The 144,179-nt window shown below is 43.6% G+C and overlaps 2 protein-coding genes across 12 annotated transcripts; one reads left to right on the plus strand and one right to left on the minus strand.

Moving 5' to 3' along the window:
• Window positions 1-24,050: 24,050 nt before the first annotated feature.
• LOC147617537 (calcium sensing receptor, chloroplastic-like) lies at window positions 24,051-64,184 on the minus strand. 11 transcript variants are annotated; one of them, XM_086775801.1, is made up of 7 exons: window positions 64,148-64,184; window positions 63,628-63,710; window positions 54,177-54,401; window positions 53,887-54,082; window positions 53,650-53,791; window positions 25,221-25,352; window positions 24,051-24,893 (listed from the first exon to the last, which is right to left on the minus strand). In XM_086775801.1, exons 1-7 carry the CDS (start codon window positions 64,167-64,169, stop codon window positions 24,629-24,631), a joined length of 1,065 nt encoding a protein of 354 aa, XP_086631927.1. In that variant the 5' UTR covers window positions 64,170-64,184; the 3' UTR covers window positions 24,051-24,628. The 11 variants fall into 11 exon arrangements, 10 of the variants coding, with proteins under 10 accessions (XP_086631927.1, XP_086631926.1, XP_086631930.1 ...); XM_086775800.1 differs by lacking the exon at window positions 64,148-64,184 and having other exon boundaries at window positions 24,051-24,473; window positions 24,624-24,893; window positions 63,628-64,131; XM_086775804.1 differs by lacking the exon at window positions 64,148-64,184 and adding an exon at window positions 63,934-64,124.
• A 61,626-nt stretch (window positions 64,185-125,810) lies between these two features.
• LOC147617538 (putative flavin-containing monooxygenase FMO GS-OX-like 11) lies at window positions 125,811-128,949 on the plus strand. The gene is made up of 2 exons (XM_086775809.1): window positions 125,811-126,544; window positions 126,891-128,949. The coding sequence occupies exons 1-2, from the start codon at window positions 125,845-125,847 to the stop codon at window positions 126,914-126,916; spliced, it is 726 nt and encodes a 241-aa protein (XP_086631935.1). The 5' UTR covers window positions 125,811-125,844; the 3' UTR covers window positions 126,917-128,949.
• The last annotated feature ends 15,230 nt before the right edge of the window (window positions 128,950-144,179 follow it).

Raw genomic sequence — 144,179 nt, forward strand, 5'->3', positions numbered from 1 at the left:
ACCTTTGTGCCGAGGGTCCAAGGATTGTAGCCATTGCATGGCCTTGCCTTCAACGCTGAATCCAAGGAGATGGACTTTGGTTGCATCGTCGTCATCCGCTAAAATTTCAAATGCCTAACAAATTTGGTTAAAGACCTCTATGTGGAATACGGGGTCTCCAATGCCATGAAATTTCAGCAGAAGTTTGAAAATTTTCACCCACATGGGTTGGGTATGTGAGGTTTGTGGGGGTGCACTTGTTGGGACACTCCCCTTCCTAGAGCTTGTGCTAAGCTCGGAATGTCGAGTTGTGGTTCAAGGGGAGGTGGTGCAAGGGTGGGGGGTGGGAATAGATCCATGGATAAAGAAGAAGGTACGTGAGTGTGCTACTCGAGGTGTCTATCCACATCGGGGTGCATGTATGGAGAGGCACCACTAGATGAGGTCACTTCATAAATTGTTTCACCCTCACGGCCAAACATGTGTGGTGTGGAGACCACATGTGAATGTGCAATGGTGGTCGGGGTGCCGCCGCCGAATGGAATGGAGGCATTGGGGGCATGCAACATGACCAAAAACTGTCCATTGTGTGTGTGGAAGTTAAAAAGCTTCAATGATGCACGATGGGCCCGAAATAGGAGTTTTCACTCTTTTACCTTGCACCACGTGAATGCATCCTTAAGGTAAAAAATGGTTTTTGAGGGGTTTTTTTGCGTGTAAAAATGACCTTGATGAGTCGGGGAGGTAGACATACTATAAGCACCACTAAAGATTTTGAAATTTTCAAAAAAGAAAAAGAAAAAAATTTGAGGAAGGTACGTCCATATGCTTAGGAAGGTACGCCCATATGCTTGAGGTTGGTACGGCCATATGCTTAGGAAGATACGACTGTGCTAATTTTTTTTTTTAAAGTTATTTTTGGATGGTATGTCCATACGCTTAGGAAGGTATGCCCGTACGCTTAGGATGGTATGACCATACGCTTAGGGTTGGTACAGCCGTACGCTTAGGAAGGTATGCCCGTACGCTTTAGGTTGGTATAGCTATACGCTTAGGAAGGTACGGCCATGTTTTTTTTTAAGTTTTTTGTTTTGGACGGTGCGTCCATATGCTTAGGAAGGTACAGCTATGGGGTAAATTTTTTGGGACGGTGTGTCTATACGCTTAGGAAAGTACGCCCGTATGCTTTAGGTTGGTATGGCTGTATGCTTAAGAAGGTATGGCCATTGTAATTTAAAAAAAAAAGTTTTTTTGGGGATGGTACGTCCATACACTTACGAAGGTATGCTTGTACCTTTTAGGTTGGTATACGGCTGTACGGTTAGGAAGTATGGTTGTGACATTTTTTAAGGGGATGGTAAGTTCGTCCGCTTAGGTATGCTCGTACGCTTTAGTTGTACACTTTGGAAGGTACAACTGTTGGCCAAAAAAATTTTGTGAAGGTACGTCCATACACTTGCGAGCATACGCCCGTGGCCTTAACTGTGAACGACCATGGTGGCAAGTTTGAAATTTAAATTTGAATTTCAAATTTGGAAGGAAGTGAGTGGGGGACAACTAAGATTCCCTCACTAATGCAAGGTAGGTGGGAAAAGGCTAAAGTTAGAGGTTACCTCTAAATTAGTGGATTTTGACTAATTTGGAGGTGCTCTAACTTAACTAAAGATTAATTCTTCTTAATCCCACTATCAATCACCTCTAAATTTATGGATTTCGACTAATTTAGAGGAACTCTAACTTAACTAAAGATTAATTCTTCTTAATCTCATAGTTAATCACCTTTTAACCCTCTTCTTTGCTCTCTAATTACTCCTTAATGGTGAGCAATTTAGGAATGGGGATTTGATAGGTGGATTAGCTAACCCAATGATGTGATCACTCCTAATTAATCTCAATAATTAGGTCTCTAATTAACCCACTCAAAAGAGAAAAAATTAGATAGATGAGACCTACTTAGTGCTAATTCTTGCTAATTAAGGCCTAATGTTAGTGGACTAAACATGGATTGGGTCAAGGCAAGTGTTTAAAACTTTAATGCCACTCCAATTAGTATAATTACAAGCAATTAAGCTCAATTTTTTAATTTTTTGCTCTCTTTAAGTTTATTAATCACACTAACCAATAGATTAGTAAAAATTAAGAGATAGTTTATAGTTTTTTGGGTTTTTTGATGGATTAGGGTCCTATCTAACATTTGTAACCTACCTATACAAAGTAATTAGGTAAAAAATAAGATTAAGATAAAAATTAAGAAAAATAGTTTAGGTTTAAGCAAAAATCCTTTTGATTGGGCTCTCTAATCACCCAAATCTCAAGTTTTTTCACTCAAACATGTAGTAATCCTACTCTAAACACAGATCTATGCATAAATCACAACAAAAACATAAAAAAAACCATACAAAACATCAAAATACATCAAAAAATAAAAAAACTTCATGCCAAAGAGCTTACTGGCACTGGGCTATGGAGACTCCGTCAGATTCGAATCAAAGATGGATTTGACAAGTAGCAGATTGGCGCTCCTCAAGCAGATGGTAGGCTACTTTCTCGAAGTAATGAGCAGAGAGGGCTTCCGTCTCCTGATGTCAAGGTATAACGTGTCATGGGAAGTTGCCTATCGCCGAGCTCGAGCAATGCTCAAGAGCTTCAACCGTAGTCGCTCGTCTCACTGCCATCCTCCCGCACCACTCATTGTCACACCGAGGTGGTTGCTCTAATCCAATGGGCGGTGCAACCTCTTTCATGATGAAGATTGTGTGGGATCTCCATGGAAGATGATTGCAACCTAATCACTCAAGCAAGAGGGAGAGAAGAAGAAAGAGGGAAGCATGAAAGAACAAGCACTAATCACTCCCAAACCCTAACCCTAAAGCACACCACACATGCTAGATTAGAGTTGCAAGAGAGAGGGAGAGAGAACACTCCACTTCTATTGCACAAATGGGAGAATGAGTTACAAACAAAAGAAATTGGATTATATGGTTCCAAGCCTTTTCCCACGATGACTCCCGAGAGTAAGTGACCCGGGGTGCCCAAAACATAGTTATATAGCTTTTCTCTATGGTTTGGCCAACTGACCAAAATCCTCTTATCTGTCCTTCGAAGCTCAATACTTGGGAGAATGAGTTACAAACAAAAGAAATTGGATTTTATGGTTCCAAGCCTTTTCCCACTAGGACTCCCGAGAGTAAGTGACCCGGGGTGCCCAAAACATAGTTATATAGCTTTTCTCTATGGTTTGGCCAACTGACCAAAATCCTCTTGTCTGTCCTTCGAAGCTCAATACTTGGGAGCATATTTAGGGCATTTTTCTCCTCATTAAATGAGAGGATTTACAATATAGTATTGGCGCCCATTACATAAGTGTTCGAACATAGTTGTCGTAGAAATGTGTTAACACATTTACGGAGAGATAAGAGAACCAATGAAGTGCGACACTTCCCAACATGCCTCAACAACCTCTTACCTATTACGAGGATGCGATCGAGTTTAGTAAGGGGAGTATGTTAACCACATATGGTTAACACATTCCTATGACAACTATGTATGCACACTTATGTAATGGGCGCCCACACTATATAATGAATCCCACCATATGTTGAGGAAAATGCCCTAAATATGTTCCCAAGTCTTGATCTTCAGAGGACAGACAAGAGGATCTTGGTTAGTTGGCCAAACTATAAAGAAAAGCCTTGTAACTATGTTTTGGGTGCCTGGGGTCACTTACTCCCGAGTGGCCTAGTGGAAAAAGGCTTGAAACTTTAAAAGCTAATTTCTCTTGTTTGTAACTCTCACTCTCCCATTTATGTAATAGAAGTGGAGTGTTCTCTCTCTCTCTCTCTCTCTCTCTCTCTCTCTCTCTCTCTCTCTCTCTCTCTCTCTCTCTCTCTCTCTATCTATCTGTTACAACTCTAATCTACTAGCATGTGTGGTGTGCTTAAGGTCAGGGTATGGGAGTGCTAATCACCTATTCTCTCTTGCTTTTTCTCTCTTGCTTCGCTCTTGCTTTTTCTCTCCCTCTTGCTTGAGTGACTAGGCTATCATCGTCGCACAATTGTCTTCCGTGGTGGAGATCCCACATGATCTTTATGAGAGAGGTTGCACCACCGGTTGGATTAGCCAGCTGCCTCAGTGTGACAACAACAAATGTGGGAGGATAGTGGCAAAGAGCGGCTACGGTGGAGCTCTTGAGCATATCTCAAGCTCAGCGGATCAGTAAATTCCCATGACATGTTAGGGTGAGCTTAGCACCTCTTGGCCACAAAGATCCATGCTTCTCTCTCTCCACTCAATTCCACACAAATCCACAGTGCCTCTTCTCTCTCCCCACGCACAGGCTAGCTAGCAACATTTTTTTAATTATTTTTTTATTTTTAAATCTTTTGCACAAGAAATGATTGAGGCCCAAGCACTGAAAAATCACTTAAAATTTCTTGCACATTTTCTTGGATTATAGCAGTTCAACTCCTTGGACAATCCCAGTTTCCAAACGATTCATTATCTTTGATGATCATGTTGATCTCACTTATATGATCGCGATCTAATCTCACTTATACGATTGCAATCTATCCTCATCGATCTCACATCTTTGATCATCGATTATTAGATCATGGCAATTTGACTTCTGGATGATTTTATTTTTCAAACAATTCTTAGATCATGGCGATTAAACTCCTAGATGATTCCACTTTCTAGACGATTTAACATCATTAAGTGTTGATCTTGGATTGTGGGGTGGTGATCCTTCTCCTAGATGATTCCACTTTCTAGACAATTCAACATTCAATCAATCAATTCGACTTCACAAATCCCCAAACTCCACAAATCATGTGATGACTTAACCCATGTCGACTGGACTTTAGATCAACAGTCATGAGGTGATTGAACTTTTGAGATCGTTGTCGATTCAACTTAAGTGCCATGTCTGCATGGACACTATAAATAGCAATGGTGCCGAGCTCATTCTATATTTAAGTAGAGCTATTCAAAGAAAAGATTTGATTGGCAACGTGGAGAAAGAGAGCGTGAACATTGGGGGTATGTGTATGTGTGGGTGACTATTTCACACATGGATGTATATGTGGGCCAATGGGAATGTGATGTGTGTACATGCATGTGTACATTTAAATGTGTGCATGTGCATGTTTTTGGTTGTTTTTTTATGTTTCTTGATATGTTTTTAGGTTTTTGACATCTGTACATATGAGTTAGGATTCCATGCTTATTGTGCACATGCTTTGGAGTTGCTTACCCAATCACGATGATGAAAGCTTGGATGCCACTACGGCCGGCTTGGCTAGAGCGCATGTCTAAACTTTGGCCTTCCAACTGGCATGAGTTGATGTTGTGCAAGGAACATGGGGGGTGTCATGGGACCCCTTTGGGGCTATGGTGCAACTATGGGGTATAGTGAAACACATGGCACCTTGGGTGGCCCATTAGGATTTGAAACTGCTTTAGATGTAATGATAGTTCATGGGCTTGGTGGCATGACCAAGTGTTATTTCACCAAATTTATTGATGGCTCTAGCATGTGTAGGGGTGCTTCCACTGCTCTCCATTCCTGTTGAGACTTCAAGGATGGTGGTGGAGGTAGAAACTTGGGTCTCCATAACCACTTAGAGTTGCCGTTTGAGGGTGACATTTTTTGGGGGCACGATTCCGTTTGATATTTTGGTACCCATAGTGGGGGTTTCCTTTGTAGAATCCTTGTGATGTTATACACCAAAATATCATGTAAAGTGACTTGGGGCTAAGGACACATCGTTCAATGGCCAAGAGACACTCTCACTAGCTAGTAATTTGGAAAATGCATTCACCTAAGGAGAGGTAGAGAAGAACTCATGGAGAATATGAAACATGGTTCAATGTCTCAATAGCTAGTAATTTAGCAACTACATTCACCTAAGGAGGTAAGAAGAACTCATGGAGAATCTAGGTAGATAGAGACATTCTCAAGGGCTTGATTCTAGGAGATGATGGCTACTTTATGGTGCTACAATTAGAGAAGATAATGCAGGAAGCCTAAATCATTCAACTAATTATAGATAAGTGTGAGATAACCACTTGTACTCTTGCCTACATAAGAGGCTCACATCTAATACAAAGTACAAGCTTCTTTGATCATTATTATGTTATCATTAATCTTCATGTGATTAGTCTAATATCTCCTTAGTATTCTCATTGTGGTTAAACCATGAGGTTAATTCTAGTTTTTTGATCCTCCATAAATACTAATATTGTATCAGAGCTAAGTTATTTAACTCGTAAACCTCTGCTTAACTATTATTATTAAGCTATAATCTCTCTCATTAGCATAAACTCATGTTTTTCACATTCTGTAGAAACCCTTATCAATGGAGAAAACCATTCGCCCTTTACAAGGCATCATTGCCTAAATCATCACTTGGAGAAACTCTAAAGGAGCCCTAGGAACTATTGAAAGTCAAAATAATTGGGCAAAAATGCATCGTTTTTAAGGCAAAAACAGCTCACTATCAAATGCTTTTCAACTTAGGGAAAATTGTCAAATCAATCTCTCCACTAACAAAAAAACTAAATCCTTAGAGGGTTAGGGTTTTGGCACCCATGCAACATACCTATAACATCAGAAATTACAAAAAATGACCCCAATTGTGTTGTTAATTTCCACTATGTGCACAAACAAGGAGTGTTTCTGCCATTTCCATGATTAAACCTTAATTTTGTACTGTCAAGCTTGGTTTATAGTGGTCAATTTGAAGCTAAATCACTGCTATTTCAAGTTCCATCATCATTTGTGGGTTTTATCTTCATCATCATTACAGAGATTAAAGTGCTCCAAGTCACATTACATAAACACCAAGAGAGGATTCTAATAGTCACTACTAACCTTACATTAATCCTCTATTCATTATTTATCTTATATTAATCCTCTATGTTGTGAAGATTTTAGACACTACCCTTTGTGGTAAGACCTACTCTCAATACGGAGATCAAGAATCATCTAATAAGAATTAAGAAGATCAAGAAGAAACCACATTACTATGGGCCATGAGTTTATGTGAATTTTTAAGTCCGAATATGCATTTGTATGATAAAGGTAACTTTGGAGCAGATACATAATAAATACACCACTATTGTAAGGGACTAGACACTGCCTTAATCTCAAAGGTAAGACCTCCCCTCTCTCTTTCACATGGCTACTACCACAATGAAACTAGAAAACTTGAAGGACACAGCTTCCACACTTGGAAAACTAAGGTCAAGTTTTCAAGTGGAGGAGATGAAGCAAAGGAGGAAGTAGAAGCCTTAGCAACATAGGCCAACTATAGAAGATAGCTAGGCTTTCTAAACTAGCCAGAATTATCGCTAGCTATTAATCACTATTATATCCTAAGTGAATTGTAATCATAACTAGAAGTCTAGCTGTCATCTCATCATAAGAGGCATTGTAAACCACCATGAGTAAGGCCTACTATGGGCACTTGGATGGTCATCATAACCAGCATTATAAATAATAAGTACAGTTAGCATTGACAACATAGTATCTATGGATATTTTGTTGAGGAAGGGTGTTACAATATACACCAAAATATCATGTAAAGCGAAATTGGGGATAAAGGCACATGGTTCAATGGTCAAAAGCCACTTTCACCAACTAGTAATTTGGTAAATACATTCACCTAAGGAGATAAGAACTCATGGAGAATCTAGGTAGATAGAGACATTCACGGACTTAATTCTAGGACAACATGGTGACCACTTTATGGTGCTACAATTAGGGGAGATATGTAGGAAGCCTAAATCTTTCAACTAATCATAAATTAGTGTGAGAAATCACTTGTACTCTTGACATAAGAGGCTCACATCAAATGCAAAGTGCAGGCTTATTTGATCATGATTATGTTGATATTAATCTTCATGTGATTATTCTAATCTCTCTCAAGTATTCTCATTATGGTTAAATAATAAGGTTAATTCTAGTCTATGATAATCCATAAACACTAATATGTGCTTTTAGAAATTTGGTTGGGATCTAATGCGAGAAGTCAATTTCTAGGGTGGTGTTGGGTACTGAGGTCAGTTGAAGCGGTTCAAACAGTTGTGTTAGACTCATTAACAAGAATGCCTAAACCCATGGGATGTCTTGCGCATGTGTAAATGTGATTGGTTTCCCAATCATGAACTAGCCTTGCTTCTCTCATGTAAGGCCTTTTGAGGAGCATGGTGTATGACCCTCTTCTCTAAAAATCCATCACCACAAATGTGTGGTAGAAGCTTAGCCTCAAGGTCTTAATCTTTGCATCCTAAAGGATCTCAAAGATATAGCTATGTTCTTGTCTCGAAAAGCTTGCTTCGAAAAGCTTGCTTATGCCTATGAATGGCATACTTCCCTATATCTTCTAGGAATCCTTGGTGATTATGCTGACACTAGCACCACCATCCAAGATTGTAGATACTATAAGTCCCTTGTATGTGACAGGTAAGATTGTGTTAATTTCTTCACTTTCAAAATAGAGTCCCAAATTGTTCATGGGCACTTTGGGTTGTCCTTAGGTTTTGGTTATGGAGGGAAGGTCCTTAATTGGGCATGGTTTCTCCTCTTCCTCCTCCAATTTAGGTTTAGCTATATGTGGGATCTTGAATTCCCATTCATCCAGTCAAATAAGTCTCCCTAAATTTGAGAATTTCCTTGTAAAAGAGAACTTATCAAAACTTGGACCTCTGAGGATGAGAAGTTTATGAGACTTGCTATGTCTTGTTTGGTGATATTTGCACTCACACTGGGCTCTTACTCACTCTAAGGTGGACAAGGCATTACTAATATGTAAGGCATCCTTCCCCAAGAGACTTGCTATGTCTTGTTGACTCTGAAGGGGATGTGATAAATTAATCTCGTCGATCACCTTAGAAAAGATGTTGTTTTATGGGGCTATTAGTGACCCCTGGAAGGCCAAGTTTCACCTCCCATTGATTCCTCCCTCACTTCATCATTTAGAAATATGGGTCTTGGTTAGATTGGTTCTAGAGGCAAAGCCTCTTAAGAATAGATATGGCTTTGTCTAAGGCCTTGGGTAAACTCTGAGGATTCCACTAGTTCTATTCTCGTTCTAATATTGGCTCTAGGATATGCTTAGGCATAATTAGTGGTTCATACTAGATCACTTGCTCTAACATTGGCTCTAGTTTAGCCTATACCTTCCTCCACAAGCTGTTGGGCTTGTTTCATTATCTCTTTCTCTAACAAAGAGTTAGGGTACTCCTTGAGTTTCTTTGGAAGGTGTTCATAGTCTATGGGTTTCTTTTCTTTGGGAAGAGTGGGTTTAAGTGGGAAATCATAGGCTATCTCCTGCCATAGGGAGGCAACTTTAGAGCTCTCATTTGAACCACTTTCAATGGTCACAACGTTATTTCCCTTGATAAATGATCGTGTATTTAGTTGTTCTCTTTAAGGTCTTCTTCTTCTAGACCTATGGTTTTGGTTTATTAGCCTTTTTAGAGACTACTACAACTTTTGGGGATGCACCTCTATTTCTTTAGCTACTTGCTTCTTTGAAGTCAAAGACTAGGCTTCTTTGCTTATTGGTAGCCTTGGATGTTCCTTTGACCGCCCCCTCATCTTGTCTTGGAGCCTTATAATTTCATTAAGGGGGACTATGTGAATGATGAGTCCTCCTTGTATGCTTAACATGTTAAGGGGTCGAAGTGGAGCTAGATACTTTGCCACACAGGGGTGATTGTCACCATGTTGGGATAATCCTTATAAGCATGGTCGAATCTGCATTTATAACATGTGCCCCCATAAGGAATTACGTTGGGGTTGGGCACGAGATTCGGAGTGCTACGAGCACTTGAGGGATACGAGCACTTGAGGGATTTGTTCCAAGGTCTTTGCAAGGGCACTTTGCAATATGGTGTGGGACTTTGTATTAGAAACATGCATCGATGGCCTACGTACCATATTGTTAAGGTCTCTTTATTTTGCAACATGCCCTAAAACAGAGAGGTGTAGTCTATGGGTAAATCCTAGTTAGGACACCCATAGGAATCATATTGTTACTGCTTATATAGGTATTGTTGGTTATAAGACTCATAGCTCCCTTTGGTTCTCTTGGGTTTTTGTTTTTATAGGCAGGGTCATCGAGTACTATTGTATTGGTGCAATTCTTGGAGGAACCGACTACGGTGGTAGTACCAGATGTGGATATGGTGATTGGGGTGGCCTATACATACCTCATTGATAAAGGATTTTTATATATACAAGAATTGGAGCTTATGAGGAATGGTTGGTGGTCCTGGTAAGGCCTAGTGTAAGAATCCACCTTGTTGGGTTTCCTTGGTACCATCAATCAACTGTGTCATGGTTCCTATCTCGTGGCAGTGGCAATGAGCATAAATTGTTGACGTTGATGTCTAGGTTCCTATCTCATGGCGCTGGAAATGAGCATCAAATTGTTGACGTTGATGTCTAGGTTCCTATCTCATGGCGCCAGAAATGAGCATCAAATTGTTGATGTCTAATCCTCGGCAAATGGACACTATGTACTTGTATGCTTCTTGTGAGACAAATTACATAACAAACCATAGGGGAATAGATGTGGGTGTCCTATTTGAGTTGCTAGTTGGGGCTAGCATTGAGGTTTCCCCTAGGGTTATCCTTGCCACTACTAGCCGAAATGATTGAAAAGATTCTATGCCAATTCATCTATGCTTATGTCCTTGGCTAGGGCTCTGGCTGCTTCTGGTTGAGCACACCCTTGTTGTGGCTGACACTCAGACTTTAGATGATGCATCCCCTATCTTAAAATGGCCAAGAAATCTATGGAAGAGAAGTAAAAGTTTAGAGGATTAGAAGAACCCCTTCCCAATAAGTTACAAGCTTAGCCTAACTCAAGAGAGGAAATCTTAAGGTTTAACGACATGCAAGAATTGGTACAACAAACCCAACTAGAAATAGAGGGCCGATGGGACCAATCTCCATGTTTCTATAGAGAACCCCCATTACAATGTCATTAGAGCCTCTCAGAGAGGAATCCCATGAGTGGAGTGTCTTAAGGAACCATATAATAAACCAATCCATAAAAGTAACCCAAACATAAAACAAGAGGAGTACCAATTCCCCCTTCAAGAGAAAGATGTACTATTTACCAAAATAATCCTTTGAAACATGAGAAAGAGTTATAAAAGAATCTAGAATATAATATTACAAGCCAATCATCAACTAGGAGCAAAGATGAGGATTTCTATTGATCCATTGTAAGATCTAGACAGCCTATGACTAAAGTTGTTGCTACACTTATTATAGATCCAGATTAGGAGCATCACTCTTATCTTGTGTGGAAGATCTAGACAGCCTATGACTAAAGTTGTTGCTACACTTATTATAGATCCAGATTAGGAGCATCACTCTTATCTTGTGTGGAAGATGATGATGTGATTCCATCTTTACATGCCTATGATCTAATCCCAAAATGTGCCTAGACCTGAAAGACTATGGAATGGAATTCTAATACCCAAGGTAAATTTCCAAGCAATGTGCAAGCCTTTGAACAACTTCCAATAAGGAAGGTCACATATACGGTACCATTATACACATTGGAAACTCTTAATAATATTGAGATTCATGATGAAGAACTAAACATAATCGACTGATTCCATGATAATGCACATGAAACTCTAAACTCAATAGTTCCTCTTGAATACCATTGAATGGAAAAGAGCATTAGTTAGCCTTGAAACTAGTCACAATATCATGTCCTAGGAAACTTCAACATCTTTGGCTTGATAAAAAATCATCCCTAAAGATAGTATTATGCTAGATGCTAGTGGGGAACCTATTTAAACACTAGGCCATCTCAAACAAACCATACTCACTGTGAGTGGAACACTAACATGCAAGTTCTATACATAACTACTCTTGGAAATATTTAAAGGATGGAATCATCCTTTGTGGAGTTTGGTTGGGTGACACGTGGTATGAAATTAATCAACCCATGCAATTGGCAACCCTAGACACTCCTAAATATTGTATGTTTGGAAGAGTGCCTCTAATACCATGGATGCTGTAGCAAACTCTGCCACCAGAAGAATATCATGTGGGATAATGTTTTTCTACGTAACATATCGGAAAGCATCATGACTTGAGGCCTATCTATCTTCAGCCATTTGGCTGTTGAAGTTTGGTGCCCAAATGGGTGCTCCATACATCAATGCCGGAGTGACCAAGGTGTTAAATAGCCACATCTTAGTCCTTAGTTCCTATAAATGGGCTTGGAAGTACTATCTCTCCATGAGAGCAAGAGAAGCATACCCTTGCATCACTCTAGCCTCTGTAGCATGGCTCATCGAGAAGACTAGTCCAGTAAAAGTGACTCACAAGAACACATATGAGAGTGCAATCTCCAATGGGTTGTCCATGTAGGTGAAACTCAATCAAGATGTGAAAAGAGGGGATGTGTTGAAGACCATAACCTTGGTTTTTCCAAGGTTTACTGTGAGATCTTGTTGTACACAAAAGTCCTCTAACGTGTCAAGATGCCCTTGGAGAGCCTCTAGAGAATCTACAATAAGCACAATGTCATCATTATAAATTAGTATGGAAAAAAGGATGCCTACTACTAGTGATACACCTCCTCCCCCTCCTCTATTAATGAAGGCAGAATCTAATCGGTATATAGAGGCCAAAGAACATGGAAGATAGTGGGCATATTTGCTTCACTCCGATGGTACTAGTTATCTCCTCTAATAATCCTCTTGGGCATCTCACCCACCCTTTGAATGACTCATATAATGCAATGATCCCCCAAATCCTAGAGTCTTTGCAGTAGTCTGGCTTGAGGCACTGTATCAAAGGCTTTGAAGAAATCCACAAAGCAACAACAAACTCATAGTGTCGTGCTCTGGCCTCCTCTATGATGGCTTGGAGAGTGGCTCAAAGGGTGAAGATGTGATCCAAAGTGGAGAATGACCTAAGGAAGCATGCTTGCCCTGATGCTCTATGTCCCATGTCTCTCTACCAGTGTGTTAAGCTCCATCTCAAGTACCGACCCATAACGTTTGGCCACTTTGTGGCCAATCATAATAGTCATGTAATTGGTTTGGTGTCTATGGAATCTCCAGATTTATGGATGGGTGTGATGATATGGGTTGTCCAAGTGGGTAGGAAGCCTTCCAAATGATCCTGATTGAACATATGGGGGCTAGGGGAGGTGCCAAAGTTTCCCTTGCATAGGAGATGTGCTCTGCTAAGAGGCCCTCATGGTTTTTTGATCTACCATTTTTGAGCCTCCGAATGGCTCAGGCTACCATGGCAGTGCGTGAAAAAGGTGGATATGATGGGACATGGATGTGATGGTGGTGGGATGGGGGGCTGATCTAGTACCTTGTACAAGGATTGTGCGTATGTGTGCTATATGGATGGAGATGTTATGTGTGTGGGTGGGCGTTTCTCCCAGATTTTCTTCTAGCCTCCTCGTTATAGTTCATACCTTTGATAAATTAGTATAAGTCCTTGTATTGGCCCTTAGCATGTGCTCATTTGGTTAATCCTTTAAGCATCTCACTCTTGGATTTGCCTAGTTGTTGCAACCTCATGTAGGAGATGCTCACATGTTTTGTGGCATTCCTCATCATACCAATCATTTTGGGCTTTGTGCCAGTAGAGGCTCTGGCGTGGATCAGCTAGTGGATAGAAATGTGGCTATGGCAAAGGTGTGTAAGATTGTGGTGAGCTGAAAGGTGAGGTCGACTATAGTAAGATATTGGGGTCTACATATGTTAGATGTAGTGAAGAATCACTAAAGCAAAACTTGAAATCTAAGATATTGGAAATCACCATGAAAGCTTGCATGTATTAAGGAGATAATTACATACAAAACCATGATATCTAAGTGAGTGAGCCTCTCACCAAGAGGATGGAAATAACCTTTCATAAGCATAATGTATGAAAGCCAAAGGACCCAAGATTCTCCAAAAGATAGAATGTTCAAAGATAGCTATAATGGCCTATGAGCCCCCTTTTATACTTGACTCCATGACCATAATCTCTGAATCTAACTAATGAAGTTGCTACTTCATTACAAACCATCCCTTCCCAAATATTTTGTCCACAAATTCTATCAATGCATAATTATACATCAATGAAAAGTGAAGGTTTCATCACATATGTCCATTAGACCATAAAATAGATGGAAAGATCTCCAAAAGTAGCCATGCCAATAACATAGTCGATGTAGAACTAGATCCTCCAAGTATGAGAAAATAAATGTCATGGTCCCATGAATAAAGCCTTGAAATAAATGATTAAGCCTTGAATTCAAGCCTAGAGAACTTCAGTCTATAAGCTTTGACTACCTAATGAAGAATAACCATCAATCCACATGTAGGAAACTATCATGACATCCATGTCATAGTTGAAATCCCTTGCAATTCCTTCATGAAAACACCTTGAAAACGAGTTATACACAATGTCAAAAAATTCCCACATCATAATTAGTCATCATAATAGCCATTGGAGTCCATTAAGATAGAGAGAAGACCCCCAAAAATGCCTCTACAAAACCTCTATCCAAAAAATTATAGCATGTAAATATCCCCATATAAAAAGTAAAAAGTCCATGGAAATCATGCCACATGGTCAAGAAACATCCCCCAAAGATAGACCTTATTGTTTTACATATGAAAGTGGTTGCCATGTAGCTCATCCAAGGGTAAATGCTTCCATTTGATGAGAAACTCCTCTATATGCTTCTATTCCTTAACTCTCTTGTTCTTACAACAATCCTCTCTAGCTCATAAATAATTTCTGCTCTTCATCCATAGCTGGACGCTCTTCCACTTCTTGAGGTATAGAACCGATATACGTCTTGAGATTAGATTCATGGAATACATTATGGATTCTTGTAAAAGAAGGGAGGCCAATCTTGTAGGCCAAATCACTAACCCTTTTGAGTACTAGGTATGGACCATAGTACCTATGAGCAAACTTGGGATTACCTTGAGAGTGTTGTGGTGGCTCTTTTGTAGCTTCAAGAGTACATAATGTCCTTCTTGAAACTTCACATCATGCCTATGCTAATCCGTATTAGCCTTCATAAACCTCTTGGGATTTTTTCATATTGTCCTTGCATAGTTGAAGAAGTTGCATCATTTTCTCCAACTCTTCTTTTAGACAATGGGTTGTGACCACCTTGTCTTCTTGGAAGGCTATGGAAGGCACATGCACTTGATACTCATAAAGGGCCTTAAAAGGGAGACATCCCAATGTTCAAATGCTTGCTAGAATTATGTCAAAATTTAATAGCAAGATGTAGCCATTCATCCCATGAAGATTGTATGCCATGACAATAATGCCTTAAATACACCTTAAGCCACATATTCTTGGCAATAGGTGGGGACCCTTGAGAGGGTTGAATGGGACATCTCAATGATGGTGCTATTATTCCCTACTTCCCCTTTCTCTTCTCAAATTTTTTTTCCCTAGTAAGCTATCTTCCATGTCTCTCTTCAAATAGATTTGATTTTGCATTATAACCATGTTACATTTGATGTTGCACATGTCATCAACTATGATCTTTCAAATAACACATTGAAAGGTATGTGCATGGCGTTGGGAGGACAAGAATACTAGGAGGATAGGGATGGCCACTTACATCTCACTACAAAACAAGCTAATGGATAAATCCAAAGTTCTAAGAAGTCTTTCATTATCTTTTTGCAAATATACTTGGCAATAGATGGGGGCCCTTGAGAGGGTTGAATGGGACATCCCAATGACAATGTTGTTATCTCCTACTTCCCCTTTCTCTTCTCAAATTTTTGTTTTCAATAAGTGAAATTGTGAAGACCAAAATCAATGATCTCCGTGACTCGATGGCAACTGGTATTTCTCCATGGATCCTAGCATTTGGAGCAATACCAATTGTAAGTAGAAGTGATCAATCAAATATGATAAGCATGTGTATATGGGTGTGTACACTTACAAGCAATCCTAGGCATGTGGACTGTTATGGACCTTCTTTAGCAACATAAGTACATGTAATAACATGTATATACAGTGGCTTTGTACTTCAAATTCCATAGTCCTCTTTGGCCTCCACTATATGCACACCCATATACAGTGGCTTTGTACTTCAAATTCCATAGTCCTCTTTAGCCTCCACTATATGCACACCCATATACAGTGGCTTTGTACTTCAAATTCCATAGTCCTCTTTAGCCTCCACTATATGCACACCCATATATAGTGGCTTTGTACTTCAGATTCCATAGTCCTCTTTAGCCTCCACCATATGCATACCCTTATACGCATGCTTATCATATTTGATTGATCACTTCTACTTTATGTTGCTAAAGAAAGTCCACAATAGTCCACATGCCTGGGATTTCTTGTAAGTGTTTTTTCATTCTCTCTTTGCAAATATGACTAGCAATAGGTGGGGACCCTTGAGAGGGTTGAATGGGACACCCAATGATGGTGTTGTTATCTCCTATATCCCCTTTCTCTTCTCAAATTTTTTCTTTCAGTAAGCTATCTTCCATGCCTCTCTTTTGATAGATTTGCTTCCGTATTATAACCATGTTACACTTGGTGTTGCACACGTAATCAACTATGATCTTTCAAATAACATATTGAAAGGTATGTGCATGGGCTCTCTAGTCCTCTTCAACCTCCACTATATGCACATCCATATGCTTATTATATTTGACTCTCTCCCCCTCAGCACAACCTCTCTCTCTCTCTCTCTCTCTCTCTCTCTCTCTCTCTCTCTCTCTCTCTCTCTCTCCCACTAGTACACACTCCATTTGACCATTTGTTTCAAGATAATAGGCTATAGATAAATTAATTTGTGTGCCCATCTTAGGAGAAGCTCTTGAAAGAGTTAAAAACCCCATTACCTGAACTTGAGAATAGTTTAAATTTTCCTAGAATAGAGGTTAGAATTAAAGTGTACATGACAATCAAAATGATACAAGCTCAACTTTACCCGTGGCATGAACATAATCTCATGACCTCTGAACTCTAGGGTTTTCAAGGCCATCCTGCACTCCAAGCTCATCATCATGAGTGGATTTCCTTCACAAAGAACATTGACATGCCATGTTTGGACTACTTTGAACAAGAAATCTATATGCAAACAAAATTGCAAGTTTGTCTTGGGATTTGAAAGGCGAGTTTGCACAAAATCTTGAGTGAATATCCTTCACAAAAGAACATGAACATGCCATGTTTGTGGTATTTTGAACAAACAATCTATATGTAAACTAAATTGCAAGGTTTTTGTGCTTGAGTATTTATTGGAAGTATATTTAATTCTAGGATATGAATGGATTATTGTCGCCCATGCTAAAATTTTCACCATTTTATGATAATGAACATCCAACACCAAAAGATCTTTATGATGCTTAATGCAAAAGGCTACTACTAGCTTCCTCCTCGAAAGCTGCTCTACTTGAAGACATGCCTTCTCCATTAAGAGCCCTCTCTTATAAATCCACTATTTCTTCAACTCTAGCCTTACCAATCAAAGAAATATGCTCCTATATACAACTCAATAACCCCACAATCAACATTCATACCCCACCGATACTCTAGTAAGGGGGGACCCAATGCAACCCTCAACCTCAATAAACCATCTTCCCAAAAATTTCCCATGAATTTTATGTCTCTATCACACACTATGTTAAGTGGTAAGCCATGTATCTTTAATACATTCTCCATGAATTGTTTGGCAATTTGAGAAACTCCATATGACCTATACTACCACAAATATTTGATCTCATCCATGGTCTTGGGAAGACCCATAATAAAATCCATAGAGATATGGGTCCACTTCCCATCCGAAATGGGTAAAGGATAAAGTAGCCACTGGGTAGTTGATGATGGGTAGTTGATGACTACCCTTGTTCATGAAGAAAATTCCATCACAAACTTATTGACATCTCTCCACATACCTTTCCAAAAGAAGCTCTTGTTCACTTTGTCATAGGTCTTGAGCACACCAAGATAACCCGCAAAGTAGAGAAGAATACATCTCATGAAGCACCTTAGGTATATAGAATAAAGTGGAAACAAGATACACTCTATCCTTGTACCATAAGAGGTTATTGTGAAGCTTGTAATGAGGGATATCTTCATGAAGCTTGTAATGAGGGATATCTTCATGAACACCTTGCTACATTTTTTTATAAATATGGGCATCACCCTCATTTAAAAGATATTCCTCTTGAATTCCTTCAATCCAATCACTATAAACCTCCATGATTGATGTCATAGTGTAAGCCCACATCCTTGACAATGCATCTACTCTACCACATTATCCTTGCCTAGTGTGTATGATATCTCAAAATCATAACTTTGAAGAGTGGCCAACCACTCCTTTTTCTTGGGAGAGAGTTATTTGCGATAGGAAAAATTTCAGCACTCTACTTCTCACCTTGAAATGGGCACTATAAAGATAATGATGCCACTTCTTAATAGCATGAAAGATAGCAAGCATCTCTTGCTCATAAAAATGCAATCCCATCTCCTTGTTGCTAAGCTTTCTACTCTCAAATAAAATGACTCCATGTTTTTGTTATAAAATAGCCCTAAGTCCCCTTCCACTTGCATCTTCTCTCAAATAGAATGTCTTTCAAAAATCGGGGCAAACAAGAATGGGGACTGATGTAAGTAGAGCTTTGAGTCATTGAAACTTTTGTTAACAATAATGGAATCCCAAAAGAAATCTTCCATCTTGAGAAGATCCGTAAGAGGTGCCGCTATTGATGCATAGTGCTCCATAAATCTCCTATAGAAAAAAGATAATTCCAAAAACCCTCTTAGATAGTCAAGTAGAATTTCTTAGTGTTGGCCAATATTTGACACATGTTATTCACCCTATTTCATTCTCAATCACCAAATACCCAAGATACTCCACTTCATTGACCATGAATATGCATTTGCTCTCTTTTGCAAAAAGCTTGTGCTTCCTCATCATCTACACTTGCTTTACATGAAATAAATGCTCCTCCTTGTTCTTTCTATATATCAATGTCATCAAAGAATACTAGACAAACTTGAATAGAAAAGGAGCTAATACTCTATTCAATACCTGGAAAGTGGCCGATACATTTGTTAGACCAAAGGACATGACCACCTTCAGAAACTTGAAAACAACCTTTATCCACGGTTTTTCAAGACAAGGTGATCGATGGAGTGCATGATGGACTTAAAGAAAAACAGCTTACACAACTTGATCATTGTATATCCAACCCGAAAAAATTCAGTCAATGTTGTAAAGAAGTAGTACGCTCAGATGAAAACATGCCGGAAGATAATCATGCTACAAGTTCCTCCTCATCTAAACCAAAGTGAAGCAATGGCCAAAGAACGATCGGTCTCGAAATTGTCATTCCCTGAATTCTATGCAGCCTTGCTTAAAAGCTTTCAATCGACATCTCTAAGAGAAGATGAGCTCCTTTAAAACCAAACATCGTTAATGCCTCTACAAGTGAGGAATGAAATGCCTTGTGTTGAGTGCAATCACTACGACCATCCCAATCTCCATTGTGCATACAAGGCACCTATTTTTTTATACTCCATATATTGTAAAACCTTTAACCGTGAAACTAAAAAGTGTCCCACTTTATCCACAATTGACTCAAAATTTTCATCTCCTGTGTACCAAACAAAAGCAGTCCAAAGGGTAGAAACTGCACAGGAAGCAGTTAATCAAACACTTCAGTGTATCTATTGTCATGGACCTCACAAGGTGGCATACTGCACAATTTGGAATACTTCCATGCCCATAGTCACTGACACCTTGCGACCTATGTGTGAACGCTGTGGAATTGATCACATGTTCCATGATTTCCCAAGAAAAGTTACTTCAATGCAACTTGTCTCACAAAATACAACTCTTAACATCTTAAGTGTACAAAACGGGCAATTGTCCACGGTACCCTTGAATGTGCTTACACACTTACAAGCCAAGGTAGGAGAAACGGTAAAAAAGAACGCAAAAGACAATACCTCAACATGGGTAGAAGAACATGCGTTAAAGCAAAACCCAAAACAAAAAACAAAACCTTTTAAACCCAAGAAAAACAAAGGACAAAAAACTATCAAAACCATGGTTGAATTAAAGGTAGGAGACATAAATCCAAAAGAGCCGAAAGCTACACATGATGCAGAAGCATCCACCTCAAAGGCCAGTACACAAACCACAAAACCCATATGTGCGACAAGCTAAAAAATCCAAAAAGAAAATTCAATCTCGTCGCATAGGCAAACATAAAGAAAATCTGACAATCCAAAGAAAGTCAGCAAATGAAACAAGTTCTAGTACGTCACTGAGTGAGTATAAAACAAGTTCTGATTCGTCACTTAGTGCATCTCATAGACCAATCAAGAAACTAGAACCCACCCAACCACCCCAAATGGAAAATCATGATCATATGACATATACAGAACGCAAAAAACAAGCTCAAGAGACCATGCTTAGCTTGCTTGAATGCCTTACAAGATCACGGGTTGTGATTGAACCTCATAATGCTAATCCTAAAAAAGCAACCAAAATACAAAGCCCAGAGTAGTACCGCTTCTTCTTTCAAGAGGAAGACATACTCTCTGTAGAAGAGTCATTTGCACAAATTATACACTTGAGAAAGCCGTGAGGAATTCGATAATTCCCTTACAAAATTAAAGCAATCTCTCAAAACCTCATTTGAAGGAATGCTCCTCTCTCATGGGTGGTGAAGCCAGCATAACATCAGCACTTGCACCTTTAAGGGCTTAGCATGAGTTATACCAAGACATAAAGAACTCCATAGAACAAGACTGTGAGAATTCGCAAGTTTCCAAACAAACCTCATTTAAAATTGTCAGAGGACCAAGTGTGCCAGTGTACACATTGGGTACTCTTGAAAAAGCTGAGAGCCAAAAAGAGGATGAAAGTGAATGGGAATATGAAACAAAAATGGTATCTGAAGCTGAAACAAAAACTGAAACATCCATGGTTCCTCTAGAAGATTCTATCATGATATGGTTAGATTTCCCTACAGGCAATGATATTAAGTGCAATTGCATTTTGATTAGCCCTCGAGCGTAATATCATGACAATTGACACTTGGGTGTCATTGGGACAACCTAAACTTATCTCTACAAACAATGGTCTTGCAAGAGGAGCCAATAGACAGCATTGAAGTTCCAAGTTACTATAGCTATGATACTCAAACAATCAGTGGAGATGTGAAATTTACATTCCATGTTACCCTAGATTCCCTCGGGTATGATGTCATCCTTGGTGGAATTGGGTTACGTGACTCGTATTCTACAGATGCATCCATGTAAAAGTCACCTTGTACACTCCTGCGGGCAACATACAATTGCTATTTTTATGGGAGGAAGAGACCTTAGAGGAGCTGGAACTTCTAACATATCTTACTGAAAAGATCCCTAGGACTCTGATTGGATTGAAAATTTCAAATAAAATCACCACATCTCAAGCACAGCTTTATCCAACACGAGAACACAATTTTAGGACCCTCGAGTTATGGAATTTGTTAGGTTAACCGACACTCACGGCTCTTCCTGAAAGGATTTCTTTTACACAAGAATTGAACATGCCATGTTTGGGATACTTTAAACATAAAATGTATATTGAAACTAACCCCCTTACTTGCAAGTTTTTTGTGGTTGAGTTTTTTTGTGGCTCTTCCTTATCCATTCACGAGAAGAGGGAAGAAGATGCACGATTTGCAAGTCCACACCTCCATAATTCATCCATCCCAAAACTCTAGTTATCCAAAATTGGTGCAATTTTCTCCAAAGTGACCTCAAATCTTGGCCAAATGCCATGATCTTCATGTCCACTAATCTAAGCATAATTAGCTTGAAGTATTTCATGCATGAATCAAGATTTTTTAAGAAAATGTGAGAAAAGTTATAAAAAAAAATCAAGAACCTTTGCATGTCATTGAAATATTGCTCAAATTCACTAGAAACAAAGTCAAGAGCTCTGATATCAATTGTAGTGAAAATCACTAATGCAAAACTTGAAAGCGAAGATATGGACAATCACCATAAAAGCTTGCATCATGTATTAAGGAGATAATCACATACAAGGCCATGATGCCTAAGTGAGTTGGCCTCTCACCAAGAGGATGAAAATAGCCTTCCATAAGCCCAATGTATGAAAGCCAAAGGCTCCAAGATTGTCCAAAAGATAGAATGTTCAAAGATAGCCATAATGGCCCATGAGCCCCCTTTTATACTTGAGCCCATGACCATAATCCCTAAATCTAACTAATGAAGTTGCTACTTCATCACATTAGATGTTGGTAGAGATGGTCAGAGTAAGTGGAGTCCCCATCATGATAAAAGTGAATTTGGGTGTAGTGGGAGATGAGTGGGAGATGGGTGGTGGTGGTGAGGATGGTCGGGGAAAAGTTGAGGCTGAAGGAGAGAGAGGCATGGTCGGCTCCAAAGAGGGGTTTGGAAATGGTGAAGACATGTATGGATGTGACTAAAGCCGGAGATCCCAACAGGTAATCCATTGTACTCGAGCCTCTGCCATGTAGGAAGCATGTGAACTCTCAGGAAGAAGGCCAATGAGAGATCCCGTTGAAGATGGCTAAGCCATATGTGGTCCCTAGCACAAGGAACTCTGTCCCTGATGATGTAATGTCCCCTCTGTCCTATGATGACTGCTGAATGCCAATCTTCACCGAGTCTATCTCCTGCATGGTCGGCTCCTCCTAGTCATATACCAGATCTGAGTCCTAGCGTTGATATGCCCTAAAAGGAGAACTTCGCCCAAGCATGAGAACTCAATGATGTCTCCATGGGGGGGATAAAATTGCTCTCCCTCCCCCAAAATAGCATATGAAGACTTTCTAGGTGGGAAGTAACATACTTCAATGTGTATACATCTCTCCACTTTGACCTGTAGCACCCACATGAAGTGTGCCTCTGTGTCCCTTACTGACTATGGTGATCATAGGCTGTGGGTGTCTCTTGAATAGTACCGCCACTCCGCCAAACCTGAGTACCCCAATGCTGCATACCCCAACGCATGTGTGTCTCCTCTTGGTAAGCAGATGCCCACTCATAGCCAAAAATGTGTGATAGCCCTCTCTCGACACTCTGGTGGGTCTCTGCAAAGAAGATAATGTCCCTCTGTGTAAAAACTTCCCTAGTCCCCCGATGTCCAACCATAGTGTCCCACTGCAATTCCAAACTGCTAGCTCCAGGTGTATGGTCCCACAGACCCCGCGCCCCTATTTGGGATGCCACTCTATGATGATGACTCCCCATCCCTCTATATTGCAAACTTACTCGCCTTACAGACCTCGTGCACCTTGGGCATGTTTGCCTACTATCCTCTACCTGAGTTTAAGTGATGCACAAGTAATCACTAGGGGGAAGGATATAGTGCTCCACCACTCTCTCAAAGTAATGTCTCTAGCCCATGTGTTTGAGGAGCTTGATAACAGAGCTCTTGCATGCAAGAGCTTAATTGCAGCAAGGAGAACAAAGATGACGTAATTATGGCACCAATCTGATTGGTTGGGGGCCAACCAGACAATTCCCATCCATAGCATGAAATGTGCATGGTGGCTTTCAAGCTACACCTGTGCCCTCTTATCAGAAGATGACTAGAAATAAAAGGAAGAAACAAGAACATCAAATATCAAGGAGCTTGTAGATCTTGTTATATTGAAACTGTGTTCCTGTAAATGTAACATGTATAATAATTAGCTCACTCACCTTCAAAGAGCTGTGCTTTCTTCCTTTCATTTACCGTCCATATATAATCAATTTCAACAACAGCTCACTCAAAACTTTGAAACCCAGGAATTCTCACCCCAAATTATCAGCACCTCAAAACAAGTGTCAGATGCTGCCTACAATATATATACCTTAAATCTCCAATAGAAGAACCACCAACATGCAGAGTTCTGTTGCTGCTGCTACAAATGAAAGAGACAATGACTAGCTTATTTTAAGGTGCATTTAGAAGTAGAAAGAGACAATGACTAGATTGTTTTAAGGTGCATTTAGGCATAGCGATAAACATCTTACTAAAGCCCACATGTGCCATGAAAACAAAGAACACACTCTCTTGGTTTATTTACATCGCTGCTGGCAAGGTATACCATGATGATATTACATCAATGTAAAGTACTATATATATCAATGGAATCACTATGTTGGACACATGACATACATACATAGTGTACGCATCTGTTTCAGCATTTTCCAGGAGTAGATATCAGCTTGTCAAGAATTGACATATTAATGAAAGTATGGCAAGATTGATACATTTATAGATGGTTAAAAAGAGCAGTGCTCAAGCTGATAGAATAAAATGCAAACAAACCCTCCAAAACCACCGGAACACTCTTTATGAGAAGCAGAAATGTGTAGCATATTGTCGACACCATCTGAGAGACCGTTCTGAATCTCAATGGTCCACTAGCAAACTTTGACTTAGGTCCATTTCTCTCGAGAATTTTCCAAATTTGGGCCTCTGGCATTTAAATCCAAATCTCGTGTGCCCGGGCGCATAGCACAGCACAACAAAACATTTCAAACTAACTTTTAGCTTGTGTTCTGCTGTACTTGTGAGAATATATGCTTGAAGGCTCATCACCCTAAACTTTATCCCCCACCCAAATACCTTGATCATTCATCGAAGCCACCAGGTCGAAGCTTTCTAGGTTGAGGTGCCACATCTATATCTTTTGAACTCGGGAAGATTTTCTTTGCCCCCTCTGAGATAATCCTGGTTGGTGACAAGATTTCTGCTATACTTGTGCTATGAGTAGTAGTGCCTAGACGACTCTGAACCCAGCCTCTACCTCCATCAAACCCATCTATAACCACCCATGAGTTCTTCAAACCCAACCTCGTCAACGACCTTGCAACAAACTTTGCCATATCTCCAAACCTGTCATTTGATCATGCCTAGAATTTGAAATGAGCAGTATGTTTTATAAACCAGACGACTTTCCTGCATGTGCGATATCATAGCATGGCAAACTAAGATCTTCATGAAGGAAAACACAATCCAGGAACTGATTACTATATAATGATAAGAAAAATTTTCTCCTTTCTAATGTGAATCTGCTCTACATGCACGCTCTTCTCAGGCAAAGACATTAACTAGAAAAAAATCACAGCAAAAAGCAAAAACTCCAGTGCAAGTGTTTTAGCCAGGGAACATTAACTTTATCTACCCAATAACATTGTCTTGGGTAGAAAAATTTAACTTTACCTATCCAAAATTACAAGTTTTGATGATTTATTGATTGTCCTCAGATAGGAAATCTTGATGGCTGCCACTTCTGCCTCAGCTTTTCTGTAGTCCCTTAGTTGTCCTTTGAACTTGAGAGACAATTCCTCTACTCTGCTCATTATAAGAACTAAGACATTAGTTCTAATAATTATCAACCATTGAACTGCTATAAAAGACTACACTAAGAATGGGAAAAGCTAATAAAACAGCAATTTGTACAAGAAAAGAGCCTAATGAAGTAACCAACAAAATCAACGCCAAGAGGCCAAGTAGTCACACAGTGGCCACTTGCATTACAAGAGCTGGAGCTCCCCCCCTTCCTTCCCCATTCGCCTTCGTTTCTGCTTACCACTCCTGCTTTGCTGCCCTCCCTCGCCCTTGCCCCCTCTTCGCCTTGTTCCTTCTCCGCCTCATCCCCTGCGCAGCCTGTTCCGGCTCCTTCTGCAAGTCGCTGGATGCCAAGTTCTAGCCAGAGATGGGAGATTTGTAGCAGCATAGCTATGTGGCATATATGGAGAGGTCGATGCAGCAAAGCTACATGGCATATATGGAGAGGTCGATGCAGCGAAGCCATTGAAGGCACCCTCACCTTGCCAATGGAGTCTATCCGGAACATCTGGCTCAATATCATTCATACCCTCCGTGGTTAGTGGGGGCAGCTTCAGGATGGCTCAGACGACATGCGGAAGCGCCAAGAGGCCTTTCTGAGGATTTGGCGTCTCTTACAAATAGTGGTGGCGAGCCCACTTGGCATTATAGACCACCGGTGTGGTTGTTTCCCCTCCCCCTATTGTATAAGATAGCCTTCTCCTCCTAGAGCGGCCAGCCCAAGGAGAAGAACATCCTCCCCTTTTATGCATCTTGACTCTCACTTACCATTTGGGGACGAGTTTGTACTTAGCCATTTTGGCTGTTTTCTTGGTAACTAATATAAGGATCTTTTTTCCAAAAAAAACAAAAAAACAAAAAACAAAATCAAAGGCTGACCGCCCGCTTTCAATACTTGTAACGTTCATGGTTCAACACATTTAGAGAGAAAGCCAGCACTCATTAGAGCTATCTCTGCCTGCGTTAGCAATATATAAATATGTCAGAATTTCATTCAGGAAGTGACGTTTTTTTCTGAAAAAGAACAACTCGGACTACAATGCACATTGAGGGAATACCAGACATAAGAATAGCACAACCAACCCAAAAGAGCAACTGATTCAACAGAGTCAACCCAAACAGCAACAATTTACGCAGGTCTACAACTTCCTGTAGCAGCATGTTTAAGCAGTTGAGAGAAAACTACACGAGGTTTCCTTCCTCTGTTTACATCCCTAGTTCTCAGAGAGCACAAGAGCCTAGTCCTTGGAAGATCTTGCAGGTTTCTTTATTATATTGCAACCTTTGTACGTTTCAGAAATTAGGTTGAAGAATCATCAAGCCTTCTACTGCCATTACTCTTTCTCTCTCTTCCTCATCCCTCTAAATTATCAATTTTGTGCTTTCAAGAAGCTTAACAATCAACACTTCCACAGTATGCACGAGACAAACTGTTGTCTCTCCGCTGCAGCCAGCAAAGGACCCCAAGACAAATTCTGAGAAAATGACTTGCAAAACCAGCTTCACATGAACTGAAACTGCATCAGCAACATCCCTTCGTCTTGGAGATGTATCTTCCTTGTTGCAGGAAACTTAACTATTGTTTGACCCAACTCTTCTAGTAAAAGCACTTTCAGGGCTGATTAAAGGCACTCTGCCTTAAGTAGGAATATTAAGAATATCTTAATATTCCTTGCCTGCCTCTTCCCCTTGGTTCGGATTGCTCCTCATCTGTGTTCAAGTCGGACTTTTTCTTCAATTAGCATCATGGCTAATCATTCTCCCTCGACCGGGCGAACCATTGTTTTTTCCGATGCCGAGCTCGCGGTCCTCTACGCCGAAATAGAGAAAGACTCCAAAATGACCTTCATTGCCAGAATCTTCGGATCTCACCCGTCCCGTCTCCAGGCTTGGGATTGGGTCCTGGCGGCTCTGCCCTCCGACCTCGCTCCACACTTTCGAGATGTCAGGTTGCTTGGAATAGGTTTCTTCCAAGTGGATTTTGATTCTGAGGACGCAGCCTCAGAGGTTTTAAAGGGCAGCCCTTTGCCATTGGGCCCGAGGAAGATATTCTTTCTTCCCTACTCCAGCTATTTTGACCCTGTTGAGGAAGACCGGAACCGTTTCCCGATTACTCTCAAATTCCCAGGTCTTCCTCGCGCATATTGGCCTATGTTAGAGGCCATCGGGTCTACCTTTGGGCTGGTTCTTCAAGTGCCCCCCCTCCACACCTTGCCGACATCTTCTGCCCAGGTGGTCACAGCCTCGGCGGATGCTGTCCCGAGGGTCATGGTTCTTGCCTGTGACATTGAGCTCTTTGAGGACTATGTTTTGCTTCCGGGCCCTTGTGGCCCTTTGAAGCAACGTATGGAGATTGCAAGTAAACCTGATCAATGCCGGGTTTGTCACCAACAGGGTCACTTTGCTCGAGATTGCCCTCGGGCTCGAGGTCGCAGGAGGCCTCGTAAGCGTGCTTCTCAGGCGCCACCTCCCTTGGTTCCTTCCCGTCCTTTAGTCCGCAATATCTATGCACCTAATGTGAGAGGTGAAAGGGTGGCCTTCTGGGACACCATTACAAATGTCATTCCCCAGGTTGATAATTGGATAGTGGGAGGAGATTTTAGTATGGTTGAGCAACCTTTTGACAAGAAGGGTGGACGCGAAGGGGGTTTACACCCTTTGGAGGGAACCTCATGGGAGAGGTTCACGCTTTCCTTTTTTGGAAGGGATTGCTGGACTGAGGATGACTTCCAAAGAAGGCCAAATTCCTTATCTTTCTCTTGGCATAACCACCGCAGGAGCGGGGATGAGAGCATCTTTGCACGTCTGGACAAGTTTTATGTGGATGATTGGTCCTTGGACAGAGGAGGCACCATTGCTATTATGCCTGGCACCACCAAATCCGATCATTGCCCAGTCGTTTTGTGTCTCAGGGAGCCTGGGGCTTGCTCGGCCTCTCCCCGTGTCCGTATCCCTGACTCTCTTTATCTAGATGCTGACATCTCCCATGAGATCAAAGAGAGATGGAGATCTTGTGACGGTCTTGATCCTCGTCATAATATTGCGTTAGCTCTTGAGAGGACCAGCCATCATTATCATAGCACTGCCTTGTCCAAGAAGAAGAAGGCTCTGGACAAGGAGAGAGCTATTAGGCGTAGGATTGCTGCCCTTCAGAGGGAACATGAAAAGCATCCAGATGCGTCTTGGATTAGTTGAAACTTTGGACAAGATTATTTATATGTAAAGCAAAAGCCCAAAAGTGAAAAAGCTGCTATTATTGGCTCCAGGGGCTAAAAATATAAATATGACATAAATACCGCATGTAGAAGAAGGAGCCACACACGTCAGGGGGGAGATTGCACCCAATGCTCTTGTTCATGTGTTGTTGAGTATTTTTCTTAAGTCATGTTATGCTATGGTGTATTGATTTAATGTGTGCACCCTTGTTTATTTGAATTGCAAGCTTACGTAAATACTTGAAGAAAAGATTCATATTTCAATCCATGAGATTGTCGGCCTGTTTATATTCACGACTTGCAAAAATAGCATAAAAGCTATTGCTTTTTCACATATGTGATGCTGGTTGCAATTGTGCCTGGCCGGCTGGTAGTCTAAGCCCTTGTAGAACTCGCCGACAGGGGTAAAGACCATTGTTTGCCCTTTTGTTGCCCATGAACAAGGCTGTAAGGTTGGCCATAAGGCAAGCCTTATGCCTTATGCCCTACATGCTTCTATGGGCTTCTACATGCTTGTTACATATGCCTCCACTAGGGTGACCTACATGAACTGATTGTTCTTCAAGTGGGTTAAGTGGCAGACTGACACCTAAGGCTTGGAAAGACCTACGTAGCTCGTGCCAGACATGTCCCTGGACTAGGGCTCACAATGGGGTCATGGCATACAACAAATAATCCTAAAAAGGTTCTAAATTTGTCAAGTATAGCACTAATGATGAGCTAGTGTGTCACATGGCACCTTAGTGCATGGGTGCGTTTTGACATTCCCTCCTCCTTAGCGTGGGGGTAGCTGCATGGCCTCCAAGTAGTCCGCCAATCTATGGGTAATCCTAAGAGGACTCATTGGGCCAAATGGCTTCATGAGTACCTCAGTCTCTAAACTTGGTGTAGAACTATCTGAGCCTTCGATCCGAACCATGCTTCCACTTGTGGAGGAGAATCTACTCGGGCTCGATAACCTCTTCTTCGTCAACCACTTCAAAGTTTCATATTGAACATCTTCAAAAGGTGTTTCAGTTACTAAGAGAGCCTTTTCTATTCGATAACGAGTCTAAGTATGACTTTTTTCCTAAAAGAAGAGAAGTATCTCAGACATATTATATCCCTAGAAGGAATTTGCATGGATCGTGTTGAGAAGATTGAAAAGTGGCCACACCCAAAGAATGTTCAAGAAGTACAAACATTTTGGAATTATCGGGATTCTATCATAGATTTATTGAAAATTATGCAAAGGTAGTTGTCCCAATTACAGATCATCTCAAAGGGGAAGAAAAAGCCTTCACCTAGGAAGAAGCCCAAAAACAAAGCTTTGGAAAGCTTAAGTTATAATGTTGAAAGTAGTAGAGAAATTTGTGGTTGAAACTCATGCAAGCAATAATGTTGTAGGAGCGGTTCTTTTAGTCCAATGGTTGTTCATACCCTTGAACTTTCACTTTGACACCATTAATCATGGTGCTCCACACTGCCTTATTAGTGCCCTTTGCCAAAAACACCACGTACTTATGAGCACTTAGTGATTCGGGCAACTTCAATTCTTTACAAATGCATAATTCAAGAAGTTATGTGTTGCACTATCATCTACCATGATCCTAACATTCTGCCCCTTAATCTTTCCGTGCATCGTCATAAGATCATGGGGTCCGAAAGTAGGCTCCCACACAGCAGATGATAAGCGACACATATGTGTGTTATCCTCATGGTAAACCTCAACTTCTTTGATTTTTTGAAGTAGCCAGAAAGGGCATCTTTTGCACAAAATGCACTTGCTTTTGTTGAGATTTTCCCTTTGCACCCTCTTCTTTTATGTTTGGCCACTTAAAGCGGAGTGGGCCCTGGCTCATACTTTTAAAACGAAGGTCTTCACCTTTAGTCCTTTGAAAATCCTCCAAAGAGACAACCGGATACTTCAGTTTTGGCTTTTTAGATTTCCCCTAAGAAACACCTTCAGCTTCTTTAAAATTTCCCCTATTTTCTTAATTTTCCTAAGCCTTGAGCAAACTCAGCCCGTTTTACTTTAGACTTGGAAAAATATGGGCATGTTTCATTGCATCTTCCAAAACCTAAATGGATTGTGATTGCATATACAAACGGTAATCCAGGTCTAGATAAACTCCCTAACCTTTTGAAAATCATCTATGCACTTAAGCTTAAGGATTCACTTCCTGTAGGAAGCCATGAATTGGTCTTAGAGGTTTTCCGGACATTTTGCAATCGTTCTAGGCAGGCCAGGCACGTTGTTGTCCGTTCTAAGGCCAAAACTCTTTGTACATTTGCTCGTACTCCTCCCTGGTAATAACTGGCTGATGATTGACTTCCTCTAAACTCAACCACCATTATAAGCTTTGGCACTGAGGGAAAGACTCGCTTGAGCCACTTGCTTATGAGCTTCTTAAGTGAATTTATCACTTAAATTTTTAAGAAAGGTAATTGGATGTTTCAGATCCCTGTTGTGCTCAGAAGTTGCTTTCACTACAAGCACTTGTTCTACATGTTCAAGTATGGAACTTGAGGTGCTAGATATGGGCGTGTCCTTAATTTGAGGTCCTCGTAGATTATTATTGGAATCCATCAAATTTTTTAGAGTTACAATTGTGCACCGTACTGGACTTCTAAAATTTCCAGTTGCATTTGTAACAGTTCATGGTCAGCTTAGGAAACCCATAGTTGCTTATCCATGTGCAGACTCTTCCATTTCTTCATCACGCTCTTCTATGATGCCTCACCCAAACTCCCCTTCTTCCTCAACCTCTAGTCCTCGCTCCCTATTTTCAGCATTTCTAGCTTCTACATCTAGGCCTCCTTCCCAAATTCATCTAACGGATGCCGACAAAGAGCCTCCTTCCCTCTCTCTTGGAGAAGCCATTATTGCATAACACAAAATTGTTGAGGAAAGTGGTGCCACGCATAGTACTAGAAGATTTCCACAAAATGGATAGATCGGAGGTCCTCCACCACCTTAAGGTTTTGGGGTCTAGATGGCCAGACCAATTTGTGGAAACCTCCAAGTTAAGCGTGCATTGACGTGAACACAACTAGGATGGATGGCCTCCCGGGACTTGGCCCCCCACCCAATTTTCAACATGGTATCAGAGCCATGGATTGAAGTGTAACCTTTGAGTCACAACCTCTAAGCCAAGAAAACATGGGCAAGTTCAATCTCGAGCTAAGAAAAAGTGGACAAGTTGACACCAAGGGAGGGTGCTGAGAAAAGTGGTGCCAAGCGTACCACCAGGAGATTTCAACAAAATGGAGAGATCACCTGAGTCAGCCTTCATGTAAATCCACACTTCGAAGGTCAACACCCTTTCGATCCTACCAAATCCAAAGCATGAGAACTCAATTCAACTTGCTAGTTTTCACCAACCGCCCATTCCGTGAAAAACAAATCACCCATTTTTTCATCATCCAAAGACAAATCCATAGCTTTAGTAACCGACGCCCCAACATTTAGGTACTTAGGAAGAACAACTAATCAAGAATGAGTTGCTCTTATGAGTCAATGCTTCATAATATTCCTACTTGAATACAAGTCAACATAATCCTTGAATCATACACCGTATTCAAGAACACAAAGAACATCACATTCTTCCTTAGGAAGCATCTCAATAGTTTCCAAAGCTGAACACACAAGACTATCATGACGCATTACAATTAGATAGTCAACAAAAGAAGACTTTATTCATTGGACCACTAAAGTCTCCATATAAAGTAGAATCCTTCTCATTGTGTTCAAAAGTAATTACATGATGTACACACCCAATATTTTTCTTTTTCCTTTTTCTTTCCTGAGAAAAGACCCTTCTATTAGTTAAGCCCATGGCTGGCCAAAATCCACAATGTCTTAGTCTGAAGGTCGTGTGTGCGCTTCCCGAGCTCCCCCCGTCGCCTGTGGTTTCCTGCGCCCTCCCCTTCGCGAGCTCCGCCCCACCCACCCCCCCTCTCCCTCTTCGCATCTCTGCACCCTCCTCCCCCACGTCGCTGCTCTTTGTCGCCCCTCCGCCTCTGCCCGCCTTCCTTCCACTGTTGCGCAGAACCCCCTCTGCCCACCCTCCCTGCCCCCCCCCCCCCCCCCCCCCCCCCCCGCCTACCTGTCCCCGCTGCTCAATTTAACCCCCCCCCCCTCCCCTCGTTTCTACCCCTGAGCCTTTTCCTCTCCCCTACACCTGCCCACCCCTCCTTGCCACTGTTTCCTCCACTCTCTGCCTCCCACCCCCGCCCCCCCCCCTCTTCCCTCCTCTCCCACCTTCAGAACCAAGCCTTGTATCCCTTTCCTTGCAGGTTTTTTCAGTGCTTCAGGGATCCCCTATTTTCGGCAAGTTTCAGCTTCATTCTGGTCTTTTCCCTCAGGAGGACTCCATGGCAGCCGCTCAATCACCCCCGACCGAAGCCGCCGTTACTTGCATTTCTTTCTCTGAAGCGGATTTTCAGGTTCTCGCCACGACAGTTGCCTCTCTTGAGGCCTCCACCCTGGTCTGCAAAATTGTTGGTAGCCACCCTGCGCGTGGACAGCTCAGGGATCTCTTTCAGGCCAACCTCATTGGCGAACCTATGAAGATCACCGATATTCACCCTATGGGGAGCGGATACTACCAGGTGGAATTTGACTCACCAGCGGCGTCAGACCGGGTCATGCAGCTGAGTCCCCTTGCATTGCATACGGCGCAGGCCTTCTTTGCAAGGTGGTAGCACGGCTTCGATCCAACGTCTGACCCACGGGCTGGCATTTCGGGCTTCGCAGTGATAGTTTGTTTTCCAGGCCTTGGGAAGGAGTACCTTCCTCTTCTCCCGATGATTGGTGGTGCCATCGGGAAAGTGATGGAGTCCCCCCCCCACTCAACCTCGGCCCTTGCACGGGCAGCTGGGATTCCATCCCTCCGTATTTGTGTGGCCTCACCGGAGTCTATCCCGCATTGTATATCTCTTCCTAGCCTCCGGGGTGACCCCATACAGCAGCGCGTGGAGTATTCAGGCCTCCTAGGCCAATGTTTCATTTGCATGCAGCATGCAGATGGGCCACCTAGCCAGAGCTTGCCCTCAGCAGCAAACCAGGCGACCGCCTCCAGTGGTTCATCCCCCCGTTTCTCATGTTGATCCTCATCAGGGGGCAGGGAGAGAGGCAAGCCCTCAGGCAGTAGAACCCCAAGCCCCGACTCCAGATGACCCAGCTACCGACGAGTGGCACACGGCTGGCCCGCGCCCGGGCCACCAGACGACCACCTGAGCCGAGCGCCGTCGCTGTTGCCGCCACATGCACCAAGCTGGCAGATCTCAGGAGGATTCGGTTCTATCAGAGAACCCTTATGAGAATTTATCTCAGGATTTTCCCGTTGGTGACATGCACTCGCCAGTCCTAGAGCGGGCCCCTCCGGCCCCACCAGTATGTCGACCGATCCCATGTAGAGATCCCCCCCCCCCCTGGCGTGTTCGGAGAGGCCGATTGGCCTCTCTAAGCCCCCAATGAGTCCTTCCCTGCAACCGTCCTCTCCGATGGATCTCTCCGAGCAACACCCCTCCCCCGCCCCTCCACCTCTCCGCCCTCTCTCACCGCCTCCCTCATCTCCTCCCCCCCCTCCTCTCCCTGTTTCAGCACCGACTTTACCCACTGTAGTTCCCCCCGCCCCGCCCTTATCATCCGAGCCCGCACCCCCCCCCCCTTCTACCTCTCCAAAGCACTCTCGTCGCCCCCAGCAGCCCCTGACCTGGAGCGGAGGCAACCAGTAGGATTCGTCCGTCACTTGATTCATCGATTCTCTAGGCCAGTAGAGATGACTATTGCCACTTCTCCCATGCCAAAGTCCCCCAAGTGGGACAGCCAGTGGACTATAGTTTCTTCCGATGTCTGCCGACGGAAGGGACCGACATTTTTGAGGAGACAGTAGCCCCTATTCAGGTATGTGTGGTTTTTCACCACTCCAGGCCCTCTACGCCAAATAATGGCACGATGATCTCCTCTTTCCCCTTCAGTGCAGCCCCGGGGATAGAGTGGGATCCCAAGATGGTGGCAGCTGCCATACAGGGCGAGGCAGTCAAGCTCTCCTAGCACCTCCAGGATCTTCGCATCACCAACACACTCACCCATTTCTCGCCTTTGGCTAGGATGGAGTTTGGAGGCTCTGCTCATCGAGGCCAGACGGGGAGATGGTAGTCTCCAACCTAGAGGTGCTGCTTTTTGTCTTCATGCATACTTCTGTTGTGGTACCTCTTCCCCGCTCTTACAGATACCTCTATTGTGATTGATGGAGTCCGGAGCATGGATACGCTCGCGCTCGTAAAGAGTGGCGTCACATGGAGGACAGGATTAGTGCCCACCTGGCGCGCCTTCGCCCCCACATGGATTGTGATTATTCCCCGTCTAAACCGTCGCCCAAGACTCTTCGAGTGGAGGGCAGTTTCGCTAGTGCCGCATCACACAGAGACTGATATGCGGATTGTCACATGGAACGTTCAGGGTTTAGGGGGCCTCAATGCTTTCAGAGACAAGGTGTCCTACGAGGCGAGCTCCAAAGAGCCGTGGTTGGGGGACCCATACATTTTATTCCTCCAGGAGCACCACCTCTCAGAGAGGCACACCCGCAGATGCAAGAAGATTCTTCCACGCAGGAGTCACACTCTCTTGTCCCCATCTTTCGGCCCCTCTGGGACACAGGGAGGGGGGTGTATTTCTGTTAGTGAGCAGTTGTTGCCGACAGTGACTAGCTCAAGAGTCATCGTCCCCTGGCATGCAAAGTGGATTACCATTACTATTGAAGAGGATAGCGTTGGCTTCCTCAATGTTTACGCTCCGAACGCCGCTGCAGGTAGAGCTCTCTTTTGGAGCTCAGTATGAAGGGCCCTCCCTAGGCTGACTTTTGGTGCTTGGGTGGTGACTTTAACATGATAGAGGCAGCAAAGGACAGAATTGGCAATGGCACGACCACAGTTTCAGGAGCAGAGTACTCAGCCTGGGAGGAGATGATTCTTGCAGTCAGGAGATAGACCCTTGGCATCTTCCAAAGTTTTGGCGTAGCCATGGGAGCCTTCGCTTTTCGAGATCGGATAGGAGCAGCAACGGCCCCAACCTCTCTAGACTTGACAGATTTTACGTTAACGAGTGGACTTGCAGCCGAGGGGGTATGATTGGTATTTTGGCAAGCAATACTTTTTCTGACAACGACCCGATATGCCCCGAATGTTGCTACAGGTAGAGCTATCTTTTGGAGCACTATCCAACAGGCCCCACCCCAGGCTGATTTTTGGTGCATGGGCGGTGACTTCAACATGATAGAGGTAGCAGAGGACAAACTTGGAGGTGGCACGGCCACAGTCTCAGGAGCGGAGTACTCTGCGTGGGAGGAGATGATTCTGATTCATAGGGGACAGGAACCTTGGCATCTTCCAGAGTTTGGACGTAGCCCTGGGAGTCTTAACTTCTCTCGATCGGATAGGCGGAGCACTGGGCCCAACCTCTCTCGGCTAGACAGGTTTTACGTTGACGAGTGGGCTTGCAGCCATGGAGCACTACATTTTCAGATCATGTCCCGGTTATTCTATCCCTAGAGGACCCATGGAGGCATGGCAAGCCTCTTTACAGAGTCTTCAGGAGATTCCTCAGACATCCTAAAGATAGAGAGTCAGATCAATGCTGCCTACACGGAGATTCGGTCCATTGGGGAGAGGGGGGTGGAGTATAGATACCATGCCAGGGCTTCATTCTGGACTCAAGCCGGTGACATAGTTACTGGAGACTTCTTTGAGATACCTGGCCCACTTCGCAGGCTGCATGGCCAGGATGGAGCTATTGTTTCTGATCCCCCGCATGTGAGAGCCATCGCCACGGATTTCTTCCAATCTCTTCTCACTGGTGCCCCATTATCCCCTTAGGTGATGGATGCATGCGAGAGAGTCTAGAGGCACACGAGAGAGGTGGTTCCCCCCTCCCTTCGGTATTTTTTATTGACCTCTTTCACCTCAGAGTAGCTGGCGGAGGCAGTGAAGGCATTACCCAGGGGCAAATGCCCGGGGGTGGATGGGCTTCCTATTTCTTTCTTTCTTCGCCATTGGGACCTCATGGAAGGTGGGCTTCGCGCTGCCTTCAATGAGATTATGCTCACGCCAAAGAGGCTCACAGAGGGCTTGATACATTTGATTCCCAAGGAGGGTGGTGATAGATTGGAGATTCGACAGTGGAGACACATCACCCTTCTAGGGATGGCCTATAAGATTTTGGCCAAGACCATCAGTAGGCGACTTCAGCCTTCTCTCCCAGACTTGATCCACGACACTCAAACTGGTTTTGTTCAGTATCGGAGCATTCTGCACAACATCCTTACCTTTTGGGAGGCAACAACTTCGACCAAGATGCGGCAGCAGGATCTCATTGTGCTACTCCTAGACTTTGAGAAAGCTTATGGCAGAGTGGATAGGAGCTTTTTGGAGGGCACTATGAACTGGATGGGATTCCCCATGGAGTGGACTCAAGGAGTCTCAGGACTTTATTCAGCATCTCACAGCCAGGTTCTCATTCAGGGAACCCAAGGTGACAGATTCCCCATTTCCCGCTCAGGTTCGACAGGGCTATCCTCTAGCATCGTACCTCTTTCTATTTGTCACCGAGGCCATGAGTAGTTTTCTCTTCGCCCAGGAGACTGGACTTCACGGATTGCGCCTTCCCCTCCGCACGCAGGAGGAGCTGGTGGACTCAGAGTTTGCGGACGACACATCAACTACCTTGCTAGAGATGTTGGGATCTCTAGAGATTCGCGATGCGATAGATATTTTCTGCCGTGCATCAGGAACGCAGATCAACCGGCACAAGTCGTGTGGTTTTTGGATAGGCTCAGCACCCACACCGACTTGGCGACCAGTTGAGGCTTTCCAATGGATCTCGAGGGGCACTCCAGTCCGATACCTCAGTTGCTAGGTTGGCATTGATATCTCTCCCGAGCAGCAGCTCGCTCCGCTTCTTCTGAGTATTTGGAAGAAGCTTTTAAATTGGAGCTCGGCGTGGCTATCCCTAGCAAGCAGAGTGGTGGTGGCAAACTAAGTATTGCTAGCCACCATGTGGTACATCACCTCGTGCTGGGCCTTTTCTCAGATATGTATTGCCTAGGTACAGCGTTTGATCTAGAACTTCTTGTGGGCCGGAAGTGATGGGAGGCCAGCCAAGGCCAAGGTGGCATGAAGAGTGATCATTCAGCCACGTAGCAGAGGGGGGGCTTGGCCTCATTGATCCAGCTATACAAAGCCATGCCCAGGATACATCAGGCCACGAGCTACGTAGGTCATTCCTCAGCCTTAGAGTGCCAGTCAGTCAGTCAAGTCACTTAACCCACTTGGAGAGAATCATTCATGCATGTAGAGTCAGTAGAAACCTGTTTGCAATCGAAAGCATTCTGCATTTGCATAGCATTCATCCCATATGCATATACACCATTGCAGAAGCCTTAGAATATTATTTAGTATTATTCCACATTTTTACCATATTTATGAGCATTATTTCAGCATTATTATCATTGTGTTCAGCATTTATCACATGATATCTAGTCGTGTAGCTTTAGAGATATAGTCGGCCAGCTCTGTAGCCAGCCGACCAGCATCAAGCTCATATAAATAGCATCATTAGCAACCATTCCATCTCAGCATTGGATCATAAGCGATTCAGCCATCAGCCTTGGGAGCATCAGCGCTTGAGCATACAAGCCTTTGTCAGCATAAAACGCAACAAAACTACAATCAGCCAAGAAGGAAAGCACTTCAGCCCTTGCGTCTTTCAGCCTACATCAGATTTCAGCATTCATCCATCTCATCGTTTGCTTCAGCCATCGAGGTGAAGGTAAACGCAGCATGTTCATTCATTCATAGAGCATATTCTCAGCCTAGAACAGTCCCAAAGCAGCCCATCCCTCAGCCACAGTTTGCAGCCTTCCTACATTCCCTTGGAAGAGTGCATTGGCATTGAGATTGGACATCATTGGTGCTTCTACAGCCGTGTACAGTTCAGCCTAACTCTTGCTCTTTCGAAGGTCTTGTGTTTGTCTTATCTACAGTCCCAAGTCAGTTATACATTCATTCTCTTCAAAGTAATAAAAGCAAATACTCCTAGCAATAGGAGGGGGCCCTTCAGTGGGTAACTTGGGACCCAATAAGGTGTACAGATCTCTCTCTCTCTCTCTCTCTCTCTCTCTCAAATTGTGAAGTGATAAAGTGGATTGCCAAAGACTCGCGAAACTCAAGATAAAGAAGGCAGTGTAGGACTTTGTGTAACAGGATCCTTCATCTACGCATAATTCCGCTGCATGTTACACCCTGAGGCCCGTACTCTGCGCGTGATGGACTCGTACAATGTGAGGATCCCCCAAAGTATATCTGCTGGTACTCCCATTATCCATATCCTGCGTTCTCCTCATCAATCTGGCCAATGGAACGGTGTCAAAAGCCTTGCGGAAATCCACAAAGCAACAGTATATGTGAAACCGGCCTTGACGGGCGGTGAAACAAACACTCGCACATAAAACACTTCAACGCCATTGAGGACCTAGAAAAGGAAAACAAACAGGGGGAGCTAGAGTGCTCCTGCAAACAGTACACGAACACCGATTGGGCCCAAATCGCAATGGCGCCCCTTGCTGTATTTCTTTAATTGATTATAAGAGCTTTGATTACAATAAGGCTGGGAACTCAGTCGTCATAGTAGAACTCCTGTAGCCTGCAAAACCTGCATCATGGCTTCTTGTCCACTCGGCATCCACAAACAAATCCAGCCATTGTTCACATCGAAAGACTCTCTCACATTGAGTCTGCATACAGAAGCTTTCTCCCATGATCAAGGCTGCCACAACCATTCATAGCCTCTCACACTATGAACAGCATCACACCCTGACACATCCAGTGCTCCTGTATCACAACACAGACTCCCAAACTGTCTCTCAAAAGAGTATCACAGCACGGCATACCATACAGTCACACCTGTACAAACCCTCTCTACCATCCAAGGGTACTATCCATCTCTGTCATGGATTCCCTGTCCCCTGTCCAATCAGTAGCAAGGCTGTACCATACATGTATCCATTCCTGTACCTTCTGCCTGCATGTGACCTATCTCCTGGAGAAACCCAAAAACATGTCTCTTCGAGAAAACCTACGACCTGTTTTCACATGAAACCCTTAGGCCTGTTTCCCTTTGAAGCTTCTGTCCTGTTTCCATACATCTAGTTACCTGTTCCCTCATGAAACATCTGGCAACATAGAGATGCCCATAACTGTAGGTCCCACTGTTCCTTTCTAGCAGGAAGAAAACAATCTGCTCCATGAGCACGCAGCCATGCGAGCTTGCATCACTCCCATGCCAAGAAACATAACCAAATGACCTTGTACTTGCAGCCAAAAACCCAAGCACATAGCTGAATTTGCAACCAAACAAAAACAGCCCATAAACTGTCCCAAAACAGTCCCGAATCCAAAGCAAAGAGAAGCTGAGAGTTCCATCAAATGAACGCCATCGACATGATGTCTATGTTCATGAAAAACCAGCCCCTGTCCACCTTTGTGTCCAGAGAAACCAGCCCCTTTCCACTCAGGAGAAGAGCACACACTGTCTGTCCCGCACCGCTTGCATCTGCTCGTTTGCCAAGGGAAAGAGAGAGAACATGACGTGCTGACACCCATACCTGCAGTGGCTATTCAGTCCACCTGCAGCCAGTCCAGCAGCCACCTAACACTTTCCCTTCTGCAACCATCAAGAGCCTGCAGAGCCTACAGTCCTTGAGACAGAGAACCAGCCCACGTGTGCTCATCTATCCAGCAGCCGTCTCTGTGCACAGGAGAAAACCATGCGCTGCTCTGTCCAGCACTGCCTGCAGCCACCAGTTTGCCAAGAGAGAGAGAGAGAAAGGAGGCCTATGACTCTATCCTGTAGCGCAGCACAGCAGCCAGCCTTCACTCTCCAAAAAGCATGCATAAGGAGGTATTCAGCTGCGCCTCTGCACCCTGCAGCACAGCCCGCTTGTAATCCCTTCCAAAAAGCAAGAGATGACCAGCAGCGCAGACCCGCCAGCAGCAGAACTGTCAGCGCCTGTTTCTGTCCTGACCGTACAGCTGTCCGTACAGTCGTACAGGGCTGCATGAAATCTCCTGTGTGCAGCCAACATGCAGTCCACCACTCCCAAAAAGCACATGCTTCCTCAAGAGATAGGCGCCCCTTCCTGCCTGCCAGCCCCTCTTTTTCCCAAAAAGCACACGAGGCCCCAAAATAGCATAAGGGCCACGTTTTCTTTCATAAAAGGCATTAAAAATGATTTTAAAGGTTTTTAAAACCTTTTAAGTTAAAATCTCTTTGCCCCCTTCACACTTGGGGTTGTCCACATAAGGGCTCCCTTTTTGACTCCAACCTGATGCCATTCACACTGTCCACCATGTCCCCGTGCACACCTGCATCTTGTCCAGAGAAAAACACAGGGTCGTGACATACCCCCCTCTTGAAAAATGGCAAGCGTCCTCGATTGCACTCAATGGCACAGTAAGGCATCTTATGAGCAAAAACACCCCATATGGCAAAAACAATGGCCTTCCAATGCATCTGGGTGATAAAATAATCATCCTGCACAATAAGCCACACTATCCTCTTGCTTGTTCCTTCAGAACCTAAAGCAAAAGTCTAAAACCAAATGGAAACACGTTACGTGTGTTAGCCAAAAACAAAACCATGCATCATTCTACATATGGCACACATATGCATGACACACATATGCATTCGCAAACAATATGCTCCTCAAAATGCTCTACCTACTCCAAAGTAACAGTCTAAGGGCTGCTCGCAAGCCTTACGCCCATGGGCATCCCGCAGGACCCATGACTGATGGTACAACATGAGCATATGAAAGCACTCAATGCATCCAAACACTACATCCACTAAGTACTTTCCCACATATGTCTCATGGCCATCCCGCAGGAGTTACACCCAATGGTGCATCCATGAACATAATAAAGCACTTGATGTATCATACCAACATACATGCAGCACATGACACAATGCGGAGTATTTCCCAATGTATTCTCAACGGTACTAGGATCCAATGGCACCAGAATACAAAAATACCTCTACCTCAAAAAGTGTATGCATACATGCACAAATAGAGTTCGATCCATATTTCCATGAACCAAACCAACTCTAGGACTGCTCGCAAGACTTATGCCCTCCATGGAGTTAGCCATAGTTGCAATTATAGTTCCAGGTGCGCGCGACTGTGAACCATACCCAACTTTTCCATCATCTCATGTGTCTAGAACACAATATCATAGAAGTCCCATAAGCAGATGTACTGTCAGCCTCAGTACCTTCGGGTGAATACAAAGATGTCACCAAGCGACTCCTAGATAACAAATGAGCCTATCTGTAACAAGGGAGCGGAGGTGCTACCCCCCTCTTGAGCATCAGGCAATACTCCAAACCTATGCCCTGCTGAACCTGAATGAGCCGTAACAAGAGTCGACTCCAACTCAAAGGCATCAAGATAAAGCTGCAAATCCTGAGGTGAATTTGCTAAGTCACCCTCCTCCATCCACTTCACATCCATCAGTGAACCTCCTCCATCCACTTCGCATCCATCAGTGAACAGCTCTTAAACTTCACAGGATAGCGACGGGAAACTTTACCCTGTACCTTTCTTTCCTTATGTGCCAGTATCTGCTCGGGAATAAGAACCTCGTCAAGTTCCTCCACTTCCATCTGAGCCTCATCTGATACATCCTCAGGCACCCAAAACCTGCTTGCACTCCACCTAGGTGATAAGCACAAGTCCTCGATGAAGCATAGTAGATCACCACTGCTCAACATAGAAAGAAACTATCTTCCGAACCCATGAAGCCTCTATGAAGATCCCACCGGTGACAAATTGTCGAAAGCCATAGCCTTCAACGCATCTCCTGCACCATAACACTTCAACTGCTTCTTGTTCCTGGCCAACTACTTCTTGTCCTTGGTGTCTTTTCTCCTGAACTTCATCTTCAGCTCTTGCTCTTCACCTCATATAGACAAAGACACAAAATCCTGTACTGTGTCCTGCACTTCCTTCTTACTTTCCTCATGTTGAATTTTTTGATGTGACTCTCATGAGACAACCACGAGCTCACCCCCTTAGGAAAGTTGGCGATTGTCCCGACCAAAGCAACCACGGACTCGCCTCCTTGAAAAAGTCGACGATGTGTCCCGGCAACGGAACCTTGAAACCGGCCTTGACGGGCGGTGAAACAAACACTCGCACATAAAACACTTCAACGCCATTGAGGACCTAGAAAAGGAAAACAAACAGGGGGAGCTAGAGTGCTCCTGCAAACAGTACACGGACACCTATTGGCCCCAAATCGCAGTGGCGTCCCTTGCGGTATTTCTTTAATTGATTATAAGAGCTTTGATTACAATAAGGGCCGTCATAGTTGAACTCCTGTAGCCTGCAAAACCTACATCATGGCTTCTTGTCCACTCGGCATCCACAAACAAATCCAGCCATTGTTCACATCGAAAGACTCTCTCACATTGAGTCTGCATACAGAAGCTTTCTCCCATAATCAAGGCTGCCACAACCATTCATAGCCTCTCACACTATGAACAGCATCACACCCTGACACATCCAGTGCTCCTGTATCACAACACAGACTCCCAAACTGTCTCTCAAAAGAGTATCACAACACGGCATACCATACAGTCACACCTGTACAAACCCTCTCTACCATCCAAGGATACTATCCATCTCTGTCATGGATTCCCTGTCCCCTGTCCAATCAGTAGCAAGGCTGTACCATACATGTATCCATTCCTGTACCTTCTGCCTGCATGTGACCTATCTCCTGGAGAAACCCAAAAACATGTCTCTTCGAGAAAACCTACGACCTGTTTTCACATGAAACCCTTAGGCCTGTTTCCCTTTGAAGCTTCTGTCCTGTTTCCATACATCTAGTTACCTGTTCCCTCATGAAACCTCTGGCAACATAGAGATGCCCATAACTGTAGGTCCCACTGTTCCTTTCTAGCAGGAAGAAAACAATCTGCTCCATGAGCATGCAGCCATGCGAGCTTGCATCACTCCCATGCCAAGAAACATAACCAAATGACCTTGTACTTGCAGTCAAAAACCCAAGCACATAGCTGAATTTGCAACCAAACAAAAACAGCCCATAAACTGTCCCAAAACAGTCCCGAATCCAAAGCAAAGAGAAGCTGAGAGTTCCATCAGATGAACGCCATCGACATGATGTCTATGTTCATGAAAAACCAGCCCCTGTCCACCTTTGTGTCCAGAGAAACCAGCCCCTTTCCACTCAGGAGAAGAGCACACACTGTCTGTCCCGTACCGCTTGCATCTGCTCGTTTGCCAAGGGAAAGAGAGAGAACATGACGTGCTGACACCCATACCTGCAGTGGCTATTCAGTCCACCTGCAGCCAGTCCAGCAGCCACCTAACACTTTCCCTTCTGCAACCATCAAGAGCCTGCAGAGCCTACGGTCCTTGAGACAGAGAACCAGCCCACGTGTGCTCATCTATCCAGCAGCCGTCTCTGTGCACAGGAGAAAACCATGCGCTGCTCTGTCCAGCACTGCCTGCAGCCACCTGTTTGCCAAGAGAGAGAGAGAGAAAGGAGGCCTATGACTCTGTCCTGTAGCGCAGCACAGCAGCCAGCCTTCACTCTCCAAAAAGCATGCATAAGGAGGTATTCAGCTGCGCCTCTGCACCCTGCAGCACAGCCCGCTTGTAATCCCTTCCAAAAAGCAAGAGATGACCAGCAGCGCAGACCCGCCAGCAGCAGAACTGTCAGCGCCTGTTTCTGTCCTGACCGTACAACTGTCCGTACAGTCGTACAGGTCTGCATGAAATCTCCTGTGTGCAGCCAACATGCAGTCCACCACTCCCAAAAAGCACATGCTTCCTCAAGAGATAGGCGCCCCTTCCTGCCTGCCAGCCCCTCTTTTTCCCAAAAAGCACACGTGGCCCCAAAATAGCATACACCTGCATCTTGTCCAGAGAAAAACACAGGGTCGTGACAATATGTGATGCCCATGAGGTCTCCCCTCCTCCGTAATGTGAAAATGTGATCCAATGTGTGATCCAGTGTAGAGTGTCCTCTCCGAAAACTTGCCTACCATGGTGCTCTGAGTCTCTGCTCCTCGGCCCATCTGTTGAGCTCATGCTCCAAGATCAATCCATAAATCTTGGCCAATGTGTGACCAATCATAATAGTCCTGTAGTTGCCGGGGTCCATGGGGTCACTTGCCTTTAGAATGGGCACAATGGTATTCGAGGACCAACTGTCAGGAAAACCCTCGCATACTGCCTTGTTAAACATATGAACCAAAAGTAGAGCCAACACATCCCTAGCATGGGAGAAATGCTCGGCAAACAGCCCATCATGATCCTATGCTCTCCCCTTTTGCATCCTATCAATGGCATCTCTAACCATACTCATGTAAGGAAAAAGAAGGAATGGGGGGGGGGTGAGGCTCAAGTGGGTGAGGGAGAGGTGGCTGTCTGAGGGCAACATAGGTATGCCAAGTGTCGAGCAAGGTAATCGGAGTCAGTGTGCGATGATCCTGGAACAGCCTCCAAGCCTCCTTGCAGTCCCGTCCCAAAAACAACTAGTATAGCTCCTGCTCAAGTGTGGCTAGATAGGCACGCTTCTTCCTCCACGGAGGCACCGGGAAGATCACTCGTGCCTACTGGTGAGTGGTGGAGCTCACAGCAAGCTCCCGCTGCCTGCAGGGTGGCACGGGTCTTTCGGCATTCCTAATCATACCAACTGTCATGTGGAACAATCCTTTTGGCGATCGCGGAGTGGCTCTGGTGTGTGGAAAGGAGGCTACGGCAAATGTGTGAAGGGAGGCTACAAGCTATGTGTAAGCTCATGTACCGCTTCCAGTGCCTTCGTAGCTTCCTTTGCTTTCCGCTTAGCTCCTTAGCTTGAACCATGCTCTGACACCATGAAAAGATTTGGGGGAAGAGAGAGCTTGAGCTGTCATTATTGTGCCAAAAAGGGTCACAAGTCACCCAAATGTCACAAGAAGAAGCGTGATGAAGCAGCAAAGAACTCTTCCTCAACGGCGATGTCTCAACCCAAGAAGGATGATGGCATTCTTCTCTTAGCAGGTACTCGGCGTACACTTGCTCTTGTGACTTCTCAGTCACGATCTTGGATTGTTGATAGCGGTGCTACTGCTCATATGACACCCCATCGAGATTGGTTCGAGGACTTCACTGCCAGATCAGGCGAGACCACTCTGGGTGATTCTTCTTATGTGCCAGTGCATGGACATGACACTATCCCCATCTTCCGTTCTGACGAGAACAAGAGGTACTTCTCTGACGTTCTATATATTCCAGATTTGGCTTTTAACCTTTTGTCAGTGAGTGCTCTTACAGCTCAGGGTGCGGAGGTGATCTTTTCTCGTTATGAGATTACCATTCGTGATAAGGCGACTGGTAGCATCTTGGCTCAGGGAGTGTATAGTGGTCTCTACAAGTTGACTGCTCTGCTTTCTTCTGGTGCTTCTTTTGCTCTTTGGCATGCTCGGTTTGGCCATTTGAGCTATCAGCTTCTATAGCGAGCTTCAAAGGATGGGTTGGTTGAGGGATTGCCAACCATCAAGGCTCCGTCTACTGCTTATTCCTCTTGTTTACAAGGGAAGCAACATCGAGCCGCCTTTCCGAAGGAGGCGACACACAGATCTTCGACATCACTTGCTCTCATTCATGCAGACTTATGTGGTCCTATGAGTACCGCGTCTTTGAGTAAGGCGTTGTACATGCTCGTGATGGTGGATGACTTTACCAGATATACTTGGGTTTTCTTTCTGAAGACCAAGGATGAGACTTTTCAGCACTTCTATGATTGGAGAGCTAAGTTGGAAAAAGAGACCGGTCACTCAGTCAAGGCTCTCAGGACCGATGGAGGGGGTGAGTTCACATCCCAAGAGTTTAAGCAATATTGCAAGACACATGGCATTTGGAGAGAGCTTACTACATCATATACTCCATCACAGAATGGAGTTGCCGAGAGGAAGAATAGGACCATTATGGAGATGGAACGTGTATGATTGAGCATTCTTCATTACCTCGACGTTTCTGGGCTGAGGCGGCTTCCACTGTTGTCTACATTCAGAACAGGTCTCCTACTGCTGCTCTTCCCGATAAAACTCCATATGAGGCTTTCCATGGTGAGAAGCCCTCCGTTGTTCATTTCCGGATATTTGGGTGTACGGCGTATGTTCATGTGCCTAAGGAGCATCGCTCCAAGTTGGACTCGAAGTCTCTGCGCATGACTTTTCTCGGATACAGCACTATGTCCAAGAAGGCATATCGTCTTTATGATCCTCAAGCCAGCAAAGTTGTTGTGAGCCGTGATGTGGTGTTCGACGAGACTCCTACATCTTCTGAGGAGGGTGGTGAGCTTCTTCTTCCTCCACCTCCGTCTCCGCCTCCTCCTCCTCCTTCTCCTCCTCCTCCTGCTCCCGCTGCTTTTGTTACACCTCCAACTGAGGATTCTCAGTCAAATGATGATGACCATGCTCCTCCTCCGATGAGTTCGAGCAAATCTGTACCTGGTTGGTATTATCAGACAGTTTGTGATTCTGGGTTACGTGAGCTTCCTTCTGCTCCTCCGCCTAGTTCTCTTCGGCGTTCTTCCAGAGTTACAGGGAAACAAATTCATGAGGGCAACATGTTTGTTAGTTATGCTCTTATGTCTACTATCATTAATGGTCCTTCTGATCCCACTTCTGTAGACAAGGCTCTTTCACAAGAGCCTTGCATCGTGCTATGCAGGCAGAGCTGGATGCTATCAAACAGAATGGCACTTGGATTTTGGTGCCTCAACCACTGCAACGTAAGGTGATTGGTGTACGTTGGATCTTCAAATCAAAGTTCCGAGCTGATGGCAGCTTGGACAAGCACAAAGCGAGGTTGGTTGCCAAGGGTTGTGCTCAGCGCCCTGGAGTCGACTTCGATGAGACCTTCGCTCCGACAACCCGAATGACTACCATTCGCACCGTTCTTGCACTTGCAGGACATCATAGATGGCCCGTTTTCCAGATGGACGTGAAGTCGGCTTTCTTGAATGGAGAGCTTACACAGAACGTTTATATTGATCAGCCGCCAAGATTTGTTGTTCCGGGCAAACAGGATCATGTGTACCGGCTGAAGAAGGCTTTATATGGTCTAAAGCGGGCTCCGCGGGCTTGGTACCAGCGGATTGGTGAGTTCTTTCAAAAGCTCGGCCTATGCCGTTCTCACGCAGATTCGAACCTTTATATCCTCCTTGAGAGGGGGTTGATTGTTATCATTGTGGTCTATGTTGATGACCTCATCTTTACAGGTTCTTATTCTGTGCGGATCCGTTCTGTTATGGATGCTTTGGAGACAGAGTTTGAGATGACGGATCTTGGCCTCTTGCATTATTTTCTTGGCTTTGAGATTCAGCAAACCTCGAAGGGCATTTTCTTCTCTCAGCAGAAGTACACTCGGGAGATTCTCGACAAATTTCAGATGAATGGGTGCAAACCAGTATCTTCTCCTATGGATATTGGTGAGAAGCTTTCTTCACTTGATGCTTCTCCAGGGACTGATCGAGGACAGTATCGGATTCTCATCAGTTGTTTGGTATGGTTGACCTACTCCCGATTGGACATATGCTTCGCAGTCACTTTATTGAGTTCCTTCTGTTCCAAACACCGTCAGCAACATTGGCGGTGTGCTCTCAAAGTTCTTCGGTTGGCACTCGGATTTTGGCATCTTTTATGGCCAAGGACGCACTCTTGTTGGATGGTCTGACTCAGACCAGGCTGGAGATACTCTTTCATCCCCTACATATGTGAATCTCATGTCTTACAATCCCGCCAGTAAGGTATTGAAGACTATGACCTTGGTTTTTCCAAGGTTAATGGTGAGGTCCCTCTGCTCACAAACAGCTTGCAATGCCTCCAGGTGCTTCTGCAGCCCCTCTTTGGAGCTAGACATCAGCACAATGTCATTTGCATACAGTAAGATAGGCACCAACATGTCTCCAAGTATAGCCCCCACCCCTCCCAATCTGTCAATAAACTCCAAAATCTCATCTATGTATATGCCAAACAAAGTCAGCAACAAAGCGCATCCTTGATTCAAAGTTCACTCCAATGTTGCTCGTGATCATACTAGACATACCTCAAGGTGCCCTCACCCTCCCTGTCACTAACTCATATAATGTCATCACTCCCCAGATGATCTGCTCTGGAAATCCCAACTCATGTAATCGGTGAAAGAGGCAAGCGGGGGATTGGGTCAAAAGCTTTGTGGGAGTCCACAAAGCAAGAAATAATCTTGCTCTCTCACCTTGGCCTCCTCAATCATGGTTCTCAATGTGAAAATGTTATCCAAAGTGGAATAAGACCTCTGAAAAACCTTGCTCTCATGTCATGCGTCTTGGTGAAAGAACCCACCTCAACTGCTAGGACTGTTCCATAAAGCTTGGCCACCATGTGGCCGATCATGATAGTGCGGTAGTTGTTTGGGTCTAGGGGGTCTCTGGCTTTGTGAGTCAGGATGATAGTGTTGGCTGTCCAAGATGGGGGGAAACCTTCACAAAGGGCACGGTTAAAGATCTCACCCAAGAAAGGGGCAAGTGTATCACATGCGTGTATGACGTGCTCCGCTACAAGATCCTCATGGTCCCTAGACTTTCCAGTTTGGAGCTGATGTATGGCCTTGGCTACATTTTAAGGTGTGAGGAGGCTAGATGAGATGGGGCAGGCAGGCTATGGGGTGGCAATAAAAATGGGGTTTGGGGTGTGGTGGTAAAGCTTTTTTGTGTGCTGCTGCCATATCATGGAGTCTTCAATGGGTGTAGGCAGCCTATGTTCCCTCAAAACATCCCATCCCAACTTGCTATTGGAGCTCAAAAGACTACAGTCAAGTGTTTCCTCATTCTCAATGAGAAACCTCCTCTTCTTACAGCACGTGAGGCGTTGTGCCATCTGGTGGGTTTGCTTCTCTGTAATCTGCCCCATGTTTTGTTGTTCTCGGAGGTCCCTACGGGCTGCCTTGCACTCTTCATTATACCAACTATCGTGGGGCAAAGAACCTAATGGTGGCTTAGATGTGGAGTAGCAGGTGGTCAGGAAGGAAATTTGGGCTGATTCATGGTGAATATCTGTAAGTTGTGAGGTGATGTGGGATAAGGGGGCTGAGAGGTCTACGTTTGAGAGGCGATAGTAAAGGTTGGAGCCATAAACCACATCTGCATCATGATCAAAATGGACTTTGCTATAGTAACTGATGGGTTTAGGGTAGGGATTCTTTGGGAAAGTGCCACTATGGAGAAGGTTAGGCAAACATGATCAGCTCCCAAGGGTTTGAGTGGGATGGGAAAGGTGAGGATATCTGGTATCAAACCTAGTGTGCCCATTAAATAATCAACGGTACTCGATCCGCCTTTGTGTGGAAAGCAAGTCAGTCCCCCCGGAGGATGGCCATCTGGTGAGACCGTTGAAAATGATGAGACCATGTGCTGCCCCCAGCTCCAAAAATAAGCTCCCATAAGATTTAATGGCCCCGTCATCCATAGAACACCACTGATACCCCATCTCCTCTGTGTCCAAGTCCTGTAAGATGATGTGTTCCGCTCAAAGTCAAAGAGACTGACCTGTGAATTCCTTGTCCTGGCATTAGAGCCCCCGACAAGTAGTACCTCCTCCTAGTTGCAAACTCCAAGATCTCAGTGTACAATGCTATGTTTGGTGATTGGCCATCTATAGAAGCAGACCTCGAAGTGTCTGGAGGAAAATAACACACTACTATGTCGACCACACTGGCATTCTCCCTATGGAGTCTCAGCCACATGTATCTAGCCTCCTCATCCCTTTGTACCACAGATAGTATGGTCCGGAGGTGTGATCGGAATAGTATTGCTACTCCCCCACATGTCCGTGTCTCCCCGATGTAGGACTCCCATACATACCCTGCTACATCTGGTAGTCCCATCTCCGGGCTCTGGTGTGTCTCTATGTAGAAGATGGCATCCCTGTCTGCAAATGACACTGAGAAGCTTCATGGCTCAGACCATAAGGTGCCGTTGCAATTCCACACTGCCATGTCCAAGATTCCTTTGGTTCCATAGACCCTGCACCCCTATTTGGGGCGTAGGTCTCGGATAATCACTCTCCCATCTCTGTAGGCTGCCCATTTACCATCATTCTGGGCTTTCTTCACCTCTATCATGCCTATCTTCTTATGTGTTGCCTGGATTGGTGTAAGGTCATCTTCAAGATAAACCTTGTGTTCGGTGACCTTCTTGAACTCCCTCCTTTTCTGCATGAAATCCCTCTTTTTTTGTGCATCCCCAAACTTCACGATAAGAGGTTTTTCTTTGGATGTCTCCTTGCCCAAGCATCTATGTATGTCGGAACCGCACTTATCCCCATCATTCCACGTAGTTTTCCCATGGCTTCTTGAGGTGGGTTGGTGGGAAAAAGGAAGCGAAGGGATGCATGGACACACAGCAGAGCAGGGGCACACAGTCAGCGCCTCTGCGCAGGCAGAATGTGGCACAGCACAGCTCGGCACAGTCGGTCAGCACCTATGCGCACCGCACGAGCAGAGACTAGGGGCAGAGAGAGAGAGAGAGAGAGAGAGAGAGATGTGATAGACCACAATAGAGAGAGAGATGTGTCAAGTTGTTCCCATGCTCAAAGGTGGTGGCCATTGGGCCACCTCACCAATGGCCACACCTCTCCCATAAGTGGGAGGGTGCCCATATAGGTGCCCACACCATCATTAAAGGAAAGAGGACGCCTATTTTAATGTCTCGCCAGCCAAAAGATATCAAAGGCCCAAACTCATCCAGCCACACTTCAATAAAGTGTGAACCTCCACAACAGAAAAATAAGCAGTAACTCTTGTACTAAGAAACAAAGAGTTTAGGGTCACACCTACCGTGCCTATTTACAGCCCACAAGCAAGATCCGAATACAGATTCAGACGCACAATTCACAGGAGGGCATCCCTTGCAAAACAGTTCACAGAAAAACAATTGCAGGCATGCAGTTATGCCATGGTGTAAAACACTTGTGCCTACGTGTGAGGATTTTCACAGATAGAAAGAAGAGTGCGGCAGAATCACACATGGTGAACACGGGTATCCTAAACTGTTGCCTGTATTATGTACAAGACAGAAGTAATACAACTAAATCTCTAGTACAATGGATATGGCTGAGTGAAAACGCCGACTGCAGCCCCGTGAACTAATGTACACTCCTGGCAAGCACTTCGCGTAGAGAAACGCTTTGTGAAGTCCAGCGCTCAGGAAAGCAGATGACTTTGGCGAATATCCCAGTCACATACATGTTGGATTTTCATAAACTGAAATTAGGGTTTTCTGCAGATTAGAAACCAGAAGCACAGATTTAGGGTCTGTACAGCCTGTAGCAGCACAATGTGGGCTGTACGGCTGTTTGTAGCAGCAACAGGATACAGAAGTGTGAAGCAACAACGTAAAGGAATACACAACTTGTAGCAAGAGTGATGTTACAGCATCGTACTACTCTAGCTTCACTAATCCTTCCTTAATTTACATGATTATCTTTTAAACGAGCTTTAAACCTCAAAGATTAACTCACGAATCAAACATCACAATAGAAATAGTTACCATGCCCATCCAACCTTGTATTCATTCTGGCAAGGTTAATGAAATCCCAGGATTGATCTTGCGGGCACTCCTGATTGGGGCCCTACTACAGAGTCCTATAGCCAAGCCTTAGCCTTACGAATAACTATTTAAAGTTTCTATCGTGTTGTTTGATTCATGAATTTATCTTTAAGATTTGAAGCTTCTTAAATCATGTTAATTAAGGACGGATTAGTGAAGCCTAGAGTATAACCCCGCAGTTACAAGTGATGCCACGTGGCTATATGGATTGCTAGCACGTCATCAGCTGTGCAATCTGCCATGTCATGTATGGTCAGTTGTATGGACAGTCTGGATTGGGCTGGTTGTGTTTGGTTTGGAGAACCACCAACAGGAGTCGAGGATGATCTTCCAGACACTCTTCTATTCCAAATAAGTCTAGTGCCTATTCATCTGAGCAGTGAGCTTCTTGACAAGCTAGTCTAACAAATCCTAATGCTTGGTCCCGATCCAACAGAAGGTTGGGCATCTCACCCTGCAGCAGTTTAAAATAGACCTGCAGAAGTCTAACCTGCCATGATGAAAAAGAGCCAAAACCTTTTGGTGGCTTCAAATACCTGAAAAGTGGCCCCTTCAGGAACTTGCAAGTGGCATGGGTGATGCAAGTGTGCTGCAGCCGTAAATGATGCTGGTAGGTGACTTGTCATCATCAACCTCAAATCGTGAGGCCGGAAATAACCTCATGTGGTAAAGATGGTTTGCATTTAATCTTGAGAATATCATCATCAATTAAAAGTCATGTATCTCAGGCTGAAGTCAAGGCAAAGACCATCTTCATCTGAGTATTCTAGCCCATGAAGATGCACTGCTGACAGGATGACTTCAGTTTCGACTTTGGAAAGAGCAGCTTACCTTGGAAAATGTGAAACGGACCTCTAGGATGCACTGCTGACAGGATGACGAAATAGGCTTCAGTTTCGACTTTGGAAAAAGCAGCTTACCTTGCAAAAGGTCAACCGGACCTCTACAAAGCTCAGAAAGACCACGGTGCTTCCAATGCAGCTCTGCCAAGGTATGCCATACAAAACTGAAAATGAATGCAAGCAGCTATGGTAGCATGGCTTGGGAAATCACAGCCATACTCAAAATCTGCTATGTAGAGATAGTTCCTCGCTTGTGTACCAGCATGACCCATAAAATCTGTAAGAAATGGTGAAAACTCAGCCAGAGCAGTTGAGTAGTAGCAATAACCCTCTTGAAAATCTGTGACAAGTCTTTAGTCAAAAGTGGCATTACAACAGCCTTACTTGCCTTTTCCATTCAAATATTCCAGTAACTTTAAGAGGGACATTGGCCCCTAAACATTGTGCTTTTTTTATTTTAAAAAATACACAAACAAACCAAAACCACCTCTTCCAATATGCTAATGGTTTGCTAGGAATATGATCCGCAGCTAGCCCACTTACGGAACAGAAAGGAGACTGTTTATTGCATAGCGAGGCAAGCTGGGCACTCCAGACTTGGATTTTTCTTTGTCTGTTCGAACATCAATTAGTAAGTAGTCCCTTTTCATAACCATGTCAAGAGCCTGCAAAGCTGATAAATCACCTGCATTGAGATTTGACAAAATTAATCAGATTGCATTCATCACTGAATTAAAGTATGTATCGACTAAATAACCAAACAAACAATATAAAACCCACCTTTATAGCCTCTGGCAGCACAAGCAATACTTGATAATACAGGAGGAGCTAAAAAATAGAAGAGAACCACCGCCCCCGCAGCTCGAAGAAGGAAAAGGGAATCTGTGGCTAGCATTGACTGCAGGATGCTCGATACAACAGGCTCTAATGCCTTCGTTATCTGTTTGGATGCTTCCTTCACGGTTAAAGCTATCGTCTGCCTCCAAAGGATGCAAAGCAAAGATCTCAGAAAAATAGTTATGTTTCCATAAACAAAATATGGAATAGGCTAACCTAGAGGATAAACCTACCTTAAATGCTTCCACTGCTGGCTTTGTATCGATGCCAATAGACTGCAAGAACTTTTCTGTGGGCACGGTAACACCCAATACAATGTGCCTTGACAATTGGACAGCCACACTAATAATGTTCTCGATGAAAGGGGACACTGTACTCATTCCCGCCCATACCAATTGTGTTGTTTGATTTAAAATCAAACCAAACATTTCTCCAGCAGCTCTCACAACCCCTACAATCTACAAATAAACATCTTGGACATGAAGAAAATCCCCATAGATTAGCTGCTTGTCAGCCAGTTCTTTTTTTCCAATCCAGTAGCAAAGAAAGTGTACATCTGAACTAACAGATAGAATGTGGTATTTTTCTAGAAAAATAGAGGGGAATTCCCTTCATAGCTGGCCACTCTCAGAGGGAGTTCTTTTCTTGCAAGAACAAGAAACACTCAAACTGAATGTCCAAAAACTGGAAAAAGAAATTGCCAGTAAAACATCCCATTTAGAGCTGAAAATAGGCCAAGGAATTTGGCACTTTGAGTATTCGTGAAATTGGACCCAAAAAAATAGTAATCTCAGTAAAGATTTTACAAATTTGGGCATAATTTTTTTGAGAAGAAAACCAAAATTGGACGTGATGTTGCAAAATGGGAACAAACTTTATCAAGTTGCAGATTTGGGCCTTCACCTAGACAAAGAGGGTTGCTTGAGGAGAAGAAATAGTAATCACAGGATGTTGCCTCCACAATGAAGGCTGCTATTTGTTGATAGGATTTGAGCTGCATAGACAACTTGGGGCCTGGTTGCAAATAAACAGCATGCTTACTGCTGGGGCTCAACCCAGTTGTAATCAGCTGGCAGCAAGTGCAAAAAGCACGTGCAGGTGTCAAGCTGAACCAACCAAAGCAGAACGCAAAAAAGTGTAGCGGGCTGCAACCTTAGCTTAGAATCTCAGGACCTTAAAAATCCCTTTCTTGAAATTAAAATACATTTCCATCATATACTGATAAGGACTAATAAAGGATGAATCTTTTCAATATGTGCCGTACTAAAAGTCTTTTTCACTACACATACCAACCCCACACTGGTGAAATCACCATTGTACATAGAACGACACTCGCAGATGCAGCATCATTCACAAGCACCAATTGCAACTTTTTCAATGTTAATGTCATGTTGCTCAATGTAGCTGCAAAAACCAGCATGTCATCCAAGAAAATGAAGACACTTTTCGATCAAGTCCCTTGAACACACGCATAATCATGCAGGTAAGTGTCGCCAGGGCATCTGTCAAGTCCCTTGAACACACGCATAATCATGCGTGTAAGTGTCGCCAGGGCATCTGTCAGACCAAAGGGCATGACCACAACTCGTACTGGGCCCGTTCAATGTGGAAGGCTGTCTTTGGGATGCCCCATCGACAATCCATACCTGATGGTATCCACTTTTCAGGTCAAGCTTCAAAAACACCTTGGCTCCATTCAGCCTCTCTAGGATATAATCAATCCGAGGCATCGAGAACTTGCTCTTAACTCTCATCTTACTCAGAGCATGATAATCCACACAAAGTCTAGAAGATCCCTTCTTTTTTCTTGATAAAAAAGATCAGCCCTGCAAAAGGAGACACACTGGAATGTATGAACCCTAATTACAACAATTCTTGGAGGTGGCGGCGGTCTAACTCAGATTCCATAGCCTTGCTGAGGCAATACGGAAATTTGCTTGGTGGTTCCAAGACTAGGAGGAGATCTACTTTGTGATCCTCCGGTCTAGACGTGGGGAGCGTTGGAAAGGAGATTGTCCCCAAGAAAAATCTTCTGGAAACGGTCATGTAGGACCTAGAACTTGGTAATTGTCTAGGTGGTTTGAACATAGATCACCACACACTATGTGCCTTTCCACATTTCTCGTTTCACTTGCATGTAGCTTATGAGAGGAAAGTTGGGGAATCCTAGCTCACACTTGATGATTACAGAAGCCTTGGGCACATTCCGGAGAATCCAAAAAGTGTGCCGCTCCCAGTCAATGTCTCATGGAACTTGTGAAACCAGCCAATCCCTAGGGTTTTGTCTACTCCTACAAGAGGGGCAACCATGAAATCTACACAAACTTTGTGCCCTCTATGACTACCTTAGCACTACGAGCCTCAAACTTGAAACTCGTGGTCATACCTGTGCTAAATCCCTCAACCTGCGAAGTCAATGGGAAACAAACCGCCCACTGAGCGGCCTGTTCTGTAATCACATCCTCCATATTGTCGCTATCGAACAAGACGACTCCTCTTTGGCCACCTATGTAACCAAGGTCTTGAGAAACTCATTGTGCTCATACTCCGGGTCATGGGTGCCCTTCTACATATCTTCGAGCTCCCAGCTGACAATGGCGCCAACCGTGGACCGAGAGTCGAAGAACTAGAGGCATCCTTCGGGGTCTATGTGGGAGCCCGGCTCACTGATGAAGCTGTCAAGGCTGGTGTTGTGGTCTAGGCATGGGGATTCTTAGAGCATGCCCTAGAAGTATACCCTGTATGACAATAAAATATCACCCCTCCTTGTTATACTGGTTTTGCTCATCCTCTGTTGAGCTTACCATTGGTCTTGCTTGCTTGAGCTTTCTAGTCAAAAGTAAGGTTATGCGTGTTGGTCAAGTTCTTGGAGCCAGAGGCTCCCGTGCTTTGTCTTGGGAAAGATCCCAATTGATTCTGACCCTGCGCCTGCAATAGCTACCTTGTGCAATGTGGGCTGGGAAGTCTTGGGCTTTCCACTTTGTAGTTCATTTCGGCACTTGCGCGCGCTAGTGCCCATTCAAAGGTCGGTGGTTCGAATGTACGCACATCCCATTGGATTTGCGTGTCTAAATCATATAGGCACTGCCCCCTCTTGTCCTCCTCATATTTGCTCAACGGCAAAGCCACGCGAGTGACTTTGTTGGCAAACTGGAGACCCAGCTGTGCTTTTTGGCGTAACCCCTAAACTCGTCCTAAGCAGAATAAGCTTCAAACTCATGAATCCAAGAATAAAAAGCCGTGGGATCGAGCATTATACTTACTGAAATTCACCTTCTCATGAAGATGAGTCAAGTCGTCGGTACCACCCTTGTGTGTCGAGAACTGCAAGAAATCGCTTGTGTTACACGTGACGTCTTTGGTCCTCTTGTGTGGCGGCAGGAGCTGATGCTTCACGGTAAGCCTGCATCCGAGCTCAAGCTCCTGTATCTGCAATTCAAGCCAAGAAAGGGGATGTCGTGTTAACCCCTCACAGGAGTTAGTTGAGGTAGGGATTTGGGAAGGGATGTAAGTGAGAAGCTATGGGTGAGAATTGACCCAAGGGGGGGAGTGGAGGAGGAATGGGGGAAGGGGCTCAGAGAGGTAATCACTTCTCCAAGACGTGGATCACATATTTTTGCTCAAGAAATTGATCTCCCTGTTGCTTCATGAGAAGCATAAAATTCTGGAACATCGCTTGCATCTGGTCTCCCCACTAACAGCATTGCTCCTCCCTGATGCCGTCGTTGTAGAAGTGATGGTCTCTTCCTAAATTTTGTGTTCTCTCTCATCGTCGGAGATCGCAAATAAACCATCAACTATGAGTGTGGGAGGCATTTATGATCGCTTCCAGAGGCTGAAAACCAACCATCCTTTGAGGGACAATAGTCACACCAAAATGGGGAGTGCTTCCGGCATCTAAAAACCAACCACATGCGGGAAAAAAAAGTTTTTTTCTTGGCCGAATTTCTTCACCAAAAGGCAAAGCAAAGCTCTGATGCCACCGTAGCATGCGGAAGCTTACAGAAAAGGATTATACTTCGATAAATACTTTCAGCCCCTTTCTTCTTGACGATGTATAGCACAATGTAATGAAAGTAAGAGTGCAAAGAGAGGAGAGACAAATACACAGGATCGGGTCCCAAATATCCTCTAAAGGGCCCCCACCACATACGGTGTATTTGCTTTATTGAATGAGTAAACTGACAGACTGTTGGCTGTAAATAACCAGGACTTTGATACCTTCACTTTGCTCAGATAGCTTTCAGCCTGAAGATGACCCCTTGATCTACACTTTCCACCTTGCCTTTAGCTTCTTCTTGGCTGTCTTAGCCCTTGGACTTTAGCTCTTGCAGAGAATATGAGATCAGATATGCAAAAGGCTCACCATCGCTTCTATAGCCTACCCCATATGCAAGTCAGTCCAGATTGCTGAGGCCTGCTCACGACTAGGAGAATCCAGCATTTAATGCATCGTTTTCACATGTGAGAGTCTTGGGCAGCCCTAACTGCTGGCCAACAAGGTCCTATGGGCTTTTATAAGGCTGGCTTTAAGGCCTAGGCTTGGCCTATGGCCGAACTTCACGTCCATGGCCTCCTTGGTGGCTTTTGGACAAGCCTTACATGGCTGTCCATGAGATAGCCTTCTACAAAGCCTATCTCTTGACCTAGACTAGTGCCCATGCATCTGACTGGAAGCCTAATAAATGCCGGTACATCTCTCCATGAGATAGCCTTCTACAAAGCCTATCTCTTGACCTAGACTAGTGTCTGTGCATCTGACTGGAAGCCTAATAAATGCTGGTACATCTCTACATCATTCCAAAGGGTTACACAAACGTGCGGGACATGGATTGACTTCATGTGCGGGAGATGCACACCCAACCATGACCCTCTACAATGGATCCATGGCTGACTTGTCCCAGACAAAGGCTCACAAAGGGCTAGTTACCACTCTCTAACGTGCACCTACTGTACAGATATGGCCACGTGGCATCCAAGTGCGGGATGCACGTGACAAACATGAAGTATATACAATGATAAACAGAGACACTCAATGGTAGCACTACTCTTGAGTTCTCAATGACCCAATGATGACTAATTGATCAATGGATGGCCTAGACTCCTATTTTAGTGTTAAATGTTGGCGAGTTGGCTACCAACTCTACCAACCCTACTAATATGTCCAATTAAGCGGTTCACATAATAATGTTGGGATCAAGTTAGTGGGTTAAGAGGACTGACACTAGACTAACCTGTATGGCTCAGAGACTGGCCTACATAGCTCGTGCCTAACTGTCCTTGGACTGAGGGCTCACAATGGGGCCACACTATACGACAAAATATTCCTTTAAAAAAAGGTGATTCCTACTGATGAATGGTGCACTGATGTAGAGCCAGTTTGTCACATATAGCACTCCAACGCAAGGTGCATGTGACAACACCCAAGCAAATCTAGAGTAGTCGTCGATAAAGGTTACAAAGTATAGATGGTGTTCGCATAGGACCACACACATCATTGTGCACAAGCTGTAGTTTCCAGACAGCCCTTGTTGATCCATCTTTTGGGAATGCATTTATAAGCATCTTACCCAATATGCATCCTTCACATACATGTTTTGGTGGCAGTTCTACATGAGGCATGTCCTGCACCATTTGATGCCTTTGCAATAGCATCAAACTGCCATAATTTACATGCCCAAACCTGGCATGCCACAATTCTGCCTCTATCATGGCAAGTGTAAGAGTGGTAACCACATGAGCATCATGCTCTCTCTTGTCAAGCTAATATAACCCATGGTACAATGTGCCAGAAGTGACTGGTGCATAGCCACCTTGATGGTCTTTCACTGTGCACCTGTCATCCTCAAAGTTCACTGCATATCCTCTTTTAGCAAAGAGGAGACGGACAGCAAGTTCTTCTTAATCCCAAGCACATACAATACATCTAGAAGACATAAGTCTGCACCATCTGCCTCTGTGAGGAGATAACCTCACCAACATCCTGAACTGGATAAGAAGAATTGTTTGCACATGTTACTTGCTTGCCTTCCAAGGCAGCCATAAGCTTCTTAAACAAATTCCTCTATGAGGTAACGTGTTTAGAAGCACCACTGTCAAAGTACCATGTGTCGTGCGTTTCATTGACACTGAGAGACATATGCTCTAATAATGCAAAATAACTGCAAGTAAGAAAAGTCTACTCATCGTGCACAAGATTTACTAATGTATCATCTTTCGCTGCAAGTGATGAAGAAGAACTTACAGCCATGCCACTTTCCTTTTTCTTCTCCTTTGCAAACCGCTTTCTAAACTCATTTAAATAGTGACCCGGCTTTTTGCAGTGACATTTGCCCTTTTTCTTGGGCTTGTCTGCATCATTTTTAGCCTTTTGTGAAGGCTGTCCCAAATCAGCCTTTCGCTGAAAATTGCTTTTGGCTTTTTCCTTGCCCTTGCCTTGGGCAACAAAAGCCCCATCACTGCCACACATGACAGAAGATTTGTTCTTCGATTTTGCTCCTCTTGTAGTAACAAGCCCAACTCTTCAAACAAGATTGGTTCTAGGTTCCCCCACATAGATAGAGTGAGCTATGTGTGGAAGTTCAAATAAGTTTCTGATAATGATGATAGCGTCCTGGAAACCAGTTCCTTTTCAGAAATGACCTCATCAATATTGAGCAACTACTCCCGAAGATCATGGATCTTCCTAAGATGATCAGCCATATTGTCACCATCATTCACGTTCAAGTTCTCAAGTTCCTTCTTGAGATATGCAACCCTGGCCTCATTCTTTGCCTGATACATGGTTTCGAGTACATCCCACGCTCGCCGTGAGGTCTTGCAAGAACTAATATGCGGTATGATTGACCGCTTTACTGACAAAGCAATCAAAGCCATCGCTTGGACATCACGAGTATCCCATCTCTTCCTCCTGTGAAGTAGGTACTGCAGCTTGTTGAGCACCATGGCCGGGTGTGTTAGGTGCTATGTCAGCAAGGCATACGTCTTCACCTGATATATAACCCCATAAGCCTTTGGCCACAAGAAGGTTTCGGACCATGAAACTCCATAGGGAGTAGTTTCTGCCATCCAATTTATCCTTTTGGGACAAAACCCCAAATATATCGGTTGTATTCCCTGCCATGATGCTGAAATCTCTTTACCAAGCGATCTGCAAATACGTGCAACCAAGTATGTTGTAAAAAGCACCTGTAGGCCAAAACCCAATGCACCAGAGTGCTATGCCAGGCAATCACAGATTCCTGAGCAAACTTTTTTTGCCTCAATACAAGGCTGCAATAATTGTTTGGAGTGTCCAGATGACACAAGCGCCTTGCAGGAGCACAAGGATAGCAACAAGTTGGCGACAGACGGGCAAGTAGATGGGCGTGAAAGGAGACGGCGATGGGTAGGCAAGCGGGGAACGGCAACGGCGAATTGCACCAGCGGGGACAGCGGACAAAGGCTAAGACGATGGCGATCAGTAGGCAGTGAAGATGATCGAAGCTATGGAAACGACGACGGTGATTGCAGCCAGACATCACCAGCGAGCACAAATGCGATGGGCATCAAGCGCTCGGTGCTGGACAGCAAAATAGATGGACGATGAAGGCCCCAAATTTGGACAATTTCCGTCGGTTGCCACATCATCTATAAAGTGGGTGGCAACTGAAAGGGGAGGTGGGTGGCACCGGGGGAGGTAGGACCGGCGGCACTGCAGTGGGACAGAACGGCCGGAGTGCAGCAGCAGGACAGGCGGTCACCAGACCGAACTGCAGGCCGCCTAAGAGTCGCCGAACGGAGTGGCGCAGCTGAATGTGGTGATGGCCCGCGGGAGAACCCAGCTCTGATACCACTATTGGCCCAAGCTGTAGAGCTGAACTAGGGTTTGGCACAACAACACACATAGTGAAAGACACACACAAAGTGAAGAGGAGAGTGATACAAAAGAAGATTGCATTGGAATGTGTGGAGTTGGAGAGTCAACTCCATAATATCAAAATACAATAAAAGTGGTGGTGTCCTTTCACACCAGATATCCAAGGGGAAAAACCCAAAAGGAGAAAAGTGCCCTTGGTTAGCCCATGTTCACATGAGGTACTACTCATAGCATATATACCAATAATAGTGACTACTCCTGCTATAAATAACAGTCCAGCTATAAATAGCTAGTAACAATGGATTATCACGAATAATGAACCCTAGCCACCTTTAACCTTCGTATGACCTTCCCCTAATCCCAAGGTTCCCCAACCCTGACCATATTAGACCTTAATCCCATGGATTAGTGTTAAGTACATAACAGGGTGGCACCTAGGAGGCGATGGGCTGAGATGGTCAGTGATGGCAGGCTGCAGCAGCCAGCCATGCAAGGATGGAGATGTTACCAACAGCAAGGTGGAGTGGGGTGCCCTCTTCATGTGTTCTTGCAAGCTTAGACTGAAGCCCTTTGCAACCACTTCTCTTAGTTGGTAGGAAGTACCAAGTGTTGGGCGGCTCCCCACACATGGCATGGGACTTGGAGAATGGCTTGCATCTGGACCTTAAGACCCCTTCACACCCACAATAATGATTTAGGCACCCTCTAAACTGAGGTGCCTGCCCACTCATTAATGTGTGGTGCGAACATTTTTAAAACACACTCAATATTTACCATAATTAAAGGATTACATTACTTACCATCTATTCACAGGGATCAAACCAAGTTAGGGCACACGTACATGGCCTCAGGTGTCCCCAATCCTCTTAGCCATTATACCGGTGTTTTATACAGACTCCACACATTTCAAGACATTATCTCTTACCAATAATACAAAGAATGCAGAGCACAAGTTGCAGGACAATCTCCCATTCTCAAAAGCCTGTACATCCATTACAGGCACATGCACAGGCACCAAGTCCACATGTGCCTTGCAGATCTCATCTCACTCACTAGTGCGCCACATGAATCCATCAACTCATGGTGATTATGTCCAACTGGTGACAAACAGCCACTAACCCTGTAGATTAAGTGTACAATCAAAATTCCACAAAAAGGCAGTGCAGTTGTTCTTCATACCGAAATGGGATGCAGGCAAAGGCACTGCAATCAACTATCAACGCCTAGTGAGTAGTGAGCGCTACTTTTGAGTGGCTTACATGACGCATGTGAGGTGCTAATCTACTATAGTTCGATGTTGTTTGTTCAGATGTGGGAAGAGTGGCAAGCAAGACTTTGTCGTGAGTAACTTCAAGATGGATCATGATGTTGACTATGTGAAGCATAGGTCTATAATTCTCTTGTGTAAATTCAGTTGATTTGAGGTTACAATTGCAGTTTCCGCAAACCAAAACCCTAGAGTAGCCCATCATGGGCACCCTCAAATGAAGATTGCCAGTCCAGCTCCCCACACGGCAGGGACTGTTCTGTATCCAGCATAAAAGTTCCGACGTAAGGCAAACCCCTATGCAACGTGTGCAAAACACTATAAAAAGTTCAAAAACGCTAATCTTCTAAAGTTTTCACTCCTGGCTGCTCAGGCGTAACAAAACTGGTATGCAACCCTCAAAAATCAGTATCCTGAATTCGTGATATGATGTTGACTAACTGAAGCATAGCTATCTATTGCAGACTGAGATGATTGAAATGTTGGAGTTTTGTTATCCGAAACCTTCAAATTAGACAATTTAATTTTCAAACACTGTTCAAAGAAGAGGAATGCATACTTTTGTAAGCACAACGGCAACTTCTTCTGCACTGACTGCCAAAGCAGGGCTGGGCCACAAGGAAGGACCACTAGCAGCAGCAACTGCTCCAAATACAAGGGGGTTAGCAGACACATCAATCTTCCTATATCTTTTTTTTTGAGAATGTGAATAGACCATCAATTTCAGGCGCTTATTGCTCTTTCTGTGTAGTGGGCGATGGGTAGTAGCCACATTGAAGCGAGGGTCTAGGGCGAGGTATAAAGAGGAGGACATGGGCACGGAGTGAGAGACCATTGCCAAGGCCATGGTCATAGCCATACATACCATATCGCAAAAAACCAGCTCGTTTGTGCAGTGTGTATTTGTGTACGTGTGTCTTTTTCCAACCAATGATGCACCTTAGTAACCTAATAAATAATCACGGAATGTTTACACGCAATCTCGCCATAGGGCATCAACTGGCCGCTGCCCTATCTATCTATGGACAACCAGGAGAAAAGGAAAAAAAAAGAAATTTTGGATGAGAGGAAAAATCCACCCTTTGTATTCCAGACCTGCATTTTCCTTCTTAGTGTCTTTTACATACCACGCGGGTTGAGTACTAGTCTTTTTAAACCAACCTCCTTGATTCTTCTCCCCTCCTCCTCTTCTTACCTAACCTCCAAATTCTTACCATGAAGTAGCTTTTCTTCCTGTATATACTATAGAGATATAGAGATATAAAGATATAGAGAAGAGAAGAGAAGAGAAGAGAAGAGAAGAGAATAGAATAGATATAGAGAAGGGAAGAGAAGAGAAGAGAAGAGAATAGATATAGAGATGTGCAAAAAGAATGGAAGATTTTATGAATTGAGCTTTGAAAATAACTAGATAAGATTTTCAAGGAATTGCATAATTTAAACACTTAAAATATTTTGAGCTCGTGAATTGCAAATTTAAACACTTAAAATATTTTGAGCTCGCGAATTGCAAATTTTAAGTGTATCAGGTTCTTTGACATATAAGAGAAAAAAACAAAAGGGTATAAAGAGGGCACCAAAATGCTCTTTTCAAGCCGATTCAAAAACTTACAGAAGAATATGCCGACATCTCAATTTTTCCCATGAAACGTTTTACGACTCCTTTTTTTAAGTAGAAATTTGTGGCATCTTTGTTTTGCCTGTCCACATGCCACTTTCTCTCTTTGTGCATGCCTACAAAGGGCTCTCTCTCTCTCTCTCTCTCTCTCTCTCTCTCTCTCTCTCTCTCTCTCCACACCTCGTGCACCATTTGCTCCCACTTCACATCCCCGTTCAACAGCACCTCTTACACCAAAAGCCACTCACAACTGCCCCATTCAGCACACCCATGGCACATTCTTCAGAATCTGCTCATGTTTCTCAACCACAACAAAGGCGACGGCCCCCCTAAGCAAGCTACGTGGTCACATCAACCACACACAAAAAAAGGTAGACCTTAATACCTATCCCTAATATAAGAACAAGTTCACATGCAAGTATGCCGAAGCTTTCTTTTGTGGATGCTTTGGCATCACCTAGAAAGCCCTTGACCACTCGACAAAGTGAATGGTCCATCTATCTCCTATAACAAATCAACAAGCTCTCATGGGATGGCTTTATGAACATGAAGCTTGCCTTGCAACTCTAGAGCATAAACAAAGTCTAGTCCTTCCGAACCACGAAGAGATTGTCACTAAGGTGAAAGTAGACAAATGATGAAAGAGTTGCACAGCATCAAGACATTGGTTCAAGATGGTTTGCGAAAGCAAGTCACTGTCAAAGTCGAGGACGAAAAGAAACTGAAGCAATCAAAGGCCCTCCAAGTCTAGATGGCCATTTACCTGACAAATGGTACATGGATAGAGATGATGAGGGATACTAATTAGCATAAGCCATCATGCCAATGATAAAGTGGGATGGTATCTACTCTATAGTTTCATGATGGCAAGGAATAATCTTTCACCAAACCAAACCTAAGAAGATTGAGCTTCTCAAACACTCAAAGGTACTTAAAGACACCATGATGTGGATTCTCACACACTGAAAGGTACTCAAAGACACTATGATATGGATTGTAAAAGAAGTGACCCCAATGCAACTCGAGTAGAATTCTGCAAATTCAGCCAAAGTTCAATTAATCCGAAAACAAGGGAAGTGGGTAGTATTTTACTAAAACCCCAACCCCATATCCCAAACCTAGTTATTCTATATATACCCTAAAGTTAAGTGATAGGGTTGTGAGAGAAAAAGGAGTTGTGTATGTGAGAATACACTATACAGTTCGTGAAGAAGAAATGAAGGAGAATGGAGATGAAGATTGGGAAAAATTCTTGTGTTTGTGACTAAATACACACCACACACTCACACTCTAGTAAGATGACCAACTCCGATAAAGCATCTACTCCTTCAACCCCATCCTCACCAACAAAGTTCAATGCTAAAACCTCGCAAAATCAACAACCATTCCTGAAGAAGTTTCCCCCACGCAACCATCTATCTCTAGCAAGGAACTCAAAGGAAAAGCCCCGGAGCCTATGCCTCTTCATCGACAAACCTCACTAAAGGAGACAACCACATGCTCGAAGGCCTCGTCTCATTGACAGCCACTCCACAAGAGACTCTAGCCTCATCATCGTCAACAATGCCCATGAGTCTCAAACCTGGAGCCTCTGCGCCATGCCCAACCAAAGTCAAGGAGGGCCCCAAACCTCTCTCTCTCTCTCTCTCTCTCTCTCTCTCTCTCTCTATCACACACACACACACACACACACATAGCCTAGGCAAAGCTCTCTTTACCTCTAAGGCAAAAACATCCCCCCTCCATCTCTATGCAGCATCACTTGTCACTCAATGCAACCTAACATCCCTACTCTCTCTCTCTCTCTCTCTCATGATGCCATTAATCCTGATTTTTGGTCATTCTACACACAAGGAGAAGACAACACTCAAGTATACATAAGCACACCAATGCCACCCCATGCATGCATGAATATAGCATGCCCTTAGACAAGATCACACAAGCTTGCGATTGAAAGAGGAGCATGGCAGAAGGTGCCAAGGCAGGAAAGAATCTGCAAATTTTGTGACATCAAGGCCATGGAGATAAAAGAACATATGGTCATGGTTTGTCCTCGATATACACATATTCGAGGAGATTTCAGCAAACTCCTTAAAGGCCACACACAACTACCACAAGTATTGCTTACAGCCACACCCATTGTTTTGGGGGCATTCATCACTCAACTCTTCAAACATAGAGAGGAGCTTGAGTCACATTATGCCACACACTAGCTTGCTAGTTTTGCCCTTCATAGTAACAAAAGGATACTTTTTTTTTTGTCTTTTACTAGTTTCTTGGTCCAATGGGTCATAATTATCCCCCAGTGGACGATAATACAATCTTCTTCTTCTTCTTCTTCTTCTTCTTCTTCTTCTATCTCTCTCTCTCTCTCTCTCTCTCTCTCTCTCTCTCTCTCTCTCTCTCTCTCGTGTGCTTCTCAACATTATCTTAAGCATTTAGGGACAAGAAGTAGACGAGAAATCAAAAGTGGTCAAGAGCACAAAAATTAAGCATTTAGGGATAAGAAGCAAGCAAAGAGTCAAAAGTGGTCAAGAGCACAAAAAAGAGCCTCTTACTAATTGTTAGGGTTTACCTCCATGTTTTGTGTGCCTATTGATGGATGGATTCAGTAATTAGCAATAGATTGAACAAATAACATCACAAGGAATCATAAGCTTGCATCACAACTTGAGAAGAACATTGATTACAACATGAACTACAATGACTTAGGCTTGGACTGCTTAACATAGCCCTCAAACATACACCTCAAACGTTGATTACAACATGAACCACAATGACTTGGACGTGGGCTTCTTAAAATAGCCCTCAAATAAAATGTCCCTTTTATACACCTCTTTATATCCCTTCCACACTTCTTCATGTATCTTTCATAGCTCTATATATCCCTATTTGCATTTATTAATTGAATCTTAGTCTATCTTCAATGTTTTAACACCTTAGCTAGTTGAGAATGTCCTTGGTGCTAGTAAGTGAACATTATCGAATCTTCTTATTAATGATTAGCTTGTTTTCCTTCATACACATCATGTATTTGAAGTATTCAAACATCTTGTTTTCCTTCACACACATCATGTATTTGAAGTATTCAAACTTGAATTTTCCAAGTGAGTTTGTGAGAATATATGCTAATTGTTCTTCTCTGTAGAGAAATAAACAAGTTTAAATTTTTTACTTGAATCTTTGGAATGGAGTGATCATAAGTTGAGATTTGGGACATTCATTATGCTGATTAATCATGCATAATGCCTAAGTGATTTAGCCTTTCACCAAGGATGGAAACAGCCTTCCATAAGCCTAGGTAAAAGCCATGAGGCTCCAAAAGTCATGATGACTAATATCAAAAGATATCAAAAGGTGTCAAAAGGTCAAAAAGGGTTTCAATGATAGTCCATTAGCCCCCTTTTGTACTTGAACCCATGACCAAGGTCCTACACCTATTCTAAAGGTGTTGCTTCATACAAATGATCCCCTCCTATAATGATTTCATCCTTGAAATCAAAGGGTGGTCGTGTTGCACAAAGAAAACATGTGGCTATGTACAAAAGCCAAAAATCACATCCATGGCTGAATGCAAAAAACCTATACATGAATCACATAACCCTCCAGGTCAAATGGAAAGGATGAAAGGCTTCCATCTCGATGATGAGGCTATCTATGCAACCACCTAGATCGAAAGGAAATCCAAGGCAATGGTCCCAAGATAATCTGGTGGTGCATGTGGAGAGGATAAGTAACCATTATCGATGACAAAGCTAGTCGAGTATCCTCTAGGATCAAAAGGATATGTATGGTATACACCCTGAACCATGGAAGCTAAAATGGTAGTAGCTCCTGGGTCAAAAGGAAAGCTCAACTCTAAAGCCTTAGTGATGGTAGCTCTTGGATCAAAAGGATAATCACCCATGTTAATGACATATCTTGCTATACCTCCGCCTGGGTCAAATGGATAGCCAAAGTGTAGATCATCCAACCATGGAATAAATGTGTGACGACCTAGATCAAAAAGGAAGAATCCAAGCTCCTCATCCAAAGTGAAATGGCCACCAGAAATATCATTAAATCCATGGTCCCAAATAACTGCTTAGGTGAGAATCTGGATGTGATGCATGTAAATCCACATAATTAGATACCATGCATCCCAAATGACATACTTCATCCAAAAGTAAATGCCCTAGCTCCAAAGAAAATAGGATTATGTTGACACCCCATGGGAGACAAATGAACATAGCTCGAGGTCAGCCTCATGTAGAGTTAAATGCAAACCCATGGCATCATCCCATGTAGCACCATTCGAAAAGTCAAAGATGTGATCCACCATATCAATGCATATATGAGTATGATCCAACCCATGCACAATATCTCCATGTGCAAGACACTCTATATGTGTGTGTCCCTCTAAGAAAAAAGTTGGATCATCATAAAGATCACCATCGCTAAGCACTGATAAAGTGCCTACACAAGAGAGATAAAGTGGTATCAACCATATCAACCAACTCACTGTCAATGGAATCTCTAAGGCCACTAAAAGGCATAGACAATCTTCATCAATGGTGTCCCTATATGACCTAAATCCCATGAAAAATCAATCTCAAACAACACTGAATCTAAAAAAATACCTAGATCAAATGTAAAGCTCTCGAGGAAAGGTTGATGTCATAGGATAGGCTAAAAATATGATTGATATGCATACTCGTACGATGTCTCACCTCCACGCACTCATCACTACTCTCATGCACTATCCCTGACTACTCAATCACAACAACAACTTGATCCACATGAATGCTGCCAGGAATGCTATAAAAACTAACAGTAGTGGTCGCATCCAAAATCTCTCCACATGTGACAACTCTAGAGGAGTATCTCGACACATCTAATACTAGAACGTCACATCTATGCTCCTCATGGTCTATGATGTGCTCGTCAACATGTGAAGTGTCATCACCATGTGTAACTAGGGATGTATGACTAGTTGAATGATCATGACTAGTCAAATGCCCATCAAGATCATGATGGGCATTTGACCTATCTCTATTCCACATATATCATCATCATCATCATCATGTATATGTCATCACGTGCACATGTATCACTATCATCATGTGTGTATGTGTCTTGATGTGCACGTGTATCACTATAATCTTGTGTGTGTGTGTGTGATGATACAACATCATGTATATGTGTGATACAACATCATCATCATGATTTGAATTTGTGTCGGTGTCAACTGCATCCTCAAGAATATAATCATGGCGGCTCAAGACTGTGGGACACTCATATAAGTGGCCAAAGAAAGAATCATCCAATGCGAACAATGTCGAACACTCTATGTCAAAGTATCCAAGCAATGTAGCAAAGAAGTCGCCATGTACGTACCATCTGGACCATCTAGCATGAATCTCCTCCTCACCAAACAAATGCCTCTAATGTACGGACCATCTGGACCATCTAGCATGAATCTCCTCCTCACCAAACAAATGCCTCTAATGGCTAGGCACCAAACTCTCAAGCTCGAACAACTAGCCATGACATGAATATGCCTCCTCATAATAACGAGAATTTGATGAGTTGAGATCTAGAAGCCAAGCCTCGATGTGCCGAAGGTATGTGCAAATGCCGCAAATGAGATGTGCTCCCAAACACAAAATGGCAACTCATGATAACGAGCATAGGGCCATGAAGACAATACATGTGCGACCCTCCTAACATCACAAACTGAGATGTTATTATAGTGATATCGATGACAAAGATGATGTGTGGTGTGTCAGTCTCATAAGAAGGATAAAAATAGTAAGGATCACCCATAGCTGTGTGTGAACACCACTCAACACAACTCCAAGTGTGTGTGCAAGTCTACGAAACCCAAAGTGTAAAAATAAGCCCAAAGTGCATTATGGCATGTGAACAAGGAATGGTAAAGCACAAATAACTCACACCACATGTGAATAAGCTCAAATGATGCGCTAGTGTGTGAAAAGAACACTGTGCACCCAAATGTGCGAATAAAGCTCACAATGTGCTAATGTGCATGAACATGCCCCATAAAAGCCATAATCATGTGAACACCTCACATAAATGTGCTCGTGTGTGATCCAAAACCACATAGGAATCACCACACAAGTGCCCAAAATCACGCAAATCCAAACCACAAGGTAGGGCACATGTGAACACTCCCCAGATACACCAAATCGGCTCAATGTGTGCAAATCCCCTCCTTGAGGCTCACCCCATGTGAACAAGGCTCAAAACTACCATGTTGTGCAAAAACCTCCTTGAGGCTCAAAGCGTGTGGACAAATTCAATCATCACATATGAACAGCCCAAATCCATGTGGGAGATGAGTAACTAGTGTGGAAAGAAAGATTAATGGGCTGGGGTTTACCATTGGACACTATGAGAGCTTAAATAATCAATGGGGGAAGGCAAGGCAAGCCATGGAGTTGTGGAAGGATGCGGTTGACGGGTCGGATGTAAGAGAAAACGATGCTAAGAGCTCATGGACGACTGTTGCCTAGCGATGGTGTTTCCTTCAACCCTAATCACAATCTTGTATCATTTGCTAACCCTAAAGCTTCTTTTAGTGCTAATGGTGTTAATCTCACATGCTCTTGCAAGATTTGAACATTTTCTTGAGATTTAGGGTTTCACATCAAATTAGGGTTTTTGAGGGAATTATGCATAAATTGGTTCCATAGTCTTCTTTCCCATGCTCTTCCCTACCCATTCATGTATGTGGTTGGCCCTCAAACCATGGGATTGGGGTTTCTTCACCTCTTTCTCCAAATTTGGGATTCTTGGGTTTCCACCATACATTTCTAGGGTGTTAGTTCCTTTTCCCTAACTCTCCTCTATTCTCCCATATCATTGAGCTAGTAAAAATAATTACAATTTTATGGTTTCTTGGGAGAAACATGGTTTTGAGAATTTTCTCCAAGATTAGGGTTTACAGTGGGATTTCTTGAGTTCTCAATCCATAATCCTATTTCCCTTGATCTCCTCTACACAACCATGTATTTCTTGATCAATTTAGCCAAGGGCATTAGGATTTTGGGAGAAAACAAGGTTTAGGGTAGAATCCTTACAAACCAAGGGTTTCTCTTCATTTCTTTGCATAATGCTTACATTGCCTTGAACCTCTACATGCTCTTGATCATTTCCACACACACCTCCGATCACCTTTATCCTACACATGAAGAAGTCCACACTTGGATTGAAGAAGAGAGAAAGCATGTATTCATTAGAGGTTTTTGCATTTATTATGCCTTGGTGAGGGCATTGTATTGTCTTTCTATTTGTGGATGGTTGTTGCAAGCCTTGGAGCAATGGATTTTGGTGAGAAAGGGAAGAAGGAGCATAATACAAGCATGAGAGCATGCCAAAGTTTTGTAATGCACATGAGCACGAGTACGTGCTTTGAATTGTAAGCCATCACATACTCTACTCTCTTTACATTGCTAGATTCTCAATTCAATTATGTGAGCACTAGAACCCACCATGTTGAGAGTGTACCCCTTGGCATTGATGGAGGGGCCAAGGGGGAGTATGTTTTGGACTCTCCTTGCCGTGGGTGCTTTTGGAAAAGCAGTAAAAGGAGGGGGGATTAGGTACATTGGTGTGAAGACTTGGCCTCAACCCTTGCCATTGGATTCTAAACCTTGGTAAGTAGTGAGAAGACTTTGCCGAGAGATCGGCAAGAAAAATCTCATCATCAACACTCTACTTCAAAGTGAACCGAAAGTGAACCGACAATTGGATCACTTGGCATTGGGTTTATGCAAACAAGGGACAATGTATTGATTATGCATGTATCAATGGATGGGGATTATGTAATGCAAATGCTAGTGTTGGCAATGGAAAATGGGGTTTGATGGCAATAAGTGCAATTGAGGTGGTAGTGGTTGCCTATGCATGTGGTACGCATTGTTGATGCCAAACACTTTTGGCCACTTTTTGCCTAAACAGAAAACCTTAATTGAGTCCTAACTTTTATGGATTGGTCATAAACCACCATTGTAGCCTTATTCTTCATCAAAATAGCTTTCAAGAGAGTCCTAGGTTGCTCAATTTCGACACCCCTACCTCATCTTATCTCATTTTTTTCAAAAAGATCCTATTATGGACAGCAAACCAAAAGGTAGGCTAAGGAAGTTTCCCATTGCAATGGAGTTCATGAAAGGAGAAGAGTTGATTGAGCATGGCATCATGGACACTATGAAAGAAATTGAAGAGCAGTTGAATGTGGAAAGTACTCACAACAACAAACACACTTCCCAACCCATGGGTCAAGTCTCAAGAGAAGTTGAAAATGAAGTGAACATGGAAAGTGTTTATAAGCATACTCCTCAATGTTCACAAGAAATATCCAACGACACTCTTCTACAATTGCTTATGGAAAGACTTGATTGCGAACCCCTTATGGAGAGGTCGCGGATGCCATCGTTCATACCTTGAACTCGAGATTTGATTCAACGACTACAAGGATGGAAGATATGGAGGATAAATTGGTGCAACCCATGAGTCAACACCATGGAAATTCCACAGAAGGAAGAATTGGTGGTGTTCATAATGGCAAACAAGTTATGCACGAAGCTTCTTATGATGGTCATAGAGAAGGCAAGCAAACTATGCAAGGGACACCAATTTTCTTCATTGCATATGGAAGATTTTGCTCACGCATGGTGGAGGCATACGGTCAAACAAGGAAATATGCCGCACTCATGGGAAGAATTAAAAAAAGAAATGAATTTATCTTTCACTTCATCCTTGGTGCTTGATAGATACCATGAACGATGGTATGAACTCTCTCAAAATGGCATGGCGGTAAGAGAGTACATCAAGAGTTTCATGAAGATTTCCATGTATGTGGAGGGTCTTAATGAGGAAACGAAGATGAAGAAGTTCATACATGGGTTGAATTCCTTCATTAAGGCAAATGTATCAGATTAAAGGACAAGTACTCTAAAGGAGGCTATGGTATTGGTAGAGCTTTATGAGCCTAAATATAAGATTAGATGGATCTACCCATAAGCTTTCGAGTACAAGTGGCTAATGGAGAGAAAGAGGAAACTGGGAAGGCATGCCCTTCTACCAAGGTGGTTTTATCCTCTTCATACACTTGGCAATATGATCTAGTGGTATTGGACATGGGTCCTATTGATGTGATAATGGGGTGTGTTGGTGACTTCCATATGGATCTGTAAGAAGGGATCATGAGCTTTGAACATCATGGACAACAAGTAGTACTTGCTGGAAATCATTCAAAGGAGTTCTCTTTGGTCACTCCTAAATAACTAAAAAGGGAATTCAAGACTCTTGGCACTATCTATGTGTTGCATTTTGCCTAAGAAGGGATGGAAAGTAGTGGACATTGACATGGACATGGCAGCCCTTCTTAAGGAGTTTGAAGACATTTTTCAAGTGCCAAAGAGTTTGCCACCCAAGAGGGAGATTGATCATGCCATTGTACTTGAACCGAATGCAAAGGCCATAAACAAGCCTCCTTATCAAGGTGGAAAGTATGTGAGTGCTCTTGTTGGGAGAGACTCATTGAGTCCTTTGGCTACCCCCCTTCCTAGACTAGTCAGTATGTCCAAGGTGTGGGCATCTAGAAAAGGGTTGGTACCTATAGGATTTGTGAAGATGTTAGGTAAGGGTTGGTACCTATAGGATTTGTGGAGATGTTAGGTAAGGGATCAAATCCTGATGGGATCGAAGTGACAGGGGATGTAAAACCCGATGACATGCTTGTTTATAGGCATGGCCAATGGCATAGGGAGGTGCATTTGCGGCATAGATCTCAATGGCTCAAAGATGTCAGCCATTGGGTTCAATCCTTGTGTGATTCTTGGAAATCCCTCTATCATTGCTATGTCAGATTGCCTAAATGCTCCTTCATGAGCAAACACAAGGTTTTTTTGTTTGTTCCTTTTTTTTTGCTTTTTATATTTTCTCACAGCCCATTACAGCCTTAAGAGGCCTGACGTTCTCTTCGTTGGGTCAAACGGGTGTCCGTTTGCCCTAATAGCTTAGGTGTTATACCACGTGAACGACCTTAGAGATATTTTTCTGGAAAAAGTGTTTGCTAGTAACTTCCCAGATAGAAGAGGGGGTCCTAAAACCTATTTTCCATCATTGTCTCAAGACGAAAAATTTTTCCGAGCATTTTTTTTCTTGTTTCACAGCACATTTTTTAGGGTGTTCCAAAAGTAATTTTGAAAAACTCTGTATGAGAGATTTGTAGTATTTTTGGAGTACTACAACTTTGTTTCCCTGAGTCGTCCTCCATGATTTTGTCGTTTAGACTCCCAAAAACTAGCCCGAATATGGTGCGTGGTCGTTTTCGCACTGTTTTTTACGATTTTTCCATGGTTTTGGGCTGTTTTTTTGCCTCAATATCCGGGTCGAATTGAGGCTGCTTCTAGTCGAAGGCCAAAATGATCGATCTTGACTTCGGACAGCCACATTCAAAGTTGAAGAGCTTGATGTCAACTTTTCGATGAGCCCTAGAGTGCCTTCATCGGATATACGGTTTAGGAGATATGGGCCTCTAAACAGGAGGCGTTTTCCAGAGTTTTTTTTTTTGGCCGACGGACCCCCTTTCACATCGTGAACTAGTAGGGTGCAGTTCATGCCGTGAAGCAGAATTGATGAATTTAATAAATTTTGTTTTTTTTTCGTGAACGGAGGGAGGGAGGGTCTCATGGCGTGAACCCTTAGCGTTTCACGCCGCGAATTGGACTTTACAAAATAAATAAATTCACGCTATGAAACCACGTGAACCGGACTTCATGAAAAAATGAAATTCGATTTTTTTAAAATCGCAGAACGAAGGGTCTCACACCATGAAACCTTAGGGTTTCATGTTGTGAATCGGACTTCATGGAAAAGTCAAATTCAATTTATTTATTTATTTTTTTACCGCGTGAACGAAGGGTCTCATGCCGATAGACCTCCTTTCATGGCGTGAACTCACAATGCAGTTTACGCCATGAAGTGGAATTGACGATTTTCTTTTTTAAAGGAGGTGTGAACGGAGGAGGGTCTCACGCCGTGAACCCTTAGCATTTCATGCCATGAACCGGACTTCACAGAAAAATTAAATTAAATTTTATTTATTTATTTACTTGAAACCGCGTGAACGAAGGGTCTCACACTGTGAAACCTTAGGATTTCACCCCGTGTGAACGGAAAAATCAAATTCGTTTAAAAAACAAACTGCATGAACAAAGGGTCTCACGTTATGAAACCGTAGGGTTTCACGTCGTGAATTATAGACTTCACGGAAAAGTTAAATTTAATTAATTAATTTATTTATTTTTTGCTGTGTGAATGAAGGGTCTCACGCCGATGGACCCCCTTTCACGTTGTGAACTAGCAGGGTGGTGCAGTTCACGCCGTGAAGTGGAATTGACGAATTTTATAAATTTTAATTTTTTTATTTTTATTTTTGGGCATGAACGGAGGGTCTCACGCCGTGAACCCTTAGCATTTCACATCGTGAACCTGACTTCACGAAAAAATAAAATTTAATTTTTATTTTTTATTTTATAAAAAAATCGCATGAACAAAGGGTCTCACGCCATGAAACCTTAGGGTTTCACGTCATGAACCGGACTTCACGAAAAAGTTAAATTTGATTTATTTTTTAATTAATTAATTAATTATTTATTTATGCCGCATGAACGAAGGGTCTCACGCTGACGGACCCCCTTTCACATCGTGAACTAGTAGGGTGCAGTTCACACCGTGAAGCGAAATTGATGAATTTTATAAATTTTGAAATTTTTTTGGGCATAAATAGAGGGTCTCACGCCATGAATCCTTAGCGTTTCACACTGTGAACCGGACTTCACGAAAAAATTAAATTCAAAATTTTAAAAAAAAAACCGCATGAACGAAGAGTCTCATGCCATGAAACTTTAGGGTTTCACACCGTGAACCGAACTTCACGAAAAAGTTAAATTTGATATATATATATATATATTTTTTGTTGTGTAAACGAAGGGTCTCACGCTGTGAACCTGACTTTATGGAAAAGTTTAATTCAATTATTATTTTTGGGCACGGACTCTTAGGGTGTGAAACCTTACGTTGTGAAGTAGAAATAGTTCATGGCGTGAACCATTTTTAGAAAAAAAAAATTGGGAGTCTAGTGGGAAATATGAATTTCCTTTTTTGGGGAGAATGTTTTTTGAATTTAAAATTAAGGAGATATGGGCATTTTTCCAAAAAGGTAAGTGGGAATAAAAAAAGTCAACCTTTTTATGACACTCCTTACACCCTTCATAAATGACTCCCAAAATGGACAATTTGATAACTCATGAGCATCTACTCATTGAATGCTCATTAGCCTTAATGAATTATGTAAAAAAGTGATTAAGAATTAATCCAAGATTACTCTTTTCACTAATCTTTCTATCTTTTACACTAATCAAGGACTCTAATCCACTAATCTCTAATTAATTCACCCAATTGGGCACATCATTGGATAGAGCAAGGGAATGCTAATCTTTGTGTATTAACAAATGTGTAAATCAATCTAAAATAGAAGATTAATTATACTCTTAATTGTGGTCTCCTCTTTTAAGGCAAATTAATGTAATTAGGTGTTTTGATGTATCTAGAATTTTCAAAACACTCAAAAACACTAATTTTGACTACTCAATCATAAAATCAATTTAGACCCCAATTAACACATTTTCTAATTTTTTTAACCTCTTGAACAAGATTAATCACCCTTAATGACAAAAATCAGTCCATTAAGAGAAATTAGTCAAATTTGTGTAACACTAAAAAGAGCTACCATTCACTAAAAAGAGCTACCATTCACTAAAAATTGCATTGCTTGATATAATGGATGCAAACTAAGCCTAATACAAACTATGTGCAAGCCCTAAGAACAAGAAAACCACAATACCAAAACAACAAAAACAACACAAATTAAAAATTAAGCAAAAAAACATTCTTTTGAAAAACAAAAAAGAGAGCTATTCTACACCAAATCACACACAAATCACACACAAATCACCATCGAATTCACATCTTTTTCATAGGAAACTATTAATCAAGATAATGGGCAATGGGTAATGCATAGATTAGAGAAAAAACGATGGACAAAGCCAAGGGATGGCTCCTCGGCAAGGGCGCCAAAAATGTTATGACTCACCCTAACGCTCCTTGAAACACATCCAACAAGAGATTACCTAGTGAACGCAACTGCCGTGAAAATCTTTCCAATAGTTGAACTTGTAACCCTTGAGGTCTCCAAGCTCTACAACTCCTTGAGAAGCAATTATACCATGCCTCCCACGGCGTTGTCACCCTACCGCATTGCACTACAGGTATTCGTCCCTCCTCTCACCTCACTTCACTCACACACACACACTAGCATGCATTAGGGAGAGACATTTATAAGAGGATTAGTAAGAGTAAGATGCAATTACACAATGGGAGAGCATGTTGTATTATGAGAGATATTCACTTATATACATGGCCACCATAAGTATTCACACTCACTTAAACTATGGCCGGTTGGGCACTTTAGGCTTATAAGAGGCCTAATGCTATTACAATGACTACTCTCATAATATATCCATGAAGTACATCACTTAGGACTTCATCCTTTCTTGCTACAACACGCTTTTGAAGCAGGAATCGCCATAAATACATTACAGGCATCCGTCCAAGTTGTAGCTTTGGACACTATTGCTTCATATCTTGAATGTATGACCCTTTGGTATATCTATCATGACTCCTTGATGTAAGATAATGGTGGTAGATCTTGTTAACCCTAGAATTGGGTTAACAACAAAGAATAGTGCTTAGTTAAATTTAAATTATTCGTAATAGTTTCAATGCTGATATGTACTTTCTAAACGCGAAAGAAAATACATATTAGACCATTTACTACTATTAAGACTTCAGTGAAATAACAATGATGCACATATGTTTTTTGATTGATCACCGAAGGATATATGTCACTTATTGTCATTTCACAATGAACCCATAGACCTTAATATATCTATAAATATAATTCAACTAAAAACTTTCTACAAATTATTTTCTTTTCAACTTCAAAAGAAGGTGGATGAATTGTGTTCGTGTTAATGTTCTTGAAGGATACTCTTTTTGATGTCCGTGATGGATACTTTTAATGATATTTATGTGTGATGGATAACTTATCACAATTTAGTGTTGAGAGGGATCCTATCTATGATAGATACTCTATCCTAACTCTTTTCACTTGCTAAAATTTAAATATGTAACTGAGGACAGTTGCAACCCAAGCAAGAGGGATGTTATGGTAGTTAATTTATTAATTGTTGGGTGACCCAACAAGTGAAAGGAATATCTTGATTGTGAGTGAATCCGATCAACGGTAACATGTGTGAGACATGTGGTGGTGTGAGTTTAATTGTGAGAATCCGATCAATTCTGTGAATACGTGCAACACATGCAAAGGCATTGTGAGTGAATCCAATGTGGGAGTAAATCCAATTAATAATGTGAAGACATTGCAAGTGAATCCAATTAATTATGTGTGAAGCATGGTTGTGAATTTAGATAATGATTTTCACTTATCAGTATTATTTTTATGTGTCATTACAAAGTAATTGTGATCTAACATTGTGGCCTATCTTTGAGTATAGATCATAAGTTTGGGACAACGAAGGTGGACATTAGACATAATTATCTAGTTGTGTACATGTGTGTAAAATAATTAATTTTGTCTAGTTTGGCCCATTATACATATGTTGGGCAAGGTTTATTTTTTATGAGATACTTTAAAAGCATTGGACTAGGGTTCAATTTTGTAAAAGTCCAATTTTGGAAAAGCTATGCTATTTATGGCTCCTAGGGCTAAAATTATGAAATATAATTCAAATACCGTGTGTGGAAGTGGAGCCACACATGTCCAAAGAGGGGGGAGGGGAGGGAGGGAGGATTGCACCCAATCTTATGTTCTTTGATCTTCATGCTCTTGAGTTATGCTATGGTGTTTATGTTTTATTCTTTATTGTTCGATTTATGGAATATTTAAATCTCCATGTACCAAAGGTCATGTAACAAAGTTATGGCTCATTTTTTATGAAAGCCTGTTTCATCAAAACTCAAAACAGAGAGTATTAGGCCCCATACTGAACTTAAACTAACCCTCACTGCCACTTGAACTAATCCCTAAACTAGTGCCCAAAGCCAACGAACCCTCACAAGTCGATTACCATACCACCAAAAGTCCTAGTTGAGAAACCTTTATCAGCACAACAAGGCAGAGAATGGGAAAATACCATACAAAAGATTGGGAAATAGTAGTAGGTAATAAAAATCCATGGCAAGGAACTCAAGCAATGGAAGGCAACCCTGCTCAATTAAATGGAATACATGCCAAACCAAGTAGCTTGATTCTTGATGATCCCCATGAGACCACCAAAACTTACAAAGTAGCATCCATGGTGGAATATATCTTTCCTTATGCAGAGGAGGAAGATCTACCTACAAAGTCCCCTCCCTTAGACCAAAGCAATCAACTCAAGGCACACACAACCATTGGAACTTAGCCAAAGAAGGAGCCCAAGATAACCTTTGAGCTAAGCTAACACATTGAAATCTCTAAAGAAGCCCAAGATAACCTTTGAGCTAAGCTAACACATTGAAATCCCTAAAGAAGCCCTTGATCGAATAATAGAAGATTTGGAGGGACTGTTCACATGACAAATCGTGATGGTCTATGGGGTTGACAATTGAGGACCTCAAGGAATCCCCCTTCGTTATAATTCTCTACACAATCACATGTCTCATCAGTGCACCTCTAGCAAGTGTGAGCATCAATCAAGGGATATAACTAGACTACCACATTCCTATCCTTAAAAGTTAGCATTCCCTTGAGGAGATCTTTAGCAAACACACATGTAACTTTTTTCCACCATCAGATAACTAAGATTGGATTGAGGTTTTAGGATACACAGATGCCATGGCTCCCACCCCACCTATCAACACTTGGCACACCACCAATTAGATGACCAAGATTGTATTGAGGTTTTAATATACATAGGGGATCTGCTTGTAAATTTCCTACGATGAGAACCATGTACACGTACATCAAATACAAAAGACCTAGGGTAACACCCTGGGATCAGCAGCACTTTCGTAACAATGTCCGCTTGGCCATGGTTATTGAAGCTTTGGGTTGGGGAGGAGGAGGAGGTTCAGCCGCCTACAAGGAGAGCGCAGCCGCCTGCTGTGGCCACCTGAGGAGGAGGCAGCGCACAGTCGCCTGAGGGTGGCGCAGCCGCCTGTAAGGGCAGAAGACACCTGGCTGCAGCAGCCGCCTATGGAGTGGCACTGCCGCCTGTGGAGTGGCACCGCCGCCTATGGAAAACGCCGCTGCCTGATGTTAGAAGTCATCTCCTGTCTTTATCAGACACTAGGGCCTCTGTTGTGGGTGTGCCCGCCCTTTGTAGGTGTTTTATCATTTTTCCTCAAACTCATGGTCACTTTAGAGTCTTGCCACTAGGAATTTATGATGGAATCCTTGGGATGGATTGGTTAATTGCAAACAAAGCTAGCATTCATTGTAACCAGGGGAGTATCACTTTTGAAAATGAGCATGGCCAAGTAATATCTGTTCAGGGAATCACAGGAAAACCTAAGTCTAGGGTAGTCAAGGCAAAACATCTTCTCAAGGGGACACGTAAGGGTCAGCAAGTTTTCTTAGTTAAACTCAACAAAGTCATTGAACCTAGTATGGAGACAGAACCCTCTTGGCTCCAAGAATTCTCTAACATCTTCCCTGACGAGCTTACAGGGTTACCGCCTCCTCGAGAAGTCGACCATGAAATCGAGGTGATCCCTGGAGCTCAACCCGTCTCAAAAACTCCCTATAAAATGTCCCTTCCTGAAGCCATTGAACTTAAGGAGCAACTTTCCCAACTCATTGAACAAGGATTTGTACGCCCCAGTAGCTCTCTGTGGGGAGCACCTGTTCTTTTCCAAAAAAAGAAGGACGGGACTCTCCGCCTCTGCATAGATTATCGAGGGCTCAATCAAGTCACTATCAAGAATAAGTATCCTATCCCTCGCATCGATGAACTTCTTGACAGGCTTCATGGGACCAAAGTCTTCTCAAAAATAGATTTGAGGTCTGGTTACTATCAGATCAAAGTCAAGGAAGTAGATATACCCAAAACAGCCTTCAATACCCGTTATGGCCACTATGAGTTTACTGTAATGTCATTCGGGTTAACCAATGCTCCTGCAATCTTCAACCGCCTAATGCAAGATATATTCCGCCCATACTTGGATGAGTTTGTGCTTGTTTTCTTTGATGACATCCTAATCTACTCCAAATCAATGGAAGAGCATGAGGAGCATGTGCGTAGAGTTCTGCAATTGCTGCGCAGACACAAACTCTATGCCAAGAAGAGCAAATGTACATTCTTTACTCATCAAATTGAGTATCTTGGATTCATCGTCTCCAAGGATGGCATCTCAGTAGACCCCGCCAAGGTCAAGGATATTCTAGAATGGCCACCCCCTAAATAAGTTCGTGAAGTTCATGGATTCTTGGGAATCACGAGTTGGTATAGGATTTTTATCAAAGATTATGCCTTGGTAGCTGCACCCTTGACAGATCTTCTTAAGAAGGATTGCAAAATAGTGTGGCTGCTAATCCATCAAAACAGCTTTGATCAGCTGAAAGCCATTATTACTTCTACCCCAGTCTTAAAGCTTCCTGATTTCTCCAAGGAATTTGAAGTGGTTACCGATGCTAGTAGTCTAGCACTTGGTGGTGTCTTAGGCCAAGAAGGAAGACCAGTCGCTTATACTTCCCGCAAGCTGAAGCAATATGAAGCAAACTATGCCACCCATGATTTGGAACTCTTAGCAGTTGTTCATTGCCTCAAATTATGGAGACATTATCTCTTGGGAGGCAAATTCCAGCTTGTAACTGACCACAAAAGTCTAAAGTGGATCTTCACCCAGCCTAACCTCAACATGCGGCAAAGGAGATGGATTGAAATTCTATAAGAATATGATTTCGACATCAAATTCCGCCCTGGGAAAGATAATGTGGTAGCTGATGCACTTAGCCGCAAATCTTTCTTGAATGCAATTTCAATGCCAAATAATCCCATACTGGTCAAGGTGGAAGAAGTCTCATCTCACGACCCAGATTATCAGAGGATGATAAAGTTAGTAGAAGAAGGGGGACATTCAGAGAAAGAGAAGAATCTAATCAAGGGATACTCCACTCATGAAGGAAGCCTCTACTTCAATCACAGGCTATGTATCCCTAAGGATCCTGCTTTAAAGAAACTAATCCTCCATGAAGCTCATGATAGCCCTGCTCTGCAGGACACCCAGGTTATGCAAAAACATTAAATGTAGTAAGAAGGAGTTTTCATTGGGCAGGCTTGAAAAATGATGTGCTTCGGTACTTGAAACAATGTCTCTCATGCCAAAGGATCAAAGCTGAAAGGGTCAAGATGCCTGGAAAGCTTCAATCCTTAGATATTTCCCAAATGAAGTGGGAGTGCATTAGTATGGATTTTGTCACAAGTCTCCCCACTGTTCAAGGAGGATATGACTCCATTCTAGTAGTAGTGGACTTACTTACCAAAGTAGCTCACCTTATACCAGCAAAGAAGACCTTCAAAGCTTCTGATGTTGCTCGAATATTCATCAAGAAAGTCCTCAAACTTCATGGTCTCCCAAAAAGGATAGTAAGTGATCGGGATTCTGACTTCACCTCAAAATTCTGGCAGTCTTTATTTCAAGCTCTGGGGACTCAACTTTGCTTTAGCACAGCTTATCATCCAGAGACTGATGTGGCCAGACTGAGAGAGTCAATCAAGTAATTGAAGACATTCTCAGAGCATACTGTGGACGGGAACCCAGAAGGTGGATTCAATACCTTCCTCTGGTAGAATTTGCCTACAATGCGTCTTATCATCAAAGCATAGGAATGCGTCTTATCATCAAAGCATAGGAATGTCACCATTCAAAGCACTCTATGGGTAAGAATGCTTGTCTCCTCTAAATTTCTCTGATCCGACCATAAGAGTTGAGGCATCCAGGAAAATGCTCGAAGAGATGGAGGAACAAACCAAGGCTATCCAAAAGGATATTAAAGCTGCCCAAGATCGACAAAAGCATTATGCTAACAACAAGAGGTCTGAAAGGATCTTCAAGGAAGGAGACAAAGTTCTTCTACGAGTGCAACCCAAACGAAGTTCTCTATCACTTGGGAAATATAAGAAGCTCAGCCCCCCTAGGTATTGTGGTCCTTATACAGTTATCAAGTGTCTAGGTAAAAGTGCCTATAAGCTCCAACTCCCAGCCCATATCAAAGTCCATAATGTATTTCATGTAAGTTTGTTAAAGCCATATGTCCCCAGTCTCGATCATCTTGATGATGAACAAGTTGTAATCCCTACTCAAGGAGTCCTTGAATTACAGCCCAGTAGCATCATAGATTCTAGGGAAAGGCAACTCCGAAATAGAACTCTTGTAGAACATCTAGTTCAGTGGAAAGATTACCCTGAAGAGGATGCAACTTGGGAAGATGAAGCTACACTCTTAAAGGATTATCCCCAATTCATGACGAGATGAGGACATCTCGATTTCTTTAAGGGGGGAAGGATGTAACATACCCATCTTCACTAATAAAGAAATGTCCATGTAATTATGAGTTTTTATGGTATAAATATCAATGATTTTATTATTTGAGTCATTTCTACTTAGAATCTTTAAATTTTGAGCCCAAATTTGGAATCTGCGCACGATTTTACCCTAATATAGGATTTTACAGCATCCAAAACGGACACCGGATCAAGCCTACACTAATTTCAATCATTTTAGTTAAGAAACGGCGACCTTTAAACCTTAATAAATGCACGACCGCACGTCCGATTGACGAACGGTCTGAACCCCTGCGACCAGGAAAACCTCCCGGACAAAAAAAAATTTCGCCCCCCGAGACGGTTCGGCACGCAAATCGAGGCGGGCGTCCCAAATTTGGGTATCCCATCCCAAAATTTGGTTCGCACACACTTACTGGGACGCCCGTACAATGGCCGCCCAAGAACCAAAGGACGGCCGCTCACTGTATGGTCCACGCGTACCCTTAGGTGGACACAGACCAGATAAGGTACATGCGTACCACTCCTTTCCCAGACAACCGACACCGTACCTTTCCCCTAGACTCATGCAGGCCACTGATCCATAGCCTTTGAAGGTACACCATCCTTTCGTCCTTGCTTTGCTCAGCGCCCGTACCCTCACCCCTCAGCTATATAAACCCCGGAGTGCTCCACAGACGGCACGCATTTCTGTGTAGCGTATGCCTTGTTGTGATGCCGTCCGTCCCTGTGCAGCGTACTTGCTACAAGTACAGCCGCCCTTGCAGCCACCAAGCAAGGGTTCGTGCGCCATATTCTTTTGCTCATACGGTGAGCAAACGAGCTCGAAATTCAGATCCGACTGAAGTGTTTCGATCGCGCAGCAGCGAGCTCTTCAAGGCGACGCCTAAGATGGCCTCATCCCGGAGACGACAAAATATTGCCTCAAGAGGAGCACGTAACAACGAGATGGGGGAAGATGCGCCCAATGCGGCTCCAGTCCTTCCTTTTCAAACCCCTCAAGGAAACGGTGGCCAGGTTAGCTTGGTTAATTTTCAAAAGAAGAGATTTTTTCTTAAATTAGTATTAATGAATGGTGTCTTTTTCTTTTAAAATGAGGACATAAAAATTATATGAAGTTACGAATTATGTGATGATTGTATTCGATAAATTGCGTTGAAATTGTTATCTTCATGAATTGTGAATGCTATATTTAGTAAATTGCATTGAAGTTGTTATCTTTAGAATTCAAGATTTTTTTTTTTGGGCTTCAACGCTAACTCCGTTCCGTGCTTGTGTAGCCGGGCGGTGTCGTTAGCAAAGCCCGGGAATGGCCCAAGGTATCCCTCATACCTTTGGGAGAATAAGGATCGCCGATTGAGGCGAGAGATTATGAGGCTGCCTAGTTCTGAGGACCCAGGCTAGTGCGGTAAATAAGCCCACCCTAGTGCGCAGACATCTCTCTGAGGGGCGGGAGGATCGAGCGATGGAGCCTGAGAGGGCGACAGGCCGGCTTGAGTCCTCGCCAGCGGCCGACGATGAGGTGTATGGTCCCGTAGGGTTTTGCCCAGCATGTAGAGGCTGGAAGGCCGAATTCTAGATCATCGGCAGAATAAGAATAAGAGAGCCAGTTTGGCTTGTTTGAATTGGTTCATGTATAAACTTTTTATATAATTACATCTTGTCTTTGGTATGATTGTATTGTGTAAGAAGGCTGTTTTAATGAACCTTGTGAAGAAGGGCCCTAATTAAGGAATATGTTTATTTATGTCAAACAGTGTGGTAGTATTAATTAGAAAACAAATTGATGCGTGAGTAGGGTGGAAAGTGGGAGGATGGAATGCCCTGACGGCACCATCCTACGGAGGGGTGGACCCGATTAGTCGGGTAGCTTTCCAATAGATTAAGTGAAAGCCCTACGTTAGATAGTTAGGTTCTTGGGCAACTCTATTCTAGAAAACTAGGTCAGCGGCGGCTGTGCCTTGCATAAGATGAGGAAAAAAGCGTTGTCTCTAGATATCAAGTCTAGTAGTTGCCCAATTTTTGATCAATTGCCCTATGGGTGATTTGATGTTTAGAAAATCACGCTCCCTCTGCGAGATAGAGCTAGGTCATACCTATGAATCGTATCCTTGAATCTCTACAGGGTCAAGGTGTCGATGAATAGGAAATTTTTCCCAAGATAAGACTTAGCGGACTATCTTAAGTGTTTCTCCCATTTTTAAAGGGAGGAACCTTACAAGAAAAAAGCTTGAAAAAGCCTAGAAAATACTGAAAAACATGGGATTTGAGGAAAAAAATCCCTGAAAGTTTTTTGGAAATTTCTTCTTGAAAATTCTTGGCTTTTCAACTTCCGGAAAACCTTTGGCTTTCCGTTTTCCCGAAACCTTTTGGCTTTTCGAATTTCGGAAAAACTTTTGATCTTCCGTATTCCGAAAACATTTGACCTTTCACATTCTGATTTTTTTTGTCTTTTCATTTTCCCAAAACTTTTGGCTTTCCGTATTCCGGGAAAACCGTTGGAATTCCGAAATTTTTTGACCATTCGTATTCTAAATGCGTGCAGGGTTCATTAAAAATTTTAAAAAATTCCTAAAAATTAGTGGAAAATTAGACAAAGGTTATTTTAAATTTTGAGAAAATGTGGGGTTGGTGTTTGGCATGTGGTGTGTCCATTCGGGTACCCGTGACCATTCAAATTCCTTTTAAAATATATTTTTTGACCCAAAAAATTAGAAAAATCCATTAAAATTGAAAATTTTCATTGGATTTGAGAATTGTCGGGCGGAATTGGAAATTTCGTGAACGATGGGATTCTTGGAAAAAATTAGAAAATTTCTAGAAATTATTTTTAGAAATCCTGAAAATTGGTATTTTTAAAATATCAATGGTATTTTGGTAAATTTAATTGCTAATTTTTTTTGGGAAAAATATAGGTTTGGAATGCCATAAGATAGGTTTGGTGGAATTCAAAATTGTTATATTTTGAGGCCCTATAAAATTACAAAAAATTAGAAAAAAAATCATGATAATTCTTTTTCTCGAGAATTTAATATTTTCGAGAGTTATTTAATGTTGTACATTTTCTCATGCTGACATTAGATAGATGCGGGTTATTCATATATTATTAATACGATTATACCTCGTATTAATGAATATTTATGTTTGGATTAATTCTAAACGATGTATTCATGATTTTTTTAAGCCATTCTTTTTGGACATGTTCCTTAATTTCTTTTAATGGCTATAATTTGCGTTCAAAGTGTGTTTCACCTTTGACACTTTTCCATGATAATTTATTTTGCACTTTTTTAAGTGTGGTTTGTGCTTAATTTCTTAAGCCTCTATCATGGGTTAGTTCATCGGTTTGTTTTGGTGGATTTTATTGGATGTTTTCCAAGTTTTATATGGACTCATTAGGTTCTGCCTAGATCACTTGTGTCTAGGGGTTTATTATTGAGTGCTACACACATGTGTTTCACTTTCTTACTTTGGAGTTTTATTTGAACAACACAATGTTCATATACTCCGGATTGATGAGGTGGCCACCAATTTTAATGCTTCTTTTGGCATAATTAATGTCCATTAGATGATATGCATTGATTTTTATGATCAATTATGGTTTTTATGGATTGGAGGAGCTTCTATGCTTTTATCCATGGTTTTATAAGGATCTTTTGATCTTTTGAATAATTACATGTGCTTTGAAGGTAGCATTTGCCTTCGTTTTTTGCACGTAATTTTGGAGTATATTTTTTGTACTCTTGTACATATTCCAACTCGGATACCTAGTTACTTATATATCTAGGTGAGTTATTTTTCTACCCTAACTTTATTGTGTTTTGGGTAGTATCATTAGAAAGGCGCCAATAATTCAATTTCTTTTCTAAATGATGTACTCAGAAGGATTTATTCCTTGATGTAGTCTCAAGTATATAGAGACAAGTTTAGTATGTGAAAGTCTGGATAAGGCCATCTTATTCCTTTTATACAGGATTTTATTCATATTTTCATATTTTTCTAGACGGCATACTAGGGAGTTTCAAATTATTAAGGTATGTATGGGTGGTATCATGGTGGAATGGGACGCTAGTGATCCCTCACATATATTATCTTATGGGATAATTTGGGCTCAAGATTGTTGCTTTGCTTACATCACTTAGCATGTTGACCTCAACATTCAAAGACAATCTTATTTTCTAAATTCACTAGAAGTTATAGTGTGGGCATTCTCTAGATAAATTTCTTTTATCTATAGCCTACATGTTTTGATGAGGGTAATCTCATTGGAATTTTCACTTGTTGAAATCTTTTTCTTTAGAGCTCAAACAAGTTTATCTTGTTGTGTTCGGATAAGGAAATTTGGATTCTTCCTTTGTTGGCATTTCTTTCTCTAGTTCCGTACTTTTTTTTAGGTGATTTATATAGTCAACCTGATTGTTTACGGATGGACATATGTGACTCATCGAGACGTTGATGACTCTATATGTTGATATAGGTAACTCGAGACGTCGATTATTCCATATGCAGATGTGGGTATGTTGGGGCGCCGACGATGAATCCCTGGTTTCTGTTGTTATAATGCCATGCTTTCCTACTTTATTCCGAAAGGTTTACAATGAGGAAGTTACTTTGAATGTGAATTGCTCTGATCATCCGTAGTAGTCTGATGGGCAAATAGAGTGTATGAATCAGATTATAGTGTATATGCTTCATGCATATGTCTCTAAAAAATCATCATATTATAACAGTTTTAAATATACGGCTATTGGTTTTAGTCTGTGCATACTTATGTATGGCCCAGAGCACCTATTGATGTTGATCTTAAGGACATCGAGCTTGATGTATCGAGGGATTTCTTGTGTGATATGCAGGAAATGCTGACCGAAGCTCGGGATTTTATCAGGAGTGCTCAAGATAGGGCACGGTTTTATGCTGATAGGGGACGCTCATCTCGGTCTTTTGAACCAGGAGCGTTAGTTTATTTTAATGTTCCTAAAGATTTTCAGACTTTGTCAATGGGAAAATGCTCGAATTTATCTCCTAGATATTGTGGTCCATTTTCGAGTTATACATCGGATTGGCACGGTTGCGTTTGAACTTAAAACTACCTCCACGTTGATTGACCCAAAGGATCTGTTAAAACCCTAAGATCTCTCTAGATAATTGTTATGCATAAACATGCATAAATCAGGCATAAACTCAACCACCCAACCACCCCTAAGCCTAAGGGATGCACACATGAATAATAAATGAAATACATCATACCTCTACCTTGATGTCCCATACCATCAAGAGGTATAACTCCAATCCAATAGCATGTAGCTAAGTGTGAAATGGTAGATGAGTAGATATGGACCTCTACACAAGAGACCATAGCCTAAGCCTCCAAGCCTCCAAGCCCCCAAACTCCAAGCTCCCTTGAGTGTGCCCCATGTCCCTATTATATAGGAGGGTCCTCAAGTGACTCTTGACTTTCCATTTCCCATGTGTGACCCTTGGATGCCTGACCCTAACCTTAACCCTTAAGGTAAATCCTAACCCATGCTCCACTAGAGCTTGTTCCCATGCTCCCATGCTCACAAGCCTAAGGTGGGTTAGCCTCCTAGTATATGCACACATAATGTGTATATAACATAGCACACATAATGTACATATAACATACTTCCCCTCTCTCAAAACATTGCACTCTTGCAATGAAAAGAAGGAGAACTGCGCTGAACAATCTCAACCGACTCCCAAGTCGAATCCTCTATTTCCCTATCTTTCCACCTAATTTTAACCTAAGGGATTAGTCAACTAGAAAGTTTCCTTTCCCTCCCTGAATTCAAGTACCTTATCAGGTTCATGTGGAACATAGGATAATTCTTCGACTTCAACGAGTTCTTGAGGAGTAACTGTGTTATCCTCACCTCTCAGTTTCCCTTCCAACCTATTGATATGAAAGACTGGATGAACTCTAACATAGTATCCAGAGAATCCATAGAGAAAGTTGTAGGCTTCCTTTCTTGCGACTCTCTCAAGAACATGCTCTGTGAAGAGCAAGGGATAGTGACCCCATATTATGGTGGCATTGACCTTTTTGAGGTCTACGCACACTCGCCACGTTTCTGTTTTTCTTAGGCACTATCACTATGGGTGAGACCCATTTTGTGTGCTCTATCTCGTAGATGAGTTTGGCATCTATGAGTTTACCAATTTCCTCCCGGACCATCTTGGAGTATTTAGGATTCATGGGGTACACTCTTTGCTTTACTGGTCTTGCTCCCTCTACCATGGGTATGGTGTGTTTGACCACTTCAAGGGGTACACCCTCCATGTTTGTGTCTTTTAGGCGAAGAAATTCTAGAATTTTGTGAGGAGAGCGACCAAATCTTTTTCTTCTTGAGCTGAGGTCTTCCCCTATGTAGATAGGCCTCGGATCTTCACCCGAGCCTACCAGGTTAACTTCTTTAACCTTAGCTGGACCATCATAAGAGGTCCCTAGCTCTCCATCATGAGTACTTTGGGTTGAGTCATATTATACAAAATAATTAGCCATCTTGAAGGTTCTGAAGTGCTCGGGGGCTTGTCTAGTCTCCTCAGCTTTAGCGCTTTCTTCTTCTACCAATTTTGGGCTTCTTTTTCTGCAACTGCTAACTTTTTGTTATGTGCCTTACGTGTAGAACAGCAAAGCTTGTGGGGATCAACCAGTTCCTTCAGTTTGGAGGCGATCATATGGATCAGGAAGGAGCCATTGGCAAGCTCCTTTTTCCAAACTTGGTTGAAGTACATGTCAATATGTGCGCTTTTACCGCACGAGTCGGAGCTGGGGACTTACCAAACACCATATGCGAGCCACGAATGGCTGCAAGCATACAACCAGAAACTAGCAAGCTCAAACAGAAAGCAAAGGTGTGTCACTCGCCGCTCAAACCACCGTCGTGAAGGATTCTCACGTCACAGTGAAGAAGGAGCCATCGTCGCTGCTCTACCGCCTCGCCACCGCTGTGCCGCCACACAGTGCTCGATCTCTCTCTCTCTCTCTCTCTCTCTCTCTGTCTCACATACGCAGGAGAAGGGGACCGAGAAGATAAGGCAAGAGCACACTTTGTATTCAACACATTGAGAATGAGAGTTTTAGGGTTACATTTGACTTTTATAGGTGACTTAGCCGTTCACACATGGGTGCCCATACATGGCTGGCCGATCCTAACCCTTATCTTGCTGACATATTCAAGGTGCACCTCTCATCGGCGATCACCCAATCCCTTTATCCTTTACATCTGGTGCCGACAAGCCCGGCCCATGACTCAAAATACTTAAATTAATTACATGATGTAAAACATAGTACGTCTCAATGAATGTCCATCATAGGTTAACATGTCCCCTTTCCGGATGTAGATTCCGTCAGATATATCTTTTTCGTTTTCCCATCCACATAAAACTCATCAAGAATGTAACCATGCGAGGATAGTCATCTTGTGGAAAAGGAAAGTTTTGGGCTATCGGGGATATGTCCTCTACGGAGTAGGGGTCAGTCATGGTCAATAGGTGAATTAGCCATTCTAATTCCTCAACATTTTCCTCTCTGGCTAGTACATCTATATGATCCAATTCGGTTTTAATCACAGGATAGCACATGTGAAATATCTAAGAAAGGTACAGATGATACCTCTCACCAAAGGTGGATGAAGTGTGTGATGCTCTTGCATTTGCCATATCTGCAAACACAGATATAGCATCAGTAGGTTTATGAGACAGGTCAATCTAGTTCCTGTTTGTATACGGATATTTCTCCTCTTGATGTGCTCTTGCTCTTTTTACTATTTTTTGTTTTTCTTTTCTTTTCTTTTTTATGTATGAAGCTATATATATACATCCCCTTGAATTTGGCAATTACATGGTTAGGGGAGAAGGTTAGGGAGGAAGCATTAGAATGTCGAGCGTGAGTACATGCTCCCCCTTTCCTTGGGTAGATCATATTTTTTGCAATGATGTTGCAGCCTCTTGGAACCAATTTGTCCAGCGGCGGCGGGTCATAGGTGGTGATGTGGGCAGATAGCTTTTTATGACTCTTGTGGCCACATCAAATTGCAGACATGGTAGTGTACGCTCCCATTGATGAATGGAAGAAATGGTTTCCGACGATACTTTTACAAAGGGAGACATAGACTCATTGGTCTTTTGTTGGGTGTTGACAAGAGTAGGTGTAGAGCATGAAGAAACTTCTATATCAACGTGTGCCTAGCATGAGGAGCTAGAAGCTTCATGTGGCTCCCCCCTTCCTGAGCTAGGTGGTATTGATCGATATCGTTTGGGAATCCAAACTAGCTCTGGAAGAAGTGGTGCGGAGCACTCTCTTACCTTTCCTTACCATGGTCTTGAATTGTTGTTGGGGTGGCAACATTTGGTTTGCAAGGTTTTACAGGTAATGTAGAGGGATTCAGCTTATGTTTAGGGACCCAAATCTGGTCATTCCCCTTGTAGTACCCTTGGACTATTAATAATTTTTTAGGGATCCATCGTGATGTTACATTGCTCTTTCTCGGGTGGGTAGCTGCTTTCCTTCTACGAGGCTTCTTGTCTGAACGAGATTGAGCTGGGAAGTAGCTATTAACGAAGCTTTTGGGACCCATTTGTCTGTACTCTTTTTCATAGTAAGCGGAGCCTTGGAGACCACAGTGCCTGTTTCCACTCTTGGTGTTAAAGCGTTAGAGGGGTGGCAAACAATCAAAGATGGTTTTGCCACTGGACTTTGTGATTTTTCGTTATCTAGCATTTTGTCCAGAGTTGATGACTTAGGTGCGGGATTTTGAGCAGTCAGACCGTGAACGGGTTCTTGCATTGTAACTTGCCTGGTTGCCCAATCAATATTGCACTTGGTGGCTAACATCCATTTGCGCCCTAAGTTTACAGCCCCCTCCATGGTACCAAAACAGGCATAACCAAAAAGCTTTGAATTACGGTCCCCTTGTCATAGGCAACCGGAGTGTGTAGAATTCCTGAGACATGGGTTTTCTTCTTGTTGATTCCTTTAACTTGGATAGCACTCTTGGATAAAGGTGGGTTTTCAATTTGACACCACATGCCATATGATAGCAAATTGTGTTGAGCTCCTGTATCCAATAATGCATTATACAGTACCTCCCCGTAAAAAGGACTCTGTAACTCAATTAGGTATCTTAGAGGCGGGTCAGATTCCAGTGAATCCTCCTCTGCCTCCTTGAAAAATACTTGCGTAATCCCCAAGTTGGCTTCTCGTTGGCACCTAGCATGCTGTTGACGTTCTTTGGCTTCAATTCTTGCTTGTATCTTCTTAAGATCAGTTTGTTCTTTAGCTGCCTTCTTCTGATGGATTGCATGTAACTCCTCTTGGCTCAGGGGGTCATAGTATCTTTTGAATTTACTCCCATTAAGGAATCCAATGGTTTCAACTCCGTCGAGAGTCTCCACTCGGATGGTACCTTGCGGAGTAATTTCACATACTCTATACGGTCCCTTACGAGCATATTTGAGCTTCTTCTTTTCGTTACGCACTCCATACATCAGGACTTTATCCCCAACCTTGATGTCCTTGTCCTTCAGGTGGCGATCAAACCATTTTTTCCTTCTATTCTTCTCCACAAGGGCATTATACACAGCCAATTATCTTTCTTCGTTTAACCGCTCAAGGATATACAGATGCTCTACTAAGGGATTACCATTCCAACCCTCTTGAGTAGCAACACGAAGACTAGGAATGACGAATTCCCACGGCATGACTGCTTCTTGGCCGTATACCATCTTGAATGGTGTGCAGTTAATAGCCACTTTGTATGCAGTACAATAGGCCCATAAAGCTATCGTAAGCTTTAGATCCCAATCTGTGCGATGAGCTTCAAATGTTTTTGTCAAAAGAGAGATTAAGGTCTTGTTGGTACTCTCGGCTTGGCCATTCGCTTGTGGATAATAAGGAGTAGATTTATGATGGGATATCATGAAATTTGTTGTGAGCTCCTTAACCACTTCATTTATAAAATGCGTACCATTGTCGCTCGCTCACAAGTTTAAAAGGACAACCGAAGCGTGTGATTATATTTTTAAAGAGGAACTTGGCTGTTGTCCTCGCATATGCCTTACGTGTCGCTTTCACTTCAGCCCATTTGGTCATATAGTCAGTGGTGGCCATAATAATATAGCGAGATTGTGTGTTGCGGGCTGCTGGGCTAATTGGACCTACAAAGTCTACACCCCACTTTTCAAATGGTTGGTTTACTTTAATTGGGTGTAGGGGCATCTGATCTTTCCGATGGGGTTTCTTGTATCGTTGGCATTCATCACAACCCTTTACAAAAAGTGATGAATCTTGGAACATAGTGGGCCACCAATACCCTAATTGTAAGATCTTTCATGTAGTTAAGTCTCCTGAGAAGTGACCACCGGCTACGCCCATATGTGCCTCTTGCAAAATGTATAGATACTCATCCTCTCAAGCACAACGCCTAAGAACGTCATCCTTTCCTCTTTTATAAAGAGTCCCAGCTATCAGGCAATAGGGTTCACATTCCTTGATCAGCTTTCGAGCTAGATCTTTACGAAGCTCCTTGGGTGGAAAGCCATTAACCAAAAAGTTAACAATCTTCTCACTCCATTCAGGCATTGTCTCCACCATGAATTGGGAAGTGTCAGGTAAGTCATCATCAACTCCCATAGGAGCTTCACCATTACGTATGCGAGACAAATGATCAGCCATGACATGTTTTTTGCCAGGTCTCACAACAACAGTGAAATCAAACTCAAGAAGAATCAATAACCATCGTGTGATTCTTCCTGTGGAGCATGGTTTGTTTACCAGATACAACAATTCTTGATGATCCACATAGAAAACAAACTTGGTGGCAAGGAGGTAATAACGAAATTTCCTTACTGCATATATCATTGCCAACCCTTCTCGCTCCGTAGTAGTGTAGTTCATCTCAGCATCGTTCAACTAGCGACTGGCAAAGCTAATGGGGTAGTCTAGTTTATGTTCTCCAGGTTGAGTTAATACACACCCAATAGTGAAATTTGATGCATCAATATGCACATGGAAGATTAAATCCCAGTTAGGCATTCTCAAGATTGGAGCACTCGCCAAGGCCTTCTTTAATAGCTCATAGGCACGGTCACAATCTTTGGTCCAAATAAACTCGATGAGAAGCTTATACAATGGTCGAGCTATCTCAGCGAAGAATAGAATAAACCTTCGATAATAACCAACATGGCCCATAAAGCGTTGAACTCCCTTATAGTTGGTGGGTGGGGGCAATTCCAGAATGACCTTGATTTTACTCTCGTTAGTGGAAATCCCATTTTTGGACACTATATGCCCTAAGAGAACTCCATATGTGTTTAACCCAGAATTAGCATTTGAAAGGATTCAAGGAGATACATTTGAAAGGATTCAAGGAGATGCGATATAATCTACACCTTTCAAATATTTTTCGTAAACACATCAAGTGCTCGTCCCAAGAGGAATGAACACAAAGATCATCTAAGAAAGCTTCACAAAAGTCCCTTAGATATTCCTTAAAGGCTGTGTTTATCAACCGTTGGAATGTTGTAGGTGCATTGGTCAAGCAAAGGCCATGACGCGAAAGGCAAACACTCCAAACTCCGTGATAAATGCTGTTTTAGCTTGGTCCTCTACTGCAATTGTGATCTGATTGTAACCAGAGTACCCATCTAAAAAGCTATATGCCTCCTTGCCAGCAACTCTTTCAAGCACATGTTCAGAATACGGCAAGGGGTAATGATCCCTTTTGGTGGTTGCATTAACCTTTTTGAGATCAATGCACACTCTGAGTTTCCTATTCTTCTTTGGTACGATGACTATCGGAGAAACCCATTCTGAGTGCTCAATAGGGTATATGAATCCACATTTTACAAGCTTTTCAATTTCCTCTTGTACAATCTTTGCGTACTTAGGATTCATTGGGTAGGGACATTGCTGGACTGGTTTAGCAGTGCTAATCATTGGAATCATGTGTTGCACCACAGAGGGTGGAACACCCTTCATATCATGATATGTCCAAGCAAATATGTCTTTGAATTCCTTAAGAAGCTTCTTGCGTGTAGCTTCCTGCGTCTGGGTGAGGTCTTGAGCAATAAAAACTGGGTTAGACTCCTCACCTGGATCTGCTCGTTCTATCTCCTTAACTACCACTGGGCCATCGTAGACACTGCTACTCCCATTGGTAGGCGTTCGTTGGGCTTTTGTATAGATGACTTTACGTTCTCCTATGGTAAATGATTTGAAATGCTCGGGTGCGGGGTGTAAGTCTACCAGTTCCTGTTGTGCCAGGTTTTTTCTTTAATTCCGCATCCTTTTGTTGCTGAGCTAACTCTTGGTTTTGTTGCCTTCTCGTAGTACAACTGAGTTTCGGTTTCTCTTCGATTTCTAATTGGGCGACGTCATGAGCTTGCGGAAAGAGTTGCATTGGTCAAAGTCTTCGCTACCTTCAATGTCAGGGGAGTTTGCCACTTTCTTGCCATCAGGAGTCAAGTGCATAACACCTCTCATGTTTATTGGCATTAACGGTGGCATATCTTGCCCCTCAGGCGTTACCCAACTTGTTCCTCTATTTTCCCATGTGTCTATGGTTACCGCTAGGTGTACCCAATCCACGTTATCCAACTCAGTTTTTCCCTTTCAAGAACAATCTCTTGAGAGTGGGATAGTGAGTATGCTCTTCAACCCTTCAACCCTTAAAGCTCGATACCAATCTCCAGCTTTTCCACTCAAGGTTAAGCCTAAGGCTTTACACTTATGTAGCTCATTGTGCTCTTCCAAGGAATCACACACGTGTTCAAAAACTTCAATGTGCTTCCTAACATCGTCGTTAACCACACTGAAGTTCTGAGTGAGCTTAGCCACTTGTACCGCCTTGCTTCTGGGTTCTCTCTCAGGCATGCCCCGCATGTTTTCCACAATGGATCATCCGATCGTCTGAGCAAACGCTGTGAGATCACCTAGGTGAGCAGGCATAGCTAGTGGAGGCACTTCTGGGATAGCCTGGTTGATAGGAGTTGGCGTTGGTCTTGGTATGTATGCAGCTGACTCAGGATATGATATGTGACTAGGCCTAGCTATACGCCATTGGCATACTAAGAGGCATAGGAGCTACATGAGCATAAGCAGCGATAGGTACATATGGTCAATAGGCACTGGCACGCACTGTTGTAGGTACTGTTCCACTAGGTATAGTGGTGTCATACTAACTACAATGGTAACAGGTGCGCCTTCCGTCATGCTCATCATCGGAGTAGGCATTGTGGATTCCCTAATGGAAAGTTGAGCCAAGGTTGGAAAGCTAAAGTTATTGCTCGTGGGCTCAACCTGCATGGAGACTCCAGGCGAAACAACATACGAAGGGTCTATGGGACTCACTGAGGGAGTCTCCAATTGCGACAGGGTTGGTTGTTTGGCCTTGCCCGTGTCCAAAAATTTCATAGGGCTAGTGGAAACTAGGTTCACTCCCCTATTTCTCTCGAATTGGATAATTCTATGAATAACCTCACATATCATTTGTTGTTGCTCCTCTAGATTGGTGGCACTAGATGTAGATCGTATGACTTCTAACCAACCTACATGGTATGTGTAACCTGTGTATAGGTCAGCCAGAGTCTCCGTGTGTAGATTATATTCCCAATTTTCATTGAGAAATATCCCATCTAGACTTGGAGTGCCAAATGGTTCTCTTGAAGTGGATGCAATGTCACTTCTTATGGATTGGCTTCTACATGGTATGTGTAACCTGTGTATAGGTCAGCCAGAGTCTCCGTGTGTAGATTATATTCCCAATTTTCATTGAGAAATATCCCATCTAGACTTGGAGTGCCAAATGGTTCTCTTGAAGTGGATGCAATGTCACTTCTTATGGATTGGCTTCTAGGGACCTCTACTTCAAGAAGCGCCTCAGAAGGTGGTAGCTCAGTAGAGCCTTCATTAAACAAAGTGGGTAGAATATCCACATGGACACTCTTTGGGAGGGTAGGGTCTACATGAGATGTGAATGGAGAATCTACCACCCCTCCTTCGTTTACTTCGCTTGTCGCATGTTCAGAGCGTGTAGCTCTACTAAAGGTCTCTATTAGACGACTAAACATGCTAGATCTGGGTTGTGGGGCCCAAACTGGCATGTTTTGGCTTGCCTCCTCAGGGTTCTTAGTAGGGTGTCCCTCCATGGCTTCTGAGTCAGAGGACGAGTCACTATCCACTATTCGTGGATCTTGGGTCGCACTTCCTTAGGTTCCAGCTGAAGGCCAAGATGCTAACGTGGAGGGATGGTGTGAGCCTGCATAGACTGAAACGCTTTCTAGTTGCTCAGACTCTAGCACCTAACCAGAGCATAGATGCATGTGATGTGGGTACCCTACGAGTGTTGGTAACTACCCTTGAAGCCCACACAAGTGGTTTCTTAGGTGTTTCGCACCTCATTTTTACTTGTTTTTATATTGTTTTTAACCCGTTTTTAATCCCCTTACTTATGATCAAACTTGGACTAGGGCGTGTGATAGCTCGAGACGAGCGTATCGTTTTAAGGGTCCTAGCGTGCTTTACAACACAGTGTTCGCCTATCCAGAGCTCCTGTGGTCCTCAGAACAGTCTATTTGCTTGTAGGGGAAGGGTAAAGGCTTTATCCCACATGCTCACTCCACTCCTTGGGGGGTGAGCTACATATGGAGCTCCACTTCCCTTAAGCTTTCACTTGAAAGAAAGCTATGGAGGCTCACTCTCCTATATATATATATATCAAAAGACCGAGGTCGAGGTCAAGGTCAATTGGGGGTTTTTTCTTTTCAAATTTTTTTTCTCAAATACAAAATTTCTTTCCTCTTCACACTGGTTTTTTTTTATTTTTTCCAGCTTTTTTTTTACTTTTTTTTCACTTCACGCAGTAGCCCGAGCTGCAAACTGGAGCTTGGTGAAGACAGCGATGCCAAAAATGTGCGCTTTTACTGCACGAGTCAGAGCTGGGGACTTACCAAACACCGTATGCAAGCCACGAATGGCTGCAAGCATACAACCAGAACCTAGCAAGCTCAAACAAAAAGCAAAGGTGTGTCACTCACCGCTCAAACTACCGTCGTGAAGGATTCTCGCGTCGCAGTAAAGAAGGAGCCGCCGTCGCTGCTCTACCACCTCGCCACTGAAGTGCCGCCACACAGTGCTCGATCTCTCTCTCTCTCTCTCTCTCTCTCTCTCTCTCTCTCTCTCTCTCTCATACGCAGGAGAAGGGGACCGAGAATATAAAGCAAGAGCACACTTTGTATTCAACACATTGAGAATGAGAGTTTTAGGGTTACATTTGACTCTTATAGGTGACTTAGCCGTTCACACATGGGCGCCCATATATGGCTGACCGATCCTAACCCTTATCCTGCTGATATTCAAGGTGCGCCTCTCATCAACGATCACCCAATCCCTTTATCCTTTACATTTGGTGCCGACAAGTCCGGCCCATGACTCAGGATACTTAAATTAATTACATGACGTAAAACATAGTACGTCTCAATGTCCGTCATAGGTTAACACAATAGCTCCTACATATTTCAACCAGTGCGCTTCTGAGTCAGTAGGGAAGACGTATGCCTCCTCCTCGGGGAACCCCTTGGGTTTATGAGTTCTACACGGATAGTTTCCCTGTAATTGTTCCTCCTTGTTGTCATTTCCAGGCTCATGATTAGTATCTTCGAGTAAACATGCACAGTGCTTAGCATGTAGAGGGATGTGATTTTGTGCCCATTAGCTTTAGTGAATCGGGTTCCTGTGCATCTTGGAAGTATGTCCAAAGTAGCAAGGATATGCATCTAATTCTTAGAGTCTTCCGGCTCTGGGAGGGGTGCAAATTCCATGCTATCCCTTTCCTCATTGATCATTTTGTGGCACGTTTGGCATAAGTGGACTGCGGTGAACCAAGTTGTTGTTATTGAATCCTCTGCAAAGGGTCAGCCGCTCATGGGATGGACCTTCCAAGTACATAGGTTGATCTTGACCATTTGGTCTTTTTTCTGGATATATATGTGATCTGTGTCCCAATCATGGATCATTTTCATTTCTCTCATAAAGGGATGTACTATGCAATCATATGAAACGTGCTGTTGGCTGAAGTTCATCACCACCATGAAGGTGTGTCTGAAGTTTGTCCCAAGGATCTTGATCTTAAAATCCCTCAAGAGACCTATGGGCCTTGTGGTGGCTCCATCAGCAAGTTTCACCAACAAAACTGTGCATCCATGGTGGGTGCTCCCCATTTTTCCCAACATTATTGTCACAATGCTCAATGATGGCGGTGACCTGAAGGCCATCAAAGGTTATGGGTAGCATTGCATTGAGTTTTTCTCCTTCAAAGTATTACTCGAGTTTGTTAACTCGAATAGTGGGGGCACCAGTGATTCCACACAGGGCTCTATGAATTCATCCTCATCTGTCTTAGAGCTATCTAAGCGCTGCAAGATCTTGTATGCCTACTCCTAGGCATCCTTCCATCCAATCTTTCAAATCTTTCCATAAGCTTGGGCTACCTTGGAGTAAGGTGCCAATGGGGATTAGGATTTGAGAAGACAGGAAGGAGGAGAGGCCTGCAATATCTCTAGGAATGGATGCACTTTCCAAAGCTACATCACCCTTTTCTATTTTTAGGATCTTGTAGGTGTAGGGTATTAGGACCTAGACCTCTATGTCTGTCCTTTTTGGGCTCCTAGATTTTTGAGATACTTCATAATTGGGTTTCCCTGGTGGGGGTTATCTAAGCAGTTGGTGCTACCACTCGAGGGGATCTTTGAGGGGATGCTCGGTCTTAGAAACCTTTGTTATGTTCCTAAGCATCCTCAGTTGGTCTTATGTCGAAAAACGAGGTGCATGGTTCAAGATATGATGTTGGAGGCTTATCCTCCAGTTGCACTTGACTTTTCCTAACCAACTCTTGAGCTACTTTTAGCCATTCCTTTTCTTCAATGGGGTTAGGGTATTCGGCTAACTTCTAGGGTAGCTGGTTAGGATCTATCAGTCCTTTGGCTAGAGGGACTGAAGGTAGCAGTTTCTCCTCTTCAGATGAAGAGGTTGATGCATTGGTGGTCGTTCCATTTTCAGACCCGCTCTTTATAACCACGCGACTATCCCCTTTGCCTATATTTGTGGCCTTGTGCTTTCGCGTGCACCTTGTTATGTGTCCTTGTTCTGGGACATCCTATGGGATAGAACTTTTGTGTGTTCAAGATATCCCTATTTTTGCAAGATCGATGCCTTGATTGTAGTAGCGCGAGCTGCGGCCCTTCTTCTACTTTGCATTCTAGTAACTGCATTGAGAGGGACTGTGTGGATGATGCCCTCCCTTACACTTAGCAAATTAATGCTAGTGCTAGGATTAGCTTTATGGGCTTTTCTGATCGTGCTTGCTCTTAGCGGACAATCCTTGTACATATGGTCAATTCCACCCTCTATGCATAAAGGAGTTAAGGTGGAAGTACTCATAGGAGTACTTGACATCCCTTTTTTGACCAGGCACTTAGCTACTCGGTGAGGTCCTGCACAATGATAGTAGCATTGCATGGGTGGTCGTTTAGCCATGTTGTTCAAGTCCCGTACCCACGGAGTTGGGGTGGCTAGGTACATGGGATGCGGTACACCTGGTCTCCTTTCATCATATAGTGACTTAGGGTCTAGGACGGTGGACTGTTTGATTCTAAGGACTTGAAGGTGGTTCCTTCAATAGCTTCTCCCTCATCACCTTCTTTGAAGATTTCAATCAAGGTTAACTAACGAATATGGGTTATTCAAGGTAATGGGGGATGTGGTGGAAGTGCAGGGTGTGGTAAGGGCACTTCTGGTACCCTAAGGATTCCTCTTTGGGGGACCACTTCATGGTCTAGTTGAGGTGTGTTATGTAGTGCTCATGATGGCAAGGCCAATTGTTGCCAGCAGCAAGTCTTGCTGGTGTTGGCAAGGCCAACGGTTGCCTAGGGTTTTTCGGCAAGGCTTAAGGTAGGGCTCGAGCTCGGGTTCGGGCTTGGGCAGCTCTTTATTGGTAGCAATTTACGGTTTCGTGATTGCCCCATCTTTGGTAAGCACAGTAAAGAGTGGGATGGGGTCTCAAATGGGGACACTCCATGCTAGTATGGTTAGCTCAACAAATTGGGCACCACACTAACTCCCTTTTTGGGTAAAGATGGGGTTGGTCAACTCGATCTCGACCTTGGCCAGTTCTCTACATCAAGACCATGGCCAACTGTTCAACTTGTTGTCCTAAGGAGGAATCCTTGACCTTCTCATCAGATCGTGTGCTTGTAGTTTTGAAGTAAGCTCGGATGTTCCCTCATGCATTTCTTAGGAACACGTTCCCTTGAAATTATCCTCAAAGTCCATAACACTCCTATATCATTTCTCAAAAGAGGTGTGGGCTACTGCATATAAGAAGTTGTTCAAGGGTACATCCTCAAGGCCTTCGAGAAACCTCCTGATCAACCTTTCATCTAAGAACTTGTCTCTCTATTGCTATAATGGGAATGGAGGTATCTCACCCAGCTGATATACCCAGATGGTTTCCCCATCTTTCTGTTTTATGTTGTGCAGTTGCTCGACTGGGCTCCATTGTGTTCCTTGGTGGGAGTATCTGAACTTGAAGGCCTCTTTCAAAGGTGGCCTTATCCTCTACCTTCAGTTATCTAAACCACTTCCCGGCTTTGCCATCTAAGGTGAGGCAAAAGACACTCACCTTGACTTGGTCATCCATGTGGCCAAATGCCTCACAGATCTGATTAAACATTTCTAAATGTACTATGGAATCTCTAGTTCCATCGAGCTTGGAGATCAATTTAGAAATGTGGGCTGGTCTATTTCATTCTTGTGCGGCCCTTGTGCTGGTGGCTGTGTTATTCCGACAACAACTGGCAGTGCTATTCCAATAGCTGCCCCCTCCCTATTTCCATGGCTATCCTCAACATTTCAAGTGTCATTCCTGCCATGGCTAGAGCTCATGCAAGTTGGGGGGGTAAGATAGGCGGGGGATTTGAATTGGGCTGATATTATACCATTGGGGGTCCTTGTCTCAAGGGAGGACCAATTTGTATTTTGTAGGGTCCCATATGGTATCCAAGGTATACCTCGCAAGACAGGAACTGTTGGTACATTGGTGCAGTGCAGGCTGATAGGACTAGGCAGGGTAGGCTCTCTCCCTTTGATAGGACATTTCTAGGCCTTGGAGAGCGGGTTCTTGGTCTAGGTTTGGCACATGCTTGAAATGTTGGTATGAATTGGCCATTCCAATGGTTGGCATGGCCTTCCAGACTAGTGGATTAGTCTAGGTTAGGTTACTTTTTGCTTTTCCCTATTTTTGGCCTATGATCGAGAGGCGGTGTGGCCTCTCGATCATAGTGGATTAGTCTAGGTTAGGTTACTTTTTGCTTTTCCCTATTTTTGGCCTATGATCGAGAGGCGGTGTGGCCTCCCTTTTTGGTAAGCGTTCCATCCCTCTTTTGTTGGCATGTAGATTGTCTGGTTGCGCATTTCCCAAGATAAAGTTTCGGAGTCTCAAAGTTAGACTTCTTTGTGAGTACATGGGGGACTCTGGGTCTTGCTCCAAGGTAGGTGGTCTATCCATGCACTGGGCCACCAATCCTATTGTTTCTAAGTAAGGGGTAGTGCACCCCATGCTAGGATGCTCTTCACTCTCACTGGTGCTATCAAAGACCAACACTATACACGCTATGTTGGATCGAAGGGTCTGATTTTACAAGCAAGGGAGCGTCGAAGGGATCTACGTTGTCAAACAGAGGGTTGTTTCGCACCAATTTCCCTGAGTGTAAGTGCATGAATGTGGGAGGTGGTGAACATTTTCTGATGATTTTATTATTTTATATTTTTATTTGGTGAAGGTATGGTTGTATGTTGGTTAAGGAACGGGCATTCTATCTTAGAAGGATCGGGTGTTCCTTTCTAGAAGGCACATGTGTGGTTGATCAAGAAACGGACATACTCTTATGAAATCCACGGGCATACTCTTTAAGGAAGACATAGATGTGCACTCTGAGGAAGACATGGACACAGATGGGCAAAAAACACACATACTCTTGAGGAAGGAATGGGTGTATGCTTGGAAAGGTACGGTCATATGCTTGTTGAATTAGACAAATCTCTTAATTGTGCAGGGATGATGTGTCTTCTCACAGCCACCCACTAATATTCTATTGATTGTATAACAGTACGCTTTTGTACCCCTTTTTAATGCTCTTTATGCCCTTATAAATGCAATTTATTCTCTTTGAATACACACTGCTCATATTAATAAAGCAGATTTGGAAAAATCTACCTAGAAGGAAGGAATAGTCATGGCTAAAGAAGGAACGGCCGTGGCTCTAAGAAGCATATGGTCGTACTCTTCTCAGAACATAGGTAGAGCCAAAAAAAGTGCCAATCCTCCTCCTAATATTTTTGAGATCTTAGGTCTTTCCTGGATGATTTTTTGTGTTTCTTTTTGTGAGTGGCTTGAGCTAGTCTCAAGCTCCTAATTGTAACTAAAATGCTTAATAAAACCTATTTACGTAAGACTAATTAAGGGATTAAGCTACTTATGCAAGTTTTAACAATTGTTGAGTGAAGAAAATAAAAATTTATAAACTCCAAGAACAAAGTAGGCACTTACTTGTGTCTCCCGCTTCCAATGAAGACTCCCAAGCTCATCATGCTCCATTGAACTCCATTGTTGAAGAAGACAAGATCAAACAAACAAACAAGCATACTAAACATACAACAAGCGATGGATTTGCATTCCAACTGGGCTATGCAATAACTCTAGTAAGTGTTAAAGTGTGAAGGACCCTAAGCTAAATGCCCATACCCGCCGGCAAAGGTGCCAAAGATGTTAACCAAATCAACATGCTACCTTGCATAAGATAGGGAGAGAAGAAGAGAATAAAGACCATGTAAGGGTTAGTTTGGAGACTAGCACTTAGCCAACTCTAATGAGGGTTAACTCACCGATGTAAGGCCACTAGGGGCTCACTCCACCTCCACTTGTGTCACTCAAATGGAGCTTCCACAAGCTAGGTAGAGAGAAAAGAGGAAGAGAGCTATGGAAATATCTACCTCTACTCGATGCCTTTGTGTATGCAAGAGTGATCTCAAGAGGAAGATAAGAAGAGGGAGAAGAGAAGGCAAGACAAGAATCATCACCTACATGCACACACCACAATTAAGAAAGGATGCATCAGTCAATACAAGCCTTACCACCATAGCCACAAGAGAGAGAGAGAGAGAGAGAGAGAGAGAGAGAGAGAGAGAGAGAATACTCAATTGGTGATAATGGGAGTGTCCCCTTTTTCATATTTCATAAATCACTTATATACATGTATGTACCTAGAAGTTATGTACCTTTGACGGTGGACTACATCTTAGGCTCTTTGGTAGCTGGCTTTGAGGTGGAAGCCTGAGGTTTTTGCTTCTTATCTTCCTTGGATGTTTCCTTGGTAATTACCTTGCCCTTGACCTGGTTTGGAGCCTTGTGATATCATTAAGGGGTTTTGTATGAATAAGTCCACCTACACATTACCAAGTTAAGGCTTGTGAATGTGGTTGATGCTCCGGCCATTGGGACAATGTTTGAAAGCATGTTTATAACATGTGCCTCCATATGGAATGACATGAGGGTTTGGGGTTTGGCCACTAGATTCAAAGATGGAATTGAGGCACTTGGTGCTCTATGAGGACACTCTACAGCATGGTGTGGTCCCTTATAAACTGAAAACATTGGAGAGGTGGCTTGTGTGACAAGTTATGAAAGTCTCTTGCTCTTTGTTGCTCCATAGTTTCAAACAAGGAGTATAGTTGGGGACATTCTAGATATCCGTCGTATAAATCAAAATGCTTATGTGACTCGTGCTAGAAAAATTATCGAGTACTATTATACTAGTGTGGTTCTAGGAGGAGGAACTAATTGGGGTGGTAATACCGGAGGTGGGTATGGCATTAGTGGTGGTCTGTTCATACCTCTCGATATAGGGGTTTGAAAAATGGACATTTCATTATGTATCAGTATTGAGAAGTATTTGGCATGGGCAATAGGGCCAATGGTTACTTTAGTGCTGAGAGTTAGGTTATGGTGCTGGGTTTCTCTAGTACTAATAATGGGTTGTATCATGGTTCCTATAGTGTTGGCAATGAGGAAAATATTGTTGTTCTCTAGGCCTTAACATTAGAAACTCTGTACTTTTATGATTTTAGTGGAAATTTGCACACCAAACCATATCTCTCCATGGAATTGACTAGGTTTTAGCCTTGAGGTTTCCCTAAGGATTGGCCCGACCACCACTGCTGGCCTAAATGGTTAAGAAGATTTTTTATCAACTCGTCCATGCTCATATCCTTGACTAGGATATGAGCATGGGTGATTAAGAAGATTTTCTACCAACTCGTCCATGCTTATATCCTTGATTAGGACTCTAGTTGGTGCTGGTGGGGTTGCTTATATCCTTGACTAAGACTCTAGCTAGTGTTGGTGGGGCAACCTTAGGCATCCCCTATCTCTTGTTTAGGTGGATGACTTCTATATCCTTGTCTTGTAGATTGTCTATTAGGTATATTGCCTCACACACAACAATAGTCTCATCAAAGATGTAGTGTCTAGAATTATAGAGATGGTCATCAATCCTCTTGCCCTTTTGAGACCAATCAAAAATTGATTAATGAGAGAAAAGTCATCTAGTCTTACAGGGCTATATCTCATGTGTAGATACTTAGTTTTAGCAATATAGTCCTGCATTGTTTCACCCTACTCCTGCTTGAGGTTATAGATTTGTGTGTTGGGGCTCCATTGGGCATGAATTTGTAAGGTTCCCCCCTTCCAAGACAGGGAAAACACTTAAGATAGTCTACTAAGTCTTAGCTTGGAGAAAATTTCCTACTCATCTCGATACCTTGACCATGTAAAGATTCAAGGATATGATTTGTAGGTAAGACCTAGTCCTATCTTGCAGCAGGGGGAGCGTGGTCTTCTAAATGTCAAATTACCCATAGGGTAATTGATCATAATTTGGGCAACTACTAATCTTGATTCCTAGAGACAACACTTTTTTTCTCATCCATGCAAGGCACAGTCGTTGGCCTAGTCTCCTAGAATAGAGTTGCCCAAGAACCTATTTATCTAGCGTAGGGCTTTTACTTAATCTGTTGGAAAGCTACCCGACTAATCGGGTCCACTCGTCTGTAGGATGGTGCCATCAGGGCATTCCATCCTCCCACTTCCCACCCTACTCACGCATCAATTTGTTTTCTAATTAATCCTACCACACAGTTTGACATAAATAAACATGTTTCTTAATTAAGGCCCTTTTCACAAGGCTCGTTAAAAAGGTCTTTTTCCATAGTACAATAATACCAAAGATAAGATCTATATATATAAAAAGTTTATATATGAATCAATTCCATACAAGCCAAACCGGCTCTCTTATTCTTTTCCTTTATATTGCCAATGATCTAGAATTCGGCCTTCCAGCCTCTACATGCTAGGCAAAACCCTACGGGACCATATACCTCGTCGTCAGACCCTCTCAGGCTCTGTCGCTCGATCCTCCCACCCCTCAGACGGATGTCTACGCACTAGGATGGGCTTATTCACCGCACTAGCCTCGCCCCCCCTCAAAACTAGATAGCATCACAATCTCTCACCTTCAGTCTCGGTGAACCTTATTCTCCCAATGGTATGAGGGATGCCATGGGCCAGTCCCGGGCTTTGCTAATGACGCCGCCTAGCTACACACGCATGGAACAGAGTTAGCTTCAAAGCCAGGAAAAACCTACACTCTTTCTCTTAAAGATAATAATTTCAATACAAACCATTGAATACAGCATCACTTCAAATAGTAGCTTCATACATTTTTTTCAAGGAAAAGATACACATCTTCTTTCTTAATTTATTGACATTAATATTAAAGAAAAAAAAATTTAAAAGATAACCAAGCTAACCTAGCCACCGCTCCCTTGTGGAGCTTGCAACGGGAGGGTTGGAGCTGCATTAGGAGCATCTTCTCCAATCTCATTGTTGCGTGCTCCTCTTGAGGCGATATTTAGACATTTTTGGGATGGGTCCATCTTGAATTGTGCCTTGTAGTGCTCGATGCTGCGATCGTAATGCTTCAGTCGGATCTCAATTCCGAGATTGTTTGCTCACTCTATGGGCCAAAAACTGCAACGTGCGAACCTAAGGTAGAAAACCTCTTGCTAAAGTCCACGCAAATGGAGGGGGGATTTGTGAGATGTCCGTAAGGAAAAGACAAAAACGTTTTGCTGAGGGGTGAGGGCTACTGTAAGTCTATTCACACAGGGGGGGAGAAGAGCTAAGGACACTCTCTTCTCATAAGGGTGGGCTGGTTGGAAATGGGCTTATCTGAGAGTTGGCAGATTAGGGAGTGCTGAGAGGAAGGCTACAAGGGATGGCTGCAGGTATTGCAGCAAGTACAGTACGAAGGCACAGAAGGGCGGTACGACCTTGTGCAGGGTATACTCTACGAAAGAATGCATGCTACCCATGGAGTACCCCAGGGGTTTATATAGGTGAGGGGTACGAGTGTGGGCACTGAGCAAAGTACGTTTGAAAGGACAGTGTACCATCAAAGTGTGCTGATCAGTGGTTTGCACATGGGCCTAGGGAAAGGTACGGTGGCGATGCATAAGAAAGGAGTGGTACGCATGTACCCTTTTGGTCAAAGGTAGCATGGATGTCCATGTGGCAGTACATGTGGACCATATAGTGCACGGTCGGCCTTTGTTCCTTGCACGGCCATTGTACAGGCACCCTGGTGAGTGTGTACGATTTTTTTTGGGACGGGGTCTCTAAATTTGGGATGCTTGCCTCGATTTGCATGTCGGACTGCCGGGAGGGGAGAGTGAAAATTCTTTTTTCAACAAAAATGTCCAGGATGTTCCCCTGGTCATTGGGGTGTAGACCGTTTGTCAATCGGACACCCGGTCGTGCATTTATTAAGGTTTAATGGCCATTGTTTTTTAACTAAAAATAACTAAATTTTGCGTATGAGCTTGATCCAGTGTCTGTTTTGGATGTTATAAAATGCTATATTAAGGTAAAATCACATGTAAATTTCAAATTTGGACTCGGAATCTGAAGATTCTAAGTAAAAATGGCTCGTTTAATAAAATCACTGATTTTTACACCATAAAAACTCATAAATTCATCTATTGCATGGGCATTTCTTTATTTATGAAGATGGGCATGTTACATCCTTCCCCCCCTTAAAGAAATTGAGATGTCCTCATCTCATCATGAATTGGGGATAATCTTTTAAGAGTGTAGCTTCATCTTCCCAAGTTGCATCCTCTTTAGGGTAATCTTTCCACTATACTAGATGTTCTACAAGAGTTCTATTTCGGAGTTACCTTTCTCTAGACTCTATGATCTTACTGGGCTGTAATTCAAGGACTCTTTGAGTAGGGATTACAACTTGTTCATCATCAAGAATATGATCGAGATTGGGTATATAAGGTTTTAACAAACTTACATGAAATACATTGTGGATTTTGATATGGGTTGGGAGCTAGAGTTTATAGGCACTTTTACCTAGACACTTGATAACTGTGTAGGGACCACAATACCTAGGGCTGAGCTTCTTATATTTCCCAAGTGATAGAGAACTTTGTTTGGGTCGCACTCGTAGAAGAACTTTGTCTCCTTCCTTGAAGATCCTTTCAGACCTCTTGGTGTCAGCATGATGCTTTTGCCAATCTTGAGCAGCTTTAATATCCTTTTGGATTGCTTTGTCTGTTCCTCCATCTCTTCGAGCATTTTCTTGGATGCCTCAACTCTTATGGTCGGATCAGAGAAATTTAGAGGAGATAAGCATTCTTGCCCATAGAGTGCTTTGAATGGTGACATTCCTATGCTTTGATGATAAGATGTATTGTAGGCAAATTCTATGAGAGGAAAGTATTGAATCCATCTTCTTGGTTCCCATCCACAATATGCTCCAAGAATGTCTTCAATTACATGATTGACTCTCTCAGTCTGGCCATCAGTCTCTGGATGATAAGCTGTGCTAAAGCAAAGTTAAGTGCCCAAGGATTGAAATAAGGACTGCCAGAACTTTGAAGTGAAGTCAGAATCCCGGTCACTTACTATCCTCTTTCGGAGACCATGAAGTTTGAAGACTTCCTTGATGAATAATCGAGAAACATCAGAAGGTTTGAATGTCTTCTTTGCTGTGGTATAAGATGAGCTACTTTGGTAAGTAAGTCCACTACTACCAGAATGGAGTCATATCCTCCTTGTACAGTGGGGAGACCTATGACAAAATCCATACTAATGCACTCCCACTTCATTTGGGGAATATCCAAGGGTTGAAGTTTCCCAGGCATCTTAACCCTTTCAGCTTTGATCCTTTGGCATGAGAGACATTGCTTCAAGTACTGAAGGACATCATTTTTTAGGCGTGCCCAATGAAAGCTTCTCCTTACGGCATTTAATGTTTTTGGATAGCTTAGGTGCCCTGCAAGAGCGGGACTATCATGAGCTTCATGGAGGATTAGTTTCTTTAAAGTAGGATCCTTAGGGATACATAGCCTATGATTGAAGTAGGGGCTTCCTTCATGAGTGGAGTATCGCTTGATTTGATTCTTCTCTTTCTTTGAATTTCCCCCTTCTTCTACTAACTTCACCATCCTCTGATAATTTAGATCATGAGATGAGACTTCTTTCACCTTGACCAGTATGGGATCATTTAGCATCGAAATTACACTTAAGAAAGATTTGTGAGACTAAGTGCATCTGTTACCAGATTATCTTTCCCAAGGCGGAATGTCAAAGTCATATTCTTGTAGAATTTAAATCCATCTCCTTTGCCGCATGTTGAGGTTAGTCTGGGTGAAGATCCACTTCATGCTTTTGTGGTGGTCAGTTTTACAAGTTGGAATTTTCCCCCCAAGAGAATGTCTCCATAATTTGAGGTAATGAACAAGTGCTAAGAGCTCCAAATCATGGGTGGCATAATTTGCTTCAGCTTGCAGGAAGTATAAGCGACTGGTCTTCCTTCTTGATCTAGGACACCACTAAGTGCTAGACTATTGGCATCAGTAACCACTTCAAACTCCTTGGTGAAATCAGGAAGTTTCAAGACTGGGGTAAAACTAATAATGGCCTTGAGCTGATCAAAACTATTTTGATGGATTGGTAGCTACACTATTTTGTAATCCTTCTTAAGAAGATCTGTCAAGGGTGCAGCTACTAGGGCATAATCTTTGATAAAAATCTTGTACCATCCTGTGATCCCTAAAAACCCACAAACTTCACGAACTGATTTAGGGGGTAGCCACTCCAGTATATCTTTGACCTTGGCGGGATCTACTGAGATGCCATCTTCGGAGACAATGAACCCAAGATACTCAATTTAATGAGTAAAGAAGGTACATTTGCTCTTCTTGGCATAGAGTTTATGTCTATGCAGCAATTATAAAACCCTACGCACATGCTCCTCATGCTCTTCCATTGACTTGGACTAGACTAAGATGTCTTTAAAAAAAACAAGCACAAATTCACCCAAGCAAGGATGAAATATATCTTGCATTAGGCGGTTGAAGGTTGCAGGAGCATTGGTTAACCCAATTGACACTACAGTAAGCTCATAGTGGTCACAACGGGTATTGAAGGCTGTCTTGGGTATATCTCCTTCCTTGACTCTGATCTGATAGTAACCAAACCTCAAATCTATTTTTGAGAAAACTTTGGTCCCATGAAGCTTGTCAAGAAGCTCGTCGATACGAGGGATAGGATAGTTATTCTTGACAATGACTTGATTTAGCCCTCAATAATATATGCAGAGGCGGAGAGTTCCGTCCTTTTTTTGGAAAAGAACAGGTGCCCCCCAAGGAGAGCTACTAGGGTGTACAAAACCTCGCTCAATGAGTTGGGAAAGTTGCTCTTTAAGTTCAATGCCTTCAGGGAGGAACATTTTATAGGGCATTTTTGAGATGGGTTGAGCTCCAGGGAGGAACATTTTATAGGGCATTTTTGAGATGGGTTGAGCTCCAGGGATCACCTTGATTTCATGATCAACTTCTCAAGGAGGCGGTAGCCCTGTAAGCTCGTCACTCAGGAAAGATGACAGAGAAATCTTGGAGCCAAGAGGGTTCTGTCTCCTTATTACTAGGTTTAATGGCTTTGTTAATCTTGACTAGGAAAACTTGCTGACCCTTACGTGCTCCCTTAAGAAGATGTTTTGCCTTGACTGCCCTAGATTTAGGTTTACCTATTTTCCCCTGAATGGATACTACTTGGCCATGCTCATTTTCAAAAGTGATACTCCCCTGGTTACAGTGAATGCTAGCTTTGTTTGCAATTAACCAGTCCATCCCAAGGATTCCATTATAAATTCCTAATGGCAGGACTCTAAAGTGGCCATGAGTTTGCTCATTACCCCGCTCAAAATCAAGGTTTTCTACAGAGCAGCGAGATAGTACTTCTTTTCCACTAGCTAATTCTACAATCATTCTTCTAGCTGTTTTTGAACCCAAGTTCAATTTTTGCAAACATCTAGGAGAAAGAAATGAATGGGTACTACCATAATCAATCACAAGCTAGAATGGCTTACCATGTGATGAGTGGCTGGGGTTTGGATTACACCAAATTGTTGATTCGTACCTTGGTGTTCTACCACCGCATGGACAGTGGCACGCTCTCTTTAGCCATTTCCAAGGTCGGTTCTTCACTTGTAGTACATGCGGTTCTAGCAACTGCTCCTTCGCGGCCTCTGCAACATCCATCGCCTCTTGCACCTTGGTGGATAGGGCTTCCACGGCCTTGATTTCCTCTGCCACCTTGGGGAAATGGTGTTGCCAGCTTGGGATAGTTGGCCCTAAAGTGTCCCGGCTCATTGCATTCAAAACATAGAGGGCCTTCTCTAGAAGAAGCAGCATGGGACAAAAGAGTTGCTTTGCTGCCCTTTGTTGTAAAAGGGTAAATTCTATTGGGGTTTCTTGTAGGGCTGATCTTTAGGGTTTGCCTCAGGGTAAGATTGAGGCTTAGCTTTGTCAGTCCTCATTTCTTTCACAAGGGGCTTTGCTTGTATGAGAGCTTTGCTTGTAACATGCTTGGCCTCATTGCTTCAAGGCAGGAATCTAAGGGTTCATTTAACCCTTGGCAGAAACAAGCCACTTGCTGGGAAGTAGTCATAGCTCGGGCATACTTCTGAAGAGTGATAAATTTGGAATAGTAGTCCTCAAGAGTTAAGTTGCACTGCCTGAGACTAAAAAACTCATTCATCTTTATGGATTCAAGGGATGGGGGAAGATATCTTTCCTTTATGGCTTGCTTGATGTCTTTCCACGTTTCAGAGTTCTTGGCGACTCCCTTGTCACGGCACCACTATTTCCATTAGAGTTTAGCATCTCCGGTGAGGCGAAATCGTGTAAGCATAGACTCATTTGCTGCTCCAGTGCCGACAGCAGAGAAATAATCGTCCATCGCTTCAATCCAGACTTTAGCATCCTTCTCAATCTTTGAACCTTCTCCTTTAAAGGAGGGAGGTTTCATTTGCTTGAGCAGGAGCTTCTTCTCCTGGATATTGGTGCAAAGTGCATTGGGAAGTGGAGGTTAATCGTCGTGGCCATCATTATAAGATTAAAATTTTAAGATTACAAGATTCATACCTTGCACAACGCTTAAGCTTTTTTGATGAAAGAAATATTGAAATCATTTTATTTTCCAAATATTTACAAGGATAAGTTTTATTACAAAGATCTGAGACTAATATAATTAGTCTTATTTGAAGCCAAAAAAAAAATCTTGAATTCTAAAGATAACAACTTCAATGCAATTTACTAAATATAGCATTCACAATTCATGAAGATAACAATTTCAACGTAATTTATCGAATACAATCATCACATAATTCGTAACTTCATATAATTTTTATGTCCTCATTTTAAAAGAAAAAGACGCCATTCATTAATACTAATTTAAGGAAAAATCTCTTCTTTTGAAAATTAACCAAGCTAACCTGGCCACCGTTTCCTTGAGGGGTTTGAAAAGGAAGGACTGGAGCCGCATTGGGCGCATCTTCCCCCATCTCGTTGTTGCGTGCTCCTCTTGAGGCAATATTTTATCGTCTCCGGGATGAGGCCATCTTAGGCATCGCCTTGAAGAGCTCGCTGCTGCGATCGAAACACTTCAGTTGGATCTGAATTCCGAGCTCGTTTGCTCACCATATGAGCAAAAGAATATGGCGCACGAACCCTTGCTTGGGTCAAAAAACCCTTACTAAAGTCTACGCAAATGGGGGGGGATTGTGAGATGTCCTTAAGGGCAAAGGCAAAAACGTGGAGAGGGCTGGGAGGGGTTGTTGCAAGCCTCTCTGTAAGTCTATTCACACGGGGGGAGAAGAGTTAAGGACACTGGCTCCTAGCAAGAGGGGGATGGAGGAAAATTGGCTTATCTGAAAAGAGCCAAATGAGGGGGTGTGAGGGGGGTGGCTGCAAGGGCGGCTGTATTTGCAGCAAGTACGCTGCACAGGGACGGACGACGGTACGGACGACGTCACAACAGGGCATACGCTACATAGAAATGCGTGCCGTCTGTGGAGCACTCCGGGGTTTATATAGCTGAGGGGTGAGGGTACGGGCGCTGCGCAAAGCAAGGACGAAAGGACGGTGTACCTTCAAAGGCTATGGATCAGTGGCCTGCATGGGTCTAGGGGAAAGGTACGGTGTCGGTTGTCTGGGAAAGGAGTGGTACGCATGTACCTTATCTGGTTTGGGTGTCCACCTAAGGGTACGCGTGGACCATACAGTGGGCGGCCGTCCTTTGGTTCTTGGGCGGCCATTGTACGGGCGTCCTAGTAAGCGTGTGTGGACCAAATTTTGGGGCGGGGCACCCAAATTTGGGACGCCCGCCTCGATTTGCGTGCCGGATCGCCCCGGGGGGCGAAATTTTTTTTTTTGTCCGAGAGGTTCTCCTGGTCGCAGGGGTTCAGACCGTTTGTCAATCAGACGTGCGGTCGTGCATTTATTAAGGTTTAAAGGTCGCCATTTCTTAACTAAAATGATTGAAATTAGCGTATAGGGTTGATCCGGTGTCCGTTTTGGATGCTGTAAAATCCTATATTAGGGTAAAATTGCGCGCAGATTCCAAATTTGGGCTCAAAATTTGAAGATTCTAAGTAGAAATGACTCAAATAATAAAATCATTGATATTTATACCATAAAAACTCATAATTACATGGACATTTCTTTATTAGTGAAGATGGGTATGTTACATTTCTGAAATATTATCAAAAGCCTTTTTTTAATAAAAAACTCATTTAAAAAAATGAGAAAAAGAAAAAAAAAGGTTTTTTTAAGCTTATACCAATTTGATTTTTTCTAAGGGGGGCGTTTTTTTTTTTGCCCGGCTCTGCAGCGCAGCCCCCCTCCCCCCCCCCCCCCCCCCCCGAGTGTCTGCGCACATGGAAGGATATTGGAGGGAGCTTTAAAAAAAAAGCCTCCTCTCCTTCTTCTCCCTTCTTTCCTCTCGTTCATCTCCCTTCCATTCTCTTTCTCCTCCCTTCTCTGTTAATCAGAGATTAACTTAATCCTTTGATTAACTTTTTAATTAAACCCATCTTAATCATAATTATCATTAATTATGGTTAATGTTTTAAAAAAATCATTTTAAAGAGATTTTCTCATGGAAAAGAGAAGGAAAAATCAGATTTGAGAGGCGGAGAGAGTCCCACGCACACGGGAGAGCATCTCATGCATCAACACGCTGTCCCCTACTGAATTTTAGCAGAAATTGACAGAAATTTGATTGCATTCTCGTGGAAAAAACCCGTAAAAAAGTATAAAAATACATTTTAAATCAAAAAAATGCTCAAAAATTTCCTAAAAAATTAGGAAAATTTTCTAAAAATTTTAGAAATTTAGGGAATCCATTCTAACAAAAATATCCACCATAAACTCTATGGTATTTTTGTAAAAAATTCCATTAATGCTCGATTTTAGTCATAAAAAATAGGGAAAAATAGCATTAACTCACGGAATTTCCCCGCAGCGTCGATTCGTCCATTGAATTGTAGTAACACACGTTCCAATCACCATATCAGTGATCCATGTGCAATTCATCAACATAAATTAATAAAATAATATTTTATTAGTAAATATTAAGATTTACTTAAAAAAATCAACAACAATTAACTAGAGATTGCTCTGATACCACTGTTAAAACCCTAAGATCTCTCTAGATAATTGTTTTGCATAAACATGCATAAATCAGGCATAAACTCAACCACCCAACCACCCCCGAGCCCAAGGGATGCACACATGAATAATAAATGAAATACATCATACCTCTACCTTGATGTCCCATACCATCAAGAGGTATAACTCCAATCCAATAGCATGTAGCTAAGTGTGAAATGGTAGATGAGTAGATATGGACCTCTACACAAGAGACCATAGCAACCTCTACACAAGAGACCATAGCAACCTCTAAGTCCCCAAGCTCCAAGCTCTAAGCTCCCTTGAGTGTGCCCCATGCCCCTATTAAGGGCCTTTAAGTGACTTGACTTTCCATTTCCCATGTATGACCCTTGGATGCCTGACCCTAACCTTAACCCTTAAGGTTAGTCCTAACCCATGCTCCACTAGAGCTTGTTCCCATACTCCCATGCTCACAAGCCTAATGTGGGTTAGCCTCCTAGTATATGCACACATAATGTGTATATAACATAGCACACATAATGTACATATAACAGGATCAACATAAGATAGCCTTTGTAGACTGAACGGGGCACATACGCATACCGTGTCATGCCCTTTGGGCTAACCAATGCCCCATGCACCTTCTAGTGACTAATGCGCACAGCCTTCAAGGAATATCTTTGGAAATTCCTTGAAGTCTTCATGGATGATCTCTGTATTAATTCTACTTGGAAAGCACACTTAGAGTGTTTTTGGAAAGTGCTAGAGAGATGTCAACTCTACCAAATCTCCCTCAACCCTCTAAAATGCCAATTTTGGGTTCGATGCGGAGTCATCTTGGGACACATTGTCTCAAAACAAGGAATCTCCACAGACGACACAGCAAGGTGTGACTGATCCCACCACCGACCAACTTCAAAGGAGTCCAGCATTTCATGGGACATGTTGGGTACTATCAACGTTTCATTTCCATGTACGCTGACATTTCTCACCCACTTGATGGACTTCTAATCATCTTTGAATGGAAAGAGGAGTGCCAACAAGCGTATAACACCCTAAAGAAGGCCTTGGCAAGCACTCCCATCTTGAGGTCCCCCAATTGGGACATCATATTTCACGTCCACATCGATGCCTCCACCTTTGCAATTCGTGTACTGGCTCAACCCGCCGATGAACACAATAGGCATTTCCGTATTAGTTTTGCCAGTCTTGCCAACTTAACGAGGCAGAACGCAACTATACCACCACCAAAAGGGAGGGGTTAGCCATGGTCTACACAGTTAAAAAGTTTCACTGTTCGTTATCTTCTGGCAACTAAGTTCATCTTCTTTGTAGACCATCAAGCTCTCCTTTATCTTGTAAACACACCCTGTACCACCGGTAGAATCACTACATAGTTTCTAGTCTTGCTTGAGTTTGACTCCACTGTCACAATGCGGAAGGGCTCAAAACATGTTTTGGTAGACCACATGTCACACATCCCCAATGGAGAGCCACCGTTGGGTGTTGATGACTACTTGCCAGATGCCGCCTTGTTCCCACTATGTTTAATTCCTGAATGGGGAGAGGAGGTTGCACACTTCCTTTGCCAACGGCCTACCCATTGACCCACTCCTCAACAAAGACCGACCAAGGCACCTCATTAAAAAGGCTACCCCCTACCAATTGATTGTGGGACAACTCTACAAGCAAGGGAAGGACAGAATCATAAGACGTGTCTACGAAGACGAATATGTCTTCCTTTTAGAACGGGCCCAGTGCTGGAGGACACTTTACAAACATTACCGCTCAAAAAATCCTCACAGCAAAGTAGGACTATTGTGGCCCACCTTAATGGTAAACGCGACAGAATACATCAAACAATGTGACGAATGCCAATGAGTGGCCATCCCAATATTTAAGGATAAAATGCCTGTGAACCCTGTTGTGTCCTTACAGCCCTTTGAGAAATGGGGCATTGTTTTCATCGGACCTATTACTTCGGTGGCTCGGTACATCAAGCACGTTACATTATAACGGCCACGACCTATTGCACTAAATGGGTCAAAGCTAGGGCTACCCGCAAAGATGACGTAAGATCCATAGCTAAATTCCTTTATGAATCAGTGAGATCACTTGCTTTGGTTGCCCTCTTGAGCTAGTGAGTGACAATAGCACACACTTTGGTTGACCTCTTGAGCTAGTGAGTGACAATAGCACACACTTGCTTTGGTTGCCCTCTTGAGCTAGTGAGTGACAATAGCACACACTTTGTCAATCAAGTGATACAATTCTTGCTACAAGAATTCCTAGTCACCCACAGGAAATCCTCCCCCTACTATCTCCAAGCCAATGGCCAAGTCAAAGGGCGTAAATAATGTCCTTTGTGCCATCTTGAAGTTGAGGCTAGCTATGATGATTGGCAATAGAAGTTGCCCGCGCCACTTTGGGAATATCACACATCCTATAAGACAGCCACAAACTTAACACCCTTTAGTTTAACCTATGGTACTAAAGCCATCATGCTTATGGAGTTCTTGTTGCCCAGCTTGAGAATTATGGTACAAGAGAAACTCACACGCAATGTCCTAGGCTGTAGCCTTTTTGAGCTTGAAAATCTTGATGAAACACACCTCCTTGCTATGTATAGTATGATAGTAGGAAAATTGAGATGTAAATAGTGGTTTGACGACCAACTCAAAGACAAACAAATGAGTGAGGGTGACATAGTCCTCCTCTACAACACAAAAAACCACAAAAAGGAACTCAAATTCAGAGACTTGGGACCAATCACTGAGATAACCCTGCAAGGGGTAGTGCGCATAGAAACACTTGATGGTGTCAAGATGGTGAGATACTTCAACGGCAGCAAACTAAAATGCTACTATGGCCCACTCATCACTAAAACCACACTGAGGGCCCACTCATCACTAAAACCACACTCAGGGCCATTCATGCCGAAAAATAACAAAAGAAATTGCACGAAGAGATGAAAGAAATGGCCCAACGTGAAGCAAAAGAGTGGCAAACAAAACTTCAGGGAAAAAAACATCGCCGTCAACATGGTCCAAGGAGTGGACCTCAAAGAAGAGGACTAGGAAGTGAAGCTTGCTCAATTGTGGTTAGGAATGACTACCTTGATAATTTTCACCCAAAAATTGGCTCTTGTTGATACATGAGCTAATCAGAATCTGATGTCCCACAACTCATGGCTCTGCCTCAAGGGGCCATCATTAATGAACACTCCAGCCATGGTCATTATAGTTGCCTTACAATTGGTTAAACGTTTAGGCACAATCACAACTTTATTCCACATTGGCAATAACCCCTTGGAAGGGAAGTTTTATGTGATGCCTGTAGGAACTATGGAGCGAAGAAACCCTTCTAGGGCATGGATGGATGGGACACAACCGGTGCCAAATTGATAGGGATGCAAGAATAACCACCCTGCAAACTACCTCCGGCCATTATAGTCTTGATGACAAATGAAGAACCCTTATCCTCCAATCACTCACTCCAAGTTGATCACTCCCCTCCACTACCAACCATCACTTTGCTCTCTGACCAACATAGAACCATGGTGCCCAAAAAGAGGCTTCTCCCCACTGCAAATACCCAGCCTCATAAACCCTCATCAACACCTAACTCTACAGCTACCCAAACCTGCATCAAATAAGCCACCACTACTGCTAACTCCAATAACAAGACTAACCCCACTAACAAGCCAAACCCACCCCAGGTACAACAATGCAAGAACCCTCATACATGGGTGCCTAAGAAACGCCTTGTAGCCCAAGGATATTATGAAGGTTCTACAACTCTGTGGATTCCTCAAAGATTCACTTCCCAAACTCATGGCCTGGCAAAACCAGCTCCTCGTGCCTCCCAACGGCCCCCAATTCGACAACCACAATCCCACAAGGTACAAGATAACCGCTGGCAAAAACCTTCCACAAGGCCAAACCATCATCGACAAAAACATCGACCTCGCCCCGCAAGTACTTACAAATGGATCCATAAGCCTCTCCTACAAGCTCAACACTTCTATGAAGGCAATCAAAAAATTTGGGTCATGCGACAACCAAGGTCCACCATCCCTACTCCCATGATTGCAGAACCGTAATGGAAGCCCAAGATAGCCTCTAGTGCTACCACTACTACTACTACTACTACTACTACTACTACTACTACTACGTGGGACAAGGAGAAAGAAAGACTTTAGGAGGATGCCTCGACCATCCAACCCCAATCCACTATCCCGGATAGTGATGTACCTTCGACTTCAGCTACTCCCCCCCCACCCCTTATCATCCGACTCCCTCGGTCCACCCCCACTTGACCCCTTGCTTCTCTAACCCCAACTGCTCCCCCCATGGAAGCCCCCAAGCTTCTGATGGAGCTACCAACCTCGCCAAAACCTAATTGGAGCCACCTTCTCACTCTCGCAAATTGGGCATGGAGTCAGTACAAAACCCACTGGAGTGTTGTGGCTACATAGCCTTAGGGTACAAAACCTGTCTACAAGGTGCAAAAAAAGAGAAGAAGGAGGAGAAGAAGCCACAGCCGTACCTTTATGAAGCCACGGCCATACCCTTTTCAACAGCTTAAGCCATGGCCGTTCTCTTGTCCAAAATCTAAGACACACCTGTATGCTCACCAAGACACAGCCGTTCCTTCACCATGAGAGCACATGCATACCCTCCTCAAAAGACTAAGCCACAGTCATACCTTCACAAAGCCACAACCATACCTGCACGAAGCCATGCCCATACCTTCCTGAAGCCATGGCCATACCCTTCTTGGAAATCTATAAAAGGGAACCACCAATTCTATTTCACTCACTTTTCTCTCTTTCCCCTAGCCAAACTATTGTAGTTTTTTTTAACCAAGCTTTCACCCTTGCCTACAAGCCTTCCACCTTTAGTAGCATGGCCTCCCCCTACACACTCTGACTTCTCCTATGAGGTTCTCCCTCATACACCCCAGAAGAAGAAGCGCCTTGCTCTGGTGGGCCGGTTTGAGGAGTACGACAAGCACCCCACCCAACTATCCCACCTGGGTGAGAACCTCATGCGCTAGGTCAGCGGCTATACCATCCATAGCCTCATGAAGAACAACCATAAGGTGGAACATAAGCCCATGTACTACATAGCGTCGTGTTACAGGGCAATCATTGATCCTGCAATAGTGGTCCGCCTAGAATAGATAGGGCTCAGTGGCCTATCCACCTTGGAACCTTGGGGCCGGGACCTCCTCAACTGCTTATACTTCACAGAAACCTATGATGCCAATGAGGTTGTAGGACATGTACTGGACAATGAGGGCCACCCCTACCACCCCTAGACAATCCACCTTAGTCTGGACCTCATTTGGGAGGCACTCCATCTCCCGCACGTGGAGCAAACATTCGTTCAACTAGCCAATATAATGTGCCATGTCTACGGCACCTGCCAAGGGTTCACCACCAAGGACGGGGTCGAGTGGCAGAACATATCCCAACAGGAGCTTGTCATGCTAGCTTGCACCCTCTCCTTCCTCCTCACCACCTGTTGGATCGATAACTTTAATCGGTGCCACCTGTTGGATCAATAACTTTAATCGGTGCCACCTGTCTACCCTTGATCGTCGTGTCCATCAAGGAGTACACATAAACTGGGTCGAGTATCTACATAAGGAGCTCCACGTAGTCTGCGCAAACCCTCAAGGCAAACTTGTGGCAACCTCACTTCTCACACGAAAGCTTTATACCACACTACAGGCTGGCCGGACCACCCCGTCCCGTTCAACTTGAGGGTGTCGCCTTTATTCCCACACATCTACCACCACCCCGCCCCTCTCCAACCTCTCCACCCCCCAAATGCCATCACCCCGACACCCAGCAAAACAGGAGCCTACCCCACTAAGCGACGCCTAGTACGAACTAGGAGGCCCAAGAAGCTAAAGCCCACTAAAGAGTCACAAAAGAGGAGGAGCTACGCACAGCCCAATTTTTTGAGCAGAACCTTTATGAAAACCCCCCCTCCTCATGTCTCCTCTCTTCCCCCTCCCTTCTCCTAAGTAGGAACTTTCTCCCCCTCCTCCTCCCAGTGGAATACCATGGACACTCTCTACTATGATGGGCCCACACAAGCAACTTCCGCTCCCAGGAAGCCTACTAAGAGGGTATTTGCTCCACCCACCACGGCGTGGTACCCAATTTTGCACAAGGGTTTTCCAGCCTCACCCGAGAGCTAATGAATCAAATGATGGATTTATGCACCACTAGCAGAAGCAGATGCTTATACCCACTCCTCCTCCATCATCAACCCCTCCTTCACCCCCCACCCTCAATCTTCATTCAGGGCTCCCACTCAACCTTAAAGACATACCATTGACATCAGCAAGGCCCCCACCTTTCTTTACCACCACCCTCGCCATGGCACCCTCTCCACGCGATAGCTCCTCCACCCCAATCGCAATCACTGCCCTTCCCTCACACCGCAGGAGGAAGGCGAGATCCCCCTACCACCATCATAGGGGAATGAAGAAATCAACCTACCCCTTAACCCCCTCAACTGGCGCCCCCCCTATACCGCACGGAGTTCGAGTAGGCAATCAACATACTGCTTGAGTGACAGCTCCAACAAGCCCCAATCAGCCAGATTATAGACCGAATGGACATGCATGTCCATTGGTCTTATCTAGACGCTAAGCACAACACATAGAAGCACCAACACCCTCATTGACAAAGGCGATGACCAGTGACCTCACTCCACTGGTCGCCCCATCACCTTCAAAATTATGGGTGAGTAGCTTGGCACCGGCCTTTTCTTCTCAAGCCATACGTCTAGGAGCAGTATTGCAAGGCACCATCTGCCGACGCTGGGATTGGGACCTCTTCTAGGAGGAGCAGACAATGAACCCCAAGCTTCAATACAACTTTCCATGGTTTGCCTCTCCCACATCCCAAAGCCCCTACATTGAGGCCAATATGCTTACAAAGATACATGCCTTCATCGAGACGAATACAAGCAGGTGCTTGATCCAGCAATTGTGGCCACCATCAACTTCTTTCACTTAATCATCACACTTTTGGAGGACTTCCTAAACTGGAACCACTACTATGAGGGTAGCCAAGGCCTCGCCTTGACCTCAACAAAGACCCAACCTTGAAGCAGTTATTTGGCATTATGAACGCATCCAATGGATGCTTGCTGACGCTCTGTAGACCTTCGAAGATATGATGGAGACCATCTTTTGGACCAGCCACCACAAGGTCTTCCATCAATCTCCCTACATCCCAAGTCGCGTTACGACTTCATATGCAACTACTCCATTCACTACCGCTAAGTACCTTGCTAGCTCCGAGGACGAATCTAAATTAGGGAGGGGGTATATTAACCACACATCATTTTCAAGGGTGGTTATGCTTCTTATTATAACTCATTATTATGTAAATGTGATAAGCACTTCATGAAAAAGATATATGGGATGACCGAGTTTACGACTTGTGTAATGCCGGTCACACACGACCAAGCCTAGGTTAGGAAGTCAGTTTTTGGCCCCCAATTGTAAATGGGCAGTCGACCATTGTAAAAAGTGAGCTCATGTATATAAGTGATTTATGAAATATGAAAAAGGGAGACAATCCCATTATCATAATTGGGTTTTGCCCTCTCTCTCTCTCTCTCTCTCTCTCTTGTGGCTATGGTGGTAGGCTTGGATTGCATGCTTACTTGATTGTGGTGTGTGCATGTAGGTGATGATTCTTGTCTTGCCTTCTCTTCACCCTCTTCTTGTCTTCCTCTTGAGATCACTCTTGCTTGATTGTGGTGTGTGCATGTAGGTGATAATTCTTGTCTTGCCTTCTCTTCTCTCTCTTCTTGTCTTCCTCTTGAGATCACTCTTGCATACACAAAGGCATTGAGTAAAGGTAGAGCTTTCCATATCTCCCTTCCTCTTTTCTCTCTACCTAGCTTGTGGAAGCTCCATTTGAGTGACATAAGTGGAGGTGGAGTAAGCCCTTAGAGACCTCACATTGGGGTCATGGCACCCTCTCCGTCGAGAGCTCCTCAACCCTAGTCGCAAAATCATTGTCCGACCTCCCTTCCCCCACACCCCTGGAGGAAGGCAAGATTCCCCCTGCCGAGAGAGAGAGAGAGAGAGAGAGAGAGAGAGAGAGAGAGACGACAGATAATTTCTACGTAGGAGATAGTTTGTGTGGGAGGAGAGAGTGTGCGTTTAGATTAGTGTATGTGCGGTGTGTACATGTGTGTGTGTGTGAGAGAGAGAGAGAGAGAGAGAGAGAGAGAGAGAGAGAGAGAGAGTATATGCATGCATGTGCGTACATCTGCATCTATGTGTAGAATGTGCGAGAGAGAGAGAGAGAGTGAGATGGGGCAGACCTGGAGAGAGAGAGAGAGAGAGATGTAATGAGGGAGGGTGAAAAGAGAGAGAAAGAGAGTGAGAGATAGAGAATAAAAAGTATCTTTTAATAAAATATAAATTAAATAGAAAACATATATGTATATGTGTGTATACATGTGTGTGTGTGTTTTTATTTACATTTATATATACATACATACATATGTGTATATATATATAATATATGTATATGCATATATATACATATACATATATGTATATATTATATAATATATACATATATACATATATGTATATATATACATATACATATATGTATATATGTATATATGTATATATTATATAATATATACATATATACATATATGTATATATATACATATATATATATGTATATGTATATATATACATATACATATATACATATACATACATATATATATATATATATATATGTATATATATATATGTTTGTGTGTGTGTGTGTGTGTGTGTTTAGATGTGTGTATGATATATCTATCTATATATTTATAACTTATCACCCATCTTCTCACATTAAAATTTAATTAAAATTAATTAAATTATGTCAATGTTTGTATTTATATTTTTAAATACATGTATACATGTATAAGTATATGTGTCTATGTATAGGTTTATGTATCTAAAACATAATATTGTATATATTATATATTTACATATGTGTATGTGTGCGTGTGAGAGAGAGAGAGAGAGAGAGAGAGAGCGCTTCTATGTGTGCGAGAGTATGCATGTGTGTGTGTGTGTGTGTGTATGTATGTGTGTGTGAGAGAGAGAGAAAGAGAGAGCAGGTGTGCATGTGAGAGAGAGAGTTTCAACATTTGAGTGTGTGTACGTGACAGAGAGAGGAAGAGGGCATGTGTGTGTGTGAGAGAGACGGTTGTAGAGAGCGAATAGTTCTTTTATGGAACCTTGGTCGCGGGGGTGCAATACTAGTATAGATTATATATAGAGCGCGGTCCCGTGGCAGCTGTCGCCAGCAGCATGGCGCGTATCAGCCTTTCGCAACGGCTTCCCACCACGGAGTCCATGCCCATGTCGCAGCCAAAGCTGATGTGCCGGCGATCGGTTGCCGTGATCGGAGGTGGTGCGGCGGGACTAGTGGCTGCACGGGAGCTGCAGCGGGAGGGGCACCGGGTGGTGGTGTACGAGCAGCAAGGCGAGGGCGTGGGGGGCGTGTGGCGCTACTCGGCGGAGGTGGAGGAAGAGGACCCCTTGGGCCTACATCCCGACCGCAAGGCCGTCCACACCAGCATGTATCATTCCCTCCGCACCAACCTTCCCCGCGAGATCATGGGCTATCTCGACTTCCCCTTCCTGCCGAAGAGAGAGCGCAGCAAGGATGAGCGCCGCTACCCGAGCCACCAGGAGGTTCTCTCCTACCTCCAGGATTTCGCCACGCATTTCAATCTGCTTCCCTGCATCCGGCTCGGGAGGAGAGTCACCCACGTTGGCATTCACAAGCTTGTTGTAAAGGATGGAGCTATTAGTGCAACTGTTGGCAGTCCCGTGTCCATACACTCGTTGCTGCTGGAACGATTTTTGACCGAAAAAGCGCTTGAAATTCAATGGTCTGTAGTGTCGGAGGCCGAGAGAGATCTTCCGGAAATCACGACAGATGTCTTCGATGCCGTCGTCGTGTGCAACGGCCACTATTTCCAACCAAAAATTGCTGCAATTCCGGGTATTTAGTACATCGTTGAAACTCTCTAGGAATTGTAACCAAAAGCTAAATTCGTGAAATAGTAGTGAGCTCCATCTGGTGAGGAACACCTCCGTATATCTTTTCAAGACGACTTTGCAGATTCTAAAGCAGTGTGGTTAGCCGTCTCATACCAAGTGCTGTAAGGCGTCTAGTGTTTTTGCTCCATTCAGAACGCTAGAGACAATGGCATATTACATGTAGTGTTGGCATTTTTTAAGTCTTCAGATTTGGGGTACAGTCTAGGTCTTTTTGTAGGGAGCTCCAAACACACTATACTTCTCATCAAGTTGTACAAAGCGGGTAATTTTTCTTGTCTCTTATGCAGGGCAAAATGTCAGTCACAGATTCTGATGAGCTTAAGGATTAGTCAAAAACTGGATAGCAACTAGAAATGCAAGTCTCCTAGACTATGATTTGATTTAATCGTGGACACTATAACAACTTACACTCATGCAAACAGGATCTTTTTCACGAATGTTGAAATTGTGATGTGCTTTTGGGAACACACACCTCTTGACTGCTGGTGAAGACTCATCCTTTGGCTGCTGCTCTGTGAGTATCTTCTGATGGGTCCTCCTGGTCTGTTGGTAAAAGAATATTCCAATGACAATTCCACTGAAGAGACCACCAAACCTCATGACTGTTCACATTGCGATGTGCTTTTGGGAACACAAACCTCTTGACTGCTGGTGAAGACTCATCCTTTGGCTGCTGCTCCGTGAAGAATCATCTTCTGATGGGTCCTCCTGGTCTCTTGGTAAAAGAATATTCCAATCAATTCCACTGAAGAGACCACCATAGACTCACCAATCACAACCTCTGGGTCTAGCAATGACTCCTCCTGGTCTACTGCTGGCATCACAGGCTCACTATTAGGTTTGATCTTCGTGCTATAGAATCACTTGACAGCACCTCTGAGTCTGCTGGTTGACTAAGTGAAGCATTGGCAACATCAGAAAGCAGGGCCACCTGTTGATCCTTCACTTAATCCAACTCCCCAAGTACTTCGAACTTGTGTTCTTTGTCTACTATCTCGTGCTAAGTTGAAATAATCAAAGAATCACTAGTGTCACATTGAAACAAAAAACTGCTGAGCTGAGTGGTATTTAGCTGGCTTTTGCTTGCTGTTGACAGCAACAACATAACCAGTTCTAAGAAGTGCTGAGAGAGAGAGAGAGAGAGAGAGAGAGAGAGAGAGAGAGAGATGTGTAGCGAAAGACTTGCAAAGATAATCACACAAGTAATTTAAACCTAATCCTTGCATTATATATAGAATTTATATACAATCAATTATTATGAAGTACAAATGGTGATTAAAACTGCTGATCTCAGCCCATGTTATTGGAGACCCCTGCTGGTCTGAAGTAAATGCCGGCTGCGTGTCCTCCTCGCTCTTCCAACCACTCGTGGATTGCTTGTTGAAGAGGCTTGAGTGCAGGTGCTTTGATGATTAAAATGGGGGCTTAAGGCACCTATTTAGAGGGAAATTCCTACAGGTTGGCCAGCCTTTTGCAAGTCCTACCAAAGTGCCATAAAAGTTACCTAACATGTTCACACTAGGCTAAAAAGGTGCCCAACCCTTCGCCCCTTGGCTAGGCTGGTCTGCACATGTGTAGGCTGCCCAAAACTGGTTCAGAAATGCCTTGTGGGCTGCCCACAGCGCTGCTTGCACCCGCCTTGGCTGTGGGCTGCCCATATTGCTACCCACAAGAGTCTTGGCTGCTGCCCACCTTGTAGTTGCGGGTACATTCTTCCCCACTAAAACTACAGCTTTCCTCAGTGGCATGGTGTCCAGAAGAAAAGCGCTACACACAACACATCAATCCGATGCCCTCCAAGGAATTGGCTGCCTGGACCACCTTGCATCAATTTTGGAGACATCGCGCGAATCTTGGAACCTCTTAACTATTAATGCTCCTGGTTCAACGGCTCACAAAGTGTTCCCCCACTAGCAGGCAACCAATCCTAGGCTTAAAACACTGGGTTCTCTGAGATCCTCTTCCTTCGTGGGCACTTAAAGAGGCTCCACCGGTCTTCTACTCCATAGTGACCCAATCCCCAATAGCCTTCTGTCTCTCCTGGACTGTGCACACTATGGAGAGGAGCCCAGCCAACCAAAAACAGTGCCGGTCTACAAGGGTCTTCAATATGTTGGTAAAGTGGTGACTCCCATGATGTTAATGATGAAGAAAAGCTCCCCTCTTATCAGTAGGTAAGGTGCTGCATCAGAGAATCAAAACCCTAAGTAGAGGTGGCGCTGGTTGGGTTGAGTGTGTCGTCGTGGCGGTTGGCCAAGCTGGGTGGAGATGGGCAGCACAGCTTTGAGCACATGATGTGGCTGCAGCTGAAACAAGGCTGCACAAGGTGGCAACATGACAAAAATTGTGTATAACTGGGTGGAGTCGCCAATGGGTGGCGGGTGGCATTGGCGCTACCGAGGGGGAATAAGGGTGACACTGTGATAGGGTGGCAGTAGAAGCTGAGGGGTATTTATCCTCGGTATGTCCTGAACTTGGTGATGGATGGCCCCTTGTCCATGTACTCGGCCCCCACCTCATGTGAAGCAATAGAACATAAAAAGAAAAAAAAAGTGAGAGGGTGCCTAGTGTTGGGTGGCACCCCACACATGGTTGGGTGGCCCTTGGGCCTTAACACTTGTGAGGTCCTACAGACTCTTATTAATGAGTAGAATGTCCTTGTAATAAGGTGTCTGCCCACTCCTTAAGGGGCTGTTCACACGCTCATAATTACAATCAAGGTTTAGAACATACTTACCACGTGTTCACACGCACAAATCCATGTCAAGCATTACAAGCACACATGTCCATGGGGGTGGTTCCAAGCATCTCTGGACCCCAACGGGCATTTCATCAGTGGGCATTAGTCTTAGTTATACAAATATTATTGTTCATATTCAAAACCTTCATACATCCTTCATACATCAAACAAGATGAAAGATGCAATGCCATGTTGTATTGGACAATCTTGTCAGAATACGCAGCGGAGATGATGACCAAATCTGGGAACACGAGCAAAAACGCAGGCAGAAAAACAGCACAAGAGAGAGAGAGATGTAGGCGTGTAACTCTGCTCTATATACACAAGAAGATCCCGAGGAATGATACAAATGAGGTATGGGGGCTGAGGACCTATATATACCTCCCTAGAGGGCAGTCGGCCAGCATAAAGAAAAGGCCACGACTAAGGTCCACGACTGCATAAATGCAGTCGGCCAGCAATCTGGTGCCCACGACTGATGAAAACCAGTCGGCCAGCAGCAAGAGTGTCCACGACTGATAAACACCCAGTCGGCCAGCACTCTACTGCTCTTGGCACCCTCTGGCAGCCCTCCCAAGCCTCAGAAAAATGGGAAAAAATAGGGGAAAAATGCGGAGAGTGGGGAAAAATGGGAAAACACCTCATAAGGGCGGGCACACCCACAACAAAGGCCTTGGTGTATAAATCTAGACAGGAGATGACTTCTAACACGACTTCTAACACCCCCTCTCAGCTCCTGGCTGTGTAACCAACCACTGGGAGCTGGGGTGCCGCCTGAGCAAATCCTGAGAGCGACTTCGTGAAGAGGTCCACCGTACTGTCCTCTGTCGAACAGAACTCTAGCAAGATGTCATCAGCAACGATCTGTTCACGAACAAAGTTCCTCTGGATGACCATGGGTTCCTCTAGTGGAAGCCCAAACCTGCAATGTAACCTCCTCCTGCTCCGTAAAACTGCTCTTGGGCCATAAGTAGATCTCCTCGTGTCCGGATCTCCTCCCCAAACCGAGTCACTCCAACCGCGGAGTCGGACTCCATCCAACAATCCCCCTCGTGTGTACAAGAGTCCATGATCCTTCGCATGCTGCAGAAACCACAGGAAACGCAATCCTGCCTCACAAAGAGACATCTGCAACCAAGAGCTCAACTGCCTCATCAGGAAGCTCCCGTCCAATCCGGTGTCCATCAACCAGATCAATGAACCATACAGCTTCTGAGTCACAGAGACATCACACTGCTCACAAGGATCAACACCTGTTATGGTGCACAAACAAGTCCTGGAAACCTGATGAAACATGTCAACCACCCCCTCTGAATCCGGAACCACAAAGCCTGGAGAAACCACCTCCTTCTGCAAGTAAGCACCTGCCACCTGCCTGGCTTTCCGAAAGGTCCCCGTGGAAAGAACATCCTCAACTACTGGAAGTTCTATGTCCCGAACACGACGAGACATCAGAGCATAAGTGACCTGTTCAGCTTCCTCTGACTCACGAACACAAGAACTACCAACCTCAGTACTGGAAAGTTCCTGCCAACTGCTGCCAACTACTGGTAAGCTATCCACCATCTGGTCTCGGAAAGCCCACACCTGCAGCGTATCCACACTTGAGTAGCCATTACCAGACTGGCACCCATCACAATCCTGAGGACCTGGGAGAGAGAGTGCTGAAAGCCTGTAAACTCCATTCTCCACTCCACCTTCCCAAACCACTTGGCCTGTTGCTTTGTCCCGGAGAGCAACAAAATGCTTATCAAACTCCACCCGCACGCCAGTCTTGCAAACCTGATGCACTGACAACAGATGAAAACCAAGTGCCGGAACATACAACACCTAGGAGGAATGCTTCCCCCCTCTGCCATCGGGAACTATCTCCATCCTGCCCTCACTGTGAATTGGGATAGTGGACGTATCCCCAGTAAGAATATGACCAGAACACCTGCAGAGATCCTGTAAACCGGAACGGGAAGGAGTCATGTGCCTGGAAGCACCACTATCGAGAATCCACTCCCGAGTATCCGTTGCGGAGAGTCCTTCAATCTCCTCCTTGCCTGAAGAAAATGAAACATCGGTGTCCATCACCTCCAGGTGCACAAAAGCCGGAGTCTTCATGATTGCTGCTGAGGAATCTTCACCCTTCTCGGTCTTCCGCTTGGGACACTGCCTCCAATAGTGGCCTTTCTCGCCACAATCATTACAGGTCCTCTCTGCCTTCAGCTTCTCGCGGTCAGCGTCGGACTTCTTCTCAGAAGACTTCTCCGATGAAGCCTTCCCTTTGCCCGAGTTATGGCCTTTCGACCGTTGGCCAGTAAAGGCCTCCGAACCTCCACCTTGAGGAGGGTTCGTGAATCGTTCCTCCTGGTCCAGGACCATAGGCACAAGCTCCTCCCACGTGATGGTGCTGAGCCTGCCCCACTGGTAATCAACGACGAGTAAAATGCTGAGTACGAAGAGGGCAAGTGTGACAGCAACGTTATGGCCATGTCCTCTGACGATATCTCCTTCCCAGCCTGGAGAACTTCCTGCTGAAGAGCCTGCAGCTTGTTAATATGCTCCCGCATCGTCGGCGACTTTGCAGGGCTCATAACCCGCATCTGTACTTCCAAGGAAATCCTCTTCATGGGCGATACCCTATTGTAAAGTGAGGCCAAATGCTGCCATATACCTCTGGCCAGCGTCATGTGCTTTACATGATTGATTACCTGTGGTGTGCAGTTGAGGAAAATAAACGAACGGACCCTGGCGTTGACACGATCCCACATCTGTGTCTGGGCCTCCTGGTCCTTTCGGGTTGACGGTAACTCCCCTTCCTCTACTTCCGGCCGTGGAACACCAACAATGACAAAATCGGCGAGGTCGTAAGACTCCAAAACGGATTCCATCATCACCTTCCATATGCCGTAGTTGCTCCCGTCCAACTGACGGTCCACCGGGAACGTGGGGAGTGTCGGAATCTTCACATGTCTCTCGGCCATCTCAAACAGATCTGCCATAGCGGGGATGTACTCTGAAAAGGGTGGGTGGGTGGGAACAAAGAAGAACTAAAACCTGCAAGTGGCTGTCCAGCAAATCAGCCCGCCTTCCTCTTGCTTCTCCTCTTCCCGATCAGCCCAAAACAGTCCACCAATCAGCCACAAAACAGTCCCCCTCTTGCTCACACAAATCCCAAGAACTATCTAGAGCCTAGGGCTCTGATACCATGTCAGAATACGCAGCGGAGATGATGACCAAATCTGGGAATACAAGAGCAAAAACGTAGGCAGAAAAACAGCACAAGAGAGAGAGAGATGTAGGCGTGTAACTCTACTCTATATACACAAGAAGATCCCGAGGAATGATACAAATGAGGTATGGGGGCTGAGGACCTATATATACCTCCCTAGAGGGCAGTCGGCCAGCATAAAGAAAAGGCCACGACTGCATAAATGCAGTCGGCCAGCAATCTGGTGCCCACGACTGATGAAAACCAGTCGGCCAGCAGCAAGTGTGTCCACGACTGATAAACACCCAGTCGGCCAGCACTCTACTGCTCTTGGCACCCTTTGGCAGCCCTCCCAAGCCTCAGAAAAATGGGAAAAAATAGGGGAAAAATGCGGAGAGTGGGGAAAAATGGGAAAACACCTCATAAGGGCGGGCACACCCACAACAAAGGCCCTGGTGTATAAATCTAGACAGGAGATGACTTCTAACAAATCTTCCATTCTCAAAAGCATGTACGTCCAAATCTAGGCTTAGGCACAAACACTAAGCCCTTGGGTGCCTCTTGGAGTCCAGCCCAACTCATCAATAATCCAATAAATCACAGGGATTATGTCCAGCTTGTGACCCCCCTCCACACCCACAAACCCTGGGGGCCAGCTTCTTCTAAACAATTGTCTGCAGTTGAAATTCTGGATAATTGTTGAATTAAGCCTCATTCATCCACTTAGCATCAATGGGTGAATCATTTTTGAATTTCACAAGATATCTCCTTTACAATCGACCACTTGTAAAATTTCTTTCATTATTAGCGGCCTTTTTGTGGTCTCTTGAGATTGCTCAATGGCTGTCCACACTTGGTCAAAGGTCTTTCCAAATCTCTCACATATTTATGTGGCAAAATTTTCATGTCGAGTTATAAGGATGGGTGGCAAAACCACCTTTTCATAAATGATTTCAAATGGTACTTTACCCGCAGCTGAATGCACCATGTTATTAAATGCAAATTCTACAAGGAGTAAATACTTTTCCAGTGAAGACTTCAGATCTATGACATAACATTTAAGCATATCAAATATAGCCAAATTTGGAGCGTTAGTCTGAGCTTCCGAGTGAGGGTGATATACAAATGAAAAATTCAGCTTTGTCCCCTTCTTGTCAAATAAAGCCCTCCAAAAGAGGCTTGTTGTCGTGGGATCTCTACCCCCTACTATGGACTGAGGCATACCATGATAGTTAAACACTTGTGCCAAGATGATGCATACCATATGTTCAGCTTTGATGTCCGGGAGCCTTATGCGTGTGAAATTTAATCTATGGTTTGTGAGACATTCTCGTACACGAGCCTCAATGTCTCTACGCATGCTAGGCCAAAAGAAATACCTTTCAATCAGTTGGTATCATGGCCAAATTGCTTCTATGGCGTGCATAGGGAGAATGTCTCATGCACACTCTCGAGTGTGACATGGACATGCTTCTACCCATTGGTCACCTCAGAGTTCGAGTACGTGGACGGATTCATGTGTTTGTAAGGGCTATTGTGCCATATCATTGTAATATTGTTGAGGCGCCCAATGAGTAGCCCAGGTTGGATAGAGTTACTGGGTTATTGTGTGAACACACTTTGTTGGACATTGTCATTAGGGTTAGTAGAGTTGGTAGCCAACTCACCAACATTAGACACTATAAATAAGAGTCTAGGCCTTAGTCATATTCATTCATGGATCAATCAGTCATCATTGAGTCATTGAGAGGTCAGGAGCAATGCTACCATTGAGTATCTCTATTCAGCATACTTCATGTTAGTAATACATGGTAGATTAGGTTCTCTTTCTACCATGTATTGAGCATGAAGAAGTAGTTTGTTGTGCATGGGTTTAAGTCTTTAATCAGGCACTAATCGCAATCAATCAATCAAGCACCCACGTTACATTGGTATTAGAGGATCAGGTTTTGATGGGCGACAGGCATCTTTCAAGCACTGGCAAGAATCCCCACATAGAAGCAGCCCGAGGCAGCTCTGGAGAGCACAACCAAGCTGTGGAATCAGCAAGATTTTGTATGCACGGAGATTAGCATGCACGAACCGGATCTAGATACGCTTGCACCACACTTGCTACATTGGTATGAGGGCTGCTGTACCACAGATAGCTCTTGTGTATGCTAGGGTGCTCAGCCAAAGGGCTAGAAAGAGGGCCAAATGCATCAGGTAGAGGGCGGGCAGAGCAAGCGAGGCGGCCTGTTGGGGCTTCAAACACAGCCAGACAAAGGGGGAAGGCGATGCATCAAGGGGGTCTAGTGGTGGGCCCTTAAAGGCTAGATCTTGGAGAGCATAAGGGCAGCCAGATTCAGCAAAAACGCAACTCTATTCAGGACATCACACAGTAGGCAGCCATCCACAGCAGCAAAACCCATCCAAAGGGTGCCTCCAAAGGTGTTGAGCATGCCGGCTTGTTTGTGGACGTAGGGGGTAGATAGGGTAGCGTTCTATACAGTTGGGTATATGCGGCTTCTCTGCCCGAGCGAACTGGCTACACCCACCCACTCTCCATTGTGCAAGGATGAAACCTTTGCCAAGTCCTTGACAACAGTTATGGACTCCGAATAAAAAGTTACTAAATCTAGTAGACCACTTTTTGCTGAAAGTTTGAATTGCCTAGCGGGAGTGGAGGAGGATGAATTGCTGACAAGAATTTGAAGATTTAAACATCCCTCAATCTTAGCTATGCTACCATGGAAACTTCGAGTCCTTGGGTGGGCCTTTCCCCCCCCTTGTCTTTTTTTTTCTCCCTCTTTTTATGTATTGGGGCAAGCGTATCCTGAGTCAGGGGTTTGTAATAATTTTTAAATTTGCTTCCATTGAGGTACCCATGGGTTTCAATACCATCCCTAGGGTCTCAATTCTAACTCACCCTTGTGGAATATAATCTGAGTGATACGAAAGGGTCCCAATTCCGTGAGTTTTAACTTTTTTCGCTTATTACTCCCTACTCCAAATAACAGCACTAGGTTTCCCTACTTAAGCTCCTTGTCCTTACCGTTTTGGTCACACCATTTCTTACATAGGAGCTTTTCCACCATTAACCCATGCATGGCTATTAGTCTAGTCTCTTCCAACTTTTCTAGATCGATAAGTCTTTCAGCCATTGCATTCTTAGTCAATCTTTCACTGAGTGCGATTTTGTAGTTAGGAACTATGTACTCCATTGGCATCACTGCGTCAATCCCATTGGTCAACCGAAATGGGGTGTAACCCGTTCCTACCTTGTGTGATGGTCGATAAGCCCATAGAGCAGCTGTAAGCTTGGGCTCCCGATCCATTCTACTTGCCTGAACGGTTTTTATTAATGTGCCACATAAGATCTTGTTCGTGCTCTTTGCCTAGCCATTGCCTTGTGGACAGTAGGGTGAAGACTTTCTGTGCACTATCATAAAGCATTTCATGAGGTGTTCAATCATGTCATTGATGAAGTGTGACCAATCACCTTGTTGACAAAGTGTGACCCTTGTGGTCACTCACAATCTCCAAAGGGCATCCAAAACTAGAAATGACCTGCTCATATAGAAATTTAGCAGTGGTACGAGCTTCGGCTTTCCTAGTAGCCCTAGCTTCTGCACACTTTGTGAAGTAATCTGCGGGCACTATCATAAAGCATTTCATGAGGTGTTCAATCATGTCATTGACGAAGTGTGACCAATCACCTTGTTGACAAAGTGTGACCCTTGTGGTCACTCACAATCTCCAAAGGGCATCCAAATCTAGAAATGACCTGCTCATATAGAAATTTAGGAGTGGTACGAGCATCGGCTTTCCTAGTAGCCCTAGCTTTGCACACTTTGTGAAGTAATGTGTGGCTACTATGATGTAGCGGGCTTGGGTTCTTTGTGCGATAGGACTAATGAGTCCTACAAAATCGATTCTCCGTTTTTCAAAGAGTTGCTGGACTATTACTAGGGTGAGGAACATCTTGTCCCTTTGTGGTGGTACAACAAATCGTTCACACTCATCGCAATCTTGACGAATTTAGCCACATCACCAAATAACATTGGTCACCATAATCTTGCTTGGAGAACTTTCCGTGCTCACACTTCCCCAACGAAGTGTCGCAGCAACTCCAGAGTGTGCTTCCTCCAATACTTGCACAAATTTATCTTCTCGCACACATCTCGGTAAAATATGATCCTTACCTTTAGTTGATATGATGCCGCTAGCTTGATAAGCCACCGCATCCTATCTTTATTCAATGGTCGATCTTGAGAAAAATTATAAGAGATTTCATTACTTCACTCAGGTACCATTTTGATCTTAAATAAGCACGCATCAGGGAGATCGTCATCGATTCTTGTGGTAGGCTTGCCATTAGGAATCCGTGACATATGATTGGCTAGAACATCTTGCATTCCTTTTCTTACAGTGACTATGAAGACAAACTCCAAGAGTAGGAGCAACCATCTTGTAATCCTTTCGGTAGTTAGGGCTTCTTAGCAAGATATAACAAGGCTTGGTGATCCACAAAGAATACAAATTTGTTGGCCAAAAGATAGTGTCTATACTTTTTTATGGCATAAAACATGGCCACTCCTTCTCTCTGTATGGTGGTGTAATTCATTTCCACCTCATTGAGTTGCCTATTGGCAACGCAAACAGGCTAGTCCAATTTGTGCTCTCCTGGTTGTGCTAGTACACACCCAATGGCAAGTTTGATGCATCAATATACACAGGAAGATTAAGTCCCAATTAGGCAGTCTTAAGGTTGGTGCACTTGCTAGGGCCTTCTTAAGTTCATCATATGCTTGTCGACATTCCTCGGTCCATTCAAAGACCATATGTAGTCTATACAAAGGCCGTGCAATCTCTGCATAGAACACTCTAAACCTTTTGTAACTATTTGGTCCTCCAAGCTCTTTTCACATGATGGAACTCATGCTCGGACACTTGGATTGGTTGATGAATACATGGGAACATGGATCCTTAGGTTTGCACATGAAAAAGCATCATTCTTGGTCAAAAAGCAAGAAAAAGCAAAAAGTCAAACTATGTTGACCAAAAGCTGAGGGCACCATTGGAAAGAGGACATCGAACTGGATCAAAAAGCTAAAAGCCACTTTTTCAAAAAGCATCTCTAGGGCCAAAAAGCAAGGCCTTGAAGATTGTAAGAGCACAAATCAAGAACTTTGACTATTATTAATATTTAATAAAGAAAAAGCTAAGAGGCAAAGCAAAAGCAAAAAAAATAAAACAAAAGCAAAGAGGCAAAGCAAAAGCAAGGCAAGGCAAAAGCATGGACCCCCCCATCTAGAATATAAGAAGCTTGTACCTTCTTGGAGAGGCATAGGAGAAGAACTTGTGGAGATTTTTGAAGAAGAGCTTGTGGAGATTCATTATTATCATCTTCTCCACCCTCAGCCTCTGCCCCGCCTGCAGCTCAGCCACCGTCGCCTCTGCAAGGCTGATTCCGCCTTCTTTGGAGGGCTACCTCCCTTTGAAAAACTGCCGCCTCCTCTATTCTTTTGGAGAAAGAAACTTGGGCAGCCGTGCACCCTTCTCAATATCTCGTTCCGGAGTACTTTGTGAGATTTTCGTGCGCAACAAAGAATTGATTCATATCTTGGTACTAGCTCAGTGTAAGACTCTTGTGGGTCATCCATTAATGATTGTAGACATAAGAGCATAATTAACAAACATGTTGCCCTCATGAATTTGTTTCCCTGTAACTCTGGAAGAACGCCGAAGAGAACCAGGCGGAGGAGCAGAAGGAAGCTCACGTAACCCAGAGTCACAAACTATCTGATAATACCAACCAGGTACAGATCTCTCGAACTCGGCGGAGGAGGAGCAGGGTCATCATCATCTGACTGAGAATCCTCAGCTGGAGGTGTAACAGTAACAGCGGGAGCAGGAGGAGGAGTAGGAGGAGGAGAAGGAGGTGCAGGAAGAAGAAGCTCACCACCCCCCTCTGAAGATGTAGGAGTCTCGTCGAACACCACATCACGGCTCACAACAACTTTACCGGCTTGAGGATCATAAAGACGATATGCCTTGGACATAGTGCTGTATCCGAGAAAAGTCATGCGCTGAGACTTCGAGTCCAACTTGGAGCGGTGCTCCTTAGGCACATGAACATACGCGGTACATCCAAATATCCGGAAATGAACAACGGAGGGCTTCTCACCATGGAAAGCCTCATATGGAGTTTTGTCGGGAAGAGCAGCAGTAGGAGACCTATTCTGAATGTAGACAGCAATGGAAGCCGCCTCAGCCCAAAAACGTCAAGGTAATGAAGAATGCTCAAGCATAGCACGGGCCATCTCCATAATGGTCCTATTCTTCCTCTCGGCAACTCCATTCTGAGATGGAGTATATGCTGTAGTAAGCTGTCTCCGAATGCCATGTGTCTTGCAATATTGCTGAAACTCCTGGGATGTAAACTCACCCCCTCCATCAGTCTTGAGAGCCTTGACCGAGTGACCGGTCTCTTTTTCCACCTCGGCTTTCCAATCACAGAAGTGATGAAAAGTCTCATCCTTGGTCTTCAGAAAGAAAACCCAAGTATATCTGGTAAAATCATCCACCATCACGAGCATGTACAACGCCTTACTCAAAGAAGCGGTACTCATAGGACCACATAAGTCTGCATGAATGAGAGAAACAAGAGGAACAAGCAGAATACGGAGCCTTGATGGTTGGTAATCCATCAACCAACCCATCCTTCGAAGCTCGCTGCAGAAGCTGATAGCTCAAATGGCCAAACCGAGCATGCCAAAGAGCAGAAGAAGCACCAGAAGAAAGCAGAGCGGTCAGTTTGTAGAGGCCACTATCTTGGACTCCCTGAGCCAAGATGCTACCAGTCGCTTTATCACGAATGGTAATCTCATAACGAGAAAAGATCACCTCCGCACCCTGAGCTGTAAGAGCACTCACTGACAAAAGGTTAAAAGCCAAATCTGGAATATACAGAACGTCAGAGAAGTACCTCTTGTCCTCGTCAGAACGGAAGATGGGGATAGTGCCATGACCATGCACTGGCACAGAAGAAGAATCACCCAGAGTGATCTCGCCTGATCTGGCAGTGAATGAAGTCCTCGAACCAATCTCGATGGGGTGTCATATGAGCAGTAGCACCGCTATCAACAATCCAAGACCGTGACTGAGAAGTCACAAGAGCAAGTATACGCCGAGTACCTGCTAAGAGAAGAATCCCATCATCCTTCTTGGGTTGAGACACCGCCGTTGAGGAAGAGTTCTTTGCTGCTTCATCACGCTTCTTCTTGTGACATTCGGGTGACTTGTGACCCTTCTTGCCACAATAATGACATTCAATGTCCTTATTCTTTGAAGATTTGTTTATCCTTATCGGAATCCTTGGAGTTCTTGTCAGAACCCCCTTTACCTTTCTTTTGTTGAGACTTCCCTTTATCTCGTGCTGCCAAAGCTCCATCAGCACCACCGGAGGTGCCAGTCCGCTCCTCAAAGCAAGACTCTATCTGCATAATGGAGGGGAGAACTTCCTCCCAAGTAACTGGAACAGGACGAGGAGAAGAAACGAGAGACTGAAAGTATGCATCAAACCTCTCTGGAAGTTTGGAGAGCAGCCGAATAGCCATATCCTCTGTGGAGATGTCCTTGCCACAAACAGCAAGCTCGTCCCGGAGATCTTTCATCTTTGAGATGAAAGTAGATAAAGATGGAAACGCAAAAACTGATAAGTTCATAAGTTGCTTTTCCAATGCCAAAATCCGACCCGGAGACTTAATCTCATAGAGATCTGCAAAAGCCTTCCAAACTTCATGTGCAGCATCTGCTGCACGCACATGAGAGAGAACAGCATCCTGATAGTTCAACATCAGGAAGGAGAAAACACGTCGATCATTCGACTGCCAAATATCAATCTGTGCCTGAGTCACACCACCGGAAGCAAGGGTGGGAGGGGTGGCATTGGCTGGTGTAACAAGCCAATCCCAGAGATCCACGCCACGTAAGGCCGATTTCACCTTCACCTTCCATAGGGTGTAGTTGGAACCATCCAACTTGGCAGACTCAGCAAACATATGAAGAGAAGTGGGAGCAGCCATCACAAGAGCTTGGGCTCAATCTCAAGAAATGCACAAACTCTGAAGAAAAGGTGTCCTCCACAGGTACCAAGAGTGCCACCAAAGCCTGCAACACCACAAGCCCCCTCTGCAAAGGGAAAGGACCACTGGAGAGGAAAACGCAGCAGTGAACAAGTGCTGTCCTGTAGAAAACAGGCCGCCTGCAGTCCAATCTCCAAGTGGGCAATGAAACGCTGATCTACAAGAGCCAGACGGCTGAATCGGTGAAGCCAATCTGAAGAAAAAACGACCAGCAGAGTGCTGTCCAGAAAACGCAGCAGCAAAAGCTATGGATCTGGAAGAAAACGCAGAGGAGAAGGTGCTGAAAACAGGGCTGAATCTGGGGCAGCAGAAAGGTTGCTAAACCTGGAGCGATGATACCATGAAAGAGTGCACAGAGCAGAAGCAGAGTGGCACTAGAATGTGGTGAACAGAGAGTGCAAGAGAGAGAGAGTTATGGAGCAAACTATGCTGAATATACTGAACCAAAACAGTCCCAAGCAAGAGACAGTGATAGTCTCATAAGTGAGGGAGCAAATATGTACAAGACTCAATGAAATAAGAGAGGCCAGCACCCACTATTTATAGTGGGGAAGTGCTGGCCGACTGGAGCTCATAAACAGGCCGACTGGAGCTGTTGGACATGACCTACTGGAAAAATGCCAGAATGGCTGGGAAAAATCCCAGAAAAATAGTAAAAAAGGGGTGGCCAGCCCACAAGCAAGGGCCATACAAAAGGGGACCAAATGGGCACCATAAAGAGCAGAAACTGGGGATGAAAGTGCTAACAACTTGTACACCTTTTGGGTGTGCATGTGACACTCTCTATCTATATCTCTTGTACAGGTGGTTGAATCTGTCACTGCATGCTCCATTGGGCTTACAGTGGTATCAGAGCAAGGATTTCTTTTGAAGAAATCTTTTCTGGGGTGAGAACCATGTCAAGAGTTGAGGGAGACCAAGGGCCTCAAGAAGGGAACAACTACGAAGCCAATCTAGAACATCAAGAAGGGATCCAAGGCCGTCGACCTCTCTCATGAGACCATGACATCAGCAGAATATCGAGATTTTCAAAAGTTCATACAGTATCTTGAAGATGGAGAGTTTCTAGCTTGGAGAGTCAAGAAGCAACAAGACTACAGAAGAGCTCAAATGTTCGAAGACTTTATCAAAGACCAAGCCACTGAAGCTGAAGGTGTGGAAGCTGCCAAAGCATACTTATGAGCTAAAGAGTGAAGTCCAAATGATATCCCATAGAAACTGCATGGGTCATGGGTCTTCGAGATAGAGCATCCGCTACTTTGTTGTCTTTACCATGGGTATGCATAATCTAAAAATGAAATTGGGCCAAATAACTAGCCCATCTTATATGCTTTTCTAATATCTTAGGTTGAGACAAATAACTAGCCCATCTTATATGCTTTTCTGATATCTTAGGCTGAGACATAAAATACCTAAGACTTTGATGATCCATCTTGATAACAAACTCAACACCCATAAGATAGTGCTTCCAAATATTTAAGGCATGAATGATAGCCATCAATTCTTTCTCGTAAGTGGGTGCGGTCTTTTCAGCTCCTTGAAGTCTTCAACTCTCATAGGCCACAGCATGGCCCTCTTGGTTCAAGATTGCTCCAATGCAATCTCCTGAGGCATCACACTCTACCATAAATGGTTTTGATAAATCTAGAATAATCAATACTGGTCCTTTGCTAGCATAAAACTTTAGTGCCTCAAAGGATTCTTTTTCAGTTTTGGCCCACCGAAATCCCACGGCTTTCTTTGTCAAATCATGCAGTGGACTTGCTACCACAACAAACCACTTGATGAACTTCCTGTAGTAAGAGCATAAGCCAAGGAAACTTTGAACTGCATGCACACCAGTCAACTCTGGCCAATCCATAATAGCCTTGACCTTATCTGGGTCCATCTTGACCCCTTCCTTGGACACTGTATGGCCCAAATAGTGAATCTCTGACAAAAAGAACTCACTCTTCTTGCCATTCACATACAACTTGTGCTTCCGCAATTCCTGAAATACCATATCCAAGTGCGTTTGATGCTTCTCTTCATTCTTTCATTCTTTGAATTCAAAATAATGTCATCAAAGAAAGTAGCTGCAAACTTTCTATGTGCTCGAAATATTCTTTCCATCATTCGGTTGAAAGTAGCTGGGGCAATTGGTAAGACCAAAAGGCATCACCAAATACTCATAGAGTCCAAAGGTAGTCCTGATGCGGTCTTGTGAATGTCCTCTAGAACAATCCTGACTTGATGGTAACCACTCTTCAAATCGATCCTGCTAAAGATAGTGGCTCCATCCAATCTATCTAGGATATCATCAATCCTAGGAATAGGAAACCTGTTCTTTACAGTGATCTTTTTAAGAGTCCTGTATAATCAATGCACATACGCCAAGAACCATCCTTTTTCTGAACCAATAAGACTGGGGAGCAAAAAGGTGATGAATCAAACCCTTTTCCAAAAGCTCGGTCACTTGCTTCATAATCTCCTCTTGTTGAGCCTGACTCACTCGATACGGAGGTCTGTCAGGAGGTGAGCTTCTTGGCATGATGTCAGTAGTCTGATGATCTTCCGGTCTCTTTGGAGGGGGTCTTGGAAGAGTATTTGCAAAACAATCTTCATACCTCTTTAGGAGATCTTTCCTTTGATCAAGAGTTGAGAGTGACTCATCACTCTCAGATTCCTTAGGATCCCTTTCATATATCAAGTATGAGGAAATAGATTGCTTTATTGCTTTAGGAACTTGTACATGACTAATGAGTGGAATGGAATTCCCCTCAACTCCTGTATCAAAAGTTACATTCTTGCCTTTAAAAGGAAACCTAATCTTGTTTCCAGCCTAATCAATGGCCGGGTCTATCTTTTTATGCCAGGGCATACTCAAAATTACATCACAATAATGTCCAACTTTGCCAACAACAAAGTTCTCATGATCCACAAGTCTCCAATCTGTAAGCGAAGCTTTCCTAAAATAGATGATGAAAGATCTTTATGCTACATATGAAGATTTCAAGGACATTTGGGACAAGTTGTAGAATGGAGACTTGGTGACCTCTTATGTCACCAAGGAAGGGTTCCTTATGATGCAAATCCGTTTATGTGTGACTAAGGATTTGAGACTAAAGATAATGGAAGAATGCCATGCCCCACCTTATATGGGATGCAACAGCTTAGGCTTTGGAGAGTTATTTCTATTGTCCTAGCATGAGAAGGGACATCGATCAATATATTCGAGAATGTTTGGTTTGTCAGAAGGTGAAGTTTGATCGGCAAAAACCCGCAGGATTATTGCAACCTTTGTCAATATCCAATATTCCCTGGGAAAGTATTGCTATGGACTTCATCTTTGGGTTGCCAAAGTCAGGATTTGGGAATGATGGAATATGGACTATTATTGACAGGTTCAGTAAAAGCAAGCCCACTTCATTTGAGTGAAGAAGATCATCTGCACAGATCATATGGCGAGATTGTTTATTTAGTAGATTTTCAAGCATCATGGATTACCCAAATCCATTGTAGGCTTCGA

The sequence above is a fragment of the Cibotium barometz genome, chromosome 36 (genome assembly GCF_041138505.1).
Source record: "Cibotium barometz isolate CiBa-2024 chromosome 36, ASM4113850v1, whole genome shotgun sequence".
Taxonomy (NCBI): domain Eukaryota; kingdom Viridiplantae; phylum Streptophyta; class Polypodiopsida; order Cyatheales; family Cibotiaceae; genus Cibotium; species Cibotium barometz.

Coding starts and splice junctions, on each gene's coding strand:
- LOC147617537 (XM_086775800.1), bottom strand. CDS start 63,936: ATGGTATGTATGGCTATGACCATGGCCTTGGCAATGGTCTCTCACTCC. Junction 54,402..63,627: donor TTGCCGTTGTGCTTACAAAA/GTATGCATTCCT, acceptor GTTTATTTGTAG/ATTGTAGGGGTTGTGAGAGC. Junction 54,083..54,176: donor CAGCAGTGGAAGCATTTAAG/GTAGGTTTATCC, acceptor CTTTGGAGGCAG/ACGATAGCTTTAACCGTGAA.
- LOC147617538 (XM_086775809.1), top strand. CDS start 125,845: ATGGCGCGTATCAGCCTTTCGCAACGGCTTCCCACCACGGAGTCCATG. Junction 126,545..126,890: donor AAAAATTGCTGCAATTCCGG/GTATTTAGTACA, acceptor TCTCTTATGCAG/GGCAAAATGTCAGTCACAGA.